The following is a 121896-nucleotide window of genomic DNA, read 5'->3' as shown; positions in this document are numbered from 1 at the left end:
ACAGACCAAGACTGAAAAAACTAACAAAACCACAGTTATAACATACAGTTACAACAGTGCAACAATACCGTAACTTGATGAAGAAGTCCATGAGCACAGTACAAAGTTCAAAGTTTCTCAAATGTTCCACATTTCACGCAGACACGAGAAGGAAGAAAAACTCTCCCTGCCATGCCGACCACAATCCAACTCTGAGTCATCCGAAAACCTCGAGCTCTGATCAGCTCTCCGACACCGAGTACTGAGCACCATCTCTGTCCGAACGATTCGACCTCCTTCTCAGTCGCCAAAAGCAGGCAAGGCCGGGGATTTTGAGGCCTACGCTCCGAAAGATTCGTGATCACACAGTAACGACAGCGGCGAACGGGCGTTTCAGAAATTTCTCCAGATGTTCCTCTGTGCTTTCACGTCCATTCTCCATCAAATCAGAATTGTCCACGGCCCCTATTTAACAGATACAGTATCATTTTTCACTGGAGGGCTGCGCACATGCAGGTGCGCCGCCATCTTCTCCTCTCACCATTAGCTCACCAATAAAGCTTTTTTTCCCTGCTCCTAGTAACTATTTTAAATTAAGTTTCCCAACAATGGAAACAGTCAAATCTTCATTAATGAGCGTATCAAAACTGTAACCTAACGATTAAAATATCTTATCTTTTAGACCCACAATGCTAATTACCTCCAATGGCTTCACTTGCACGTTCTCATAATATTTGAATCTATCAGACTCCCAGCAAGTTTTCTTTTCATCCCAGTAAAAAGATATTGCCAGACTTGTTTTTCCTGAGGATATATAACCCCATAACCCCACACACTTATCCATGCCAAATTGGCTTTGCCTTCTGCAAAGAACAGATGGTGAATTCATCTACCTTAAGTGTTTTATATATTCATAATCATCAACGAGTTCTATTACTGTATTGCTGCGCTTCAAATTACCAAGCCATTCCAGGAAGTAAAAACTCCTACTTTTGCTGTATGATTTTCCATCTTCCAGCAATATCACTTGTACTAGGAAATCAATAAATCACAAATATCTGCTGGAGGCACTGTGTTGTGGCTGATAAGGCAGAATGTTTTGCTGATGGGTGAAAAGGTCAACATTGACGTGTTTATCCAAAGAGCTCATTTCTGAGCAATACAATGAAAGCAGTCTTTGGCACCAAAGATACAAGAGAGCAATTTAGACAATATGATAGACAATAGGTGCAGGAGTAGGCCATTCGGCCCTTTGAGCCAGCACCACCATTCACTGTGATCATAGCTGATCATCCACAATCAGTATCCAGTTCCAGTGCCTTATCCCCATAACCTTTGATTCCGCTATCTTTAAGAGCTCTATCCATCTCTTTCTTGAAAGCATCCAGAGGCTTGGCCTCCACAGCCTTCTGGGGCAGAGCATTCCATACATCCACCACTCTCTGGGTGAAAAAGTTTTTCCTCAACTCCGTTCGAAATGGCCTACCCCTTATTCTTAAACTGTGGCCTCTGGTTCTGGACTCACCCATCAGCGGGAACATGCTTCCTGCCTCCAGCGTGTCCAATTTCAGAGTATCCTCCAAGAGGACTACAACCTTGTCATAGGGTGTGGAGGTTTGCATGTCTCAATAAATCAGAGAACTACGTTGGCTGGAGAGCAGACCTTGTTCTTTGGCTCGTGATAGGGTCACCTATGTCAAACAGGTCAAAGGATAAAGGCCAGATTAAGAGTGGTCCACTGGTTCTGCAGATTTGGGGGTTCAGCTCAGAGGCAACAACCCTGTCTGGTTAAAAAAAAGTTAAAGAAACAGCAATGAACAATACATCTATATCTGTGTGCAATGGTATTCCCAAGTCTCCACTCAGGACTTGCATGGCTGACAGTAGTGAAAACCAAGAAGCTGCTAGTGGCACGATGAAGGAAGCCTTGAACACCACCAAGACCAAATTTGAATTTTGGAGACCAAAGACAACTTGGCGCTGTATAGTAGAGGCAGAAATGAGAACCTTGAACCACACCTGCAGCACAATAGAGAAGATGGCCAAGGACAGACTAAGATGGAGGACCTACATTGTTGCTGTAAATACCAACTGGCAGTAAATAATTTCAGAGTATGCAATTACATTGCAGGTTCTTTTGTAGAAGATCGAAAAGATCTCCTGGGTGTATCAATTATATTTCTGGAAAACTTGCATGAATCAAGAACGTAGAATCCACTGAACTCTTCCAATACAGGATGCATGTCACCAGTCATCATTCTCATCTTCCAAAAACCTAAGACAAAGGTATGCTTAGAGGAAGGTTATCCATGTTAGACAAGGTAGAATACTTCATAGAGGAATAACAGAATAATTTTGGTATTTGAAAACCTGGTAAAAGGATATGTCACAATTTGACAACTTTTATGTTCTGGTAATTCTGTGAACTGAAAATATTGCATGCATTACAAAACAAAAATCTTGCTGCAAACAGCACAGGAAACTAGTTCAAAACAAAACTGTTGGTGACTTTTGTACTGAAAGTAAACCTTGAATAAATTTCACATTGCCAGTAACTTTATCCAAACCAGCTAATGGAAAAAAATAATTGTAAACTGTAAATTCAACATTGAAATGGTCAACCCAGAAAATTGGAGCACATTTTTATTGATTGCCAAGGATGTTTTTAAAAATTTGAGATTTCTTACACATCTATTTCATTAGAACATTTTCATTCTAATTAAGATAACTGGGGGAAGTCAAACACATAAGCCACAATCCAGTTCATTTCACTAGCATTACTCCTCATTAATTTTTTAAAAAGGTATTACATACACCAGTTATAAAATGTTATTCTTCATTTATTGGGTGTGTTTTTGTATCAGTGATAATTTTATTTTTACATATTGCACAAAGTTTTATACTCTCTTTAAGATGCATTTCCAATTCATGTTTGTTTCAAAACTGGGAACAATTTCAGTTGGAACAGCTATATAATAAATAGAAAGAAAACCAAACAAACAGCATTGTAAATACTCAAGCTTTCTAGGAATGCATGAAGACTATGGGAAACATTCGACACATCAATGTACTCCTACATTTTTAAAATTAAAGTTTAGTGGTTCTACTTTCCTCACTTGCGAATGACTTGAAGATGCACAACTGTCACTGTCTCTTCACACTCAAAGCAAAAACAATTATTCACACATGAATAATGCCCTTTTAAGAGCATCTTCTCCCACCCCCTTACTGGGAGGTTTCTTATATAAACCTGACATGGCCATGGTGACCCAAAATTCAAGTTGTTTCACATACCACATTATCGGTGCATTCATTAATACAAAGCTCTCGGTGATTATTACCACATGACTTAATCATTATTACCCCTTTATTAAGTGTTTTTCCTTTTAAAAAGTCCATTGCTATTAAGATTCTAATTATACTATATTGTCATGTGCATCAAGTTAATTAAATATGAAGTTGCATCATTTTAGCATTTCTCAATTATGACACACCAGTTTCCTTGATCATAATAACTCTGAAGAATCCTAATATTTGATATACATCTGCAGAGGTTTTCCAGTTCCCCAGCTGAAAAAACATGATAAAAACGATGATAAACCACATGTTCTTTGACTTCAGGAGGTGGTGTTGTGGCACCATTAGCTTTGTGTTGGCCTCCAACTCCTTTTAAATGCCAAGGAACAAGCAGATCTTGTGAATCAAAGGAAGTTCTATTTGTATGAATAGGCAGCTTTGCACCATTTTGTTTATCTGTTGCATCCTTTATAACATCTGGTACCTGCTCAAAACAAGTTAAATTCATCCTATTCGCATCTTGATTGGTGCAAGAGTATTCAATTTCTGCTTGCACGTCCGGACAATTTGTTTTGGATCGGACTAATTTTCCTTTCTTTTCTGTGAGATATTTAGATTTTACTTTGTTGTGTTCCTGTTCCATTGCCCAAACATAGATAAGTCCTCTGCCTCCCAGCCGTAGTAGTCTCACAATCTCTTTGACAGCTGACAGCCTCCTTTCCTGTAATTGAAAATAATCATTGAAAAAGACTAAACTAAAAGAGCAAGAAATTTATAAATGTTATAGTTACTATTTTACATCAGAACATGAAATAGCCAACTCGCTACATAGTAATGTTGTCCAATTTAGCTTCTCAAATCATATAGCAAATCCCAGATAAGAGTTGAATAGATAACATTTTGTAGATTCTAACTTTGCACTCCAATTAATTTGTATTAAACACGGATTAGTTAATAAGTCAGGATTAATATATTGTCCCAAGAAGGTATTGTAATTTAAACAAGTACTGAATAACTAAGTTTGTCAAGTGTACAATCTACTATTCAATTTATTGATTGCAAAAGTACAAGTTGTAAGGTCCAAAATTCTTCAGTAGCGGTGGAAAATGTGGGTAATCTTTCATTTTCAAGTCAATAAATGAATACAATATTTATAAAGCAAATATTTATAAAACAAATATTCACAAGTAGAATGAACATGGATTGAAGGCTTGCAGCTAATGAACAAACTTTTCTCTTCAACCATGTGTTTCTAGTAGATTCTATTATAATTCAGCAATTGCTTGGGTCAATGAGAATGATCTTCAGGAAGATAAAACACAGGAGATTTTGGGCAAGGAAGTACAAGCTAGAAGACCATTACAGCTGAAAGTTCTGCAACCAATAACCAAATATACAGGACTGAATCAGAAATCCAAGTAGATAGGTCAAAAATCAGACTAAATGAATTTGAACAGGAAACTGCAAAGAGTCACTTCCAGAGGTTAACGTACTTTAAAAACCTATGACAGGAGAACTGCAGTAGGAAAGGGAAGAACATACAGGTAGGTTAAAACTGAAGTCATAAGGATCACAATTTTGAAATGGAGAAATTATTGCAAAGTTTTCCCAAGCATTGTCTCCGAGTACATAAGAACATAAGAAATAGGAGCAGGAGTAGGCCATCCGGCCCATCATGGCTGATCTGTCTGTAAACTCAGCTCCATCTACCTGCCTTTTCCCCATAACCCTTAATTCCCCTATGTAAAAATCTATCTAACTGTATCTTAAATATATTTAGTGAAGAAGCCTCAACTGCTTCCCTGAGCAGAGAACTGCAGAGATTCACCACTCTCTGGGAAAAACAGTTTCTCCTCATCTCCGTCCTAAATCTTCTCCCCTGAATCTTGAGGCAACGTCCCCTTGTTCTAGTCTCACCTACCAATGGAAACAACTTTCCTAATTCTATCTTATTTATCCCTTTCAAAATTTTGTATGTTTCTATAAGATTCCCTCTCATTCTTCTGAATTCCAGACAGTATAAGACCAGATGACTCAATCTTGCCTCATAGATTACCCCTTCATCTCTGGAATCAACCTGGTGAACCTCCTCTGCACAGCCTCCAAAGCCAGTATGTCCTTCCTCAAGTATGGAGACCAGAACTGCACACAGTACCTCGGGTGCGGCCTCACCAGTACCTTGTATAGTTGCAGCATGACCTCCTTGCTCTTGAATTCAATCCCTCCAGCAATGAAGGCCAACATTCCGTTTGCCTTCTTAATAACCTGTTGTACCTGCAAGCCAACTTTTTGTGATTCATGCACAAGCACTGCCAAATCCCGCTGCACAACAGCATGCTGCAACCTTTCACCATTTAAATAATAATCTGCTCTTCTATTATTCCTTCCAAAGTGGATGATCTCACATTTACCAATGTTGTATTCCATCTGCCAGACCTTGGCCTACTCAGTTAACCTATCTATAACCCTCTGCAGACTCTGCACATCCTCTGTACAATTTGATTTTCCACTCAGTTTAGTGTCATCAGCAAATTTTGCAATGCTACACTCAGTCCTCTCTTCCAAATCATCAATGTAAATGGTAAACAGCTGCAGGCCCAGCACCAACCCCTATGGCACCCCACTCACCACCAACTCTCTGCCTTCTATTGGTTAACCAATCCACTATCCATGCCAATAAACTTCCTCCAACTCCATGCATCTTTATCTTATTTATAAGTCTCTTGTGCGGCACCTTATTGAACACCTTCTGGAAATCCAAGTGTACGACATCCACCTGTTCCCTCTTATCCACTGCACTCATTATGTCCTCAAAGAACTCCAGTAAGTTTATCAAACAGGACCTGCCCTTTCTGAATCCATACTGCATCTGTCTAATGGAACCACTCCTTTTTAAATGTTTCGCTATTTCTTCCTTAATGACAACTTCAAGCATTATCCCTGACTACAGATGTTAAGCTAACTGGCCTATAGTTGTCTGTCTTTTGCCTACATCCTTTTTTAAACACTGGTGTGACATTTGCTGTCTTCCAATCCGCTGGAACTTGCCCAGAGTCCAGAGAATTTTGATAAATGATTACCAACGCGTCTACTATAACCTCCACCAATTCCCTCAGCACCCTAGGATGCATCCCATCAGGACCAGGAGACTTATCTACCTTCAGGCCCTCTAGTTTGCTCATCACTATCTCTTTAATGACAATGATTTTATCGAGGTCACCACCTCCCATTTCGTCCATAACATCATTCCTTGGCATATTAAACGTGTCCTCCACCATGAAGACCGACACAAAATAGTAATTCAATGCCTCAGCCATTTCCTTATCACCCAATATCAATTTCGCCTTCTCATCCTCCAAGGGACCTACGTTGACTTTAGCCGCCCCTCTTCCGCTTTATATATTTATAAAAACTTTTGCTGTTTTTATATTTTGTGTTAATTTACTGTCATACTCTACCTTCCCTTTCCTTATTTCTTGTTTAGTTGTTCCTCGTTTCTTTTTAAAGTTTTCCCAATCCTCCAGTCTCCCACTACTCTTTGCGACTTTGTACATGAGCTTTTAATTTGAAACTATCTTTCATTTCCTTAGTTATCCAAGGCTGGCTCTCCCCACACTTACTGTCCGTACTTTTGACTGTAATATACTTCTGTTGATCACTGTGAAAAATCTCTTGGAAAGTATTCCACTGTTCCTCAACTGTCCTACCAAATAGCCTGTGCTCCCAATCTACATTAGCCAACTCCTCCCTCATCCCATTGTAGTCTCCCTTGTTCAAGCATAATACATTAGTTTTCGATCTAACTATTTCATCCTCCATCTGAACATGAAATTCAATCTTACTATGATCAATCTTTCCAAGAGGATCCCCAAGTACAAGATCGTTAATCTTACCTATCTCATTGCACAGGACTAGATCTAAGACAGTATTTTCCCTTGTACGTTCACTAACATGCCGCTCAAGAAAGCCATCACTGATGCATTCTATGAAGTCCTCCTCAAGACTTCCTTGACCAACCTGATTCACCCAATCTATGTGGAAGTTAAAATCCCCCATGACAACTGCCATTCCATTCTTACAAGCCTCAGTTACACTGCAATATTTTTATTAGGTGGCCTATAGATAACTCCCACCAGTGATTTTTTTTCCCTTTACTATTCTTAATATGTGTTGGCGCGTGCCCAAGTGGGTCAAGGCATCGGTCTAGTGATCTGAAAGTCACTAGTTCGAGCCTCAGCTGAGGCAGCGTGTTGTGTCCTTGAGCAAGGTACTTAACCACACATTGCTCTGCGACGACACCAGTGCCAAGCTGTATCGGCCCTAGTGCCCTTCCCTTGGACAACATCGGTGGCGTGGAGAGGGGAGACTTGCAGCGTGGGCAACTGCCAGTCTTCCATACAACCTTGCCCAGGCCTGTGCTCTAGAAACCTTCCAAGGCGCAAATCCATGGTCTCACGAGACTAACGGATGCTTATATAATTCTTAATCTCTACCCAGATGGACTCAACATTCTGCTCCGTAGATCTTATATTGTCTCTCACAATCGCCCTAACCTCATCCTTAATTAAGAGTGCCACCCCACCTCCTTTGCCTTCTTGCCTATCTTTCCGTATTACCTGATACCCTTGGATATTTAGTTACCAGGTTTGCAACCAGGTTTCTGTAATGGCCACTATATCATATGCCTTGGTACTGATCTGTGCCACAAATTTACTAACCTTGTTTCTAATACTACGGGCATTTAGATAAAGTGCCCTTTTACTCATTGTCCTTTTAGAATCTAGTGACCTATGCGATTTTTGCTTTTCACTTTTACGCACTCTAACTTTTTTCTTCACTAACTCCAGCTTTGGTCTCTTATTTTTTTTTTAGTACAAAAAAAAGGTAAGAGTTTTATGCAGTGCAAAACAAACATATCAAATGTACAGTTCATAACAGTTAAGAAAAAGCACCCATAGTAGGAATGTATAAAGTTAGTTACCACTCTGCCCTCCCACTACCCAACTCCAAGCAAACCTTACAATATATAGAAAACAATCAGAACTTTTATCACCAGAGCTGTATTTATAAAAAGATACATTGCCTACTACCTGAGCTATAATATGTTTACATATCAAAAAAAAACCGTAAGTCTTAACCGAAAAAAGCTGGAAGGAAGGGATTTAAATGCAAAAAAAAAAAAGGATACACCCTGAATCTAAACGGGAATTATGAAAATATTCAAGAAGAGATCCCCACACCTTTTGGAACTTTATGTCCGAATTAAGAAGTGAATAATGAATCTTTTCAAGGTCTAAGCAGGACAGTACGTCTCTGAGCCATTGAGCGTTAGTGGGTGGGGCAACATCTCTCCACCTAAGGACTGCACGTCTGGCCAAAAGAGAGGCAAAAGGCAAAGTACGACATTTAGTCAGACTCAGATGCGTGTCAACTTCTCCCGAGGTGCCAAAAAGAGCAATCAGAGGGTTATGTTCCAAATAGCAATTAAGTACAGTATATGGGATAAAGTTAAAAAGACATCTCTCCAGAATTTCTCCAAGCTAGGACAAGCCCAGTACATATGAATAAAGGAAGCCTCGCCCCTTTTACACTTGTCACAACAGGGACTAATATCAGGATAGAACCACGATAATTTAGTTTTAGACATATGAGCCCTGTGTACAACCTTGAATTGTAAAAGGCAGTGGCAAGCACATAAAGTTGAATCAACTGTCTTGAGAATTGAATCCCAAACCTTGTCGGACAAAGAAGAATTTAAATCATGCTCCCAGGCAGTTTTAATTTTGTCAAAAGGGGCTCGCCTCAAAATCGCTAACATAGTTCGAATAGTGGATATTAAACCTTTACCCAATGGGTTCATACGAAGAAACAAGTCCACAACATTTTTATCGGGTACCTCAGGAAAATTTGGTATTAAAGGGTTGATAAAATATCTAATTTGGAGTTATCTGAAGAAATGAGTGTTGGGTAGGTTGAACTTTACAGACAGTTGTTCAAAAGTTGCAAAGCAATTGTCTATGAAAAGATCTTCAAAGCACCTAATGCCCTTTCTCTGCCAGTCTTGAAATGTGAAATCCTGCATAGAAGGCTGAAAAAGATGATTATGTAGAATCGGACTAGAGAGAGAGAGAGAGAGAGAGAGAGAGAGAGAAACCGTGAAGACCATTATATTTTCTGAACTGAGCCCATATTCTCAGAGTGTGTCTGATGACAGGATTAACAATTGATTTAGGCAGATGGCAAGGAAGTGCGGATCCAAGAAGTGCGGGAATGGAGAGATTCTTATAAGAGTTCAACTCCATTGCCACCCATTTTGGGCAGTTAGACTGATTATAAAAGTAAGACCAAAAGATAAGACAACGTATGTTGGCTGCCCAGTAATATAAACAAAAATTGGGCAAGGCCATACCACCGACCCTTTTAGGTTTTTGAAGGTGAGCTTTCTTTAGTCTGGGATGTTTGCCCTTCCATAGATAGGACGAAATAATAGAATCTAACGAGTCAAAAAAAGCTTTAGAAATAAAAATTGGTTAAGATTGAAGTAAGTATAAAAATTTGGGAAGGATATACATTTTAACAACATTAATTCGACCTGTCAGAGACATAGACGGGGTGACCACTGTACTAGACTCTGTTTTGTATGGTTTAAAAGATTAGTGAAATTTTCTCTGAAAAGATGCTTATAATTCCTTGTTACTGTAATGCCAAGTAAATCGATTATTTACTACTTTAATAGGGATGTTATGAAATTCTAATATTTGTGCCTCTTTGTTTATTGGAAAAAGTTCGCTCTTATGTAAATTAAGTTTGTATCCGGAAAGCTGGCTAAATTTGTTAAGGAGTGAAAACATTGGGGATAAGGAGGTAGTCGGATTTGATATAAAAAGTAAGATCATCAGCATAAAGAGAGACTTTCTGCTCAACAACCACCCCCCCCCCACCAAATCCCCGTCAATTCAGCACAGCTACGAAACGCAATTGCCAGTGGCTCTATGGCCAGATCAAAAAGTAAGGGACTTAAAGGGCACCCTTGCTGGGTGCCACACTTAAGGTTGAAAGGCTGGGATTGTTGAGAGTTGGTCAAGACAGAAGCAGTGGGGTGTGAATATAACAATTTAATCCACGTAATAAAACTTTGTCCAAAATCAAATTTTTCTAAAACCGCAAAAATACCACTCCACACTATCAAACGCTTTCTCTGCATCTAGAGAAATGACACATTCAGGAATCCCAGCTGAAGGCGAGTATAAGATATGAAATAGACACTGTATATTAAAAAAAGGGAGATGATTTTTAATAAAACCAGTTTGGTCTTCAGAAATAATTAAGGGTAGAATGTTCTCCAATCTACGGGCCAAAACTTTAGCCAAAATTTTAACATCAACATTTAGCAAAGAAATCGGCCTATACAAAAGCACTCTGATGGATCTTTGCCTTTTTCGCTAAAAGAATAATACATGCCTCATTAAATGATGCTGGCAACTTACCTTGTTTAAACAAGTCAGATAAAACTAAAATTAGTTGAGGTTAAAGCAGTGAGGAAAATGATTTAGAGAATTCTGCAGAGAACCCATCAGGTCCAGGAGATTTACCAGACGGCAATACAGAAATAGTTGAGGATATTTCCTCCAATGATAATGGCTTATTCAGTTTTGCTTTGAAATCAGGAGAAAGCGTAGGAATATTTAAACTATTTTAAAAATGCTCGACAGAAATATTATCATTTAAAGATTCAGAAGTATAGAGTCGAGAAATAGTAATTCTTGAATGTGTTATTAATTTCAGAATGATTCAAGGTAATGTTCCCATTTCCCATTCGAATTTTGGTAATATGTTGTTTAGGTTCAGAGCGTCTTAGTTAGTTAACTAAAAATTTACCGGATTTATCACCATGGATATAAAACTGGCTCTTACCTACCAAAAGTTGACATTCAATTGGGTGTGTGGAAATAAGGTTAAACTGAGTTTGAAGTTCCACTTGTTTCTTATACAACTCTGGATTTTTGGTCTGGGCATATAGTTGGTCTGTTGCTTTATTTTGATTGACCAGATCTAATCACTCTTTATGGGTCTTTCTTTTCAAATTCACAGTACGTGAAATTATTTGACCCCTTAGATATGCTTTCATAGCATCCCAAACAACCTGACTTGAGGTTCAGATGACACGTTAGTATTTAAAAGTTATCTGGTCCTCCATAACTCTTACAAAATCATTATCCGACAACAGGGTCGGATTAAAACGCTAATGCTTATTCATTTGGGGGAAACCAGGAAGAATTATAGACAGGGTGACTGGGGCGTGATCTGTAATCGATATACTCTGACAGTCACAAGCCAATTATCAATTAAAAAATAATCAATTCTAGCAAAAGTGTGATGGACATGTGAAAAAAAAGAGTAATCTCTCTCATTTGGATGGCCAAAACGCCATACATAGCTTTGTTCTCTGCATCACTTCCCTCTTCTTTTCCGTGTGGGTTCTCATCCCCCTGCCATATTAGTTTTAGGTTAAAGGAAGGTTATAGGGCTACAGGAGCTTGTTCAGATAAATAAAGAAAAACAATGAGCAAAACAAAAGCTCCAGAATAATATAAGTTTTTTGAAGGAGCACAACTGTTAGTGGGTTTAGGAAACAGATACATGAATTGTATTTTCGTCTATTTTACAACTGTCCCTCCAACTTCAAGAATGCACATATAATAAATATTTACCCAGAGTTATTAACAGTTGCCATTCACAACCATTTACTAATTCCTTTCTTTTTAAAGGAAATTATGTCACTATTATCAAAATTATGTTTGGTACTTGGGTTATGCATGGCATTTCTCAAGCTAGAACAAAAAATTGGGAGCATAGATGGTGGCATTTTTAAATTCCTACTTAGTTTGATGAACACACAACCCAGTTCCTACACCATGTCAATATGACCTTTTAGATGTTTACATATTTAAATAAAACATTTTATTCCCATTAAAGATTCATAAATACTTCAAACTAAGCATGGACACAAAATAAAGAAACATATTCCCAGCCTAGGAACATTTCTTCGTTGAAATTACGTTTATACTTGCCTCTGTTGAAAAGTGGTGAATAACAGCTATAGAAATACAAGCATCACAAATGCCACCACGTAGGGGCACAAGCAAGCCATCACAGATGAAGACCTCAAATTTTCTCTCTCTGCAAATATCAACAAGATTTTTGCTGCGATCACAACCAATCTGTTAAATGAGAATGAAAATACTACAATATAAATTCTTAGAAATACAGATTAAGCAATTACAAAATTCTAAAGTCAATGTTAACAAACTTGAATAAACTGTCAACCAACAGGCTGGAGTATTCAATTATACCAGTGCCCAAGAAGAGTACTGTAATCTGCTTTAATGACTATCATCCAATAACACTTATATCCACAGTGATGAAATGCTTTGAGTGGTTTGTCATGGCTAGAATCATCTCCTGCCTCAGCAAGGACCTGGACCCACTGCAGTTTGCCTATTGCCAAAATAAGGTCTACGGCAGACGCAATCACAATGGCTCTTCACGCAGCCTTAGATCATCTGGACAATACAAACACCTTTGTCAGGATACTGTTCGTTGACTATAGCTCAGTGTTTAACACCATCATTCCTACAGTCCTGATCGATAAGCTACAGAACAGGAGCCTCTGTGCCTCCCTCTGCAATTAGATCCTGGACTTCCTCACCAGAAGACCACAATCTGTGCAAATTTGTACTAATATATCCTCCTCACTGACGATCAACACTGACGCACCTCGAGGATGTGTGCTTAGCCCACTGCTCTGCTTTTCTACGCCCACGACTGTGGGGCTAGGCATTGTTCAAATGCCATCTATAACTTTGCTGTTGTTACAACCATTGTTGGCGGAATCTCAGATGGAGACGAGAGAGCGTACAGGAGATATACCAGCTAGTTGAGTGACGTCATAGCAACAACTTTGCATTCAACGTCAGTAAGACCAAAGTGCTGATTGTGGACTTCAGAAAGGGTAGGACAAGGGAACACAAACCAATCCTCAGAGGGACGAGAAGTCGAGAGAGTGAACAATTTCAGGTTCCTGGGGATCTAACCAGGTCCCAACATATTGATGCAGCTATAAAAGCAAGGCAACAGCTACATTTCATTAGGAATTTAAGGAGATTTGGTTTGTCACCTAAAACATTCGAAAGCTTCTACAGAGGTACCATGAAGAACATTCTGACAGGCTGCATCACTATTGGGGGGGGGGGGGGAGGGGGCTACTGAACAGAATCAAAAGCTATAGAAAACTGTATAATTAGTCAGCTCCATCTTGAGTACCAGCCTCCGTATTATCCAAGACACCTTCAAGGAGCAATGCCTCAGAAAAGTGGCATACATTATTAAGGACCCCCATTACCCAGGACATGCCCTCTTCTCATTGTTGATGTCAGGAAGGAGGTAGAAGCCCGAAGGCACACACTCAGTGATTCAGGAATAGATTTTTCCCCTCTGCCACCCGATTCCTAAATGAACATTGAGCCCATGGACACTACCTCACTTTTTTATTATTTCTGTTTTTACACTATTTTTAATTTAACTATTTAATATCCACATACTGTAATTGATTTGTGTATTTATTTTTTATTATCATGCATTGCACTCTGCTGCTAAGTTAACAAATTTCACAACATAAACCGGTGATATTCAATCTGATTTTGACTAAACACCAAGGATTTAAATATTTTATTATTATTTCAAATTCCAGAAAACATACAAATAGTTATGGACATGGATGATTCTAACATTAATAACCTTTAACATGGACTAGTCCCCGCTAAATTTAGCTGGTGGAAGCAGTTGGGAATTGGGAGTGGTGGTGGGAGGAAAAAAAAATAATCAGCCATTACACTTATAAGCCTCAAATGAGTATGCCATGTTCATTCATATCAACACCTTTGGTTATTAGAGCTAGGGCCCAGAGCAAGCATTGAGAGCAGTGAAACATAGTTGAAATGGAGAAAAGGCAGTGGGTGGACTTTAGCAAGGCCTTTAATAAAGTCCTGCACGGCAGGTTGGTCTGGAATGTTATGTCCCATGGAATCCAGGGAGTGCTAATTAGGTGCATTCAAAATTGGCTCCAAGCAGGAAGCAGAGGGTCATGGTTGAAGAGGGTTTCTTGGAATAGAGGCTGGTAATTAGTGGTATGCATATTTTACAGAAATGTTTTAAAATTATGAAAGGCACAAGTAAGGTGGATGGTAACAGTCTTTTCGCCAGTGTAGATTGCCCAAAATTAAGGGACATAGATTTAGGGCGAGAGGGGAAAGATCTAAAAGGAACCTGAGGGACAAATTTTTCCACGCACTGGGTGGTGAGCATATGAACAAGCTGCCAGAGGGAGTGGTTGAGAGAAGTACAATAGTATAATTTAAGAAGCACTTGGATAGGGACATGGAGGGATAGAGCTTAGAGGAATATGGGTTGAACATAGGAAATTGGGATTGACTGGGTGTGCAAAATGGTCAACACAGACTTATTGGGCTGATGTATTCATGCTATATTACCCTGAAGAACAGCCAGCCATTGAATTATTTATTTGGGAAGGATCACTTCAATATGCTTTTTCTCTTAAATCTTTATAGATAATAGATCTGTGTCAATCTTTCAATTTGAACATTTATCTAGTTTTTAAACTGGTATCAATGTTCATGCTTATTAGCTGAACTTGGACATAGCCTGCAAGGATTAAGAGTAAGCAAAGTGGCATCAATAAAGTTTAAGTATTTTTACAATAAGTCAGGTAATGAAGAGTGAGTGGTAGGTAATCTGTTTCTGATTTTCTGAGAGGAATTCAATAAGAAATGAATAGAAACTAACACAATTTGCACTGATAGGTGTAGTTACAACATCAAAACTGTCATTGCTCTTTAGAGCTAGTTGTATTATATTAACTTAACCTGCAAATACAGCAACCCTCAACTTTGCAAAATCATCCCAAAGTGCTTCATAGAAGCATTGTTTAAAGAATCAACAGTATGTTACAAAGGAAAGTGCTAGGACAAATGACCAACAGTTTGGTTGGAGGATGAATTATTGGAACACTAATGCAGAAACGAGGACAGAATTCTGCAGCTCAGGCACAGTATTCTGGGGCAGATTGTAGTTAATGTGTATCGAAGATAGAAAGAAATGCACATGGTAAAGAAAAAGCCCTTAAAGATTAGAAATCATTTTAAGGTGGCATGGCCACTGAGAAGGCTATGAATGTGGTTTGAGAAGTTTGAAAGGGGCAAGAAGCAAATTTAAATGTGTGGTTTGAAGGCAAAGAAGATGATAAATGAAAAAATGTGACATTTCATTGAATGAACAGAATACAACTTTACATTAAGCACAATAGTTATATATCTCACATTTTTTTAAGATAAAGAAATATATATATTTACCATAAACAAGTCCTTGTTAACACTCAAGTATTTGCCATTTCCACAACCAACGTCAGCCACCAATGCTCCATCTGGGAGTGTTTTGAGAAACTCAACCACCTTTGGCCAAGGGGTGTGCCTAGTATTGCTGAAGTGGCCAGCAATCTCATCATAGACATCATGCACATACTTGTGTTCCAGCTTTGAGGCATCCCCATCAGTGATTGGAATAGAAGGAGGGGGATCTGTGTATTTGCAACTATTTTGACTGTCACAAACTTCTTGGTAAGCTGTAGAAATGAGCAGAACACAACTTTTTCCTCATTACATGAATGGAAATTTGCATAAGAAAAAAAAAACAAATTGCAAATGTAAAACTTCTGTATTTTTCAGGTATTGTAAAGAATATAGTTCCAAACAAAACATTGCATCACAAGTTTCTCTAAAGTTGAGCACAGTTTTACTTTCAAACACAGGCAGCACAGTAGTGTAGTGGTTAGCACAATGCTTTACAGTACCAGCAACCTTGGTTTTATTCCCACTGCTGCCTGTAAGGAGTTTGTACACTCTCCCTCTGACTCCCTCTGGTGATCCGGTTTCCTCCCACAGTCCAAAAATGTACCAGTTGGTAGGCTGTCCCATGATTAGGCTACGATTAAATCCGGAGCTGCTGGGCAGCATGACTCGAAGGGCCAGAAGGGCCTACTCTGCACTGTACCTCAATAAAACAAACTTGGAAAAAATACACAAACTTACCACAATTACATGGTTTCTTCCTGACTTTTCGGAAAGTAAAACTGGTCCTTGTTCCCCTTTTATTCAAGGTCAAGTTGCTAACATCACCACTGATAGTTCCAGTCTTTTGCATATCCGATGCTGGCACCACATCAAACTTTCGAGGTGTAATTCTATTAAATATATTTTAAAAAATGATTCTTTGGTAGTTGTCTGATCCTTTACATAATTTTCCAAGTTTCTGAAATATAGATAAACCTACTATAGCTAATAACTAATAAAAATAGTAAACTTTTCCTCCACAAGTTGGCCTAGACATAAAATGAATAGTAAACAAAGGTATAAGCAACAATTTATTTTGTCGAATGGCGGTTGTAATGACCAGATAAATAACTGCAGTCTTGTTTATTAGAAGACTTCCTAGGTTAAATTTTCTCTAACGATATTGCTAATGGTACAAGCAAATTGGGAATAAATGCAAGACCATAAGACGCAGGAGCAGGATTAGGCCATTCAGACCAGAGTCTGCTCTGCCATTTCATAATGGATAATTTATTACCTCTCTCAAAATTTATTATCCCAACTGCCAAAATCCAACAAAGGCAGCCACCAGACCTGCCCTGCCAACTGGCAAATTCACCCCTTCCTACCCCATCTCAGACTACTGGAAAAATCCCACCTAGCCACCCGTCAGATGCACACAACAGCCTGGTAGCACCTGGTAAATTCCACCCAACACTCCTACCCCTTCTCCGACTACCTGAAAAACATAACCCAGCCACCCATTAGGCTGGGCCTGCAATCCCACAGAACCTGGAAAAATTGGCCTCCTTACACTACTGCAGCTTACCGGACCACTGACAGAATCCAAATAAGGAACCAGCCACTAAAACTACAGTCCCGAAAAACCCAAGAAATTTGTCCCCTTACATCTCAGTGGCTTCTCCAACTACCGGTAAAATCCAAACAAGACGCCGGCCAGACTGGCATTGCAGTCCCACAGAACTCAGCCATCTGCCTCCTTTATACTGCTGCAGTCTCCCCGACTCCCAGCAAAATACAAATAAGGCACAAGACCATAAGACATAGCTGCAAAATTAGGCCATTCAGCCATTCGAGTCTGGACCATTCCATTGTGGCTGATCCCAGATTTCACTCAACTCCATACATCTGCCTTCTCACCATATCCTTTGATGCCCTGACTGATCAAGAAACTATCAACTTCCACCTTAAATATACCCATGGACTTTGCCTCCACTAAAGGTTGTGGCAGAGCACTCTACAGATTCACTACTCTATGGCTAAAAAAATTCCTCCTTACCTCTGCTCTAAAAGGTTGCCCCTCAATTTTGAGGCTGTGCCCTCCAGTTCTGGATACACCCACCATAAGAAACATCCTCTCCACATCCATTCCATCTGGTCCTTTCAACATCTGGTAGGTTTCAATGAGATCCCCAAAGCATTCTACTAAATTCCAGCGAGTACAGACCCAAAGCTGCCAGACACTCCTCATATGTTAACCCCTTCATTCCTAGAATTATCCTCGTAAACGTCATCTGAACTCTCTCAAATAGCAACACATCCTTTCTGAGATTCGGGGCCTAAAACTGTCGACAGCACACTAAGTGTGGCCTGACTAGTGTCTTATAAAATCTCAGCATTACCTCCGTCCTTTTATATTCTATTCTCCTTGAAATAAATGTCAACATTGCATCTGCCTTCTTTAGCACATACTCAACCTGTAAATTAACCTTCTGGGAGTCTTGCATGAGGACTCATAAGTCCCTCTGAGCCTCAGATGTTTGAACCTTCTCCCATTTAGATATTAGTCCACACTATTGTTCCTTTTACTAAAATGCATTATCGTACATATCCCAACACTATTCCATCTGCCACTTTTTTGCCCATTCTTCCAATTTGTCTAAGTCCTGCTGCAATTGCATTGCTTCCTCAGCACTACCTACCCCTCCACCTATCTGTGTATCATCCGCAAACTTTGCCACAAAGCCATCAATTCCATTATCAAAATCATTGGCAAATAATGTGAAAAGTAGCAGTCCCAGTACTGACTCCTGAAGGACACCATAGTCACCAGCAACCAACCAGAAAAGGCCCCTTTTATTCCCACTCGCTGTCTCCCATCTGTCAGCTATTCCTCTATTCATGCTGGCACCAGCCAGACCGACACTGCAGTCCTGCAGCACCCAGTAAGTTTCGCCTCAACACTCCTACTCCCCCCATTAAAAAAAAATGAACATATGAACATATGTTAGTATGAACACATATCCACAATTTCCTGATATGGTACCAACATTCATCTACTACTGCTCAACTTTGAATGGCTTTTTAAATTCCATTTAAATCGTTCGGCAGTCTACATTAGAAATGTCACTGAATTTACAATGCCACTGCTTCATCATAACCAATGCAATAGCTAAGAAAATACATTCACATGAAACTTAAATCATACACAAATTTTCATCATTTCTTTCACAAAGTTAGGTTAGCATCTAAAACATTCTCAGCAACAAGTTCAGCTGTAACAAAGGATTCCACAAAATAATCTGTCCTCCTGTTTATATGCCCAATATATCTTTTAGGTGTCTTTCCACATTCAGTGCCTTTCTTCTTACATTATGAAAAAAACACAAGTATCATTCCCTACAGTTATGTTCTGAGCCAAAGAGGCAACAGGACCTGGAGCTAGTTGGCATGGCATGATACAGCTACAGCAATTTTCTTTAAAGTCCCCCTGTTAACTTTTCTTCAAAACTTCATACGTTTATCACTCACCCATGACTCCAAAGATATCTGGATTCTCCGGTCATGACCAGCAAACTGCGACGAGGTAACATCACTGGAACGCTATGGCCTGCTGGGTGCCGAAACTCCATCACAGTCTAGAGGTTCCAACACAAATAATTGTGTTAAGTCCAAAGTAACTAATTTAAAGCTAAAAAATACGTGCAACAATTGAAAAGTCAAACGAGCTTTTCCTTAAAGGGTAGTGATAGTATTTGATTTTTTTTTTAAATTAGAGGTAGATTCTTAATAAACAAGAGAGTGAAAAGGAGTAGACAGGAAAGCAGAACTGAGTTTACAATTATATCAATCATGAGCTTATTGAATGCACAGCAGGTTTGAGGGTCTTAGCAAGTTACTATTGTTCCTAATTCATACATGTTCAGTACTGAAACAATGTCAGCAAATCTAGACTTGACACCCAAGCTATAACTAATGTTAACCTATCCACACAAGTAATGCACAAATATTCCTCAAAGAGTTAGTCATAGGAGAATAAAAAAATGATAGTCCCCTTCGACCCAGATAATGCATGCTAACCATGGTGCCCACTCAGCTGTCCCTATCTCTTACCTTTGGCGCATATCCTTCTAACCCTGCCTTTCTATGTAATTGTGCAAGTGTTTCTTAAAAGCTACTATTATACGCGCCTCAAGATTTCCTCTCCACATCCAGCCTCTGAAGAAAGTTGCCCTTCAAGTTCCTTCTAAAATCTTTCACCTCTCACCCCATATCGGTGTCCCCTAGTTCTCCGATCAAATTCTTTAATGTAATAAAGAAAAGAAAAATCCAAATTAAAATTAGTCTCGACTTAAATTAATCCAAATATCTTGTGGTCCTGATATATTACGTTGAATATCATATATGTGCTTCCTTAAGGTTATTATAGCTGGGGGTGGTAATGGAGACAAGCTCCCACTACCTATTAAATGCTCCCAAAGACAAGCGCCTGAAATAGCCTCCGACAACCAAGACCAGCTCCTGAACTTTGCAGGAGGCTTAGCTACTAAGCCCAATGGAACCATTACTACTGACAAGAGAAGGGGCAAAGGCAGGTTACTGGCACCTTAAAATCAGTCGCTTTGGGCAGCTGGGGCTCGTCAGCCATAATTGGCAGCTCATCCAGAAGGAAAACTCCGATCTCAAAACTCTGCTGCTTTGCAGATATACCAACTCATAGGGAAGGCTATGGGAGCAAATCCTGAGGGAAAAATCTGGAGCTGTAGTCCCTAAGGCAGTCCCACCATTGAGTTCAATGGTGACTGGCAACTCCTGCGACGCTACTGGTACAAAACTGTATCTGTCTCTGTTGGTCCTTTGGGTTGTTCAGATGCATGGAGAGGGTGGCTTGCTACAAGGGCAACAGCCTGCTTTCCATATTGTATTGCCCAGGCTTGCTATCTAGACGGCTAGGAAGCAACATCCATGGTCAACCAATAGAGGCCTCTCATTACCACGTATGTATTTCAACAGCAAATTGTGTGTATATGAAGGGAAAAGTTAACCCAGTCTGCTTGCCCAGTTGTTCAAGGCAAGCCTTGATAAAATGCTTGCTTCTTATATCCCTGATTTTCTCTGTTTTCAAAGCAGAAACATGTGGCAGCTATTGAAAATCCATTCATTAATAGTACCCTTACTGGAAATTGTCTGTAATACTTTGAAAATTATCCAATGTGTTGTTAACAACCTACATTTTTGATCAGGAATAAGAGACAATATTTATTTATCCAAAAACTTTGGTATAATGAAAAGTCAAGATGCATCCATAGAGCTCAACATTACAACTTTTAGCTCCAAGAGTATACTTTTTTTTTCTTAAATGGCACACTTTCTTATAACCTTTGGACCTAATATAGAACGTGATTCAAATTCAGTCTGGTCTTCACACCCTCTGCTCCCAAAAATACAATGGGAGACAATTTAACTATAAATTGAGTAGGTTTCACCCAAAACACATGCATAACCCACATTCGGCCCAATTCCAGCTTTAACTTTTGCTTAGTTTGAATATAAAAGAATATATAGCACAACATATAATAGGTGAAGCTTCTGGAAGTCAGTTCATAATTTATTCACACCAACTTAGCTAATCATAATGTATGTCTACAGAACCTTAACGTGCACAATGTGCTGCCTACAAAACAGTAGATGTATTGCCTATTCACCACCTTGGGAAATCCTAAAGGATACAACATGTGCCATGCAATCTGTTTTACTACAATAAGGCATAACAGAATGCTCATATTAACTGAAGATCATCTGTTCCCGGATATACTTTACAGGTTCCTGCTGGAGTCATTGGAACAACTGTTGCACGTTAGAAATGTGTGCTGTGCATCTTGAGCAATACTGGTGCATTGCAGTCATTTGCGTAATGGGAATTCCTCCTCACAGAATTCACAAATCATTAAAAGTATGAGATACTGAAAGAAAAATCTACTCTTCACAGAATTTATGTGGAAAAAAATAAAGTAACTAAGTGCAAAATTTATTCTGTTTCAACTCTCATTTCTTGACACATTCACAGATGACACTGCTTCAAGCTACAAAAATCTGCAAGATGGATGGTTTTCTAGGAATGCAACACTTTACTTCAGGGTTGCTTGTATAGCAATTATGTGGAAATCAGCAAAACATTGCCAAATTATGAAAGGTATCTTCCTTTTGACAGAAACCAATTTTTTACCAATTCTAGTCTGCAGCACCATCTAGAGATGTTACAGCAGTAGCTACATGAACACAAAATACTCTGCAGATGCTGGGGTCAAAGCAACACGCACAACACGCTGGAGGAACTCAGCAAGTTGGGCAGCATCTGTGGAAACGAACAGTCAACATTTCGGGCCGAGACCTTTCGTCAGTAACTACATGCATTGGCAGGTTCAAATAAATTAACATCTCCATTCAAACTGCCGCCAAATCTAGCATCAATACTAACAAGGTACTCAGTTAACACAAAAAAAGCTGTCATAATATACAAAGCTATTTTGTAGAAAGACTGACAATGAAGATTTTTGAACTACAATATTAGATGGTCTCTAGTTAGACCATCCTCTCATTTTAATCCCAGAATTGAAGTGGCAGATAATCAGGACAAGAGCAGGATAAAAATGATGGAATAAATTAAAGTTTGCAAATAAATAAAGATGAAGTCAATATTTGATGGTTGGAGTGAAGGAGAGAATCAAGAGATTATAGGAAAAGGGTAGGGGCACAGAATTAGAGCTACGGCTTGTATAAATGAGAAACATGAATGTAGAATGGCAGGGCTAAATACTCTGCTGTAATTTCAACAATTTTTATAAACTGGGCCTAGATGACAGAATAAATTGCTGAGTTTTGGTCATTCCAATAAAGTCCTCAGGAGGCACAAATTTGTAACATAAATCAGTGGATTAAATAAGATTAAAACTTTAAGAATAAAGTTTGAAAAATGTGTAAATACAGTGGATTCCACTTAATTGTGACACATACATAAGACCCATTAAGTAGCTGCCCCTATTAGCCAAAGTTTTTTGGAAATAGTTAAAAAGACAAACTACCGTTTAACTGAGAAACACATCATGTATTTAAATTAAATACAGAATAAATTAGAACACTGCCAATGCTACTACAGTGTGATTAAATTGTATTAGTTCCTAATAGCTTATCAATAGAGAAATTCATTCAGTGTATTATGCTGTGTATGGGGTATCCAGGGAGGGGTAGCACCTCTGGTGAAGGGCTTGTCATGTCCTTTCTGAGCTGCATACTCACCTTTGGTCTCCACTGGACACTCAACTCTCACCTGAGGCTTCAATTCATATGTGAAAGCAGCCACACCCTGGTAAACCGCTTTGACAGGCAGGTTATACCAGGTGAGGATAGTTGGTAGGTCTTATACTCCAGTTACATACAGAAATGCCTGTCCTAGCATGTGAAGTCAACTTCAGCGCACTGGGTGGATGAGATCAAGGTTGAGATCCAATGGCCTAGAAGGCGGTTCTTCAATGCTTTGTAGACAGCAAAGGGCATGTTAAGCACAGAAGAAGTCACGATTATCCACTACAGTCAAGGACGACCCCAGTTTGTGACAACTACTACTTGTACCACTGGACCCGACCTTCCAAGGTCAAGAAAGTGGAACTGTCCGAGAGGAACAGCTTTTCCACTTTAAAAACTCTCCCGCACAGATTATATGGTCATCAAATATGAGGGACATCAAACATGCTACCATGTTCTTTTGGCTGGCTGTAAATGAACAAAATTAGCACAAGCACCTTGTGTCCATACAATGCTTTTGACGATTGCATTCTCCAAATCTTCATTTTAAAATTCAAGATGATTGTCATAGCTTCAAATTCTTCATAATTTCTAACTGGCCAAAGTAGTAAAACCATTTCATTCTCACTCCTGACTGTTTCTAGCATTTCCAAGCCTGAATGCTTGAAACCACAACGGGGGAAGAAAAAACACTGCTTTTTGAACATAAGAACGTAACTGACATTACTTAAAATCTGTTCACTTTAAACATGATGTAGTGTCTAATGTCCACACAAGTTCACGCAACTGAAGCTAGTAAGAAACTATTCAGTAAGTCTCGTCCCAATTAAGCGGCATAATATCCCAAATTTGAAAAATATATATCTTGATTATTTTTTGTTCTTCAAAAGTTGTCCCAAATAAGTAGCTTCCATGATTAACCTATGAACTAATTAGCCAGAATCCACTGCATTCCAAACCTCTTGCCATTAAAAGGAACTCTTTTGTTCATATTAACTAAGATAAATTGCATCTGGAATTTGAAAATCAAGAAGAATTCCGTTAATCACTTTTTACATGAAAACTAATTATCACTGTTTAGATTAAAAAGTAAACTCTACCAGAATTGCTGGTCACTAACATTCTCTAAGTTTTCTTTTGGATTAGAGTCTTTATTACTTACCTTGTCAATCAAGATGCTAATTAAAAGGGGCATCTTCTATTCTCCATCTCCCAGTTAAACCAAAAGAAACCAAACTAAACCATAAATTAGTCTAATAATCCATACCTCCCCTTATCCCAAAACTAATCCCATTGTAAATTCTGAGGTTTCCACTGGTCCGAGTCAACTATGGGTATTACAAACTAGCTGTCCAGGTACACAACCCAGGGCAAGACAATATGGACAGAAAGCTGTTGCCAATGTAGCAAGCTCCCCATCCCCACGTATCTGATGAATCCAAGTGATCGTCAGAGACCGATGCAGTTTGGAACCAGTGGTGTTGAAGTCAGCATTGAACTCAACATAGGACTGCCCTAGGGACTCCAGCTCTGGATATCACACCCCCCCCCCCATGAGGGTTTACTCCCAAAGCCTTCCCCAAGAGTGAGTAAGCCACAAGGCAAAGGAGGTTTGAGATCAGAGTTTTCCTTCTTCTAGATGAGCTCCCAACCACAGCTGATGAGCCCCATCTGCCCAAAGCAACCGGTTTTAAGGCGCCAATAACCTGCCTTTGCCTCTTCTGTTGGTAGAAACGGTTTGGCCAGGCTTAGTAGCCAAGTCACACGTGAAGGCCAGGAGAAGGACTTGGTTGTCAGAGGCTATTTAAGGCACAGGCCGTTGAGAGCATTTAAGAGGTAGTGGGAGCATTATCACCCTCGGCTAAAACAACCCTAAGGAACATTGTAAACAGTACCATGAGAAGCTGCTAAGTGACACAGGGTGAGAATCCATTGCTAGAGACCAGTATGCTCACTGCTGCCTGACTTGGCAAGCATCCCCTTTGATGTGCCACGCTTAAATTAGCACAATTCAATGACAAGATTCCCCAGCATGTCTAACATTAGAGTGTAGTTGGGATATTCCAAGCAAATGTGGTTGCATTTGTGATAAATACTGACAGTTCCATACAGAATTCCAAACACTTCCAAGCAAATTTTAACTAGAAAATATCACAATACAAACAAAAACTCAAATAGACCAAACATCAGAAAATACCCTGACAATATTGTACATTATCTACAGCAAATAGCAAACAAGAGAAAGTCTGCAGATGCTGGAAATCAGAGCAACACACACAAAATGCTGGAGATACTCAGCAGGGCAGGTAGCGTCTATGGAAATAAGTACAGTTGCCTGGCCTGAGTACCTCCAGCATTTTTGTGTGTGTTGCAGCAAATAGGTTTGCTTTTAAAGTTGTGAATTTAAAAGTTAAGTCCAAATTCACTCAATTGGACTTAAAGCTTCAATTTTCAGCTGCCAATTATCTTGTTCAACATCACAAATGCCAACATTCTAACAACTCACTACGTCTCACTTAAGATTGAAAATGTTCAATTTTATCTCTTGCTCTTCCATTCCATCCTCCCCCCAAGCTAAGCCTACCCAAAGATTTCAGTCCACTAGATTGCTTTTCCACCTACCCTTATGAACTTCAAAACTTAGTTGGTCCAAAAAGCCAACATCCCCTTATTTTGATGTGCATGAGAAAGCAGCCATAATACACTGCCTTCAGGAACAGAGGAAATGAATTCACTGACAACATTTGATAATTGTCTGAATGAGCTCTTGAATCACCCAAGTATATAAGGATATGGATGAACTGATGGACAATGGAATATGGATAAACAAGTTTATCCTTTCGTAAACATGAAATGTGAAAGACAAGCCAATACCAGCACTCAATGAGGAGCACATAAAGGAATTTTATAGTTTTAAAGAGGGATTGTTTAAATGTTGAAGATCTCAAACTTGAAACCAAACATTTCTAAGTTTCCCCCTTACTGTATAAACAGAGGCAAGGAATTTTGAGCAAACAAACTGCTTCTGGGAGAATCTACTTATTTAAATAAGATAAGCAAATGCCTCAGATTTTCCTCCATTTTAGGATTAAACTTGGTTAAAGTCAAATTAAATATATATTATACACAATTTTTACAAGAAAAAATTTAAAACAATTAAGTTCATTTTAACACAAGCTGGTCAAAGTGGTCAGTGTTGATAAATCATAGTGAATAGAGTCTTCCTGGTTAGTTCAGGAACTAAATGGTTTAAGGCTTGAAGCTGTTCCTGAACCTGGTGGTGTGGGACTTCAGACTTTCGTACTTCCTTCCCAATGGTATCCATGAAAAGATGGCATGACACGGATGAAGGGAATCTTTGATGAATGGATGTTGCCTTCTTGAGACAGTATCTCCTGAAGTTAAGTGTACAATTGCAGACCAAGATAGAGGTCCAGGTCTTGAAGCTTGATGAGCTTGAATAGAATGATTGTTTTGAACGCCAAGCTGTAATTGATAAACTGCAGCTTGATGTATGAGTTACGATTGCCCAGGTGGTTCAGAACATTGTGAGGAGTCAGAGAAATTACATCTGCTGTTGACCTGCTGTGGCGGTAAGCAAATTGTGCAGATCCAGGTCATCTGAGGCAGGAGGTGATTTGCACCATAACCAACTTCTCATTTCGTTTCAACACGATTGATTTAAGGGCCACTGGACTATAGGTCACCACACTGCTCTTGGACATAGATGACTTTCCAATGTATGTGGGAACCTCAGATCACAGAAGTGAGATTGAATGTGTCTGTAAGTGCACCAGCAAGCTGATCCGCACAGCCCTTTAGTACTTGGCCTGGTATGCCATTATTTCAATCCTGTGCAGTAGCCCTCCCCATACCAGACAGTGATGCAGCCAGTTAGAATGCTCTCCACAGTATATCTGTAGAAATTTACGAATATCTTTGATGACTTTAAAAATCTCAAACTCTAATGAAATAGAGTCATGCCTTCTTTGCAGCTGCATCAATATGTTGGACCCAGGATAGAGCCTCAGAGGTGTTGACACCTAGGAACTTGAAATTCCTCACTCTTTCCACTTCTGATCCCTCTATGATGACTGGTGTGTGTTCCCTCATCTTACCCTTGCTGAAGTCCACAATCAGTTCTTTGGTCTTACTGACTGAGTGCAAGGTTGTTGCTACAACGCCACTCAACTAGCTGATATACATCTCACATTTCTCATCACCATCTGAATTTCTGCCAACAATAGTCGAGTCATCAGCAAATTTATACATGGCACGCGAGCCTCACAGTCATGGGTGTTGAGAAAGTAGAGCATTGGGCTCAGCACACATCCCTGAGGTGCATCAGTGTTGATTGTTTTCCGAGCCCTAACAGGTACTTCATTAGGGCCTGTTGCCTTGCGAGTTCATCCTCTTAAAGACAGTCTTACATCAGCCTCCAAGACAGAGATCACACGGTCACTGGGTGCTGCAGGGATCCTCAAAGATTTAGGTTTATTCTGCCTTTCAAAGAATGCATAAAAGGTGTTGTGCTCATCTGGGAATAAGTATGACTGCCATTCATAGTGGTAGGTTTCACTTTGTAGGAAGTAATGGCTTGTAAACCCTGCCAGGATTAATATGTATCGAATTCTGCATCCAACCTCATTCAGAATTGCTCCTTTGCTCAAGATAGCCCTCCACAAGTCCCCTGGGTTTTCTAGCATTGTCCTCAGTCGCCAGACTTGAATGCCACAGATCTAGCCCTCAGTAGAGAACAAACCTCCCAGTTCATCCAAGCCTTTTGATTTGGGTATGTACAGCATGTTCTCATAGGCACACACTCATCCACATAGGTTTGAATGACTTAATAGGCAGGGAATTCTTTTGAGCAAAGAAAGTTTAAGGCAGACAATATTGAGTCTTATAAAATCATGAGTGGCATAGACAAGATGAATGATCATAGTTTTTGTCCCAAGTAGGGGAGCCTAAATCTATGGAACTTGAGTTTAAGGTGGGAGGGGAAAGATTTAAGTGGGAGCTGAGGGCTAGTTTTCTCCATACAGGGGTGATGGGTATATGGAACAAGCTACCAAAGGATGTGGTACAGGTGGGTACAATTACAATGTCTGAAAGCATGAATTTAAAAAAAGCATAAATGGATATAGTTCAAATGCAAGGAAGTGGGACTAAGGCCAGTAAGCAACTTGGTTGGCATGTACGAGTTAGCTTGAAGAGCCATTTTCCATGCTGTGTAACTCGATGACATGGAGTAGCAAGAGTTTGATAAAATACGTCTATAAAACTAAAAATATGTTGGACAGCTTAGATAGTGTCTATAGAGAGTGAAAAACAGTTGTTATAAAGGTTATTCATTCAAATGTTTTTTCTCTGCACAGGTACTATCCCAAATAGAAAGGCTTTTCTTGTGTTCCAATTTCCTCCTTAGAACCTACATTAATGAATGTACTTTTAGTTACTTCTACTAATTCTTCCTCTAACCCCTTTCCATATGAAATGTGTCCCTCTGATGCTCCTTAAGGCTTTAAACCTAAAATCAATATTTCATGCCTTATATATTGTAGGCAGTCACAGAGCTTACAGGAAGCAAGACATCTAGTCTTAGTGAATTATGTAAGAGTGCAGGCACAAAGGTTTTATTTTGAAATATTCAAACTTGCATTTAATTGAAATTAGTAACATTCTCTACATTTCTGAGCATGGCAAGGTTGAAAATTGGACTCAAGAATGATTTGCTCAAATGAATTGTTTGTAATGTACTAATGGAAAGGCAAAAGGAGCATAGCCATCCATACTTCTATTGCACAGTTGGATAGGACTAAAGCAGACAGGAGGGTATTAAATATACTCCACATCTAAAATGCACTATCCTGTGTCCTGACATTCAGTTCCACTCCTTTGCCTTATCAATGAAAGCCAATTACTGATCATGCCCATGTATTTATATGCCAATTTTAACATGAACAGATTAGACCATTGATAGTTTACTTATTTCTGTGTGCATACCTAAGTATATTACTTCAGTATTCACTATTGTCAGATAGCTAAAGAACTGATAAGGGACAGAGCATTGCAGCTTCACTAAGTATATGAAAAGGCAAACAGCTCTGCTAGCTGAAAGTATTGTAAGTCCCAATGGAAGCAAAAGCAACTTCAGAATATCAGCTCACCAACATTCATCATATGGTGGAACAGATGTACTTAGCATCTAATTCCTCAACTGAGTATCAATATTTGGAGATAAGAGATCCACGTTTACTCATAGAACAAGTGCCTTATGAAGAGTGAGCAAGTAATCTTCAAATCCAATCTGTTCTTATGATGGTACACAAATGAAATCGTTCTAGTTAGACTCCAATAAATATTACATGTTATACCATAAGTACAAAAAACTGTAAACTAAAGCAAAACAGAACAGAATGATTGTCCAGGGAATCTCATTTCATTTTCTTTGGCAATCTGTTTAAATGTTAATATGTATATTACACAGTGGCATTGGGTCTTTTGCAGATTTGCCTAATATTAACTATGCTTGCCTATTTGCATCCCAACCATAACCAAAAGCAGAACCTTAAAATTAAGAGCAGTGTAACACAGAAAATGAAAAATAGAAACATTGGTTGAACTTAAAAGTTCAGATACAAATAAGTCTACTGTTCAAAAAACACACCATCACTGAGTAACAATGAACCATTTTGCCAGTTCTAGATCAAAATATTTCCAGTGTATTTAACTTTGTCCTGTTAGATATTCTCTTTAAAATTCAGAAATCAAATAGTTTCTACTAGTTCTGATACAAGTCTAAATTTACCTCTGCTCCAAGGCTCAGGCAGATAATCCCATCCTCAAATGGTGAATGAGAATCAATATGAGGTGGAATTCCTGACCAAAAATGCAAAAGGAAATACAAATATTAATGTTGCTCGATTTTTAAAAAAAATCAAAATTTAATCACAAATCCTGTATTTTAATATTTATTCACTGCAAAGTGTTAAATAATACATGACACATTCTCTTCTTTCTTTTTAAGCCAGGCACTCATTGAAGATAATCTGCTTCCACTCAATTGTTATGCTGTTAGGAAGATTCCTATGGAGGAAAATCTATAGACTGCCAGAAGTAGAGTGTGGTAGGAGGATGAGCTGTTTGCGAGGTTGTCTGTGCTTTCTACATGCTCCTGAAAAGACCTGGTGTTTGCTGCCTTCTTGTACACACTTTATCTATTTTTGATTATTGAAAGACAGGAGTTCTATGATGATGTTACACTCCCTCCCTCTCACCCCTGCACAATCCCTCAAGAAGATTTTGAGCAATTCTCTATCTTCCTTTACATGTCCAAATGTAATGGAGGATGGAATCCATGATTTCAGAATCATGTCTCAAGCATGCAGATTTTGCCAAGTGGCGTTAAAAGTGTTGATGCTGGGAATGTCAATTTCGGAAAATATTGACAATGGTCTGCTTATTGTATTGTATTGACCTGCTTATTTTGTAAAAACATCAATAATAAATCTTCAAGCAACACACATCAAAGTTGCTGGTGAACGCAGCAGGCCAGGCAGCATCTCTAGGAAGAGGTACAGTTGACGTTTCAGGCCGAGACCCTTCGAGAGTCCTGACGAAGGGTCTCGGCCTGAAACGTCAACTGTACCTCTTCCTAGAGATGCTGCCTGGCCTGCTGCGTTCACCAGCAACTTTGATGTGTGTTGCTTGAACTTCCAGCATTTGCAGAATTCCTGTTGTTTGAATAATAAATCTTCAGTGTCTTGAGATTCCTGAGTCAACAGCACCCATGACTGATGCACACCAGGAATCAGTTTTACCCTGTAGACCATGAGCTTAGTTCCTGATCTTACATCTTGACCTTCAAACTACAGCTCAACTGAAGGCTGGAGAGATAGATTCCCATATGACTGCAGATTTGCTCTATTCCAGCGGGGATTTTGTTGGAGATGAGCAATATGGCAAGGAAGATCAAGAAGTGGGTTTGAGTACGAGTACAGGCTTGCTTGACCTGTACACAATGGGATTAAATCGATGCTGAATTCTTTAGTAACACTGATGTCATCATAGAGTAGGCACAGAGAGATGAATTTTTAATGGCAACCAAATTTCAAAAGGATCTCTTATACTACCTCCTGACATTCAAACAATCTTGACTTTTACACTTGCACTTTTACAATGTTACTTTTTTTTTTTTTTAGGAACTATTATATAGTAAAGCAGCTTTTGAGGACCACCTCTATGACTTCCTATGCAGCAGCTAGCAGAAAGATTCCTCCATAAATACTGCAATTGGATTAGTCTAACTTTTTGAAGATGACCAAAACTTAATAAATTAACCACAATACCAATGGAGTATAATCCTAAAATAAGAATTCCCTGAAATATTGTATGGAATACCAACACAATATATATTAATCCAATGTATATTAATGTTTATTTTCCTAACGATTTTAAAAATCTCCAAAATTTTTAAAATTCACATTTGTACAAGGTGGAAACAAAATCATAACCATTGCAGCATGAATTAAGCACACAATTGCATGGACGGAGCCTAGGAGGACGATGGCACTGAGCGGCAACTCCTTTGCTTGCATCTTCAAAAACAGTTCTGTTTCTATCTTTGATATCTCTTTTTTTCCTTTTCAAGGTCTTTTGAAGACTTTGACCTGGAGTTACACGCAGACTTCAGTTCTTTGCAGAAATAGGATCTGCTCTCAGGGCCTTATGATCGGCCGCTTTCCGGCCGATATGACAAGGATGTGGCCAGGACGACTAGCGCGCCTTCAGGGTGCCAGATTTCCAAGGCTCTGGAGACGGGGTATTAAAGGCTGGTGCCACTGCCTAATGTGTTGTGGGAGACGGAAGATCGTAAGCAGCGAGCTGGCTGCTGGCTGTTTTCCCAGAGACCAGAGTTCTTTGGGCACAGAGCTTGAAAAAAGTAAAACAGATTTGTAACACCAGAAATCAGTGAGTTGCTTTGTTATATTTCCCCTCTAGCTGTGAAACGGGGACACCTCTTTTTCCCTTATTGGGGGGGGGGGGGGGGGAGAAGAGAGAGAGAGAGAGAGAGCGTCTGTGGTATGCCGAATACCAGGTCTTTGGGGTACTGCATGTCTGTGTCTTTATTGATGCTTTGCTGCATGCTTGAGTGCTCGGTGGGAGGTGCCGATGCTTTTATTTGTTGGTGGGGGGGGCGTTGCTTTGCTGCTGCTTATGCATGGGTGGGAGGGGGGCTTTGGGGTTCCAACGTTTAACAGTCATTCATTCTTTGGGACGCTCCTCTGCGGATGTTTGCAAAGAAAAAGAATTTCAGGGTGTATATGGTATATATTTCTCTGACATTAAATGTACCTATTGAAACAATTTAAAATTAACAAAACTGACATTTAGCTAACAAGAGTTTCTCTCAGCCCCTGAGCTTTTTCCATTTACCTAGCTCATGCATTCAATAACAGCACAAAATACAATACGAAGTAGATTTATGCACTATACTTCACCTTGTCCAGGTTCATACTGATTTATCGTCAGCTGATCAGGTTTGAATTTCACATAGCCTTTTTTCATTGATTGCTCCAAAATGTCATCGCAAATTTCAGGAAGTCCTGATATTAAAAAGACAAAAATGATCAAAGTGCATGAATACCAGCAACTATGCACAACAACAGAACAAACCAAATGCTGGAAATGAGGCCGAAGGCAACGAGGATCATTGGACAGGAATGGAAAAACCTGTGGGATTCTATTGCTTTCCTGCCATTGAGATAAGGAAATCCGAGGGACGTGGGGGTAGGGGTTAGCAGTTCTAGAGAGTAGTCGGTATCTCACTTCGTGAAGCCATGCCACAGTGTCACTTGTATTCAGTTTCAACGTCAAGTTGAATCAGGAACCTCATGGTCTATCTGGCAGAAGTGATTCCCTCTCCTGTATACCAGTAACAGAAGCTAGGCAACTCAAGATACTGGAGAAGCATTACCAATGCTGTATTTGTAAAATCCAAATTTTACAAGGTGCAGCTGCAAGAATTAATGGATGCACTCCAGTTTTATCCTTAGAATCGTCAACTTCTGAAATTTTAATAGATCTTCTGTTTTAAAGCCTATTAACTTAACTGCAAGTTCAAAACTGCAAGAGATAAACATACACTCTTTCACTCCACTTACAATATATAATTGGCCAGTTAACTTTAGTTTGTATTGACAACAAGGCCCACTCCAATAGTTGATGTAGATTTCCTTGTAATAGTAGTTTAACATGGTCCTAGAATGCATCCTAAGATTTTTGAAGGAAGTATGGGAGGAAGGGTTGAGGGATTAAGAACCTTTCAGTGCTCTTTGAATATGAGGTTACTGCAGAGGATTGGAGAGCAAAGTGGAACATTTGTTGATTGTTATGTGTACTAAGATATAGTGAAAAGCTGTGTTTTGCACACCATCAATCCAGATCATTTCACCACATCAGAGCATTGAGATAGCAATAACAATGTAGAATAAAGTATCATAGTTAGGGTCATTGAGATAGCAACAACAATGCTGAATGAAGTGTTTATAGTTAGGGTCAGTGAGATAGCAACAACAATGCTGAATGAAGTGTTATAGTTGGGGTCAGTGCAGTGCAGGCAGACATTAAGAACCAGTCTGCCCATTCACCTGTGACCTCTCTCATTAACAAGGCATTTTCACCCACCGAACTGCCACTCACTGGATGTTTTTTGTTTATCACACCATTCTCTGTTGTGAATGAAAATATCAGGAGATCAGCAAATTCTGAGATGTTCAAACCACCCCATCTGGCATCAACAATCATTCCATAGATAAAGTCACTTAGATCACATTTCTCCTCCATTCTGATGTTTGGTTTGAACAACAACTGAACCTCTTGACCGTGCCTGCATGTTTTTATGCCTTGAATTGCTGCCACATGATTGGCTGATTAGATGTTTGCATTAACGAGCAGGTGTACAGGTGTAAAGTGCCTGAGTGTGTATAATAGATAGAGTTACTGAGGATAAAGTAGTTAACATGGTGTATGAGAACCTCCAGAGGACTTTGAAACGGTTGATAAGGTAGACACTATTCTGACCTTTAGAGCATAAATATAGGGAAATTATGGTGAACCTTTATAAAAGGCGAATGGTATGCTGGCATTTATAGCGAGAGGATTCGAGTACAGGAGCAGGGAGGTACTACTGCAGTTGTACAAGGCCTTGGTGAGACCACACCTGGAGTATTGTGTGCAGTTTTGGTCCCCTAATCTGAGGAAAGGCATCCTTGCCATAGAGGGAGTACAGAGAAGGTTCACCAGATTGATTCCTGGGATGGCAGGACTTTCATATGAAGAAAGACTGGATGAACTGGGCTTGTACTCGTTGGAATTTAGAAGATTGAGGGGGGATCTGATTGAAACGTATAAAATCCTAAAGGGATTGGACAGGTTAGATGCAGGAAGATTGTTCCCGATGTTAGGGAAGTCCAGAATGAGGGGTCACAGTTTGAGGATAAAGGGGAAGCCTTTTAGGACCGAGATTAGGAAAAACTTCTTCACACAGAGAGTGGTGAATCTGTGGAATTCTCTGCCACAGGAAACAGTGGAGGCCAGTTCATTGGCTATATTTAAGAGGGAGTTAGATATGGCCCTTGTGGCTACGGGGATCAGGGGGTATGGAGGGAAGGCTGGGGCGGGGTTCTGAGTTGGATGATCAGCCATGATCATAATAAATGGCGGTGCAGGCTCAAAGGGCCGAATGGCCTACTCCTGCACCTATTTTCTATGTTTCTATGTTTCTAAAACACAGGTCCAACCTCAACTGGAGAGCTGTTTTCATTTCTGGTCACCTAATTATAGGAAATGTGAAGTCAGTAAAGAGGGTCCACAAGAAATTCACAGAATAGCTCCTTGTGTGAGGGACCACAGTCACAAAACAGATTAGTGGGGTTGAGAATGTTTTCATTGAATAGGTGTTGATGGTGGTGGTGGGGGGGTAATGGATAGCATTTGATAAAGGTATATCAAATATAAGAAGAGGCTGATCCCTTTGGTAAGCAAGTAAAAGACAAGAAGTGCTAGCACAAAATAAAGCAAAAAGGGAAATTAACTATGCTAGAAGAATGACCAACTGGAATAGCATTGATTGAACATCATGCAAGGAGAAACCTATCGAGGGCAGGAGGGACCAAAGCACCAGGGAAAAACCCACACAACACATGCAAACTCAAAAGCGTAGACCAAGATTGATGCTGGGTCACTGGAGTTGAGACAATAAAGTTAACAGCTACATCCCAACACCACCAGTGAAAACACTGTAACACTGCAATATGCAACTAACAGAACAGAGGGACAGGGAAAGGTTTGAAGTAAATCTGGGTTAGTAGCATAGGAACAGGCCCTTTAGCCCAGTATGGTGGGCTGAACTAATTAGGATAATGAGACCGAATTAAACTCATTCCCTTCAGCCTACACAATATCCATATCCCTCCATTCTCTTCATATCCTTGTGCCTACCTATTTGTCTCTACTACCACTACTGGTAGTTCATTCCAGGCAACAACAACTGCTTGTAAACTGAAAAAAAAATGCCCGTCACATCTCTTTTCAATTTATTCCCCTCACCTGAAATGCATGTCTTCTAGTATTCAATATTTCAACCCTTCGAGAAAAGATACCAGCTATCTATCTACAGCTCTCATAAACGTATAAACATCCATCAGGTCTCTCCTCAGCCTCCACTGCTCCAAAGAAAACAACCCTAGCTGTCCAATCTCTCTCCACTACACATATCCAATAATCCAGGTAGCATCCTGGTAAACATCTTCTGCACCCTCTCCAAAGTCTCCTCATCCTTTTTAAAGTGGCGATATCCTAGATGCAGCCTAACGTGAATTTTATAAAGCTGCATCATAACTTCCTGGCTCTGGAACTCAGTGCCTAAACTAACAAAGACAAATATGTCATATGTCTTCTTTACTACCCTATCAACCAGCATTGTCACTTTCCAAGCAGAAACACAAATGCAGAATTCTCAAGGGATTAGTTTGAAGTGAGCATTTTTGCAACTCAGTTTTTTTTTTAAGCAAAATGCATGTTATAGAACTCTACTTAATTATTTATCAAAAGTATTATTTAAAAAGTCAGTTAAAACTAAGAAATATGGAAAATTGTACATATGGAATTATAGAAAAAGTGTTGTTAACACTTATGCTCCAAATACTTATTGCGTCACTTCTAAAAATAGCCAGAAATATATGGTCTAAAGTACCTCCTAGTAGAGGCTTATCTTTGTCTACGTTGTTGTTGTCGTAGCAGAACTCGTATCCAAAGTGCTTTACTTTTCGATGTTTCAAAGACTTCTGGACTATGAAAAAGAGAAGGAAAAAATGTACAAAAATACTTCTGAAGATTGCCTACAATGTTCTAATATTACATTTTTATACATTTAAAAATGTATAAATATATAATTCTGGACTCAGGATTACACAAACTTCAGGTGTTTATGTACAAAATTAAATGAAAGTCAGTTACCAAAATGGCAAAAATTAAATACCAATAGGCATCAAATTTCACCACTGTACCTTCACTACATTCAGTATATTCACTATGATACTACAAATTATTTCCATAACTCTACACTATTATAGTATAAGATATGAACAGAAATTAATGCATGCCTTGATAGAACAATGAAGACAAAACTAATAAAACTTCCTGAAGAACACAGCAGCTTCAGTGTCTGTCGAACTGCTGTCATTTCAGGTTGATACCCTGAATCACGACTGCAGGGTGTCCACTTGAAACATCACAGATGCTACTCAGATGCGTTCCTCTTCCCTGTGTTTCCACTCACCATTTTCTTTTGAGTCCGTACTTCCATCTGCAAATGCCAGAAGTCTTTTCTCATAATCAGGAGAAATAACCTCTTCAATCACCAGAAGGCCCGGTGGCAGGCTCAAAGGAGAACTTCCTTCACTAGCAACTTTAAAAATAAATCAAAAGTTTTGTCATTTTACAAACAAGTTTTTAAGTTACCATAAACAACGATATCTTTGTTAATTCTTATTATTAACATTCATTTCTAACATATAATTAGATCATATTCCAGGATTACTTAATATTTCCAGACACTAAACCTTCAAACTATCTTAAAACTGGGAAAGTAAAGGTAGAAGTGATACCCAATAATAAGCAAATATTTGATACCACATGTAGCTAGGCTTTAAAGTTAACAGAAATACATCTGGAATATGATTGACTGGTATTTGTAATTTATGTTAAATATGCATAACTTCACAACACAAAAAGAATTCAGAACTGAATGCTGTTCTATTGTACACATGGAAGGCAAAATTATCTCTAGCAAATAACTTATCAACTGATTTTTTTAGCACTACTTTTGAGGCCAGATTACATTTGTGCAACACTTCAATGCAGTGTTGCTGCAAAAACTACACTGCATCTGAGGAGTCAGATTTAGATTATTACCAATTGGTTCACTGTTCCTGGGGGGTGGGGGAAGAGAAGAGATCATTTTAGACCCAATTGGCTTAACATAAATTTGTATTGAGGCAGAGCAGCACAAAACTGAACCTTAAACAATAGCAAAAATGCTGCAAGGACTTAGCGAACAGCATCTGTGGAAAGCGAAAATGGATGATGTTTTATGTTAATAGGCTTACTCAGAAATGAGCATGGAAGACATTTTGTAATCCTTAATAATATTGTTGGAATAAGGTTTATCATCTTTAAAGAGAAATTCATGATAGGTGGAGGGGCAAGGAGTCTGCAGAAGGACTTAGATTAGGAGAATGGGCAAAGGGGCAGATGGAATGCAGTGTAGGGAAGTGACTTCAAAGTATATTTATTATCAAAGTATGTATACTGTATGCAACCTTGATGTTCGCCTGCTTACAGGCAACCCCAAAACAAAGAAACCCAATAGAGTGCATTAAAGAAGTTTATCAAACGCCCTGTGCAAAATTAAAAGAACAAATGATGCAAACACACAGGCTACAGGCAGGGATCAGGCTGGTTCTGCTCACTGCTCCGTGACATTACTTGGCTCTGCACTGAACTGAGACTGAGATGTGGCCTGCTCCCGTTGCTCCAGGTTTCGTGTCCGTGGACTTGCTTTCATTCTGAATGCTATTTGCTTACTTTGATCATTTGCACGATTTGTTTTTTCCTCTCTGTACATAGGGTGTTTGATGGTCTTTTTTGTGGCGGGGGGAGGGGCTCTTTGGATTTCTTTGTTCTGTGGCTGCCTGTAAGGAGATGAATCTCTAAGTTGTTTCATGTATACATGCTTTGATAATAAAAGTACTTTGAACTTTTAATAACATTCAGAACTTAAGTTCACAGCCGCAAAGCCAGTCATCACTGTAGCCGGTCCTTGAGCTTGTTAGTTGCAGACTGCAACCTCAGTTCAGTGCAGAGCCGAGTAAACCTTACTGAGCAGCAAGTTGAATACTGGCCAAAACCCTCACCAGACTACTTTCTAAATAGGGAGGAAATTCAAATATCAGAGGTGCAAAGGGGCTTGGAAGTCCTCGTACAGGATTCCCTAAAGTTTAATTTGCAGGTTCAGTTGGTGGCAAGGAAGGCAATTGCAACGTTAGCATTCGTTTTGAAAGGACTAGAATATAAAATCAAGAATATAGTGCATTGGTTAGACCACACCTGGAATATTGTGAGCAGTTTTGGGCTCCTTATCTAAGAAAGGATGTGCTGGCATGGGGGGGGGGGTTCCAGAGAAGTTTCACAAGAGTGACCCCAGAAAGGAAAGAGTTAATGTATGAGGAGTGTTCGATAACTCTGAGCCTGTTTAGAAGAATGGGGGCGAAGGGGTGCGGGGTGGTAATCTCATTGAAACCTATTGAATATTGAAAGGCCTAGATAGAGTGAACATGGAGAGGAAGTTTCCTAACATGAGGGCAGGGTCTACGACCAGAGGGCACAGCCTCAGAACAGAGACAAGGAGGAATTTATTTAGCCAGCGGGTGGTGAATCTGTGGAATTCATTACCACAGATAGCTGTAGAGGACAAGTCATTGGGTATATCTAAAGCGGAGGTTGATAGGTTCTTGATTAGCAAAGGTGTCGAAGAATACAAGGAGAAGACAGTAGAATGGGTTGAAAGTGATTTATAAATCAGCCATGATGGAATGTTAGAGCAGACTTGAAGGCCAAATGGCTTACTTCTGCTCCCATGTCTCATGGTCTTATAAAGAAACTAAAATGATTTACCTTTAAAAATGTCAACACTCAAGATCGTAAAATGGAAATGAACTTACCTTTCTCTACAAAATTGACATACAGAGTAATAGGTTGGGTACTTCCATCAGTCTTTAAGACTTGTCCATTAAGATGATCATGTGCCTTCTTGGCTTCTTGAATTGTACTATATGTTGCCAGTGCATGTGGTTTATTAGGAGACATCAGTAGGGTTTCAACTGTCCCAAACACCTGTAATACTTCAAGTAGTTGCTGACGACTGACACCATTGCCCAAACCACCATTGGCTATGACTAAGTGCTAAAGGATATAACACCAGTGATAAAAGTTTTTAAAAATTCCACACATTTCAAGCAAAACAAATTAAATGAGAAATATTAGAGACCAATTTAAAATTAAGACAATTTTTCCAACTACATGGCCATTGAATTAAACTTTTGCTATCCTACAAAGATTGCAAGGGTAAGCCCATAACTGTTTACCATAGGCTATAAATTTGAATTGCACGTTTACAATATGCTGCAGAATTCTACAAGTTATTACCTCCTAATTATTTTCCCAAAAAGAAATGCCATTTAACCATTAAAACCAGGTATGGAGACTTGTATAGGAAAATAAATAGAAGAGAAATCAGTAAGTGAAATTAACAAATAATTAAAGATCAAAAACAGAGATGTAGGGAATAAAGGAAATTGGGATTATGAAGTTACAGCAGTAAAGTTCCTTCAAATTTATTTTTTTTACTGCTGTGCAGACATAGCTCTGAGCAAAATTTTTCTTTTTACATAGCCTGAAAACTCTGTGGCACTTAAATGCTTTTTTTTATAATATGCACAAATTAACACAAACTACAACACACAGCATAAGTAAACAATATCTGCAATCAAAATGACTAACAGTTACAATGGCAAAAATAAAATGTTTTGACTAGATAGTGTTGGCGTTCAGCGGTCCAGCAGTTTATTAACAATGAACTACCTGTTTCCGTTCTGTTTACTGTTACGATTTATAAGTGTTGTAACTTTAAACACTGACAAAATAAATACATTGAAGCTCTAGAATGTTTCAAAGCGAAGATTGTGGTACATTTATTATTTATAAAATGTATGATTATATTCATTATTACAATTGCAGGGTATTTCAATTATATTAATATAAATTTTAAAATTACATAACATACAGAAGGAAGTTCCAACTGCGCGACCACAAAGGTAATGTGCGCGGGCACATTTCTGTTACTCCGCGGCCACACAACTTAAGAGGAACAGTGGAATCCAGTAATTTAAGCAGCCTAAAAGAATGAAGTGGTAGCTATTAATTAGCGAGTTTCGCCGAAGGAACTTTTCGAGGACAGCGCGGACCTGAATCGCCTTTTACTCTTAACCCATATTAATAATTAGGATTCAGAACCGTTAAAGTCGCAGATGACACTCAACTTTCAGGAGAGGGCAGAGAACGGCAAAATTGCAATCACATTAATCACAATCCCAACCCTCCAACTATTTTCAATTGGATGCTTTAAGTATCACAAAAAAGTTTCCGAAGACTACCAGCAAAAGAAATAAACTTACTTCAGTCGGACCCGACACGGTTGCAATGCCGTCGTGCTTCAAGAGAAGATGTTGCGCTCTCACTTGTTTCCTCAGTAGTTTCTTCTGCCCTTTGGATAACTTCACGCTTCCGTGGCTGAGGGCTGCCATGTCAATGCAGTCACCTGACCACCCTTAGCCCGGGCTTCAGTACTTGCTCGGCACCTGCACCGACGGACACAGAGCTAGGAGAATCTCTACCCTGTATTAAAGGAGACCCCCTTTGCCGAGACCGATTCGCGAGCTTCGGCGGGTGACAGGGGGCTCTCTCGTAGGGTCGCGGTTTCCTATTTCCGGTGCTCTTCGCCTGTACTTCCGTCGCAGCCTCTGCCATGGTAACAGCGTCACTCGCCGGCTGACTGAAGTAGTGGCGAATGCCCCAGCCCGCTGGCGGAGGATCCGTCTCTGAAGGTGGGTGAGTGCGCGGCTTGGGTTATCGTGGAGACGGGGAGAGAAAGGGAAAGGGGGAGGCGGGTGACCTGCATCATCGCGGCTCAAACACCTGCAGGTGTAGTCTTGCCCCCGAGTGCAGCAGAACCCTGGAGACAAAATGAGGGGTGGTCAGTTGTTTATTTCCCCCACTACACCGTGCAGTCATCAAACAGACCTGGTGCAGAGAGCCTGGGTGTGCGGCGGGTGGAGATCGAATAATTCATTCCCCTCCCGCGGCTCTGATCCGGCCGCTGCGGCGCCTGGTGTATGTGCGAGAGTCCATCTCATCCGTCATTCCTGGATTTGATAGAAAGACTAGCAAGTTGATTCAAACATTTGAATTTCATATAAAGCGGGTCATCCTCTTCCAGGCTGACTGCAGAAGCATTCTGCGGCCACTCCCCCTCACCCCCAGTCTACGTGCCTTCCCTCCCCGATTCTTCAGCTAGATGCAGCTAATGGAGTCGGACTGCATCCTCACAGCACCACAGAGCATCATTTAACGTGGTCCAGGCAATATGTAGTCCAGTGGGGGAGGGGTCAGCTTGCCGATTGCAATTTACCGTATTTTTTTAAATTTATCGGAATTGATACATACGTAAAACGCATCGAAGAAAAATATGCCGGTTATACAGTATGCGAAATATAATTCGATTGTTCTTTGAAAGAGCTGCATGAAGCTATGTTTTCTATAGATTTGTTTAATTGTATGACTTCGTTTTTAAACCCTTCATGAGTAGGCGTATTTTTGTACCGCCTATTGCACTGGAAATAAAGCTGAATCTATAATGCAGGTATTTTTGATCATTTAAGCTGAATAGTGTCACTGGCTCGGTATTGTCACGTTTAGTTACTCCCGTGTCATTTAGGGTGCGCATTTGACATATTTGCATGAGTTTAAGACCGTTTCATTTAATTCATTGTAAACCGAGCATAATATTCTGTTGATATGCTTTTGGGTGATATAATTAAATTAATACGATGCGTCAATATTTAAGCTGTGTTCTATGTTGAAATAGTGTTAAGGCCATTTTAACCAAGAGCTCGGGCTGCCTTCATTGAAGCTGCAGCGACGTGAACAACATGGTTTCAGCATTCCTTTATAAAATGTATCAGAATCAGAATAAAGGAAAAGCTGAAGAGTAAAGCGTGCTCATTTCCTAAAATTGGTATAAACTTATCTCACTCATTCAAAATCCCAAGAAAGTGTGATAGTTATTCCACATAAACACTAATTATTTAATTGAAATACTAGTTATACACACATTTGCAACTGTGCTAATTAGCATTTTATACCTGCTGCTTTAAAATTTGTAAGTTTACAGAATGAATTTGCAAGGGCAGTATGGTATCATAGTGATTAGTACAATGCTTTACCGCACCAGTGATCGTGGTTCAGTTCCCTCTGCTGTCTGTAAGGAGTTTGTACCTTCTCCCCATGACCACGTGGGTTTCCTCCAGGTGCTCTGATTTCCTCCCACATTCATAAGACTTGTGTGTTAGAGTTAGTAAGTTTTGGGCAAGCCACGTTGGTGCTAGAGGTATGGCGACATTTGCCGGCTGCCCAAACACCTTTGGGCTGTTGCTCATTGATGCAAAACAATGCCTTTCATTGTAGGGTTCAATGTGCGTGTGACAAATAAAGCTAATCTTTAGAATCTCTTCTCTCATTGTTGTGCTTTTCCCAATCGTGAGGTGTCCCAATGTCATTTCATCCAAAATAAACATACGCACAAATGTCAACTTCGTACATTCTCCGCATGATCATAAAAGAGACAAATATTGTCTATCAGTACTTTAAATTTTGAGCAATACAAGTATTAGCAATTGTATCAGTGTACCTATTTTTGAAAGAAAACTTGCTAGTTTTGCACATAAAAATGGACTGAATGTTTAAAAATAGTGCTGTTTTGTTTTTAAATTTACTTGTATGTTTCAGTCCATCCTGCATCTGTTATTGGAATCAAATTCTCATCGCTGAATTATAAGGGTGCTTATTTCGATGGTCTCATCCATTTCCAAGAAGTCTAAATTCATTGCACAAAATGGACTCTGAATTAGTTGGCACACTTAGTGGTGGTCATGTCAGTGCTAATTGATGCTCATAGATAATGCTGAAATATTGCTATGAAAGGGAAACCCCTCTTGAGCTGAAGTGAAAACTTCAGAAAAAATTGTCTTGGATTCTCTTTGGAGAATGCTTGAGTCAACAAAACAAAGGAAAACATTTGTTTTGTAAGAGACGTGATATGAGAAAAAATATTAAATGTGTGAAGTAAATGTGACTTTAATCTTGCATTTGGGAAAACATTATAAACAGCCTAACTCTTTGTGAAAAATTATAGTAATCTGAGTTCACTGTGATCTTCAAAAGGAAAAAAAAACATAAAATAGCTACTCTGATTCTTAATTCTTGAGTCTGGTCGGATTAACTTCCATGCAAATAAGATGTTGGATGTCCATTCAAGATAACTAGCAGGAGCTGTAGATCAGATAAAGGTAGAAAATCTTTAAAAAGTAGCAAATCTTTCAAATTTAGTTAAAGACTTATGTGGCCTCATAGGTCACAACTGAAAGATGTGTGGAAAAGGTGACTTTGTTAAATTAGATCACAGATTAACTATGAATTTATGGAATAGTGAAATTGGCTGAAGAGGCTACATATCTTACTGAGTTTCTATGATGCATTTTTTGTGATGATTGAACTTTCAGAATGAGCAGAGAATTATTGCTGCAATTAGTAATTGCTGTGATTATCATACCAGCAGCAAGTTTAGATTTAGTCAGTCAATGTAAACTATTAAAACATTATAGGTTGATCTTTCAGTATACTTAATATCGTATTGTACCCAAAATTTAGTCTTTGATTTTTGTCATAGTAAATCCCCTAAAACCCTCACTAATTTTTATAGATGCACCATAGAAAGCATTCTTCTAGGGTGCATCACAACCTGGTATGGAAGTTTTCCTGTCCAAGACCGGAAGAAGCTGCAGAAGATCGTGAACACAGTCCAGCACATCACACAAACCAACCTTCCATCCTTGGACTCACTTTACACCGCACACTGTCGGAGCAGTGCTACCAGGATAATCAAGGACGTGACCCACCCAGCCAACAAACTTTTCATCTCTCTTCCCTCTAGGAGAAGGCTCAAGAGCTTGAAGACTTGTACAGCCAGATTTGGGAATAGCTTCTTTCCAACTATGATAAGACTGCTGAACGGATCCTGACCCGGATCTGGTCAAATATCACTGTGATGATTGTACGCTCTAGTATCAATTGTTTGGTGACAATAAAGTAAAGTATAGTGAATTAAGGTGTTTTCTCTTCCACAGTATATACTGTAGTGTATAAATGAGTTGGCTATGCAAGTTCTGAGCTTTTGTTTTCCTCCTCAATTGTATTCCTGACCCATTTCCCGTGTGCTGAAGAAGTGATATGGCTGCAAGCATTTATGACTTCCCAGTTCCTTATCCAAGCTGACCTATTGAGTGTAACCTCAGGTTAATTAATTAAATTGGCATCAAAGTTGACCCAAATTCTATTGCTTTTCAGCTTTGAGATGAGTATTTTCAGTAAGGATTACTAAGTAACTGAAGAGTAAGAACTTTGATTTTTTTCCCCCATCTCCCTAATCAAAAGACAGTAAGGCCAGTTGTATAATGTGGCTATTGTTAAGTAACTTAGCAAAGACTGGGATGTGATGTGGGAATGTTTGTAAGAGATGGCTCTACCAAACGGGGGTAGATACACAGTGGGTCAAGTACCTCTGGAAATCTATAATTCGGTGCAGAAAACAGGGTACCATCAAAATATGATCATTTCAGAAGTACTTCACAAGAGCCTATCTGATAATTGAAGTTGTTGAATATATTGGAAATAATTCCTTCTGTGTACATACATCTATCGATGCTTCTGGACACATCTTCAGTGATATTCCTGGAATCATCGGGTGTTTCGGGTCTTTCAACATCATACAACCTCCTCCAGGTGACCCAGCCGGGGCTGATCAGACCCCAGCTTGTGTCCAGATGGCTAGCTACTTATGACTCCATGGCTCCTCTCTTTTGAGCCACAGCCATCTTGAGGCCCTCTCTGCTGCATCCGTGGTACTGCGGATGGCTCTCCTCTTCCTCTCTCCCGCGATGCCAAAATGCTGAAGGCTCTAACTAAAGAACAGGCTACGAATCTCCTACAACCAACCTCCACTGGGAGACACCTCGCTCTCCATCCAGCCTGCTGACAGTTGCTGACCAGTCCAGCTTCCTTTCAAAGGCCTCCTCCAAGCTATCTTCCCATGGGACTGTCAGCTCCAGCAGCACCACTTGCTTAGTAGACTCAGAAACTAGGACAATGTCTGGTTGCAGGGTGATGGCTGCGATATGGTTGGGGAACTTCAGCTGCCCTTCGAGGTCCACCAACAGCTGCCAGTCCCTTGCAGAGGTCAGAATGCCTGCAGATGTTCTTTTGGCAGGTATTGGCTGCTCCCCAGCTCTGACAAAGGCAATGGTCTGTTTGGAGGGTCGGGACCGCTTCGCCCACTCAACTCCTGCGCTGACGGCTTCAGCGATGGTCTTCAGGACCTGATCATGCCTCCACCTGTACTGTCCCTCACCAAGTGCCCTTGCACAGCCGCTGAGGATGTGCTCCAGGGTTCCTCACTTGGAGCACAGTGGGCACGCAGATGACTCTGCCTTGCCCCATGTGTGCAGGTTTGATGGGCTTGGAAGCACATCGTACACTGCCTGGATGAGAAATTGGATGCGGCGTGGTTCGGCTTTCCAAAGATCAGCCCAGGTCACTTTCCTCTCAACCGCATTCTCCCATCTTGTCCAAGCTTCCTGTTGCTTCATTCCCACCGCTTTGCAGGCTCTCATCTCCTCCACTACTGCTCTCACCTCCTCCTGAACTAGACGACACCTTTCCTTCCCTCTGGTGGCCATTTGGGGAGTTGGAAAGGATCCTAGCCCAGCTCGGCCTTGTGTGACCACTCCCACCAGCCTCCTGTGACACAGCCTCGCCTCTGCCTCCTGAACAGCTTCCTCTGCCCTCCACTTCCTGCCAGTACTTACTTGGATCCCTGCTCCAGCCACCTTCGGGTCACTTGAGTCCCTATACTGTAGCACTACTCTGGCTCTTGTTACCTTGAATTCTTCCTCCAAGGATTTGAAGGGCAGTTGCAGTTTGTTGTGGTGTCCATAGAGTGTGACGCTGCTCAGGCTTTTTGGCAGCCGCAGCCATCTCCTGAGGTGGTTGCTAACCCTCCCCTCTAAGGTTTCGACTGTCAAGATTGGAACTGCATAGACGAGGAGGGGCCACAGGATTCTGGGAAGAATGCCATGCTGATACACCCAGGCTTTAAACTTCCCAGGTAGGCCAGACTTGTCCACGGATTTCAGCCAGCCATCCAACTCGGTGCAGGTTGCCTGAATGGATGTTGTGTCCCTTAAAGAGCTGTCAAAAACTTTGCCTAAGCTCTTGACTGGCTTTTCTGTGATGGTTGGGATGGCTGTGCCTGCGATGCTGAACCGGAACTTGTTCTCCACCTTCCCTTTCCTCAGCACCATCGATCTTGATTTGGCAGGTTTGAAACGCATCCGGGCCCACTCCACCAGCTTTTCGAGCCCTTGCAGAATTCTCCGGCAGCGTGGGACTGATTCTGTGGTGACTGTGAGGTCATCCATGAATGCCCTGATAGGTGGTTGCCGTTGAGCGGAATTCATTCTGGGCCCTCTGGACTCTGGTTCCGCAGACTTAGTGAGCACGTTCATGGCTAGGGAGAACAGTGTCACTGAGATAGTGCACCCTGTGATGATGCCGACCTCCACCTTGTGCCAGGTTGATGTAATTGCTCCTGAAGAGACCCTCATCCTGAAGTTGCTGTAATAATCAGCGATAAGGTCTCTGATTCTGCTGGGGACATGATATTTGGTCAGTGTGAGCTGCACCAGCTTGTGCGGAATGGAGCCATATGCATTTGCCAGGTCGAGCCACAACACTGACAGGTTGCCCTTGTTCTCCCTGGCCTCCCTGATGAGCTGTGTCACCACACCGATGTGCTCTAGACAGCCCGGCATCCCTGAAATGCCACCCTTCTGGACTGTTGTATCAATATAGGTGTTCTTTGCTAGGTAGGGGCACAACTGGTTGGAAACTGCACTGAAGAAGATCTTCGCCTCGACACACAGCAGGGAGATGATGCAAAACTGATCTATCTGGGTGGCATTTTCCTCCTTCGGGATCCACACCCCTTCTGCCACTCTCCACTGTTCTGGGATCTTTCCCCCTTCTCCAGAAGATTCTCAGGATCTTCCACAGACGCAGCAGAAGTTTGGGGCAGTTCTTGTACACCTTGTACGAGGTGTTGCTTGGTCCTGGAGCCGAGCTTGACCTTGCTTTGTGGACGACCTCTCTGACTTCCTTTAGTTGCAGCTCTGACATGTCGAACTGCACATCTGGTTCAGGTGGGTATATTAGGATGTCGCACTCTCCCAACTCCTGCTCTCTTTCAGGATCATTATATATCTTCTTCAGATGTTGGTCTATGTCTTCCTGTGAACAGGCCAGTTTCCCATTGCGCTTCTCCCCCAGCAACTCCTTGGTGAACTTGAAGGGGTTGGCGATAAAGGCAGCACGTTTTCGAGCCCTTTCACGACGCCGCCACCGATGCCACTCTGCCCGGCGGAGGACCCTGATCTTCTTTCGTAGTATGCACGTCAGCTGGGCCAAGCCAATGCGCTCCTCTTCTCCTGCCTCCTTGTATTGGGACTTCAGCGCTTTCATCTCCTGCCTGATGTAGTGGATCCTCAATGCTCTTTGGTTCTTCGAGTAAGATGTTTTGGAGCCTTCCTTCTCCTCTTCTCCGAACCGTTCAGCTGCAATACTGTTGTTATGGCTTGCAGCTTCCTATCAACCCCTCCCTTCGCCGTTGCCTCCAGAATTTGGTTAACATCGTCATTAAACTGCTTCCACAGTGAAGTCATGTTAGCTGCAAGCCATTTGATCCGCCTCCTGTTAGACTTCGTGTTCGAGGGATTAGTTTGCACCACTTGGAGGTTCCGGGCACTATGCGGTGACTCTGGGCCTGGCCCCTCCTTCGTCTCACCAGGTTGGACACCTGCGCGTTGTGCTGCTCCTGCTCCCGCCAAACACTTCATCCTCGCTTGGTGGATCTTCAAGCCACGATCGTTCTTGCAGATTTTGCCACATGCACACTGCTTCCTCATCGTCGTTTGTTCATTGCCTGGGTCTGATGTTGTTGTGTCCATCCGACTGGGATGCTCATCCTCCCCGCCCCCCCCCCCTTCTCGGGCACCCCTGGGGGTATCTTTTCCTTAGATTCTTTGTGGCTTTTGTGGGGGTCCTCCTCTCAGAGGACGCAGATTGGGTTGCCAGCCCGTTCTGCCCTGGTTGCCGTTTCTCCGGGCTGTCACTGACTCTCCAGGCGTCCCCACTCTTTTCGTGGTTGTCACCCAGTCTTTCCTGGTTGTCACTGATTAACTCAGGGTGTAAGCTGTGTACATACATCTATTGATGCTTCTGGACACATCTTCAGTGATGTTCCTTGAATCATCGGGTGTTTCGGGTCTTTCAACATCATACAACCTCCTCCAGGTGACCCAGCCGGGGCTGATCAGACCCCAGCTTGTGTCTAGATGGCTAGCTACGTATGACTGCATGGCTCCCCTCTTTTGAGCCACAGCCATCTTGAGGCCCTCTCTGCCGCATCCATGGCACTGCGGATGGCTCAAATTTGATACACAGATTCTGGAAAATGTTTAAACTTCAAACTCTGCTTGAAAAAGTGCTTTGGTCTGAACTGCATAAAATAAGTTAACAATTGCGGCTAAGAGTTGTCGAAAGCTCCAAGAGATAGAGAAGAGTCTTCTGGTTTTGCAGAGAGAAAATAAATGTGATATTAAAATTAATGTTTTTTTTTCATTGTCCGTAAACATATGCCCTTATTCCTTTTTATATAAGGTTTGTATGTGGTCATTGGCATGGAATAGTGTATGACAAGCAACTTGGTTGCGGTTGGGAAGCTATATAATGAGACCTCCAGGGATACAACAAAGCTGAGCTGGGAAGTGGGATATGCCATTTAAGCTGCTGATAATATGACAGGAAAGGAAGAGCAAAAAATTAGCTGAAAGGATTGTGTAAAGTTCTAACACAAAAGTATAAAAGTACACACGTTCTTACAAAAAAAAACTGACGCTAAAATATATTCATTTAATATTTATTACTAGTAAAATTCAAAATACATTTTAAATATCGTTATAAGTTCTTAAATATTAGGTAATAGGTATTTGATAATTAAGTATTTCTTGGCTTGGTCCAATCTCTCAATTTTTACTGTTTGACTGCAGGATGTTGGTCCAATTGTGTTGGTACTTTTACTGTACATGTCTATGGCGTTTTCTCAAGTTTGCCTTGAGAAAAATAACTGGAAAATGTGAGTTGCAGAGAATCTGCTACAGCAGAAAGCCTGGAGCTCAAAGGACACTGAAAATAGGTAAGTTACACACAATTTTTTAAATATAAAACTCTTGCGTCTGATATCTTTTTTAACTGAGGAAGGAGATGCAATTCAATTTCAGATATTCGTTTTGACAAGCATTTTTGAACCTGTCCTGCACCGTTTTACTATACAGAGAAATTTTAAAGTGCTGTTGCCTCCCACCAAAAGAGGACTCTCATTTCAATATTGAAATTATCCATCTTATCCATTTGAACCCTATTCATTATTTTACTTAAACTGTCTTTTAAATTGAAATAATATTTTATGGTGATCTAATACATATTTTAAGATAATTTGTTCTGGAATGGATGTTACATGCTTCTGCATAACTCATAGAAAATCCAATCTATAGATCCAAGGAATATGCTGAAGCAAGTTGGAAGGTGACTTGTTGTCTGCATAAATGAGGAAATTCAATTGTAGGCAGAGGAAACTAGATGTAGACTTGGTACATATTTTCATGCAAATTTGTGATTGGTTTTCAAACTTTAGAGATTTAAAAGTGCCACTTTGTCCTTGTAGTAAAATATTGCCTACAGATTTGACTTCTATCCTTCTAAGTGTTGGAGTACTTAAGCAGTCCTGTCTGGTTTCTTCTCTCAAGGTCCACAAGCTGATTCTTAGAAAGATTGTTTGGCACTGACAAAATGATGTGCCATATTTTGGGGAGGAACAATTTGTCCTTTTGACAGTTCCTTAACATTGTAAAAATCTTTATTTATTACAAATTAAGCATTTGCAATGATGGTAGCCAACAAAATGTTGTGGAGAAACATTATTTTAGTTATCATGTAATTGGCAAAATCTGGCCCAGGCCCATTATCTCAAATTGCGACATGTGATTGCATTGCATCCCTTCCCCTAGATGTGAAGGACATTCAGAAACACTCAGTGTGTTTTTTTTAAAAAAAGAAGAAAATGGTTTTAAAATGAACAAGTAAAAAACTTTATAATGGCCAAAATAGAAATTATACTGCAACTTAAGCATGTTTAAAAAGATTAAGCTATGTTAATGAAAATGGATCAGTAGATTGGGAGCAATGAACAATTTCATTAATCTATCTGCTTTCAATTTATGGATTATTGAAATGGCAGTAAAAATAGATCCCCAGTTGTTGACAGGGCAGGGTGATGACAGATTGCACAGTTTTGGTCAGAAAATCAAGACGCCTACAAATGAAAGATTTGTAGAAGGTTTAAAACAACTCTCCAGATGTTCATAAAAAAATAATTTAAAGATGCACTTCACATCAATTATAGGGATTACCCATAAAGCATCCAATCCCATTAATATTATTAATAGCACCTTATTTTTAAAGGAAATCTTATGTTAAAAAAATTGTTTTCTCTTGTTTGTCTGTCAAAGCAGGTTCAATGATAATCTTGATCCAGAAGAAAATGCTCAAAGTAAATTTTATTGTCAGAGTACACATATGTCACCACATACCACTCTGAGATTTATTTTCCTGCAGCCATACTCAGCAAATCTAGAATAGCAACTACAACAGGATCAATGAAAGATCAGGTAGAGTGCAGAAGACAACAATGCAGATATAAATAAATAGTGATAAATAATGAGAACGTGAAATAATAAGATGATGAATCTTTAAAGTGAGATTATTGGTTGTGGGAACATCTCAATGAATGTGTAAGTGAATGTGGTTATCCCCTTTTGTTCAAGAGCATGATGATTGCGGAGTAGTAACTGTTCTTGAACCTGGTGCTGCGAGTCCTGAGGCTCTGTGCCTTCTACCTGATGGCAACAGCAAGAAATGAACATGGCCTGGGTGGCGATGATCTCTGATGATGGATGCTGCTTTCCTATGACAGCATTTCATGTAGATGGGCTGATTGGTTGGAAGGGCTTTACCTGTGATGTACTGAGCCGAATCCACTACCTTTTGTAGAACTTTCCATTCAAAGGCATTGGTGTTTCCATACCAGGTTGTGATGCTGCCAGTTAATACTCTCTCCACTATCTGTAGAAATTTCTGCAAGTTTTTGATGTCATGCTGAGTTCCTGCAGATTCCAAAGGAAGTAGAGGCACTGTTGTGCTTTCTTCACAATTGTATTTACATGCTGGGTCTGGGATAGGTCCTCTGAAATAGTGACACCCAGGAATTTAAAGTTGCTAACCCTCTCCATCTCTGATCCTCCAATAAGGACTAACTCATGGATCTCTGGTTTTCCTCTCCTGAGGTCTACAATCATTTCCTTGGTCTTGCTGATATTGAGTGAGAGGTCATTGTTATGACACCACTCAGCCAAATTTTCAATCTCCCTCCCATATGCTAATTCATCACCATCTTTGAAACAGCCCTTAATAGTGGTGTCATCAGCAAACTTGAATATGGTGTTGGAGCTGTGCTTAGCCACACAGTCATAGGTGTGAAGTGAGTAAAGCAGGGGATGAGGCACACATCACTGTGGTCCACCTGTGTCAATCGTGGAGGAGATGTTGCCCAGCCGAACTGACTGGGCTTTACAAGTGAGGAAATCCAGGATCCAATTGCACAAGGAGGTATTGAGGCCCAGGGCTTGGAGCTTATTGATTACAGCAGATTGATATTTGACTGAGTTTGGGAGTGTAGAAATAGTGCCATTTATATCTCAAAGTGATCATTAGAGAATATTTATTAATGGTTTTTAAGTGTAAGGCATAAATAATAACATTTCCCTTTACATATCTTATTGAATATAAGGTTTTTTATGTTCTCCTAAAATATAAATGGCGATGTACTTTGTCAATTTAGCAGGTGTTAACAGGGAAAACATTATTTGATTGATTGACTGCTTTATTGCATTCTGAAAGTGTAACTCTACTGTTAAAGACTCAAATTGCACTAAGGTTGTTAATCAATAATAACAAAATAACTCATTTTAAGCCCAGTGCAATGCTTTGCATCTACTATTCCAAGCTTATTGTGAACTATTAAATTTCTTTGATTGCACAATAGAATAATTTGATGTCTGTATTTTTTTTGCCAGAATCATCATTGAAGTCCTCCAGGAATGAAGTAAGTAGAATACTTAATTGGAATTGTTTTCATGATTATTAGCAAGGTATAAACAGTATGGACATGAATCTTTTTTGATAAATAAGGCCAAAACAATTAATCCATGGCAGTGCTAATATTACTAAGTGTAAAACTGTTTCATAATGCCATGGTCCAGATCTCTCAAACCATATGAATGCTAGATTTTGTAATACTATAATTTGATTAATTTTGGATCAGTAACAATGCAATCTTTCACCACTGGCAATAAAGCTCACTGGCCTTTAAACCAGTTCTCCGTACTCCCCTCAAACCTGCCATATCCCCTGTTTGTCACACTCCCTTTAAATTCACTGAATTAAATAAATTCAAAAATTTGTCATTCTAAGTCATAAAATCTTAAGAATTAAATTAAAAATGTGTCAATGGTATTAGTAGAATATAATCTGGTAGCTGGGATAATCTGCTAGTCTGGCAGCACCAAAACCCTGGGCGTGCTTGATTAACTGAATTTTGCTGAATGTAAATGCATATCTTTTTTTCTTTTTCTTTCAAGTCTAAAATAAACATGAGCAATTTACAATCACAGACTTGTCAAATGATTAGCTGAAATGTCAGAACCTTTACTCTTACCTTGGTTTCTACTTATAAGTATTACAATGTAGTTGGAATGCTTAAACTAAATAAACAGGTAAATGGTTTTTATCAAACGTATTCTCAAGCATTAGCAACATTCTACAAGTAAGCACCAAAAAGGCTTAAAATTCCTGTTCAAACATTGTTTTCTTTTTATCTGTCTACTCTCCTTGCATTCTTTGCTCCACCTGTATTAGTTTCCTTCTGCCCGTCCCTACCTTGCTGCTCCATCCCTTTGAATTTGGATGCTAAATCCAACATTAGAAATTAAGTTTTTTAAGCAATTTCAAAAGACAAACAATTTGTGGGTGGAAAACACTGCATTAAAGACAAAAATTATCATGCTAAACAATGAAATCTTATGGAAATTTCAGTCATGGTATTGTTATCGTCATTGTGAAATGTTGACATGATGCCTATGAGCAGATCAATATGTATTTTTTTTGTCCCAATTCAACAGGAATGTGAATAGACCTTATAAACATCGATGCCTGCTTACACTACTTCAAAAGTTGCAGCAATATTTGCTTCATTGCAGTATAGTTGAATCGAAGTTAAAACTGGTCTTAATTTCGTGATTTTAAAGCTTTAAAAGTTGTGTTTGGTTTTTGTCCTTTTTTTTACTAAAGTCAAGTATAGTTTATTTCTAGAAATTGACATGTTTTTATCCAAATCACCATCAAATTCAATAGACCTTGCCTTAATTAAAACCCAGCATTGCCTCTTATTTTTCTGTAAATTGGTGTGCTACTATTTTATAATAATGTATAATATTATTTGACACCACAGTTCTATGTGATTATTTAAATGCTCTATAGTCATTTTTGTTAGTGTTACACTTGGAACTGTATCTTAGAATATTGGAATAACTGATGTCATTATTTGTTAAAGAAATGCAAGAAAAATATTAGCTTTTCAAAAATGTTGGAGTACTATACTTTTTTTGTTTTTCACTTTTTCCCTGATGCATGCAGAAGATAGTGTAATATTGGAAAAGATTAATATTAGGGACAAAAAGATCAATTTTTGTCCCTAAAAACTTAATGGTTCTCAATCACTCACAGAAATTTTAGTTTAAAATTCCCCTCCCCATTGCATCTTTGCAATCCGTTACCATCCGGTCATCACGTTAAATTGGAACAATGCAACTTAAACTTCTAATTTCTGTGGTGTCTATATTCAACTGAAATGCTTTTGTAATTTATGTGCAATTCATCTTGATTTCTTCACATTGAACCAAGTTTGTTAAAATTTGTGATTTTGTTAAAATTACTGCTAAATTTCTAAATTTTCTCAGATCCTTTTTATGTGAAACAAAACTTTGATGCCTATAAACAGAAGCATAATTTTACAGGTATAAAAAACAGGAGCAGTCTATTTAACCCCTGTAGTCTATAGTTTCATTCAATAAGATCATGGCTGTACTTGTCCTATTAGCTCCAATGTGAAAATAAACATGACTCTTCAAAAATCATTAGTCTGAGCATGCACAGCCCTCTGAGTACAAAACTCCACAAAGATTTGAAATTGGTTTATTATTGTCATGTGTACCTAGATATAGTGAAAAGCTTGTCTTGCATAATAATCATATAGATCAGCTTATTACACAGTGCACTGAGGTAGAACAAGGTAAAACAATAAAAATGCAAAAATAAGTGTAACAGCTACTGAGAAAGTGCTGTGCCAGTAAACAATAAAGTGCAAGATCATAAAGTAGATCACGAGGAGACGAGTCCATCTTATTGTACTAGGGAACTATTGAATTTAATAGTCTATTAAGAGTGGGGTAGAAGCTGTCCTTGTGCCTGGTGGTATGTGCTTTCAGGCTTTTTTCCTCTTCTGCCAAATGGAAGAGGGTAGAAGAGAGAATGTCCAGGGTAGGTGGGATCTTTGATCGTGCTGGCTGCTTTACTAATGCAACGAGAAATATGGGCAGAATACATGGTGGGGAAGCTGGTTTCTCTGATATGCTTGGGATAACACAGAAACCAATCTCTGCAGTTTCTTGTGGTCACAAGCAGAGCAACTATCATACCAAGTCATCCAGATAGGATGCTTTCCATGGTGCATCGATGAAAGTTGGTAACTATGGGGACGTACCAAATTTCTTTAGCTTCCAGGGGAAGTAGAGGCTTTGGTGAGCTTTCCTGGACATAGTGTCTATAGGTTGGACCAGGATAGGCTATAGGTACTCTTCATCCTGAGAAACTTGAAGATCTCAGCACCATTGATGTAGATAGGAGCATGAGCACTTCCCCTCCACTCCCACCCTCTTGAAGTCAATGACCAGCTCTTTGGTTTGGCTGACATTGAGGAAAAGGTCATGACACAATGTTACAATCTCCTTCCCGTTCTCTGACTTACCATTATTTACGCACAATTTTCTATGTGGAGAAATCTTCCCTCATCAATGTTAAATAGCTGATCCTTTATCCTTCAATATGATTTTGGATTCCTCAGCCTCAACCTTATTCTTAAAAAAAAATTCAAACAATTTCATTCTTTGTAAGTTCAAAAAAATATAATCCCTTTTTACTTTATTTCCCCCAAAATGATGGATCCTCTTATCACAGAAATTGATCTGCACAATCTTCATTCCTTCCCTGTAATTAAATGTATTCTTATTTGTTAAGGACTCCAAAGTTTTTCTGTGCAGGTATGGTCTCAGAAAGTGGCAAGATTTTGGAAGACTCCATTTTCAATCAGGATATTTAACCAAACAATTTATAGAACATGAAGTATAAGAAAGGGGCCAAATTTATGTAAATAATAAATTCAATTCAGGAAGTACAAGGCAAACTTTCTTGTAGAGCACATAAAATAAATGTGTTTCAGATCAAAATGTCTGATTTAGTGTTCTATGAGACTCGCTTATAAGCACTCTTAATCTGGGTCAAAAGGTTATGGGTACAAATTCCACTCCAGCGACCTGATCAAAAATCTAGGATAAAAATCCAATGCAATCCTTAGAACACTACGCTCGGAGGAGACCATCTTTATGATGATATGATAAAATACAGCTCATGTCATCTTACAGTGTATGTGAAAGATCTAGAATTACTTTATATCAGAGTTCTGAAGGAGGTAGCTAAATGGTATGTGGAGGCATTACTACAGACTGACCTCAGTGGAAAGTAAGATTATTAAGGGTGAAACATTGAAGTACTTGACAAAATGGTTTTGTTAAGGGGAGATCATGCCTGACAAATCTGTTAGAATTATTTGAAGAGGTAACAGACAGGTTAGGCAAAGGAGTCAGTGCATTTTTGATGGCTTTTGACAAGGTGCCGCAGACAAATTTGCTAAGTGAAATAAGAGCCTATGGGGTTAGAGGCAAGGGGCTAGCATGGATAGAAGATTGACTTGCGTAAGGCGGAGAGTGGGGATAAAGGATGGCTGCCAGTGACTGCAGGTGTCAGTGTTGAGAATTTTCACTTTCTACATTAATAATCTGGATGAAGAAACTGGTGACATTGTGGTGAAGTCTGAAAATGATAAGTGAAGGGTTGAATAGTGTTGCAGAGGCAAGGGGTCTGCAGAAAGGCTTGGATTAGTTAGGAAAATGGGCAAAGAGTGGCTGATAGAATACAGAAGTGTAAGGGGAGATAATTCAAGAATTAGAGGTGCAAAAGGACTTTAATGTCCTGATTCAGGGTTCTCGTAATTTGCAGGTTGAGTTAGTAGTAAAAAACACAAATAAACATTAGTATTCATTTTGGAAGGGCTAGATTATAAAAGGAACGATGCACAGCCAGGGTTTGTAAGGCTTTTGTCAGCCCGCATTTGGAATATTATGAACAGTTTTGGGTACTGTATGAAAGGAAAGATGCATTGGCCCTGGGAGCATCCAGAGAAGCTACATGAGAATGATCCAGGTGTGAATGCCCAAGCAACAAGGACACCTTTTTCTTTTGTTTAAACAACTTTACTTTCTATATCTCCCTTCAATACCAGCAGGCCACCACCTTTACATCCCACAATTCCTCTCTCCACCACCCACACGCACATGCATAATGGAGAGTTTGTGTGTATACTAAATACTTGCATTGTGCAATTGAACAGAACTCAACAATCTCCCATCCTTTTTATGTATATATTTTTTAATTAAATTTAAAAAAATTTAAAGACAATTCAAATATCCAAACAATTCAGATGTCCAGTAGGATATGGGGATTAGTTCTAACCCTTGTTTCTGCATCAAGTTGTTCCTTGAACTGAGGGACTTTCACCTCCAGTGCTGCAATGTTTGCCATGTACTTGTATCTGAGAGCATTTTCTGTCTCCTGTAACTTGGCTTTCAACTCCTTGTTCTGACAATCAAGTTGCTGACAAGCATTTTCTGCCTTCTGGGCATCGCTGTGTTGAGCAGGAAGATCAGCATTTACTTGATCAACCTGCAGGTTGGCGTTCATGAATCTATCATTAGCCATTTCAGCATTTGTTAGCTCTTCTTCTACCTCCTCTTCCAGCTGAGCAATCTTGGCTTCAAGGTGTCTTTTCTCATCCAGAGCCAAAGATTTTCTGGAACTGTTGCTTGCAAACTCTTCAGCTAGTTCATCTAATTCCTGTTGTATCTGACATTTTGCACACTCAGCTGCAGCAAGCTCCTCCTGTAACTGAATCATTTCTACCTCCAGTTTCTTTGGACTGGATCAGGATTTCCTCTTGAGAGTTGCAAGCGTCATCCAGTTCATGTCTTTCAAACATCATCCAGTCTTTCAGTTGAGTCTGCAGGTTGTGGAGCTGCTTAATGGCTTTATCACAGCCTTTATTTGAAGTTTCTATTTGTCCCTCCAAATCCTTGAAATTGATCTCCAACTTTTCCTTGGCAGTAACAGCCAAGGACCATTGCTTTCGCTCATCTTCCAGCCCTGCCTCCATTTCACAAAGTTGTTTAATCAGTTGTCTCCTCTTTTCCTTACTTTGTTCATTCCTTGCCCAGCAGGTCCTTATCTGATAGAGCATAGGATCCAAGAGCACAACCTCAGAAAGAAAGATGTCCCTTCCGAACTAAAATGAGAATGAATTTCTTCAGCCAAAGGGTGGTGAATCTGTGGACTTCTTTGCTACAGAGGGCTATAGAGGCCAATTCATTGGGGTATTTAAGGAAGAAATTGATAGGTTCTTGATTAGTAAGGGGTTAAAGCAGGAGAACGAGGCTGAGAAAAAATATCAGCGATGAATTGAATGGCTGGGATAAATGGCCTAATTCTGCACCTATACCTTGTGATCTTGCATGGTAGGACAACAAATTTATCACAGGTTTCCTGACTAATATTTAGCATCACTTAAAAATAGAGATTCTTGGTAATGGTCATTTTACTATCTGTGGAAGTTTGCTAATTATAGAAATTAGTTGCCTGCTGCATCAAAATAATAATTACATTTCAAAACCTATCTTGTAAGCTATGGTGTTCAGGAGGACATCCTGAGGTCATGTAGATTGCAATAAAAATACATTTCTCTTTGAAAACCTCAACCTCCTGGTTAGCAAAGATTATGTGGAAAAAGACTTCATTTAAAAAAATACAAACTACTAAAGTATACTTGTATCCTTCCTTTGCATCAATTAATACAGCAAATAAAATCACAATACACTGTTTTCCACTCAGAAACAAAAAGACCCCAGTCAAGTAGGTGCATTTTATTCATCTGTATTGACCTCAACTCCTCATCTGCGGCAATTGCTCAATCCTTCAAATATTTCTTCATCTCCTCATTAAGTATATCTAATGATCTGCCTCCACTATTCTTTCTTTCTTTTTAAATCCTTTTATTAATTTTCCAAAATTATAAACAGAATAACTATTAATACGGAGAGATTGAAATAATCTTATTGATAATAAACATGTACAGAAAAGACTTCAAATAATACAAGTGTAATAGATGCCCAAACTCTTAATATAGTTAATCATAGAGAAAAAAGAAATAAAAAGAAAAAAAAATACAAAGAACCCCCCCCCCAAAAAACAAAAAAAAAGACCAAAAAGAAAGGAAATGGAACAAAACAGGGCTAGACCAATATCTTAAATCGAATACATTCAATAATGTCAATGATCTGCCTCCACCATTATTAGGGGTATGTGAGGAGGGCAGAGAATTACAGATTACAGCTTTCCTCTGAGAAAAGAAACCCCTACACAGCATTATTGGCATGGGTGTGCCAAGATTTAGACCCAAGCATTGGTGATATACAGTGCATAGAAGTATTCCCCCCCACCCCAGTGGGAGTTTTCATGTTTTATTGTTTTACAACATTGAATCACAGTGGATTTAATTTGGCTTTTTTAACACTGAGCAATAGAAAATACACTTTTGTGTCAAAGGGAAAACAAATTTCTACAAATTGGTCTAAATTTATTATAATTATTAAACACAGAATAATTGATTGCATAATTAATCACCCCCTTCAAGTCAGTGTTTAGTAGCTGCACCTTTGACAGCAATTACAGCTTGAGTCTGTGTGGATAGGTCATTAGCTTTGCTCACCTGGACACTGCAGTTTTCCCCATTCTTCTTTACAACACTGCTCAAGCTCTGTCAGATTGCATGGGGATCTTGAGTTAACAGCCCTTTACAACTCCAGCCACAAATTCTCAATTGGATTAAGGTCTGGACTCGACTCCAGGACATTAACTTTGTTGTTTTTAAGCCATTCCTCTGTAGCTTTGACTCTATTATTGTCTTGCTGGAAAACAAACCTTCTCCCAAGCCACAGTTCTCTTGCAGACTGCATCAGGGTTTCCTCCAGGTTTTCCCTGTATTTTGCTGCATTCATTTTACCCTCTACCTTCACAAGCCTTCCAGGGCCTGCTGCAGTGAACCAGCCACCACCATGCTTCACTGTAGGTGTGTTTTTGATGACGTGCAGTGTTTGGCTTACACCAAATATAACATTTAGACTGAGGGCTAAAAAGGCTCAATTTTGGTTTCATCAGACCATAGAACCTTCTTCCAGCTGACTTTGGAGGCTCCCACATGCCTTCTAGCAAACTCTAGCTGAGATTTTAAGTGAGTTTTTTTTCCATGGTGGCTTTCTCTTTACCACCCTTCCATAATGCTGCAACTGGCGAAGCAACTGGATAACAGTTGTCGTATGCACAGTCTCTCCCATCTCAGCCACTGAAGTTTGTAACTCCTCCAGAGTTGCCATAGGTTTCTTGGTGGCCTCCCTCACTAGTCCCCTTCTTGTATCATCACTCAGTTTTTGAGGGCAGCCTGTTTTTGGCAGATTTACAGCTGTGCCATATTCTTTCCATTTCTTGATGATTGACTTAACTGTACTCCAAGGGATATTCAGGGACTTGGAATTTTTCTTGTATCTATTTCCTGACTTGTGCCTTTCAATAACTTTTCGTGGAGTTGCTTGGAGTGTTTTTTTGTCTTCATGGTGTAATTTTGCCAGGATACTGTCTCACCAGCAGTTGGACCTTCCAGAGTCTGGTGTATTTTTACTAAAATCAATTGAAACACTTTGACTGCACACAGGTCTCCAAAACCAATTGGCTGCACCAGTGATGATTTGGTGTGTCATATTAAAGAGGGTTGAATACTTATGCAATCAATTATTTTCTGTTTTATATTTGTAATTAATTTTGATTACTTCGTAGAAATCTGTTGTTACTTTGATAGAGAAGAGTCTTTTTCTGTTGATCAGTGTAAAAAACCCCCAAATTAAACCCACTATGATTCAATCTTGTAAAACAATAAAACATAAAAACATCAGAGGGGGGTGAATACCTTTTATAGGTGCTGTATTTCTAGATTATAATTGGTTGATGACAAATATTATCACATTTTACATTAGACAGATTAAGCTGCAATTACCCAGACTGTATTTGATCTGCTTTTTATCAACAGGACGTGAGCAGGTGATTTTCTATATTGTCTGGTAGATCACAGTGGTGTAATTGAACTGAAATAGTCCATTAATGGGTTAATCCTTTAATACATGCTGATGATATTATTCAAATTTAACTTGATTTCACTGTTGAATCTACCTATTTTTAAGCAGAGACCACGGGACTATTTTTCTCCTTCCATGATTCCGGTTATTTATATCTCTCCACCTTATTGTCTAATTTTAATTGATCTCCCCCACCGAGAATGAAAATTGCATAAACTTAATAGTTCAAACAAACAATTTGTGAATGATAACTATGAAGAAAATAGTAATTCAGAGGTAAATATCCTCCATGTATTTGTAAAATTTAAAGATTGCATAATGTGATTAGCATTAAATGAGATATAAAAACAGTATTTTAGTTTATAATTCAGTGTTTTTCAAATTACCTCAAAATTTCAATAGCTGTCAGCTTAATTTTGAAATGCCTTTCATTTTTTTCTCTTTTGTAATCTCAAATCAACAATGTATTAAAGAAACAGGTCTCCATAATTTACTTGTTAGAGACTTAAAATAACATGGTGAAATCAGATTGCTTCAATTTAGTTTTATTGAAGTAGATGCTGTTTGGCTATTGTTTTGCAATTTCTTTCATTGTATTTGTTTCGGTCTGTTTTCTTTATGTCTGCAGGTACTCCAGTCAGCTGTATTTGCCCAAATGGATGATATAGAAAAGACTGTTGATAATATAATGCAGCTGAAAAAGATTAATCCTGACACCAATCCACAGTAATGAAACTTTAACTTTATCCTATGAACTTTTATCAGATTTGATAAATTTTCTGTAACCTAAAATGTAAATACTAGATAGATGGTAGTGTATCATATACACACAGAGAATATGAAAGTGACTGTGTCTAGGACAATTTCATGTTGAAGCCACTCGTGTTAAAATTCAGCATTGTAAAACAATTTTCAAATTACTGATGAATAAAACAATCTCAACTTTGGAAGATAGATGGTTACCTAAGGAAGGTGAAGGATGATATGGTTTCTCATGCTTCTCATGAAGGATGAGACAATGTTGTTAAAGCACATTAGAGAGATTAACGCCATGAGATATAGCAGACTAAACCGTTACTTTCCAGGGTTCAGCAGACTGATAGATGATCTGATTGAAATATTGAAAAAGTCATTAGAATATGTAACACCTGGATGATGCTTCTCCTGGCTGAGATACAGTATATAGAAACTGTGATCAGAGCTTCAAAGTGTTGTGTCAGGCATTCAGGATTGAGATGAATGCAATTATGTTACTTAGTAGATTATGACTCTTGGAATTCTCTGCACAATCAGGCTGTATGGAGGTTCAAAATTGTTTGAATTTTGGCAGAAATCAAGTGAATTTTTCGTTTAAAGGAATCGGGAGTGTGGGTTGATTTAAAGTGGCATTGAGGTAAAGTAAGAGCTGTGAATTTATTGGAGAGCAAAGCGGGTAGAAGGGACCTCATTTTGTTTTAATAAATAAGGATCTTTGTTAAAGAGATAAGACTTCTCAACCTTATCATTGGTCAATCTCATGGCACTGCATGCAAGTACCTAGGACCAGTTTTGAATTTGAATCATCAAACAGTGTTAATGGAAAGAAAGGTAACATTGGAGATCGGGAAAAGGATGATGAATAGGAGGTACGAAATTGGAAAGTATGGCAAGAAAGGAAAGAATGGGGAAGGAAGGAATATGGTAAAGTAGGAAAAAGGGAAATAAGATTATTTTCATTGCTTTGTTATACCACAAAAGCAGAGAGATACTTGGCTTTTATACATTATATATTTATATTTGTTAAATTACCCAAGAAACTTTAATCCTTCATGATTTATCAGTTTAGGGAACAATTATTTAATTTCCTTTTAAAAAGACTGTAGGAACTCCACTCTAATGGCAAATTACACAATCGTGTAATTCTAGCTTGACAGTGTTCAATGTCAATTTGACCTTAGCTGTCCTTTGCTGGTTTTCCGTCTGCATTTATGCTCTGAGCAACAGAAATCACAAACTGGTAGTCAGGACAGATATTGTGTGCAATTTTGCTCCTTGTAAGAAATCAAGGTTGCAGAGTTTGTGCTCAAGTTTAACAAATCACTTTCCCTCATCATTCCATTCCATCAGGTGGAAGAAAGGAATTGGTCAAATTATGTTTCTGAAATTTTTGATTGCATCACCTTCTCTGCAATGTTATATTAATGGCAGTAACGGGCATTGACAAGGCAGAAGGCTACACAATTAGGTTTCTTTCTAATTTCAAAATTATGTTTGTATCAATGTGCAATATATATTTCATAGAGATAAAATAATTTACAATGGTAAATTGCACTTGAACAATGACCTGTTTCTCAAAATGCATGTGCTAAAAATGATTTTCCATTCTGCCAAGGTTTGGAATTTCTCTGCAGGCTTGTCTCCTACAGATTGTAGGATATACAAGATTGATTGCAGAAGTGGAAAAACTCCGCAAAGATCAATATGATTCAGAAAATCCACATCATGAAGAAATGCTAATGAAGGTTAGTAGATGGAGAGACTACAGAATACATTCTGTTTATATCTTCCATTCCAGTGTAATCATGGAAGATGACCTATTTGAAATTATTAGTGTGTACTGAACCTATGGCATTGAGTAGATTTTCCTTGCTAATTTCTCAAATAAATTATTTTCCTATTTAAACTTAAGATGTATGCTAAACTTAAACATTTCTATTAACCATTGATCAATGCTGACTTCCAGGTGTCTTTCAGCAGTGCATGGGGGGGTGGAGGGGGGAGGGGTGGTGAAAAGAAAAATAAATTGTATTAGTTATTGCAAAAACTGCTATCTAGTTAGGATTCCCAAAGCTTGGGGAAATCTAGTGGTTAAAGAGAGGTAGAAATATCTTGATGCATTAGCAAAAAGCAAATTACTGGAGGAACTCAGCAGAGTAAGCAGCATTTGTGGGGGCAAAGGAGTTGATGCAGGGCCTTTATCTGAAACATTGACAATCCTACATAAATCCTGCCTGATGCACTGAGTTACTCCAGCAGTTTGCTTATTATTCCAAATTCCAGCATCTGTAATCTCTCTTGTGTCTCCAGGTAAATACTTTATATGGCACTATTTGTGGTGTGGCATTAGTACCAAGTTCTGCAAGCAAATCTTATGCCACCACCAATCAATCAGTCAATACTCACCCAGGAATTCATGAAATACAAGTTGAGCATCCCTTAACTGAAATTTCAAAATCTGAAAGCCTTTGAAATCTGACCTTTTTTTAAGTGCTAATGTGGTGTCACAAATGGATCATTCCAGAGGCACATGGAAGGTTCCCAGGCGATGTGTAGCTCTTTGCATACCACAGACAGTTCTGAGCAGTGACCTCACATATGTAATGAACACAAGTTAATGAAAAATAGAATAATACTGCATAAAATGAGAAATGAAGATCTCACTGGTGTATTGATAGAGTGGATTCATCATATGCCTCTTAACAGTATGCTGACCATGAAACAAGCAAAGATCTATCACAACGAACTGAAAATTGAAAGTAATTGTGAATATTCAGTAGGGTAGTTGAAGAAATTTAAGAAAAGTCATGCATTAAATTTTTTAAAGATTTGTGGTGATAAATTAAGGGCGGAAACTTCTAAACTGCAATATGGGTTTATTGAGGATAGAGGAACTATGAATGCAATTTTAATTCTACAAATGCTTTCAGAAAGGGCAATTGAATATCAGAAAGATGCCTTTTTATGTTTTATTGATTTCACTAAAGCACTCGACAAAGTGCAACGTGAAAAATTATTTCAAATTCTCACTAAACTAAACATTGACGGAAGGGACCAATAACTGCTTCAAAATTTATATTGGAACCAAACACCGGTGGTAAAACTTAATGATAATATAAGCAGTTGGACTAAAATTCAAAGAGGAGTTAGACAGGGATGTGTTGCCTCACCGGAATTATTTAATATCTATAGTGAAATGATTCTCAGAGAAATAGAAGACGTAGATGGGATAAAAATTGGAAGTGTTAACATCGACAAAATAAGATATGCAGATGATACCACCCTAATAGCAAGTGCTGCAGAAGACCTACAAATCCTCCTAGACAAAGTAGTACAAACAAGTGCAGATTTTGGTCTAACCATCAACTGTAAAAAACCCAGATGTATGGTAATATCAAAACAGCAGGATATTCCCAACTGCCAATTGTACATCGGTAACCAAGAGATTGAACAAAAGACCAGCTTTAATTAACACACATCAAAGTTGCTGGTGAACACAGCAGGCCAGGCAGCATCTCTAGGAAGAGGTACAGTCGACGTTTCAGGCCTGAAACGTCGACTGTACCTCTTCCTAGAGATGCTGCCTGGCCTGCTGCGTTCACCAGCAACTTTGATGTGTGTTGCTTGGATTTCCAGCATCTGCAGAATTCCTGTTGTTTACCAGCTTTAATTACCTTGGTAGCTTTATATCCCAAGATGCTAAAAGTAAAGTAGAAATAAAAAGAAGAATTGCTATTGCCAAAACCAACTTCCAAAAAATGAAACGCATTTTTACCAACAGACATATTTCTATGACAACAAGGCTTAGGCTACTAAAATGTTACATCTGGTCAATCTTGCTGTATGCTTCAGAAACATGGACTATAACACCAGAACTCCAAAGAAACTTAGAAGCAACAGAAATGTGGTTTTTTAGAAGAATGCTGAAAATACCATATAGAGATAGGGTAACTAATGAGACGGTACTCCAACATGCCCATACAAAAAGATCTTTAATGAGAACATTAAATGAGAGGAAACTTAAATTCCTAGGCTATGTTATCAGAAAGGGAGAAATAGAATGCCTTACATTACAAGGCCGTATGCCTGGGAAACGCGGAAGAGGAAGGCAAAGAAGAAAATATATAGACGCTGTGAAAGAGCTAACAGATCTAAGTGTGCGAGATATCATTGACGCTGCAAGGGATCGTTCGATGTGAAGAGCCATGATCGCCCAAGCGTGTAACGCGCAAGGCACATGAAGAAAGAGAGAGAGAGAGAGAGTGGTAATAAAGTGTCTGCTGATCACAAAGAACCAGAGAATTTCATTGAGTTTGTCAAGATTGTTGCTTTGGGTGTCAGCTGGTTGGACATGGAGATATAAACAATTGTGTTTTTTTGTTATATTCATTAGGACATACGAATTCCTGCCATTTCTATGTTTCCCTGTGCACTATGTTATCATATTTCCCTGCTCCTTCAACATTGTAAGGGTCAATATCAATAATAGCAACTGCATTGTACAGACCTGTTTTGCTTAAAACTATGGTATACATTTATTCCATGCAAATGTTGATGATAGGAGATTGCATTTGAATTCAAACCAACGTGATTATTTAACCATTATAGCTTAATTAGAAAAATGATGCTTTTTCCCCTCTATGTTTGCTGTCAGCTGTGGACCTTCCTTCGTCCTGATGTAACATTGGATGGTCGAATTAGTAAGCAGTGGTGTGAAATAGGTTTCCAAGGTGATGACCCAAAGACAGACTTCAGAGGAATGGGGATGTTGGGGTTATATAATTTGGTGTAAGTATATATTACAAGCAGGTTTTAGACTTTTTTTTGCTTTTCTCCACTTCTGACCTTTTGCACATTAATTGAATAAAACACGTTTATCTTCATTAATTTTTTGTTCAGATTTTTTGCAGAACATGACAATGTAACTGCTCGCCGAGTTCTCTTTGATTCTCACCAGCCAAAGTATAGGTAAGTGGATAATATCCAACCAAAATGCTTTATTCAGAATCTGTTACCGATTCCTGTAGATCATATTTCAATTACGTAACTTATGTTTTTACTCCAGAACCAAATCTGCACTTTTTACATGTATAACACATAACAGAGGGTACCAGGTGTTTTTTCAGATGTATAGAGCAAAAGAGAGGCAACAGTGGATCACTGGTAAATGATAATGAAGAGATAGCAATGAGGGACAAATAAATGGTGAATGAACTGAATAAGTATTTTGCATCAGTCTTTGCTAGAAGACACCAGCAGCAGCCCAGGAGGTAGAAATGCGTGTAGTTGCCGTTATTAAGAAGAAGGTGCTTGGAAAGCTGAAAGGTTTTAAAGTAAATAAGTCACCTGGATCAGATGGACTATACTCCAAAGTTCTAAAAGATGAAGCCAAAGACACTGTGGAGGCATTAGCAGCAATCTTTCAAGAATCACTAGATTCTACAATGGTTCCAGAAGATTAGAAGTTCATAAATGTCACTCCACTTGTTAAAAAAGGAGGCAAAAGACAGGAAATTATAGGACACATAGCCTGATTTCAGTGCTTGGGAAGATATTAGAGTCTATTATTAAGGATGAGGTTTTGGGATATTTGAAGGCACAGAATAGAATAGGCCAAATTCAGCATGGTTTTCTTCGGGGGAAGTCTTGCCTGCAAATCTGTGCCAATTATTCGAGGAAATAACTGGCAGGGATAAGCAAAGGGGTATCAGTGGATGTTGTTTTCTTGGATTTTCAGAAGGCCGTTGACAGAGTCCTGTGCATGAAGCTGTTAAATGAGATAAAGAGCCCACGGTATCTTTTTAAGATACCAGTATTGACAGAAGATTGGCTGAGTGAAAGAAGGCAAAGGCCAGGTATAAAGAGGGTTTTTTCTCGTTGGCTTCCGGTGACCAGTGGTATTCCGAAGTGTTTGGTGTTGGGACCACTTGTTTTCATGTTAAACGTCGATGGTCTGGATGATGGAATTGATGGCTTTGTGGCTAAGTTTACAGACGAAACAAAAGTTGTTGGGGGGGTGGGTGCACGTAGTGTTGAGGAAGCAGGGAGTCTGCAGAAGGAAGGTAAGCATTACATTTTTGAGGCTTTATAGGGCATTAGTCAGACCACACCTGGAATATTGTGAGCAGCTTTTGGGTCCCATATCTATGAAACAATGTGCTGGCATTGGAGAGGGTCCAGAGGAGGTTTACGAGAAACATCAGGAATTAAAGGGACACACATCAAAGTAGCTGGTGAACGCAGCAGGCCAGGCAGCATCCCTAGGAAGAGATACAGTCGACGTTTCAGGCCGCGACCCTTCGTCAGGACTAACTGAAGGAAGAGTTAGTAAGATTTGAAAGTGGGAAGGGGAGGGGAAGGTCCAAAATGATAGGAGAAGACAGGAGGGGGAGGGATGGAGCCAAGAGTTGGACAGGTGATTGGCAAAAGGGATATGAGAGGATCATGGGACAGGAGGTCCGGGGAGAAAGACAAGGGGGGGGGGGCTTGGGGACCCAGAGGATGGGCAAGGGTATAGTCAGAGGGACAGAGGGAGAAAAAGGAGAGTGAGAGAAAAAAAGAATGTGTGTATAAAAATAAATAACCGATGGGTACGAGGGGGAGGTGGGGCATAAGCGGAAGTTAGAGAAGTCAATGTTCATGCCATCAGGTTGGAGGCTACCCAGACGGAATATAAGGTGTTGTTCCTCCAACCTGATTGTGGCTTCATCTTCACAGTAGAGGAGGCCATGGATAGACATGTCAGAATGGGAATGGGATGTGGAATTAAAATATGTGGCCACTGGGAGATCCTGCTTTCTCTGGCGGACAGAGCGTAGGTGTTCAGCAAAGCGGTCTCACAGTCTGCATCGGGTCTCGCCAATATATAGAAGGCCACATCGGGAGCACCGAACGCAGTATATCATCCCAGCCGACTTACAGGTGAAGTGTCGCCTCACCTGGAAGGACTGCCTGGGGCCCTGAATGGTGGTAAGGGAAGAAGTGTAAGGGCATGTGTAGCACACATTTTTATACACATTCTTTCTTTCTCTCACTCTCCTTTTTCTCCCTCTGTCCCTCTGACTATACCCTTGGCCATCCTCTGGGTCCCCAAGCCCCCCCCTTGTCTTTCTCCCCAGACCACCTGTCCCATGATCCTCTCATATCCCTTTTGCCAATCACCTGTCCAGCTCTTGGCTCCATCCCTCCCCCTCCTGTCTTCTCCTATCATTTTGGACCTTCCCCTCCCCTTCCCACTTTCAAATCTTACTAACTCTTCCTTCAGTTAATCCTGACGAAGGGTCTCGGCCTGAAACATCGACTGTACCTCTTCCTAGAGATGCTGCCTGGCCTGCTGCGTTCACCAGCTACTTTGATGTGTGTTGCTTGAATTTCCAGCATCTGCAGAATTCCTGTTGTTTAGGAATTAAAGGGTTTATGTATGAGGAGTGTTTGATGGCACTGGAGTTTAGAAGAATGGGGGGGGGGGGGATGTCATTGAAACCTGTCGAATAAAGTGGCTTCCATTTAGTTAGGATGTGTCGGGATCAGCACATTTCAGCCCAATTTAAGTGGCAGCCCCAATTAGTCAAACTTTCATGGAAATAGTTAAAACAGTATTAAAAAAAACTACCACTTAACTGAGTAACAAATTATGTACATAAATGAAATACAGAACAAATTAGAACATTACCAATACTACAACAGTACTATAAAACTGTATTTGTCCCTAGTATTTATCAATGGAGGAATTCATCCACCGTACACTCTCATGTTCCTTTGATTGACCATGAATACACAAAATCACTGCAGGTACTTTGTACAGATTGTGGACTGCCTTCATACAATCCTTTCAACAATTGCATCCTATAAATCTTCAATTTCATTATAAAATTCAAGATGATTGTTGATATCTTTGAATTCTTTTTAGCTCCTAACTTGTTGAAGTAATGAAGTTATGTCATTTTCACTCCCAGCCATTTCTGGCATCTCCAAATCTGAATGCTTGAAATTGCAGTGAGCAAAACAGTGTGGAATCGTCTTACTGCTTATTTCTCGCCCTCTATCGGTGACAGAATTCACTGCTTTTAAAACACAAAGGCGCTACTGGCGCTATTTAAAAATTGTTTGCTGTTAGGCTGGTGTAGTATCTAATGGCCTCAGAAGTGCACACAACTGACACTAGATAGAAACTGCTCAGCAGAAGTCTCCTGTCCCAAATAAATGAAGGGAATCTTCTCTAATTTCTCTTAGCTTCTGTTCTTTAAGACTTGTCCAAATATGCAGATACCCTGGTTAACGATTGGCCCAATTAACTGGAATCCACTGTATTGAAAGGCCTAGTGGAGAGGTTGTTTTCAATAGTGGGAGAGTCTAGGACCAGAGGGTACAGCCTCAGAATAGAATGACATCCTCTCAGAACAGAGCTGAGGAGGAATTTCTTTAGCCAAAGAATGGTGAATCTGTGGAATTCATTGTCACGGATAACTGTGGAAGTCATGCTTAAAGTGGAGATTGATAGATTCTTGATTAGTAAGAGGTCAAAGATTACAGGGAGAAGGCAGGAGAACAGAGTTGTTAAGGAAAATAAATCAACCATGATCGATGGGCTGAATAGACTAATTCTGCTCCTATGCCTTTAATATTTGCACTTAGTTCATCCGATACACTGCAATTAAAAAAAAAGAATGGAACTCTTTATTCTAGTAAAGTGATGGCATTAAAAGTTGGTTTTGATTTCACTCCAGATAAAGTCTATAGTGGCCTCTTACTGAAATGCCACAAACAAAATAAAAACTTATTAAAAAGAGAAGTTAAATATCAACAACCATAAAAACGAGCATCTAAAGTTAGGAAAACCTAATGTGATGATGGAAGACAAAAGATGGAAGTTTGTAAAAAACATGACACAGAAAGCTAAATTCACCACAGCACTGAACATCAACAGAAGGATGATTTGTCACATTTCTCGGGCATTAAATGACCACATAAGCATAATATTGGCACCCTAAACTGTTGAAATTTTCATTGATTCTGACCGAATACCTTATTTTGTTTTATCAGAATTATTATCACTGACTTGGATGACATGAAATTTGTTGTTTCGCAGTAGCAAAGCAACAAATCACAATATTTAAGAACTGCTAATACAAGACCAGGTACTTTATGCTCAGTGGGTTTTCAGTGTGTACTACATGCACAAACACCTTGGTGGTGGGAGGGATTTTGAAAATTGTGCTTGCACCTTTTTTTGTAAAACTTTGTGGTAATAGCAGCAGTTCAGGCCATTGATAAAAAATTATACATTTCCCTTTCACATTCAATGTCTGAATGAATGAATAGTTGGCGATGCAGCGGGTTTTTATTTACACCAAGTTATATAGGCTTACTTTGATATTTGCTTGAACATGTAGATTTAGGGACTTGAAGGCTAAATTGGGTCCAAACCAAAGGATTTAGACCTGTTTTGATAAAAGGCCCTGATGCTTCTTGGGGCCTTTTCCTCACAGAGATAGGTTTATTACTTAACTTTTCATTGTTCGTGATCAACCCACTCTACTCCCCTTCGAATTAGTGTCCTTAAGCTCCTTCTGTCCCATCATCTCCCTGGTCATCTCCACACTCCTTCATCAGTCTGGTCTCCCTATCCCCTGTCTAATGCCCAAATTACTATGCAGCCTCCACTAAGATCTAGGGCAGGGGCATTCAGAGGAAAGGTTTTTGTGCACATTTGTACATGCAAGATCAATTCTACCTCACACAACGTTTGTTCAAATGCAGTAAAGCATCTTGGGATCTTTTAAAAAGCTGACTTGAGCATTTTCATATGCAAAAGAATAGTATGTATCTGTGAAATAGCACATGCAGTTGCAAACCTTTTCAGGAAATTATCTTCACCTCATTTCCATTTTGTATATTTCCTTTTTATAATATTTGACATTGCCATTATTTTAATTTCATCCTTTCTTTTAGGCAACTAACTAAAGAAGATGTAAGGTACTTTTGTAAAATATTTTTCATAATCGTGCATTGTTCTTTATATTTTATTATTGTTTGATAAGCACGTTCATTGGACAGTCATTTAAAAACAATATTGCCTTTGTATTCAAAATTCAAAGTAAATTTATTATTATTGAAGTATGTATATGTTACAAAATATTACTGAGATTCTTTTCCTTGGAGTCATTCACATTCAATACGAAGAAATATAATGGGATCAATGAGGAACTACATACAATGACAGTCAAACAACCAATGTGCAAACGAAGACAAACTATGCAATACAATGAATTAATAAATAATACAGTATTAAGAACATGAGTTGAATAGTCCTTGAAAGTGAGTCCATAGGTTGTGGTATCATTTCTGTGTTGAGGTGAGTGAAGTTGTCCATGCTGATTCAGGAGTCTGATGGTTGAAGAGTTATAACTGTTTCTGAACATGGTGGTGTGAGCCCTAGGGCTCCTGCACTTCATTCGCAAGGCAGCAGTGAGAAGAGAGCATAGATTTGATAGTGGGGGTCCTTGATGATGGATGCTGTTTTCTTGTGCCATTGCTCCTTGTAGATGTGCTCAATAGTGGGGAGGGCTTCTCCCATGAAATACTGGGCTGTATCTGCTACCTTTCCATTCACGGCTATTGGTGTTTTCAGACCAGGCCGTGATGCAACCAGACAGGATACTCTTCTCTGTGCATCAGAGTTTTAGATGACACGCTGAACCTGCGCATACATCTAAGAAAGTAGAGGCACTGCCATGCCTTCTTTGACATGGCGCTTACGTGCTGATCCCAGAATAGATCCTCCTACAATAACTCCAAGGAGTTTAAAGTTACTGACCCTCCCCACCTCTGATCCCATGATGAAGACTCGCTCATGGACCTCTGGTTTCTTCCTCCTGCAGTCAATCAGTTCTTTGGTTTCGCTGACATTGAGTAAGAGGTTGTTGTTGCACCATTCAACCAGATTTTCAATCTTCCTCCAATTTGCTGATTTGTCACCACTTTTGATTTAGCTAACAACAGTTGTATCATTAGCAAAATTCCAATATGACATTGGAGCTATACTTAGCCTCAAGTATAAAGTGAGTAGAACAGGGTATTGTGGAAGAGATATTGTTGCCAATTTGAACTGACTAGGGTCTGCAACTGAAGAAATCAAAGTTCCAGTTACACAAGGAGGCATAAAGCCTTGGGTCTTGGATTATTTCTCAAGGAATATTTCACTGAAAAAAATAGTTTTCAGCTATTCAACCGTAGGGATCCTTGCCCTTCTGCTATCCCACTTGCTTGTTATTGCAGAAACTGTATCAATATTTAGTAAAAACCTGGGTTCTTACCAGATATGGCCATGGGCTCTACTTCCATTTGGAAACAATTCATTATCAGTGTAATGAAAGGTACAGTGCACTATTGGGAACTTATTATTATGCATTAATCCACCCACCTCAACCCCTTTGTTTGAATATAGGATAACCAAGCAAAAATATTGGAAACCTGAAATAAAATCAGAAAATGGTGGAGATATTCAAATGGTCAGGCAGCAGATGTGGAGAAAGAAATTGAATTAACATTTCAGGTTATTGACCTTGCATCCCTAGCATTTTCTGTTTTTACATATAGAATATTATGGATATGAAGTTATGACTGATGAGGTGTTGACTTGGGTCAAGTGCAGTGGCTCTAACTTATGATTTGTATCAATACCTGGTAAAAGTTGACTTTAAGTTCTATAGGACAACAGTAAAAAAGGATGACATTCACTCTGGCCTTTCATTACAGGAGAGGCAAATTAGATATATTTTCAACTAGTTCTTCATGTTTAGAAACTCACAGTAGGATTACTTAATTTACCATACTGTGTTCAGAACCAAGTGGTAAAAGACAATGGTGCCAGACTCCCTTGCGTAAGAATTTGCATTAAGGATTTTACGATAAGTAAGTCAGGCTCACAACATTGAGGTTGAACATTGAAAAAGCTTAGAGATTGAAATCTCTCTTTTTCACCAGACTGAAGATACTGGGGTATCATCTAAGCTGTAGCAAGGCATGTAGCTGCTGACAATAGGAAAAGAACAAATTGCATCGATGTAGAGAGAATCTGCATTGAGAAATGCACAACTTTCCTAGAGTGCTTTGTAACCAGTGAAGCACTTTTGGACTGTGATCATTGTGCTGTGGGAAATAAAACAATTGACTTGCTCATTGTAAGGTTCCACAGACAACGAGATCAAGAGCTACATCACAGATTTTGTGTGTTGATTAAATAATTTTTCCACTCTTCTTGTTACAATATGTTTAACTGCAAAGTGAGATATAGTGGCCCCAAACTTCCTTTGAGTGGCCTGCAGTCCATGCTTATTTACATTGTCGTCTAGAGCCCTCCAGTCGTTTTTCCCACATAAATGCTTTGTCACTTTATGAGCTGCAATCACCAAGCTGAAACAGCTGTCAATGATATTAGCCATTCGTAATCAAAAGCTCTTAATAAAGCATATTATTCATGTTTTTAAGTAAAAGTAAAACTGGAAAATAAAAATAATCTGATTAACCCAATATAAATTCTTTTCAATGGAAGTGGGATCACTGTAAGAAAACTGCAGCAAGCAGCTTTGAAGTGCAATAGACTTATTAACAGTGATCAGTTATTTAGTAGTTTGGAACTTTTGCATTTCCTGTGCATGCACAGCAGCCCTAAGCTTGCTCCAGGCTACACAGTTAATGAAAATACTAGTTCTTTGCAAAAATTCAATATTTCTTCAGGTCACAATCAGAAGACTGAGGGTAATAGATTCAAACTTCATGGTGTAATATTTTTTGAGAAATTCATGACATCCAGCAGTCCTTGGGTGTTGAATTGTTTTCATTATCTTCTTGAGGAGGGAAGTTGATAGATTGACTATTGTGAGTAAACTTTTTTTTATACATCAGCTTGATTTTTAGGATGGGGAAGCCATGTTTAGTAAGTTCTATAGGGCTGTAGTATACCTGCACTACTGTGCAAAAATCTTGGGTACATTTCTATAACTAGGGTGCTTAAGACTTTTATACAGTACTGTATTTTTCAGCATGGAGCAGAGAGAGTTTTAAATCTGGCAGAGGCAAAGGATGTTGAGAATAGCAAGGGTCGACCATTAAGGGATGGGTGTGCAACAGGTGGCAGAGAAGGAGTGCAGGGGTGGGGGGAGTGCAGGTGCAGACACAGCCATTTCTGAAACACAGGTAAATCATTTGATTCCAAACAATTGGTTTATTGATTATTACAGAATGTCTTTCTGGTGCTTCCCACTCCCACCCCGCTCTTTGCTCCCTTCCCATTCTCAGTCCCCAGATCAGAATCAAGTTTATCATCACTCAATATGTTATGAAATTTGTTTTTTATTGCAACAGCAATACATTAAATTACTGAAGCGCTGTGCAAAAGTCTAGGCACCCAGGCTATATACAGTATATGTGCCTAAGACGTTTGCACAGCACTGTATATTTCTAAAAGGCAGTTGATAAAATACTATAGAAATTATTATAATATAAAACAATGCATGGAGGTTAATATATTGGCATGGGAAGAGATTGAATAATGAACAGAAAACCAAGGATAGAAATTCTTTTGTAAGTAGCAAGACAGCAACTACAGGCATGCATTTGTTCATGATTACATTATGTCTTTTCCTCAAAGTCAATAAGATAAATGTATACAAGTTTGTTTATGACAAGTGAACGGGACTCAAAGCATTTTCTAGATCAGGTGAATGGAGAAGAAGGTGGTCTGTGGAGTAAATTTTTGGAAAATATGAGATGGTGTACTTTGGAAGAAACTGGAAACATGAGACTACAGGCGTTAGGTGCTGAAAACTGAATATGTTTTAAATGGTGTGAAATTTGTATAGAAGAATCTGAGTGTGCGGCTTCAAAGTGTGCAGAATATAGAGTACAGAAAACAACTGGAAAAGCAAATTGTTCATTGAAATTTATTGGAAACAATTTGGAATAATAAAGGAAGTCTTGCAGAAATTATGCAGTGTTTGGTGAGACCGCATTTGGAGTACAGTGCATAGATTTTATTCTCTGTGCCCAAGAATATCTCCCATGGAATTAGTGCAGAAGGGTTATAAGATTTTGGTGTTTGTCATCTGAAATGTAAATAGGAAGCTTAACATTTATCAGTAGCACACAACATACAATCTGTAGGCCCATGGAATGTTCGTGTCCAACCTTCCACAGCAAGCAGTTACCTACACTTGCACTCTACTATTTAAATTTACAATGAACTCTGTTAACCCAATGATTCGGCACCTCACCAGATGAGGTTTGCTGCACTCCCTTTCCACTCAGTCGGTCTCAGTTGATCCATCTAAATTTGTCTAATACATTTTAAAACTTGCTATGTAACATTTTTAAATTAAGTTTATAAAAGTATATAACCATATAACAATTACAGCACGGAAACAGGCCATCTCGGCCCTTCTAGTCCATGCCGAACTCTTACTCTCACCTAGTCCTACCGACCTGCACTTGGCCCATAATCCTCCATTCCTTTCCTATCCATATAGCTATCCAATTTAACTTTAAATGACAACATCGAACCTGCCTCAACCACTTCTGCTGGAAGCTCGTTCCGCACAGCTACCACTCTCTGAGTAAAGAAGTTCCCCCTCATGTTACCCCTAAACTTTTGCCCCTTAACTCTCAACTCATGTCCTCTTGTTTGAATCTCCCCCACTCTCAATGGAAAAAGCCTATCCACGTCAACTCTATCTATCCCCCTCGTAATTTTAAATACCTCTATCAAGTTCCCCCTCAACCTTCTACGCTCCAAAGAATAAAGACCCAACTTGTTCAACCTTTCTCTGCAACTTAGGTGATGAAACCCAGGTAACATTCTAGTAAGAGTTTAATGCTGATAAATGTGAGGTGCTACATTTTGATAGGACTAATCAAAATAGGACATATGTAGTAAATGGTAGGGCATTGAAGAATGCTGTAGAACAGAGGGATCTAGGAATAATGGTGCATAGTTCCCTGAAGGTGGAATCTCTTGTGGATAGGGTGGTGAAGAAAGCTTTTGGTATGCTGGCCTTTATAAATCAAAGCATTGAATATAGGAGTTGGGATGTAACGTTGAAATTGTACAAGACATTGGTAAGGCCAAATTTGGAGTATCGTGTACAGTTCTGGTCACCGAATTATAGGAAAGATGTCAACAAAATAGAGAGAGTACAGAGAAGATTTACTAGAATGTTACCTGGGTTTCATCACCCAAGTTGCGGAGAAAGGTTGAATAAGTTATGTTGGAATAATAATAGTCTGACACTGATGAAGTCCAATGTGCCGGATTATTGAAGATTTTCTTATACTTGCAGGTTAACTTAGTCCCTGACTGACAACACCCAGCCCAGTGCAGGACCCTACCAATGCAATCAGCAAATTAAGCTGTGCAGCCTGGCATCTCTGACGTTCAGAGAAAAATAAGCATTAGGTTACAATAAAAATTGGTGATACTTTTGGAAAAAATACAAAATGTGTAAAACACAAAGTTTTAAGTTATCTGGATTTTTCTTGAGTCATGCCTTTCCATTGAAATTAATTGCCTCACATGTGTACACAAGCAGTAAGGGCAGGAGTAAGTCATTCAACCTTCACGCTAGCTTCAACATTCAATAATAGCACAACTGATCTGATTGTAATCCCAACTCCATATCCTCATCTATTGCCATGACCTTTCAGCCCTATTTATTGTGTCTATCTGCCTTAAAAATTCTCTAAGACTGCTTCTATCATCCTTTTTGGGAAAGAATTCCAAAGACTTGTTAATCTCTGAGGAAAGGAAATATTCACCCCATCACTGTCCTAAATAGTGATCTTTAATTTTTAAACAATGATCCTTTGTTGTAGATTAATTGTCCCTTAGTAGAACATTCTCTCCACATGCAACCTATCAAGAGTCCTCAGTATTTTGTATGCTTCAATCATCACTTTTGATTCTGTTAAAGTACAATAGATATACTTTAATAAAGTACAAACTCACCTTGTCAAATCTTTCCTTATCAGGCAACCCATCAGTTCCAGGTGTCGGATCTAGTAAACTTTCTTTGAATTACTTCCATTGTATTAACATTCTTTTTTTAAATAACAAGACCAAAACTGCACACAGTAGTCCAGTTGTCTTTTATAACTAAAGCATAATTTCTCTGTTTCTGTATTCAATTTCTCAGTATTACTGGGAATGGCTTTCTTAAGTACTTGCTGTGCATGCTTCCCAGGCTTTTGTTAATCATGTACCAGAACCCTCTGAGCTCTACAAATCCTGACCATTTATATATTTTATTATATATGTGGACAATTTCAATTTTATGCACATTACAACCCCATCTGCCAGATCTTTGCCCACTTAACCTTCCTAAGTTTCTCTGTGTCTTCCTTGTGTCCTTTTTTAATTATTAATTCAAGGGATGTAGGCTTTATTGGTTGACCCAGCGTTTAATTGACCATCCCAAATTGTCTTTGAGAGGGTGGTGGTAACCTGCCTTCTTGAATCATTGCAGACATTGGGATGTGAGTATACAGTAACCACAATGCTATTAGGGAGGGAATTCCAGGATTGTGACCCAGGAATGGGGAAGCAACAGTGATACATGTCCAAGTCAGGATGGTGTGTAGCTTTGAGGGCAACTTCCAGGTGGTAATGTGCGCATATTTTTGTTGTACTTGCTATTCTAGAGATTGCAGATTTTTAAGGAGTCTTGGTGAATTGTTGCAGTGCATCCTGTCATTGGACAGCTGCTGCTCCTGTGCATCAGTGGTGGAGTGAACTGGTTGTCAATAGAGTGCATATCAAGCAGGCTGCTGCAGTATGTCACAGCTTAGCAGCACCAGATCTACTTGGGCACAGGTTCAGTGGCAGACTACAAAGCGTATCTGCAAGGAACTGTTGGACTTGTTGCTGCTGAATTGTGTTAAAGATTCAATATCTTGGTGCAGTTGGAATGATAGCAGCAAGTACTTCTCAGTAGGTTTCATCCCTCCATGCATCTGTGAGTGCCTTCAAAAATATTTGGACAGTAAATTTGGTCTTAAAATTTGTGTTTGATATCTACACTGGGCTGGCTGCTAGTGTAGTAGCATCAGCACTGGACTTCAAGGCAGATGGTTCTGAGTTCAAACCCAGCCGGGTCCCAACCTGGGCAGCAGCAGTATCTGCGTGGAAGAAAGGCCTGGCAATCTACTTCCATGTCTTTCCATGAAAACCCTTTGGACCCTATGTCTATGAGGACACGAAGAGTCAGACTCAACTTAATGCCTGAACAACAACAACAACCTCTTCTCACTGGTATTTAGCAGAACGAGGGATATTTGCATTGAGGCATACACCTATTCTGAGAGGGCTTGACAAGCTAGTTACCAATGTGCAGCCTTTTTTTCCTCTGTGCAGAGTTCAGAACAGGACAGAGAAGCTCAGGAAAAGAGGTCAGTTAGCTAGGACTGAGATAAAGAAGTCATCTCTTTAGGCAGAGAATTGTAAATTTGCTATTTTATTCTTCAAAAGGGGTTGTCCGTACTTTGTCATACAAGGCTAATATTGATAGTGTTTTGGAAACTATGGACATTAGAGGTGATCATAATTGAGTTATAAGTGCTTGAGGTACAGGCTCAGTCATCAATTATCAAATGGCGAAGCAGATCTAGTCCATCTGGCACATTCCTGTTGTTTCAAAACTGATTTTCGTATCCACTAGAACGCTCTCCTTTTACAACATTAAACATTATAAAATCAGGCTGATAAAACATTTTGAGGATTGATTTACTTGCTGCCCTAGTTCATGCAATCTGGGTTGCAGCCAAGATCTTTCCGATTGGAAAGTATACAAATGTTGTAAGTAAAATCCAGTTGCTGTCCTTTTTAGAATAATAGTTGAAGTTTACTGCTTATGCATAAGAACATTGATATGGGAAAACTAATTCATATTTTTTTTTACATTTTTAAACAGCAAATTGAATAAAAAAGAGTTGGAAAAGAAAAAAATTGATCAAGCAATTGGGTGAGTACTTTGCTCCCATTCTGCATTTCAAAATAATGTTTACAAAGGTTCTGAAATTATTGGTTGTATCAATATAAATTATTCACTAAAAACATGATGTAAAAAGCTGTACAAAAACTTTCAAGATTAGGCATTTAAAATAAGTTCTTCGAAGGTGACCCTAATGTGGAAATTGAAAAGGTCAAACATTAAGATGCATCTCCTTCAACCTTGTTTGTTACATCCAGTACTCTCTGCAGCTTCCTACACATTGTATTAAAATACCTATGCAACATTAGCAAGATGCACTTCAACAATATGAAAAGTTTTCCACTTCAATTACTTTCTCGCTCTCTCTCTCACACACACCAACTCTTATCAGATATTAGATCTGTACCACTGCCACTGGTATTCACTAATAAGCTTCGAAATCTATCTAGTAATGCTTGGGTCTGAAGTTCATCAGTAGTCAATGTACCAGCTTAGTCTTTAGTCATTTACTCATTTGAGGAAAAGGGATTTGGAGACAAAGATTTCAGTTCCTCTACAAAAGTCATGATCTATCAGATACTTTGATCCCTCCTAAATGTTTTTTTTTAAGAGACCTGGACTATCTTCAGCAAGCATTTCAAGTCACTGGAAGGATAAACAACCCAACATCAGAATGCTCTCCCAGCCCAATGACCCCAACATCGGGGCCTAGTTACTCTGTATATTTGCATTCATGCCCAAAACCAGCCTCTCTGAACAGATAATATAATTTGAGCTCTGTCATGGAAAGTATTTACCAGATAAACAAAAGGTATATTTATGGATATGCTCAAAGCTTCTTTGAAGAAGTGCAACAAATCCACCAGCTCCTGAAAATCTCTAGCCGTTGACTACTCAAAATGGAGAAAGGTCATTCAAGATGGTACAGAGAACCTCAAGGGAATGTGTGGAAGCACACAGAAGTCAAATGTGAATAGGTAAAGAAGTACACCACCTCATGAGCTGCCCACATCAGTCACCACCTGCTCCATCTGTGGCAGAGTCTGTAATAACCACCTATGGAACCTATAAAACCAGAGTAGAAGCAACCAAGTCAGCCTTTATCCTGAGGGACTGCCTAAGCAGAATAAATAGCCTCAGCAATTTGCTTTTTATTTCTTTAGTGTCTCCAGATCAATTTGAAAATTCCTCCAAATAAAAATTTACTGTAAGGGAAATTTTTGTATTGATTCCACGTTATTCTGATTTGATTACATTTTTAAATGTATATCTATTCTCTTACAGGTTTTCATTTGCTATAGTGGGAATTAATATAACTGACCTTGCATATTCTCTGCTTATAAGTGGATCATTGAAGACCCATTTGTATAATGTTGCTCCTGAATCACCATCGCTCTTTCACTTCCACAAAGTCTTCTGTAAGTTGATACCAAACATAAACTTGAGTATCATTTGCTGTGAAGCACTTCTGTTGAAATATAGTTTTGATAAATATCTTAATATATTTTAGTATTCCTTGAAAGCTTGGGTGTAGATGTATAGCTGCCAGTTATATTTTGTTCAGCTGTCATTTTAGAGCTCTGAAACATCATATCTCTTGTTCAGATATACTATCATTTACAAAACTCTGATCCTGATGCATAACATTTTCTTTTTTTTCTTTTTTTATTATAATGCAAATTGTCCAGGTTTTTTCCATTTTTATAACCACCAATAGTAAACTTGTCCATAAACAATTCACTGGAAGTAGAGAACTTATCAGTGGGGGAGAAGGATTGTCAATGCTTGGGGTCAAACCTCTGTAACTGGACTGAGTGGAGAGGAAACATAGCCGGTATAAAGAGGAGAGTGGGTGGTAAGGCAGGGGCTAATAGGTGATTGGTGCACTGAGGAGAGATGAAAAATCACAGGCAAATGGAACCAGATAAGGGATGGGGTGGGATAAAGTTGGGAGACAAATTATACTAACAATCTTCCCTTTCTACTCTCAGTCTTGACACAAGGTTTGACCCAAAACCTCCACAATTTTTCTTTCTATCTCCCCCCTCCCCCGCAGATTTGGCTCAACCAAATTCCTCCAGCAGATTCTTTATTGCACCAGAATCTAGTGTCTGCAGTCTCTTGTTTTCATTCACCTTGTCACCTTGTGCTCTTGCTACAGTTGCTGTAAACTCACACTTTTGTTGTCTGTATAATGCAACACATCCTGCATCCAAGTTGTTCAGTATTAACTAGCTCTGCTTTCATTCTTGGGACTTACAGATAAAAGTGCAATGTTATAAAATTGCATTGTTTACTATTCTGTCTACAGTTTCCTTCAAATGATTTTTTTTTTTGCTTTACCCATGTTCCACGCAGGCTACCTGATGCATGAGTTCCATAAATTCTGGGTTGAAGAGGATCCTCTTGATATAATGGAATTTAATCGTGTTCGAGAGAAGTTCCACAAGCGAATTATAAAGCAGCTTCAGAACCCAGACATGACCCTGTGCCCCCATTTTGCAGCTTCTGAGAGTCTAATGAATCTGTAAATCATCTTCCCATTCTCAAATCACTGCCTCACTTCGTTCTTGTCTGTGAGCTGAGTTTAAGAAACTGAATTTAAATCACAGTATTGATCATGACCAGCATATCTGATGACCATGGTGACTGTATGCATGCTTTGTTTTAAGTATAACAGTTCTCTATTTGGAACAGTAGAAGTACTGCACATGCTATACATTCACATGAACAGTGGAGATATTCTCCATAAACACTTGCTCATATTGTGGCAGTATGGAGTGTTACATTTTTAATCATTTGAAGAAACTTTTTCAATGTTTTCATACATTAACTCTCATATGCTGCTTTTCTCCTATTGTGCTTTGTAATGTTGTGATCTGTAGTTCTATATAGCCCTTTAGTTTAAAAAAACTTCTTTCATAATTTGCATAAAATTACAAACAATATTTATTGTAGAAGAATATATTTTGATCAATGAATTTGCATAACTACACATAATATCATTTTCTGGGATTTAGCTATATATTTGGTAACTTTTAACTTCTCAGCAAATATTGTTCGGTGAGTTTATTTAAGTAGTACTTCTGTTTAAGTACAAATTAGAGCAAGTATCTTGTGTTTTGACAGATTTGCTTTGGAGGTTTGAAGGCAAATAGCTTGGACTGTGTGTCAAATGTCTTGAAGGTTATTTGTTCTCAACAGGAAATGTGACATGCAGCTTGGCACAGTGTGCTATTGATAATCTTGCTTATTGATTCATAGAATAGTTATTGGAGCATGTAAAGATGCAGTAGATTGCACACATTTGGCTTTAAGTGCATTTCTGGACTAATAAACAGGTATTTTGTGAATTATCACATCAGTGCCATATCTAGTTTAAAATATGTCTGATTGAAAAGGGATAAATGTTTTTTTAAAGATTTGTTAACCCTGCTATGACATTATAAACATATGAATATGAAAACATAAAAATATGGTACTGTTTACAAGACAACAGTTGGTGAATCTATAGTTAAAATATTGTAGTTTATTAAGTTTGTTAAAGGGGCATCACCGAGATGAAAATGTATTTATTAACTGAAACAAATATAAAAATACATTGTATTTAATTGCAACCCACTGCTTGTGTGCACATCATATTAAAAACTATGTATGTTTTTTTTCTTAACCACCAAACAAATCTTTGATCAATTAAGCTGATGGCCCTCAAATTAGCTATAGCTTAGTTTTTAAGCAAGCTGTATATATTTCATTTTTAATTCTTCATTGGTGATAATTCAAAATGTATTTTAATGAAACAAAATACAAGATTTTAATGTATATATTATGAATATATTATTCCTTGAACTAATGTCTCATTTTCACCACCTCAGAATTTGAAGTTTAAGATTATACTTGAGCATACTAGATTTCAATGTTTTTAATTCAAATATAATGCCGTTGTAACCATAGGATTCTCCAGGTATTGCTTTAAAAGATTCTAAACGTTTGAAGATGTAACTTTTAACATTGTATTGCTAATTAACCATTAAAATAAATCTCAAGGTAGCATATGGTGGCATACAGGTACTTTAATAATAAATTTACTTTGAACTTTAATGGTAAGGATTGGTGTATTTACTGTATTTACTGTTCTTACTAATTTCAAGAATACTCTGATCAAACCAAAGTTTTAGTCATGTATATTTTCACTAATTATCAAATTTATTTGCCTGCAGTCAATACATTTCGTAATTTTTGCAAGTTAGCTACAGTATGTTTACTGACCTAAATTTAATTTTCTTCTCTCCTCTGTCATGAGCAAAATACCTTAAAGGAAAATTCCTAAATGTATTCTTTGTAATAAATGTTGAATTTTCTTCATGTTGTTTTTTCACTTTTAGATACTTAGTTCACTTGTGTGGAAAAATGTGAGGTTATTCATTTTGGCAGGAATAATACAGAAGCATATTATCCAGAAGGTGAGAGATAGCAGAGCTCTGAAAGTCAACAGGATCTGGGTGGCATGGGGAATGATTCTCAAAAGGCTAATATGCTACCACAGTCAGTAAATAGGAAACATTTTAGAAGTTTATTGATAAGAATAGAATATAGTGTTTTAGTTACATGTTGCTTAGGTAAGATCTCTCCTAAGTACATCATTGATCTATTAGGAAAGAACATGAGCATAGGTAACAGTTTGCTGAAGGTGTAAAATTCTGAGGGGTCTTAATAAAGTTAATATACCAAGGATATCTTAGCTCAGAAATTTCTCACTATTCATGTTATGTATTTTTATTTATTCTGCCTAGCTTGCATCTTCTAGATTTCCCCATGAGAGGAAACTTTTCATATCCACCCAGTTAGATGCATTTGTCAGGTCTTTACCCATTTACGTATTTGCATCTCTTTGCAGCTCCTCTGTATTCTCTTCACAAGTTATTTTCCTACCTTAGTAACTATGCCTTCATCCAAATCATTTATATAAATTGTAAAACATAGAGGCCTGTGTACTAATTCCTGCGGTACATCACTGTTGTATCTCGCTAACTATAATGGATTCAGTTGTGCCTATTCTTTGTTTTCTGTGTAAGGCAGCCAAACTTCTATCCATTGCCAATATATGATCTTTTACTTTCCACAGTAACTATTAATGCATCTTCTTATCATATGCCTTCTGAAAATCTAATTATAGTATTCACTTGTTCCCATTTATCTATACTATGTTTCTAAAATGAATTCCAATAATTTTATCAAATGTGATCTCTCTTTCACAAAACCATATTAACTTCTTATTAACTTGAATTTTCCCAAATACCCTGCTATAATATCTTTAATAAAATCTTCTAATATTTTCACCTATGACAGATGTTAAATGGTCTGTAGTTTCCTACTTTATTTCCCTTTTTTGAATAGAGAATTTAGTTATTTATTTTCAATCTAATGGAATGATCTCTGAATTTAGGAAAATTAAAACCACTACCATTTTTAAAAGTTTGGGATAAAGTCCATTGGCACTAGGCAGCTTGTCAGGCAACAGCTGCAACAATTTGCTCTGGAACACTTCCCTGGTGATTGTAATTTTCCAGAGTTTCTCCCTCTCTTTCATTTACTGATTTACAGCTATTCTAGAATGTTACCTGTATCTCGTTTAGTGTAGACCGACATAAAATATCTCTCTAGTTCATTTACTAGCTTCTTGTTTTCTGTTATTAATTCCCAAATTCACCTTTTATTAGAACCAATGTTCACTTTATTAACTTATTATTCTACTTAAAATAACTGCAATAATATGAATTTATTTTAATAAATATGCACGTATAACTTAAAATATTGGTTGTATCTCTCTACAATTAAAAAATAATACTGCTATAGCTAAGGTGATCCAAAACACTAGAACAGAGCCACAAAAGCTAACCTGCCATCCACTCTCTTACAATGTTTGAACAAGGTTGCTGCAGAATCTTTCTGAGCACTGTGTTCATGGAAGTAGAAAATGATTGAAACAAATTCCTGCAAAATTCAATATAAAATTTTATATTTTAAATGCTGCTGTAATTGTTTTAGCTGGCAGATTCTATAGTTTAATGCAGTAAAAGATAAAGGCACAATGAAGTTATGCCATACAGGAACAATGAGAAAACTGGAGAAGGCAGGGGAAACATGAAATTAAAAAAAGAATAAAATTATTGGTGTAATCTTGACCTAACCTTGTAACCAGCAATGAACAAGGTACCAGGTTACATTACACTTAATATTATTGTTTGCTTTCAATGGCATAAAATTGAGTGAAGTGTTATTGCACAAATTTTCTATTGGACAGATTGGTTTTATTGTTCTTCTTTACAATGGCAGATGAGAAATATATAGTTTAAATTCAGTGTACCTGAATACAGAGCCAGCTGGGCAATTATTTGAAGTCTATTATGAGAATTCAAAAGAACTGACAAAATAGAAGAAACAGAACATATTTTATAAGTTTCCTTTTCAGTAGATGCTCCATAATTCTGTTAATTTTAATCATTTTCTAGATTTTTGGCAAAGAAGTGTTGAATGATGTATTAACTTGAATACTGTATGTGTTTTTGAACAATTAACAGGATTGTCACTGGACATGATCGAAACACATTTTTGTTATGTTTAGTTCATCAGCAGTTTCGTCTTGAATAGCCCTTAGCTCAATTTGAACCATGAAGCACTTAATGAGAGCAATTTTGGCTGATCATGTTTGCCAAACATCAATATTTGTATATATTTAAGCAGATCATATTCTTTAAGCAATTTGTTAATCGTACATGTATATTTTGCACTCAACTCTCAGTTCTAAAGTGTTCAAATCAATATGATGTTTAAGTGTACCTTTACTCTTGAAGTTCATAAAGTATTTTTATTTAGTTATGTGAATAGTTGTGTATGAATTTGAATTTCAAAATGTGCAATAGCTTGTTTTAACTGCTTAGGAATTTGTAATGGACAAATCTGAACTTTAATAATGAAAAATTTAAAAAGGTTGTTATTCTGTTTTCCCCCAAAGGGAAAAGCAAGCTATCACAAGTTGTACCTATAACATGCTATTTTCCATGTAGAATAATCTAAAATCCTGAATTCATTACTGAAATAAAAGTACTACATTTAAATTTTCACTCTTAGATTGTGTTTCTTTCTCTCTCTCTCTCATTTCATTTAAAGCCCATACCTAGAGGTTTCTACCATTCTGATTTGTCAATTGGATGGTTTTATATATATTTTTAATAATACACTCTCTTAGTTGAAATAATCAGATCCAAATATTTTTTGAGTAAATGAATTATTTTTGATATTTAAGTGCTATAATGTAGTATATACTTGTTAGAAGTGTTGCTCTTCATATGATGCATAAAACTCTGTTTCAATGCATCATGGGGACAACAGGCAGTGTCCTATGATATATCTCATTGTTTATAAGCAAGATAAAAGAATATGCATGTAACAGTCACTTCAATTTTTTGTGCAATATAGAAGAAGCTATGTCAATGTATATTGCTTGTTTTGTTCCTTTACACAATAAGATTCATTGACACAGGTGTAGATCAGGAAAACATAATAGCTGATCACTGAATTTCAAATGCACAATTGAACTACGTCTTACAAGCTATGTTTAGTAATTATATTAGATATTTTAAGCAATTATAATATTTTAGTTTAATGGATTAAACTATTTTCTGATATTCAAGAGTGACTACAGTATATGGAACCAGTAGTGTATAGTAAAAATTTCAGTATTCCCAACTTGTACTAGTAATGGAGAATGCACTCTTGGTAAAAAATTAATGCTACAGCACAGTCTAAAATAATTAACATTAGAATAGCTGTGATTTTAGTCATTAAGTATGAAAAACTATACCAGTTCAAACATCTTGGAGAATACATTCATACACTGACAGCTTTGTTACAACCTATTTGTTACCGTGGATAGTGGAAATTTCTAAAATAGATAAAGATTCAAGATTCAAGATTCAAAAAACTTTATTGTCATTCTACCCGTACATCTGCTCTGCAGGGCAGAATGAGACAGTGTTTCCCAGGACCAGTGCAATCACAACATAACAAAATGCAATATTAAATAATAAACATAACAATAAATAGTAAAACACAACAGCCACATGCCAGTTAAAATCAAGTTATAAGTGTCCAGTGCAAGTTAAAGTGTCCAAAGCAGAGTCAGGTAGAGCAGCTATTTAGCAGTCTGACTGCCTGTGGGAGGAAGCTGTTAGTAGCCTTGTGGTTTTAGTTTTGATGCTCCTGTAACGTTTGTCTGATGGCAGAAGAACAAACAGTTCATGGAGAGGGTGTGAGGGGTCTTTAATGATGTACCATATCTTCTGGAGGCATCAACTCTGAAAGAGGTCTTGGACAGAAGGTAGGGAGACCCCAATAGCCTTCTCTGCTCCCCTAACCACCCTCTGCAAGGCTTTTTTGTTGACAGCACTGCAGCTGGAGTACCAGGTTGTGATGCAAAAGTTGCATCAATTTCTCAAACTTCCGGTAATTGACCCTCCCCCCAACTTTCACCTTTGCCATTCCCATTTCCCTCTCACCTATCTTCTTACCTGCCCATCAATTCCCTCTGGTGCATCTCTCCTGTCCCTTTCTTCCATGGCCTTCTGTCCTCTCCTATCAGATTACCCTTTTTCTAGCCTTTATCTCTTTCACCAATGGTCTTCCCAGCTCTTTATTTCACCCCTCCCCCCTCCTGGTTTGTACTTACCTACTGCCTGGTACTTCTTTGTTCTCCCCCCACCTTACTCTGACTTCTCATCTCTCTCTTCCAGTCCTAATGAAGGGTCTTAACTTGAAACATCAACAGTTTACTCTTTTACATAGATTCTGCCTGTTGAGTTCCTTCAGCATTTTGTGTCTATTACTTTGATTTAAAACACTGATAGTTTGATATGCACATCATCCTCAATCCCTCCTCTTCAACCAATCCCCTGTTGGTCCCTGTCTTACCATTCCACGCCTCTTCTCCTTATACTGGCTATCTTCTGTCTTTACTCTTAGTCCTGATGTAGGGTTTTGTCCCAAATTCCTTTCCTCCACCCAGCAAGGTTTTCCAGAAGCTTGGTGGATTACATCCTTGGTTCAAATGAAACTGTTAGCTTTTGAACTTTTGAGCTTTTTCTTCTTATTTATACTGGTGCAGACAGAAATATTTGTAATGCAATCCCCAGATTGATATCTGGGATGGAGAGGTTGTCACCAGACTTGCATTCTCTTGAACTTAGAACTGGTGCTGATTTTATCAAAGCACAGAAAATTCTCAAGTGTTTTATGGGGTAGGTTTCTTCTGGCTTGTTGTCTAAAAGCAGATGTCATAGCCTCAGAACAAGGGGCTGTTTAGGGAAGAGTGGAGGACAAATATCTTCACTGAGAAAAAGCATGTCTTTGGAATGCTTTACCAAAGACAGCTGTGAAGGGTAGATTGCTATGTATATTCAAGATAGAAATGTGTAGTAATTTGGATTGTTAGGGGAATAGAAAGATAAGGGGTTCATGAGGAAAGAAATGCCAAGATAAAAATCAACAATGGTCTTATTGAATTGCCTGAATGAGCCCAAATGTCCCACTCTTGCTTTTATTTTGTATATTCTTATTGCTTGTGAGATGCATGGCTCACAGCGTAAGAAAGGCTGGACAAGCTCATCTGTACACAGTAGTGCCTGGATTACTTCCACAACTGGCACAATTTCACGTGAAAATATTGCTTGCACTACTTCCCCCACATAATCCGTTCTAAAGTAATCACAGTACCAGCGCAGTGCAGTCCTATTTCAATGCAACGGTATAGTGTCACAGAATGGATGATACAATATTGATACCGTATGTGGCTTCCACGTAAGAAGTTCCCGGCAGCACCATCATCCACCAAGCTGCGCATCTAGCACCACGCTGCACAACTCTCACTTCGTCGGCCGGGTATATTTGTATTGCAGTGGCTCGTGTTTTAAATTCATATGAGCCAAGTGATACTGGCTAAGGCAGAGTTACATCAACCCAAACCTCCAGAGCGTAATAGGATGTTAAAGTTCAATGCAGAAATTAACGTCGCAGCACAGCACTAAGACCCTGCTCCGTGCACCGCCAGTCACCCAAGCCGCCTTCCAGGGTCGCGTCTCGGCACCTGGTTCGTCACATCCGCCCGGCGCCTGCTGCCGCTGCGTCGCGTCCGGGCCGGCTTGGTCGCTAGGGTAGTGCGGTCCTCGGGCTCAGCACCGGTGTTCTGTGGTGACTCTGTCAGATCAGGCCGTGCTCCCTCCGTTTGTGTCAGGCACCTCGTCAACCGTGTTCGACACAAAATACAGGTAGGACGGATTTGAACTTTATTGTCAATAAAATCCCGGGAGGAGGGTGGCGGTTACTTGGCGCAGGATGAAGTAGTGAGTGGACGTACGGGATAAAGCGGCTTATTGCTAATATGGGGCTCCATGAACATTTTCAGTAGCATAAAACTATTTTAGGTCTTTGGTGAAAATCAAAACATGGCGCTGTTATGTTTTAATAGTGCTTGTTCTCAATCAAATTTTGCATAAAGGTAAAATAAGAATGGCACCTTTTGTTGTTACTTCTTTAACGCAGCAAATGGGAATCTTATTTTAATTTTCTGGCCTAACCGAATTCACAATGGAAATTTTAAGTGTTTTCCTGTTAGACCAATTACATATTTGTAAAGGACAAATATAGGGTGGATGCTAACCATTTCACCATTTTATTTATTGGAAAGTGTTGATAGGTGCAGAATTAAGCTAATGGAAAATGCAGTCAAAACGATGGAACTTTCTAGTTGCATCGAACCACCATCGAACCAATGTTGATTGAATTAAATATTCAGTTTAATCTTTCAGTTGGCGGCTGTGTTTGTGTATTAAACGTTGTCAATTAACGAAGCAAGGCGCAGGTTTAAAAACAAATTATTTCTGTTTATTCCAAAATTACTTGTAACATGATCCGCATAACTTGACAAGACCATACTGGGTTCTTTTTCCTCGCTATTTTTCCTCAGTATATTACGACAGCTTTGTTGAATGCATTGTTTCAGAAAGGAGTACATCGGTAAATATTTATTTCCATTTTTATGCTTTCAAGGTAACTTCTAAAATTCGCATATTTATGTTGATAAGACAAAAGACAATGGAGGGGCAAAGAATATGATTAACAAATCCGTCCGTATCCGTACACAAACTTACATTGATGTGATTGGTTCTTCTAGGTCCAAGATTTCAGTGTATGACTACGCATTTCTGTAAGACCCAAGGTGACCACATGAGCCACTGCTCTTTTTGAATTTGCCAGTTATGAATTTTCAGTTCACACACAGAGAAAGGAGTACAATTAAAATTATTTTCTAGCATTTTATTGATCTATGAGCATGAAAACGGTCATCAATACACAAAGAAATACCTATTTCCATATCGCCAAATATTTCTGTCACATTGTCACCTGAGTGGCTATGATGCTTTTTTTATCTGCATAAAATTATTTGACAACTTGTAATAACTTATTTAACAGCCTGGATACCCATTCTTACTGCAAAACTGAAACATGCAGTTCATCTTTTACCAAGGATGTTTTCAATTCAGCAATCTACAAAGGAATGTTGGGGGTATGATAAGGGGGGGGGGGGAGAAAAGAAACATCATGGCATAGAGAATATATTGGGAAGGGACGTAAGCTTAAAAAATAAATTAGAATGGCACAGAGGGGTCATGAAGTATCACTGGCAGACAAGATTAAGAAAATTCCCTTAGAATTCTCTGTTTATTAAAAGCATGAGGGTAACTGAAGAAAGGGAAGGTTCATTTAGGTACCATAGGAGGATGAGGATATTCCAGAACATGTTATCATTTATAAAGGTCAACACATTTGATATCTTAGAAATCATGAACCCTCACTGACCACTAAGGGTATGTCCATGGTCTTCTGTATCCCATCCACTTCAAGCTTTGATATGTGCATTAAGAGATGCTCTTCTGTGCACTACTGTTGCAATGCATGGTTATTTGACTCACCTTCACCTTCTTGTCAGCTTGAACCAGTCAGGCCATTATCTCCTGACCTCTCATTAACAAGGCATTTTTGCCCACACAACTACCGCTCACTGTATCACACCATTCACTGTAAACTGTTTAACCTTTTGGACTAGCGTGAAAATCTCAGGAGGTCAGCAGTGTCTGAGATATCAAACCAACAATCATTTCACATTCAAAGTCACTTAGATCATGTTTTTTCTCCATTATGATGTTTGAACTGAACCTCGACCATATCTGCATGCTTTTATGCATTGAGTTGTTGCCTCATGTGATTGGCAGATTAGATATTTTCATTAACAGGCAGGTGTATCTAACAAAATGGCTACTGAGTGGAACAGTAAATCCCTTTGACCCATGATGTTGTACTCCCCTTATAACCTATTGTAGGATCAATCTAACTCTTCCTTCCCCCTCAACCCTCCATTTTTTTTCAACCATGTGCCTGTCTAAGAGTCTCTTAAATGCCCCAAATGTATCTGCCTCTACAACCACTCCTGGTGGCGCATTCCATGCACGTACCACTCTCTGTGTTTAAAAAAAAAACTACCTATGTCATCCCTGCTATACTTTCCTTTTATCACCTTAAAATTGTGCACCACTGTATTAGATATTTTCACCTGGGAAAATGTCTTTAGCTGCCGGAGGTTATTAAGGTGGATGAGATATTTCTCCATTGTTATGGGAAGCAAGTGAGTGATGCTGGAAAGTCTTTTAAAATTGTGCCAGATGGCCGAAGACAGCAATCCAAGAATAGAAGCAGGGATTGTGGGCATTGGGGTTGTTGTTGGGAGATCCGGTCTGAATGATTTAATTAAAAGTTTTTTTTTTCAAAAAAAAATCAACAATGTGTATTGATGAGGGTAGTGTAGTTGATGTAGTCTGCATGTACTTCATTGGACCTTTGACAAAGTCCCAGGATAGTCCAAAAAGTTAAAGACCTTGGGAAGCAAGGCAAGTTGGCAAATTGAATCAAAGGTTGGCTTGGTTAAAGGAGACGGGATGAAAATGTATGGTTGGAAGCCTGTGACCAGTGCTGTACCAAAGAGTTTGGTGCTGGGATTCCTACCATTAGCCATATGCTTTAATGATTTTGATATGAATATAGGAGGTACAGTTAGTAAGTTTGAAGATAAAATGACAGTTGTGAGTGTTTTTGATAGAGGGATGGTCTTACATTATAGACAATATTGATCAACTGATAAATTGGCTAAAGCAATGGCAGATGGAGTTTAATCCCAAGAAGTGCAAAATGATGATGTTTGGGAGGTCTAACAAGGTAGTATATACACCATGAATGTGAGGGACCTTGGCAAATGTGTCCATAGCTCCTTGAACATAGCACTACAGGTAGTTAATATAGTGAATAAGTCATATGGGTTGGTGGTTTTCATTAGCCAGCGCATATATTTTAAGAGTAGAGAGGCATGTAGACAAACTTCCATTAAGCCTCAGCTAGAGAATTGTAAGCAGTTCACACTAGAACAGGGGTTCCCATCCTTTTTTTATGCTGTGGACCCCTACATTAACTGAGGGGTCCATAGACTAGGGGAAGGACATGATTGCACTGGAGATGGTTTCAGAGGAGACATCGCAATGTTGCCTGTGATGGAACATTTCAGTTATGAGGAGAGGTTGGATAGTCTAGGTTTGTTTTTAGAGGAGGCTGAAGGGAGAATCTAATAGTGGTATCCAAAAGGATAATAGTGAGATGAACTCATTTTTAACCCTTTTGAACAAAGAGAACTGCAGATTATTTTTTCACTCAGGGCAGATTTGCAATCTGGAATACATTACTGAGGAGGTGGGTGCCCTCCCAGCATTTCAAAAATATCTTGATGAGTGCTTGAATCGTCAAGGCAGGGAAGGCTACAGACCAAGTGCTGGTAAATTAATTAGTACTGAGGATACTTGATAATCAGCTTAAATATGGGAGATTGAAGGCCCTGTTTCCATACTATGTGACTCCATGTGTATTCCAAACTAATCTGAGTCTACTTTTGAGGGAAGTGCTATGTGATGTTGAATACTTTTGAAAAAATATTTTATTTTATTTTATTTTAGATTAAACAGTCAGGTATCCTAGAATCAAATCAAGTCAAGTTTATTGTCATTTAACTAGGTACATGTTTATCATCAAATGAGCCAACATTTCTCTAAGCCAGGGTGTAAAGAACAGTATTACACATAACGTACATATAACACACAATAACTTAGGAAAGCAAGGGTAAAATCTGATGATGAATTACACATAAATAAATAAATATTGTCAGGTTTCAGAACAGATTAATTGGTGACACTTTGAATGCAATGTGGCAGGGAGTTCAGAAACCTAATTGCATGAGGGAAGAAACTGTTTCCAATCCTGACCGTTCTTGTCCTTGTGCATTGGAGTCTCCTGCCTGATGGTAGAAAGTCAAAGGGGATGTTGGATGGATGTGTGGGCCTGTTAGGGAAATTAATTTGCTAAGGAATTTCAATTAATAAATTGGACATGGACTTTGAAGTGACTAGGGAATACCTTTATTCATGACTAAGGGAAGAATGACTCAGTAACGGTGCGATTGTCAAGCCTTCCAAAGAACAATAGTCACAGCCTTTTTTATACATGCACACCGAAAGTCATTTACATCAAAGTTTTTAAAAAAATTAATCTTGTGCATCTTATCAATTCCCATGAAAATGCCAGAGACAGTCATTTTTCTGCCCACAACACACAGAGGTAGTTTGTCAGAACATCCTTGAAACTAGGATAGATTATTGCAAATGTACTGAGAACCCAGGCCAAATGATGAGTCTTTATTTATGGTATAAAGAAGGTTCATTAAATCCTTAGATCCAGTAAAGTACAAAAGTATAATTTGTTTTATATGTTATTACTACACAGGTGAAGGAAAACCATACACACTGTTTAATTGTCAGAAACTGACAGCCCACAGGGTCCTCTCTACAGTTTATGACCCTCACTGTCTCCGTCTTGTTTACACTGCTGTGTTATGCACTAAGATCAGCACTAGGCATGTTGCTAATTAAAGGAAGGTGCAGGATGTTAATCACTCAGATATTTTGACCCTTTATTCAGAATTTTGTTCCACAGGGGCAGTACCACGATCCTCTGCTGAACTAACAACAGACACAGAATTCTATAGTCTCGCAAAGGTCATTGGCTAAAATCCTGTACAGGGCCCTAGGTACACGGTGTTCTGGATAAATATCCCCATTGGATGGTAGGGAGACCTCTAAGATCCCCTCGGCCATTCTCACGGTTCTTTGTAGAGCATCCTGGAAGTGAGCGAGGTCCCAATGAATACTTCTCTTCGGTATTCACCAATGAGAGGGAACTTGATGATGGTGAGGACAATATGAGTGAGGTTGATGTTCTGGAGCATGCTGATATTAAGGGAGAGGAGGTGTTGGAGTTGTTAAGATACATTAGGACAGATAAGTCCCCGGGGCCTGATGGAATATTCCCCATGCTGCTCCATGAGGTGAGGGAAGAGATTGCTGAACCTCTGGCTAGGATCTTTATGTCCTCGTTGTCCACGGGAACGGTACCGGAGGATTGGAGGGAGGCGAATGTTGTTCCCTTGTTCAAAAAAGGTAGTAGAGATAGTCCGGGTAATTATAGACCAGTGAATCTTACGTCTGCGGTGGGAAAGCTGTTGGAAAAGATTCTTAGAGATAGGATCTATAGGCATTTAGAGAATCATGGTCTGATCAGGGACAGTCAGCATGGCTTTGTGAAGGGCAGATTGTGTCTAACAAGCCTGATAGAGTTCTTTGAGGAGGTGATCAGGCATATAGATGAGGGTAGTGCATTGGATGTGATCTATATGGATTTTAGTAAGGCATTTGACAAGATTCCACACGGTAGGCTTATTCAGAAAGTTAGAAGGCATGGGATCCAGGGAAGTTTGGCCAGGTGGATTCAGAATTGGCTTGCCTGCAGAAGGCAGAGGGTGGTGGTGGAGGGAGTACATTCAGATTGGAGGATTGTGACTAGTGGTGTCCCACAAGGATCTGTTCTGGGACCTCTACTTTTCGTGATTTTTATTAACGACCTGGATGTGGGGGTAGAAGGATGGGCTGGCAAGTTTGCAGACGACACAAAGGTTGGTGGTGTTGTAGATAGTGTAGAGGATTGTCAAAGATTGCAGAGAGACACTAATAGGATGCAGAAGTGGGCTGAGAAGTGGCAGATGGAGTTCAACCCGGAGAAGTGTGAGGTTGTACACTTTGGAAGGACAAACTCCAAGGCAGAGTACAAAGTAAATGGCAGGGTACTTGGTAGTGTGGAGGAGCAGAGGGATCTATGGGTACATGTCCACAGATCCCTGAAAGTTGCCTCACAGGTGGATAGGGTAGTTAAGAAAGCTTATGGGGTTTAGGTTTCATAAGTCGAGGGATAGAGTTTAAGAGTCGCGATGTAATGATGCAGCTCTATAAAACTCTGGTTAGGCCGCACTTGGAGTACTGTGTCCAGTTCTGGTCACCTCACTATAGGAAGGATGTGGAAGCATTGGAAAGGGTACAGAGGAGATTTACCAGGATGCTGCCTGGTTTAGAAAGTATGCATTATGATCAGAGATTAAGGGAGTTAGGGCTTTACTCTTTGGAGAGAAGGACGATAACAGGAGACATGATAGAGGTGTACAAGATAATAAGCGGAATAGGTAGAGTGGATAGCCAGCGCCTCTTCCCCAGGGCACCACTGCTCAATACAAGAGGACATGGCTTTAAGGTAAGGGGTGGGAAGTTCAAGGGGGATATTAGAGGAAGGTTTTTTACTCAGAGAGTGGTTGGTGCGTGGAATGCACTGCCTGAGTCAGTGGTGGAGGCAGATACACTAGTGAAGTTTAAGAAAGTACTAGACAGGTATATGGAAGAATCTAAGGTGGGGACTTGTATGGGAGGCAGGGTTTGAGGGTTGGCACAACATTGTGGGCCGAAGGGCCTGTACTGTGCAGTACTGTTCTATGTTCTAATGCTCAGCTGCTGCCATGCTAGATAGAGATGTAACTTGTCAGGACGCTCCCAATGGTACTCCTGTAAAATTCAGTTAAGATGGGTGTAAGAGGGGGAGCCTTGCTTGCCTCAATCTCCTTAGGAAGTAGAGGCACTGTTGTGCCTTCTGGGAGGTGATGTTGAGGGACCAAGTGAGGTCATTTGTGATGTGTACTCCAAGGAACTTGGTGCACTTAACTATCTATGGAGGAACCATGTATTCGCAGAGGTACTGAGGTATAAGTCCAGAAGTACTTAATTATTTGACTTCCCTTTCTAAGATATGGTTGACATCTATTCAACACCTCTCTGTGATAGCTCATTTGGAAATGGATGACCATTTGTTTGTTTATGCTTACAGAATTAGAAAAAAATTTTTTTCTAAAGTCAGGTTTAAAGTATTATTTACAGTGAACTAAAGAAGGATTGAAATCATTTTAAACATTTTTAAAATCCGATACAATCAAAATTTTAAAAGGTAAACTCATGCACAACTTACTTAAAATAGCTGTATACCTCCCAGACTTCTGAGTAAAATGTCTTTATGATCAAGAAATAGTTGGTCTTATTAGTAAATCATAAATATTGATTATGAATAAAGATAAGTGAAGAATTAAGGCATGTTTATACCTTTTGGTACATTTACAGACTTTTATATAACATGTAGTGAAACAGATATCCCTGTCATTTTAAACGTCTGACCTGGCGAGGACACAAACAATAGGAAACATCCCTCTGGAATGTTTTCTCGAAGATAACGTCCTAGGATCTGTCATGCAGGACAGCACAGATACAGATATATAGGAAAGACATAACTAGCTTTTTATCTCCAGATAGATAGTCTGTGAATTTCAACAGGTCTATAAATGCAATTTGCCAGTGGAAGTGTAGTACTAACAACAGGCCTGTTGAGTGCATATGACCTACAAGTAGATGTGGCATCGACTGATAGAAACAAAGTAAAGCCTTATTACATATGGATCACCTTGGGTTGGTCAAGAAGTGAAAGCTACATATCTATATGTTGGGAAGTTAATGATGTGTACCCCTGGAACTGGGTGTTGCAAACTTTGCTTAGAATATAATAATCACTGTGTAAATTGTGATTTTTTTTAAATCACCATGGAACTCTGTGTTTGGGTGGCTCCTTACTTGTGCTCAGATAAATTATTGAACAAAGGAACTTGACTCAACCAATTACTGCAGGTGAGGAATTTCATCAATAATGAGTTTTTAAAACTCCCATCATGTGGTGAAATCACATTGACTTAAGTTCTTAATTGTTAAGGTCTGTTATACATTTCCTGCATTTTCTATTTTTATTCATGAACTTCTTGAAAGTGTCTTTGTGAAAATGATTTATAGAATGTTTTCTCTTTACAGATTAGAGAAGTAAACCAAGTCAATCATGGATTCAGTTTCTAGGGCTGTTTGCAATGGAGTGACTGAGAAGAGAGCTATCTCTCTGCTGGCTGAGACTCATGGACAGCAGGTTTTGAATGTACTTCAGAACTTCCGGGAGCAGAATGTATTCTTTGATTTCACAATATTTGTCAAAGGAGAAAAGTTCCCATGTCACAGGTGTATTCTTGCTGCATGCAGTGATTTCTTCAGGTAAATTCATAAGGGCAGCCTTTAAATATTGCTTCTCTGCAGTGTTATGGTACAGTATTTTTATAGCAAATATTAAGTGAAGTTTGAAAATCAAAAAAACTGCAGATGCTGGTAATCTAAAATGAAAATGAAAAATGCTGTGAACATTTGGTAAATCGGGCAGTATTTGTAGAAAGAGTAGGATGAAGATTTTTTATTAGAACTGGAAATTAGCAAAAAAAAAGTAACTTTTAAAGTTACAGAGAATTGCAGGAGACACAGACAAATAGGTTAAAAAGGGATAGTGAATTAAAGTGAACTTTTAATCTAGTGTACTGCATTCCCCTACATTGGAAAACCAAGAGAAAATTGGATAACCATTCTGCTGTGTTAACTTGTCAACTGCAATCCTAAGCTTGCAGTTGCCTGTTTAGATTGAGATTTATTTATTACATGTATATCAAAACATACAGTGAAATGTTCCTCTAATTCTACATATCACTGCACTTTGACCTAAATGTCTGGCGTCCTGTATGATAACGAAACACAGCACAAATCTGAGGAATAGCATTTGATCTTTTATCTGAGCATATTGTAGCCTATTGTACTCCATCAAATTCAGCAGTTTCAGATTATTTGTTTTTTCTTTCTTTGCATCAGAGTTGGCCAGTTTGCTGTTGGTTATCTGTATTATTCAGTTTTTTGTTCTCCAGAGGCTCTTTCTTAATTTTTAGTTCAACATAATTTGCTGAGCATTTCCTAACGCCTTCACCATCATTTCGGGAAATATTAACCAGGCCAGTCTGAAAAAATCACTAAGCAACTACCATCAACAGACCACTTACAATACCAGAGGAAACAACACAGTGGACCATTGCTACACCACCATCAAGAATGCCTACTGTGCTATTCCATGCCCTCACTTCGGGAAGTCTGATCACTTAGCTGTACTTCTACTCCCTGAGTACGGGCAGAGACTGAAGTCTGCAGCACCAGCAGTGAGGACCAAGAAGGTATGGACAAGGGAAGCACAGGAGCGCCTACAGGATTGCTTTGAATCGGTGGACTGGACTGTATTCAGCGATTTATCTATGAATCTGGATGAGAATGCTGCAGTTCTTACCGACTTCATTAAAACCTGTGTGGATGAGTGTGTGCCCACAAAGACTTGCTGTACATTCCCAAACCAAAAGCTGTGGATGAAGCAGGAGGTACATCATCTGCTGAAGGCTAGATCTGTGGCATTCAAGTCTGGCAACCCAGGCTTGTACCAGAAAACCAGGTATGATTTGCGGAGGGCTATTTCAAGGGTGAAAAGACAATTTTGATTGAGGTTGGATGCGATATCAGATGCATGGCAACTCTGGCAGGGTTACATTACTTCCTACAAAGTGAAACCCAATAGTATGAATGGCAGCAATGCTTCACTACCAGATGAACTCAACGCCTTCTATGCACGTTTTGAAAGGGAGAACACAACTACAGCTGTGAACATCCCTGCTGCACCTGATGACCTTGTGATCTCTGTCTCAGAGGCTGATGTTAGACTGTCTCGCAAGGCAGAAGGTCCCAATAGAGTACCTGGTAAGGCTCTGAAAACCTGTGCCAACCAATTAGCGGGAGTATTCAAGGACATTTTCAGTCTCTCACTGCTATGGGCAGAAGTTCCCACTTGCTTCAAAAAGGCAACAGTTATACCAGTGCTTAAGAAGAATAATGTGGGCTACCTTAATGACTATCGCCCAGTAGTACTTACATCGACAGTGATGAAATGCTTTGAGAGGTTGGTTATGACTAGACTGAACTCCTGTCTCAGCAAAGACCTGGACCCATTGCAATTTGCCTATCATTACAATAGATCAACAGCAGACGCAATCTCCATGGCTCTTCACATGGCTTTAGACCACCTAGGCAACGCAAACACCTATGTCAGATGCTGTTCATCGATAATAGCTCAGCATTAAATACCATCATTCCCAAAATCCTGATTGAGAAATTGCAGAACCTGGGCCTCTGTACCTCCCTCTGCAATTGGATCCTCAACTTCCTAACCGGAAGACCACAGTCTGCGGATTGGTGATAACATATCCTCCTCGCTGACGATCAACACTGACGCACCTCAGGGGTGTGTGCTTAGCCCACTGCTCTACTCTCTATATACACATGACAGTGTGGCTAGGCATAGCTCAAATACCATCTATAAATTTGCTGACAATACAACCATTGTTGGTAGAATCTCAGGTGGTGACAAGAGGGCGCACAGGAGTGAGATATGCCAACTAGTGGAATGGTGCCGCAGCAACAACCTGGCGCTCAACGTCAGTAAGACAAAAGGGCTGATTGTGGAGTTCAGGAAGGGTAAGTTGAAGGCACACACACTAATTCTCATAGAGGGATCTGAAGTGGAGAGAGTGAGCAGTTTCAAGTTCCTGGGTGTCAAGATCTCTGAGGATCTAACCTGGTTCCAACATAGCGATGTAGTTACAAAGAAGGCAAGATAGCGGCTATACTGTATTAGGAGTTTGAAGAGGTTTGGCATGTCAACAAATGCACTCAAAAACTTCTACAGTTGTACTGTGGAGAACATTCTGACAGGCTGCATCACTGTCTGGTATGGAGGGGCTACTGCACAGAACCGAAAGAAGCTGCAGAAGTTTGTAAATCTAGTCAGCCTACAAGGTACCCAGGACATCTTTAGGAAGCAGTGTGTCCAGTATTAAGCACCCCCAGCACCCAGGGCATGCCCTTTTCTCACTGTTATCATCAGGCAGGAGGTACAGGAGCCTGATGGCACACACTCAGCGATTCAGGAACAGCTTCTTCCCTTCTGCCATCCGATTCCTAAATGGACATTGAAGCTTTGGACACTACCTCACTTTTTTTTAATATACAGTTTTTGCATGATTTTTTAATCTATTCAATTATGTAATTGATTTACTTGCTTATTTATTATTATTTTTTATTTTTTTTCTCTCTGCCAAATTATGTATTGCATTGAACTGCTGCTGCTAAGTTAACAAATTCCATATGCCTGTGATAATAAACCTGATTCTGATTCTGAGTTCTGCTTTTTTTTTTTAGCTTTAATGTTATTCTTTTGTGTTCTTTCCCTGTAACCTCTCTCATTAACCTACCAACTGGATGACTTTATTGACAGCTAATCAACCATGGCAGTCCTAGCCTTGCTCTTTCAGATGTATTCCTCTTCCTATCTATATCTCCCTAATTTTATCTGCAACTGCAATCTTAATTGTTTTCTCCCCTTTCTGCAAAGATTTGATCTGAAAAGTAACTTTCTCTTTCTGCAGATGTTGCTTAGCTTGCTTAATGTTTCCGGCATGTGTTTTTACTAAGTTGTCAACTGCAATCCATTTTTGTCATTTTATGCAAAATTTGCAATGTTAATTAGCAGCTATTAAAATATTGTAATAATAATGTAAGAAATGCTTAATAATATTAATATACGTAGGCTAATTCTCCTTCACCCTACACAAAGAAATTCTTTTAGCATATATTTGCATTGTTCTATTAATTTACTTGTATTTTCCAGAAGTATGCCCCTTATGGTATGTCCCTTATGTGAGTGGCATATAGCTAAGTAGAAGCCTGGACTACTGAATTTATTTTATGAAGATGTGGAGGAAGGCCATTTGGTGCATCAGTCAATACCAGATCTCTTACTTGTGATAACCTATTCCTTTACATGTTCATCAATTTAGAAGTGCAACTTCGAATCTAACCATTATATGAAAATCATAAAGCCACCATTCTGATGTTAAAAATATATTTAATTCATTAATATTCTTTAGCCAAACAAACTGCCATCCTTATTCTTTTTGGCCTGATAACAAGCCCAGACCATCATCAATGTTGTCGATACTTAATAGCCTCTTTCAATAGCCCAACCGCTCACTTAATTCACTTAGGAGTTTGGGATGGACAGTAAATGCTGAGTTTTGCAAGTAATACTCCCTTTCAGTGGAGTCTCTGCCCGAAATGTCAACTGTACTTTTTTCCATAGATGCTGCCTGACCTGCTGAGTTCCTCCAGCCTTTTGTGTGTGTTGCTTGAATTTCCAGCATCTGCAGATTTTCTCTTGTTTGTGATAGTAAGTAGGATGCCTAATATTGGGATTTTTGGTCAAATTGGCATTGGATATCATAACCTCCTTACTGCCCTAGGTATTCTCATTTAATGCTCACAATTTTTTTGTGACCTCCATCATTAACATCATCATTATTAAAATGCTATATCATTGTTGTGGTTGTTCACCATTACCCTGCATTATGCTTGCTCCAAAAATATTTGGAGAAATTGTAATTTCAGTTTTCTGCATGATCTTGAAGAATAGTTTTAGTATATGTAGATTTTGACTGTTGGGTAAAATAAAATATTGTTTGTAAATTTGTACAAAACCTTACTAAAAGTGATTTGAGAAATTGTGAAGTATATTGCAAATCGTATTATGTATCAAAATACTGCATATCATTTAAGAAATTATTGAGTTTCAGTTTTGTAATATCCATTTAAAGGCTGTAGCCATGTTACTTTTTCCCTTACAGAGCCATGTTTGAAGTTCACATGAGGGAAAGAGATGATGGGAGTGTAAAAATCACTAATTTGTCTCCGGAGGCTGTGAAGGCATTTCTGGATTTTGCTTACACAGGGCATGCAGAGATTTCTGAGACCAATGTTGAAATGTTCTTTCAGATGTCTTCATTTCTTCAAGTATCATTACTAGCTAAAGCCTGCAGTGAATTTCTTATCAAAACCCTTGATCTCACCAATTGCTTACAACTTTTGTCTTTGTCTGAAAGTTACGGTTCTACTGCTTTGTACAATCATGCTTTGTTATTTGTAGTGCAGCATTTTGCTCTGCTGTTAAAATCAAATGACTTTTTAGAAATGAATGCTGGACTGCTAGAAAAATGCCTTGAAGCAGATGCATTGCATGTCCCTAATGAGGACACTGTTCTGAATGCCCTTCTTCTCTGGACTCGATATGATGCTGATTCAAGAGAAAAACATTTGCCTCAGCTGATTAATCTGGTAAGGTTGCATCAGCTATCCGAAGAAACCCTGGAGGATTTTATGAAATCTGAAAGTTTATTAGTAAATAATCCTAAATGCATAGAATCTATTAATGATGCTCTGAACAAACTTAAGGAGTTTAATGGGCTCTTTCCCGATGCAAGACCATCTACAACAGAGAAATACATATTTGTTCACAAAACAGAAGAAACCAGTATGGTTAAACATACATTCTGTTATAACATCGAGAGTGATACCTGGAAAGAATTGCCTGCTACAAATATTATTGATTTTCCTGGATCAAGTTTGGTCACCTTTGGAGAAAAAATATTTATTACTGGAGGATGTAATGTTAGTTGCAGTAGATCCATACGACTCCATATTGCAGAAAGATGTCATGATGCAACTGATCAGTCATGGTGCTATTGTCCAAGGACCAACAATTTCAATCCAGTTTCATCAATGAAAAACTCTCGGACCATGCACACATCAGTTATCGCGATGAACCAGCTTTTTGTAGTAGGTGGGAAAACCAAAGGAGCAAGAGAAATCCGGACTCTCTTAAATGTTGAAGCTTACAATCCTCTTACCAAAGAATGGAGATCAGTGAGTCATTTGCCAAGAGGGATTTATTATCCAGAAGCAAGTGCCTGCAATGACATTATATATGTCCTTGGATCTGAGGTAGAAATAGCTGATGTCTTCAATCCATCATTGGATTGTTTCTTCAAATACAATGTGTCTTCCGATCAATGGTCAGAACTTGTTGCAGAATTTGGCCAGTTTTTTCATGCTACTCTAGTGAAAGCTGTCCCAGTAAACTGCACTTTGTATATTTGTGATCTTTCTACTTACAAAGTCTATAGTTTTTGTCCAGATACCTGTGTTTGGAAAGGTGAGGGCTCATTTGAATGTGCAGGTTTCAATGCTGGAGCTGTTGGGATTGCAGACAAAATTTATATTTTGGGTGGGGATTATGCTCCTGATGAAATTACAGATGAGGTCCAAGTGTACCACAGTAGTAGATCTGAATGGGAGGAAGTATCTCCAATGCCCAGGGCTTTAACAGAGTTTCATTGTCAAGTAATTCAGTTCAATAGATATCAAGATCCCTGGAAAGCTCAATTATAATCACTGTTGTTAGTTGACAAATTATTTAGTCCAATTATTTATTTAAATTCTATTTTTTTAATTTAAGCTCTTTTTAACTTAAAATATTCATTTCCAAGCACACCTTTTCCTTCCCCCATGTTTTTTTTTTGTGGCAATCAGTTTTTCTTAGTAAGACCAATTTCAAGATTCCTGATTTTATTTAATTACTTGAATATTCAATTCATTCAGTTCTATGTCTGGAGTCAGATGTATGCTTCTACACCAGCAGAGAATTTTCTTTTCCAGCCCAGATCTTTGACTGTTTAGTACAGTAGCTTAACCACTTTACTGCAGTACTTCATAGATAGAGGCTGGAATTTGATTCCATGAACACAGTATATGTTGGTTCCTTATCCCGTGATCTGTCTTCAACTTGAGTTCCATGTCATTAATTTTTACAGGCCAGTTGACAGTGTTTAATCCTTTTCTTATTTGAAGTAACTCTTCATGCATTTTGTAACATACATCAGTGGAGAGCAGTGAATAGCTATTCTCCCTTGGCATGGGAACAATCTGGGGTTAATTTTCATTGTTTCCAACATCAGAAGAGCATATTGACTTTTAAGCATAAATAATCATTACTAGTGAGTAAACACTTGTTCACAGTTGTGATGTATAGCCTCCCCAGCCTGCCCTCCGATATTTTAGGCAAGTATTTTGATTTCAAAAAGGAATGTTCATTCACCCATTGAAAAATGATGGCTGGTTGTGTGTATTTGCAAGGCTTTCAGTGACCCGCAAAATGAATTCTCTGATTCTGTGACATATCAGTGGTGCTCCTGGTGAGCATTTTAAAGGCAAAAGTATGCATTTTCATTCTTTTGAATTGCACTGGGATCTATAAAGAATTGATTGTGAAACTTTCTAGGAGATGGCTGACATTATCATATGCTTGCAGCTGTGTTCTGAGTACAAAAGTTCAATGCCACAGGGGTTTGATAACTTGATAAAGCCATCAAAAAGCAGTGAATATATTTTTGTTGTTGTATTTGGCCTGCAATACCTTTTGTGTTTAAGCGTGTATGTGGCCATCACTGCACTTACTTCTCTCCATTTAAAAGACCAAAGACCATAAGACATAGGAGCAGAATTAGACCAACTGGCCCATCGAGTCTGCTCTGCCATTCAATCATGGCTGATCCTTTTTTTTTATCCCCTCCTCAGCAACACTGCCCAGCCTTCTCCCTGTAACCTTTGATGCCGTCTCCAATCAAGAATCTATCAAGCTCTGCCTTAAATGCACCCAATGACCTGGCCTCCACAGCTGCCTATGGTTATACATTCCACAAATTCACCACCCTCTGGCTAAGGAAATTTCTCTACCTCTCTCTTTTATATGGACACCCCTCTACCCTGAGGCAGTGCCCTTTTGTCCTAGACTCTCCCGCCATGGGAAACATCCTTTCCACATCTTCCACATCTACTCTGTTTCAGCCTTTCAACATTTGAAACGTTTCAATGAGATCCCCCCCTGATCTTTCTAAATTCCAATGAGTACAGACCCAGAGCTATCAAACGTTCCTCGTATGATGATCCTTTCATTCCCGGATTCATCTTTGTGAACCTCCTCTGAACCCTCTCCAATGCCAGCACATCTGAGGAGCCCAAAACTGTTCACAGTAATCAAGGTGAGGGCTCACCAATGCTTTATAAAGCCTTAGCATCACATCCCTGCCCTTGTATTCTAGACCTCTTGAAATGAATGCTAACATTGCATTTGCCTTCCCTACCACTGACTCAACCTGCAAGTTAACCTTTAGGGTGTTCTGCACAAGGACTCACAAGTCCATTTGCATCTCAGATTTTTGGATTTTCTCCCCATTTATAAAAATGTCCGCAGGTTTATTTCTTCTACCAAAAAGCATGGCCATGCATTTTCTAACATTGTATTTCATTTGCCACTTTCGTGCCCATTCTCCTAATCTAAGTTCTTCTGCACCCTACCTGTTTCCTCAACACTACCTGCCCCTCCACCAATCTTCATATCAGCTGCAAACTTGGCAACAAAGCCATCTATGCCATCATCTAAAACATTGATATACAGTATAAAAGTAAGTGGTCCCAACATCAAACCCTGTGGAACACCAATAGTCACTGGCAGTCAACCAGAAAAGGATCCTTTTATTCCCACTCCGCTGCCTCCTACCAATCAGCCAGTGCTCTGACCATGCCAGTAACTTTCCTGTAATATCATGGGCTCTTAAGTTAGTAAGCAGCCTCAGGTATGGCACCCTGTCAAAGGCCTTCTGAAAGTCCAAATTTACAACATCCACTGCATCCCCTTTATCTATCCTATATGTAATCTCCTCAAAGAATTCCAACAGGTTCATCAGGCAAGATTATTTTCCCTTTAGAAAACCAGGCTGACTTTGTCCTACATCACCACGTACTCCATAACCTTATTCTTAACAATTGACTCCAACATCTTTCCAACCACTGAGGTCAGGCTAACTGGTCTATAATTTCCTTTCTGCTGCCTTCCTCCTTTCTTAAAGAGTGGAGTACATTTGCAATTTTCCAGTCCTCTGGCACCATGCTGGAGTCCAATGATTTTTGAAAGATCATTACTAATGCCTCCACGATCTCTACTACTACCTCTTTCAGAACCCTAGGATGCAGTTCATCTGGACCAGGTGACTTGTGTACCTTTAAATCTTTCAGCTTTTTGAGCACCTTCTCCCTTGTAATAGTAACTGCACTCACTTCTCTTCCCTCACGCACGTCAACATCTGGCACACTGCTAGTGTCTTCCACAGTGAGGACTGATGTGAAGTACTCATTTATTTCATCTGGTCTAGTCTGTCATTGTCCCAGCACTTTCCCCTATTCCAGTCACCTGTTGCAGATGGCCTCACAATACATGTCAAAAAGCAGTCTCTGTTCAATTGACTGCAAATGGAAACTACTCTTGTCTATGGAATTTACTCATTTGCTTCTCACTGAAGCCACACCATTGCACGTGAATAACTCTCCCATTCTTCTCTCAGCTTGTACTTCATTCCAGCATGCACACTAAATGAATTTTCTTCAGTGATGTACAACTCCTCACAAGATAATTCTTTACAAGTACCACATGCTAACATTCCAATTCATTGAAGGAAAAGAATTTCAATCTTGAAGCGTGTTGACCTTTTCTGATTATCGATTTAAAAAAAAGATCAGTGTCAAGCAGCTCATAGCAAAACTCAGCAAGTTTGCTTTTCACTTTTGTTCTTTTACCAACTAACATTTCTGTGCTGCCAGTCATCTGTATAACTTTTTTTCAAAACAGATGAACATTTTCCCTTTGTATTTGTTGCCAAGATTCAGAGCCTTGAAGGAAATCAGTAGTCAAAAGGGGGCACTGTTGTACTTTGGAGGCACCAACATGTGAATTAACACTTCAGTTCAGATAAATTTATGGTGATTTATAGAGCATAGGTTAAGATGTGCTAGTGAAAAGAATAGCTGAGGATATGGTTCATTAGGTGAAAGTCTGGGTGTTAGGATCCTTTCTCTAAAGTAAAAGTCAGAGTGGTGACTTTAAAGGTTTATCTAATACGAAGAAAATTGTTTGAAATTATTGGTGGTATTGGATTATCTCTTATTTGATAGTTTTTCAAAACAGCATATGATCTTTGTGGATGCCGCAGTTAGCTCCTGTAGATAGGAGACAGTGGCTTTACACTTTGATTTCTGTCAATTTGATTTTATTCATTCACTTACTCTATAATCTCCACAAGCTTCAAAATGCTGATGTTAACAAACCTATGCTTTGTGTTCTGTGCAAAAGAGGAAGGTGATACCTTTGTCAATAAATAGAGGTTTCATATTGTACAGTGCATGGACTTCCATAAAATAGAAATGATTATTAATACAGGTGTATGTATCTGCATGGGGAACATTACACAAGGAAAAAGGTAACTAACAGTTACATAAGTCGTTTTCTTACTTCATCTGGCCCCACTACATTTATTATCCTTGAGCCCTTTTTCATTGGATGATTTTTTTTGTTGGTTCCTTTTTCTTTCTTTGAGCTACTAAATTGGTCTGCAAACATGTTGAGTTCTCTTCATGGCCCACACTGAAGAAATACAGAGTTCTGTCAAGGTACTGAAAGCTCTGTTTGAGGATGACATTTGTGTGCTCTTCCTATAGTGTTCGGTGTGGTGCTTTTTGTCTATCCATTCAGCCAGAAATGTTCCTTCAAAGCGATGAAGAAGAATCTGTACCAAAAGATTTCCCCCTATTGTTCGGTAATAATGTGCCTTTCATTGGATTGACAAAATTTACGTATATGCATCATGTTTGTTGCCATAGATATGTATTTTCATTCATTAGTTTCTCATTATGTGGGCAGCATTGACGAGGCCAGGGTTTACTGCTTACTTATATTTGCCCTGGAGAAAGGTGGTGGAATGCCACCTTCCTGAGTAACAGCAGTCTTCCTGGTGAAGTTAGTCCCACAATGCTGTTGGATTTAGACCCAGTTACAATGGGTCTTAATAGTATTTTCACAAATTAGAATGGTATATGATTTGGAAGGAAACTTGCAGGTGATATTCCCAAGTTCCTTCTCATCTTTGTTTTCATTTTGATGCATGTCATCTGTTTGGAAGGTGTTGGTGAAGTATTGTAAGTGAGTAACTGCAGTGCTGTTTGTACAGAGTACATGGCAGCTACTGAACAAGAGTGGAAAGAATGAATACTTACGATGGTGAATAGGTGTCAATCAAGAGGCTGTTGAATTCTTTATATTGCTAAAATTGCACTCATCCAGGGAAGTGGAGGGTACTTCATCAATCTGTTGACTTGTGCTCACTTCTCTGAACTTACTTCTTGAGTTCTACTTTTTAGTCATATCTACAACTGGTTTGCGATGATGTCTCAGCCAAGTGGTCCCAGAAACTCTACTAGGCATTGGCGAACAACTTACTTGTAAGAGTAATTATACTGTCATTCACCCCATCTATCGCACTTTTTCTTTTGAAGAATGCTGCCTGGTCCTGTAGCCTCACTACCATATGAAGTGAATTGAAATATTGCAGCTGAAGGCTAGCTTCTAAAATGAGGGAGATTCTCACGGAAGTCAAGATGGATTGTTTATTGTCCACTTTTGGTTTAACATGTTGCAAATGCTTCAGCGTTGACATTACAACTTGCAAGCTGGCAACGATGATAAAACAGCTGTACTTTAAAAAGGATTCCCCTTTTCTTTTGAGGAATGGCAGCGCATGATGATCTTGTGTGCAGTCATTTGTAACTTGTTTCCAAGAAACCCTGCAATTATTTCAGTTCCAGAATTTGTAACTGCTGACTAAAGCGGAATTTGATGTACTTACTAATTTTTATGTAAAGTACAAGTCATCATTTGTTTGTTGCAGTTAAACTTAGGCCTATGGTTACATTAATACCCACAGCTAAAAAATATGGGCAGCTGGAGACATGGCTATTTGTTTTATTTTAGAAGGCTGAATTAGGCAGTTGCAGTTTATTTTGAAAGTCACAGTACAATACAAAACTTCTATGAACTAAACATAAGCAAACTCTGTTCTACATATTCCATGTTCACCACAGCAAACCTGTAAAAACTTATTGCCTCATTTCCAATCAGTACTATACAATATATCAGTTTCCTTTCTTTCCCATCTTAGGGATGACTTAAATACCCAAATTTCTAGACTTTAATTCCTGCAAAGTAAAAAAAAAGTTAAATAAGGAATAAAGCAGCAAGAAGACTTTCAAAAGCTCCACTTACTGTCAGATTCCTGGTGTATATGTTCCTTTAAAAACTGTAACCATTTATCGTTTGCACTTGGCATCATCGAATTTTATTGAGTTCATTCAGCACAACTTGATGTGATGAGTCAAATTGGCATTTAATGTAAAAATAAGCAGCTTCAAGAGAGCACCTGACATTTCTTCAAAATGCAGTAATGTGAACTTTTAATTCTCGAGATCTTGATAGCTATCTGAGAGTTACAATTCTATACAGTAACTTTTTATAAATGTGCATGTATATTGCATAATATCTTTGAAAATTGCTACAATTTATATAGCACTTTCGTCGAAAACAAAATACCATATGGCATGTCAGATCATTAAAAGACACAATTAACACCAAACAACATAAGGCAGTGTTAGGAACTTTAGAAGAAAGGTTTAAGGAGAGATCCTAGATCTTATTACTTGTGTACAACAGGGACATGTTTTTAAAAAAAACAAAATTGAAGAGAGCTAGAAATATCACCAGGCTGAAGAAATTCATAAACATTAAGAAGGAAAATCAGGATGAGAATTCTGGATCAGAAGCTAGAATAGTCTAATGACAATAGAGGTGTGAATTAGGACAGGCTCAGTTTTGATCTCAGGTTTACAGAGGGTACATAAATTGATTTGAGCATAATCTTAAAATTCTGCACGGTTAAAATATTGTATTACTAACTTCAACTTATCATCTGTTTTTTATATCATAACTTGTAGTATCTATAGATGCATGAGAACTGATGAATAAAAAAATGAACAAGGTCAAAAGAAATTTGGAGATTTTAATTTAATTTTTACTTCAGGCAGAATGAAACATTTGATTAAGGAGTAGCACTGGGTGAGTTAATAGACAGCTATCAGTTTTCTTTCCAGCCCTACAGGAAGTGAACAATAACAATCATCTCATACTCTTGATAATTATGGTTTGCTTGTTTGTTTATTTACTATTAATTAAATATATATAACCAATAAAATAAGCATGCCGGGTGACACCAAGATCGTGGGCAGCAAAGAAGACTATCATGGTTTGCAGCAGGATCTAGACCAGCTGGAGAAATGGGCTGAAAAAATAGCAAAGGGAATTTAATGCAGACATGTTAGAGGTCTTGCACTTCAGTAGGACCAACCAAGGAGTGCAGTAGAACAAAGGGATCTAGGAATACAGGTCCATAAATCATTGAAGGTGGAGTCACAGATAGATAGGGTCATAAAGTTTTTGGCACATTGGTTGTCATAAATCAAAGTATTGAATACAGGAGATGAGATGTTTTGTTGAAGTTGTATAAGGCATTGGTGTGGCTTAATTTGGAGTATTGTGTGCACTTTTGGTCACCTACCTACAGGAAAAATGTAATTAAGGTTGGAAGAGTACAGAGAAAGTTTACAAGGTTATTGCTGGGTCTGGAGGATGGAGTTATATGGAGAGATTGAAAGGGTTAGAACTTTATTCCTTGGAACGTAGAAGATTGAGAGGAGATTTGATGGAGGTTACAAATTTATGAGGGGTATAGATAGAGTAAATGCAAACAGGCTTTTTCCACTTAGGTATGGTGGGACTACAACTAGAGGTCATGAGTTAAGGGTGAGAGGTGAAAAGCTTAAGGGGAACATGAGTGGAAACTTTCTTATCAGAGGGTTGTGAGAGTGTGGAACGAGCTGCCAGCACATGTGGTGCATGTGTGCTTGATTTCAATGATTAAGACAAGTTTGGATAGGTACATGGATGGTCGGGGTATGGAGGGCTATGGTCCCAATGCAGGTTGATGGGAATAGACAGTTTAAATGGTTCGACACAGACTAGATGAGCTATAGGGCCTGTGTCTGTGTTGTACTTTTCTGGGATTATTATTGTTATTTATTTTATTTTCTTTTTGTATTTGTTCAGTTTATTGTCTTTTGCACATTGGTTGTTTGTCCTGTTGGGTGTGGTCTTTCATTGGTTCTATTGTGTTTCTTGTATTTACTGTGATAATCAATTTACTTAGAACGTTGATAACTTTGGTCCATATTGTTACTTGGAAACTCCATGGAGTTTTCCCAATTTCCTACTGGTAACTTTGGAAGCCTTGAAGTTGCCTTGTTAATGGCCATTGAGGTCACTTCTTCAGACATGTCCTGAAGATGTACTTGTGAATTCTGGCAACCCTAGCTGAAATTTTAACTATCTAAACATAACTAGCTGAAAATAAAAATCATGTTTTTCCAACTAATTTTAAAAATGTATCATTATAATTAGTGTTTTATTCTTTAAGATTAGATATATGAACAATTTCCTCTTTACAAAGTGCAGTTCTGTTCTTTGCATATCATCAATGCCAGTATAGCAATGCTGGAAGGGTGCGGATAATACATACAGAGTAATATACCAGACAGAAAGTAATGAGTAACAGTGACAAAACTAATAGAGCCAGTGCCTTATTGCTCCAAAGATCTGGGTTCAATTCTGATGTTGTTCTAATATTCCTGTGACTATCTCAATTTCCCATTTCCTTCCACCACCCCAACAATATCTGTACTGGTAAATTACCCTCAGTGTGTAGGTGGATGGTAAAAGCTGGAGGAAATCCAAAATGAATGTTTGCAGGAAGAAGTAGTAGATGAATGGGTTTGCTCTGTAATCTGCCTTTGATTCAATGAACCAAAATGAGCCCTCGCTAATGTAAGGAAATAAAGTAAATATGACATGGTTTTTTGCTCTCATTTTTACGGCAAAACAGGTCTGAGAAGTGTTTTGCCTTTGATGATGACAAAGATTCTTCATCCTGATTGACTGACAATATTGAACCATAATGATCAGGGAAATGAAGAAAGTATTACTACCCAGGAAACTTCATTTTCTGATAGAAGTTTTGAATTAACGATTGTAAAAGAACAATTTCAAGCATATTAATATAAATTATTAAAAAATGAAATGTAATAATTATACACATGTTTTTGTGAGCAAATGAACTTTAACATTGATAGATAATAGTACTCTATATATGAAGGTTACTTACAATAGCAGTAGCTAGCAGCTTTATTATCTGTGGATGTCAAAAATGAAAGCTCAGGTTTACATTTAGTTTAGAATATAAAAAGGCTGAACAGCTTAAAATGATGTTTACTGGTAGAATTGCAATTTTTTGTTAAGCAGTAGTGTTTTGTAACATATGAATGCAATTGCAAGTACAGAAATGCTTCCCCTTTACAACCCACTGTAAAATTGCTGCAATCAAATACAGAGGGTTATTGCTACTATCTTCCTCAAGGTGACTTTTTAACAATGAGCTTCCAGATCAAATATTGAATTGACTGCACTGTTTTATGCATAAATCTTTGATACCATTTTGGAAGACAGAATGTTGTAGTGAACACACACAAAATGCTGGAAGAACTCAACAGGTCAGGCAGCATCTATAGAAAAGAGTACAGTCTGTGTTTCAGGCCAAGACCCTATGAAGTGTCCTTCTGAAGAGTCTCAGCCCAAAATTTCAACTGTACTCTTTTCCATTGATGCTGCCTAGCCTGCTGAGTTCCTCAGGCAATTTGTGTGTGTTGCTTAGATTTACAGCATCTGCAGATTTTCTCTTGTTTGAAGTTGTAGTGAACCCTCCTTTACATCAATGAATATTTACAATGAATGTGATGGAAATTCCATTTGAAATAAGTGTACAGTGATACAACTAAATGTATAAACTAGCGAGTTATTTCAGCTAATGCTTTTAAAAAGTTCTTTGGGATGTATACGCTTTAAATTGATGCAGTTGTGTTTTAACTGAAGTATTTGATAAAGCTGAAATTGAAGTCGCTGCTGTCTGAGAAGCGATTTGGATCTGCTCCAGTTTGCCTCCCGTCACAACAGGTCAACAGCAGATGCCATTTCATTGGTTTTTCACTCAACTCTGGAACATCTGGACAGCTAAGATGCATACATAAGGATACTCTTCATTGACTACAATAAATATCAAGACCTTGGCCTCAATACCTTCTTGTGCAACTGGAACCTTAATTTTCTCACTTGCAGACCCCAGCCAGTTTGGATTGGCAACAACATCTCCTCCACAATCACCATCAGTACAGTTGCACCACAAGGCTGTGTGTTTAGCTCTCGGCTCTACTCACTTTATACTTATGACTGAGGCTAAGCACAGCTCCAACACCATATTTTGGGTTTGCTGATGACACTGCTTTTATTGGCCAAATCAAAGGTTTTAAGGATCAGCATGCAGGAGAGAGATTGAAAATCTGGCTGAGTGATGCCACAACAGTTTTTCACTCAATGTCAGCAAGACCAAGGAACTGATAACTGACTTCAGGAGGAGGAAACTGGAGGTCCATGAGCCAGTCCTGATTGGGGGTTGGAGGTGGAGAGGGTCAGAAACTTTTAATTTTCCTGGTATTATCATTTCCGAGGATCTGTCCTGGGTCCAGCACACAAGTGCCGTTATGAAGAAAGCACAGCAGTACCTCTTAAGAAATTTGCAAAGATTTAGCTTTGCGTCTAAAACTTTGCCAAACTTTATAGATGCATGGTGGAGATTATATTGACAACTTGCACCTTGGTCTGGTATGAAAACACAAATGCCCTTGAACAGAAATGCTTACAAAATGTAATGGATACAGCCTAGTCCATCACAGGTGAAGCCCTCCCCACCATTGAGCATGTGTACACTAGTGCTGTCGCAGGAAAGCAACATCTTTCATCAGGGACCCCCATTATCCAGGCCATTCCCTCTTCTCATTGCTACCATCAGGAAGAAAGCACGGCCGTCTCAGGACCCACTCAACCTCACTTGCCCAATCACTGAAATATTCTAACAACCTATGGATTCACTTTCAAGGACTCTTCGTCTCATGTTCTCAATATTGATTGCTTATTTATTATTATTGTTGTGTTTTTATCTTAACTCAAGCTGGCGAAACCTGAGGTATGGGCATAGCCAAGCACACTCATTTCTCAATTGCTGGGAACTTTTGGACTATTATTATTATCTTTCATTTTGTATTTGCACAGTTTGCTGTCTTTTGCACATTGATTGTCTGTCCTGTTGGGTGTAATCTTTCATTGGTTTTCTTGTGTTTCTTGTATTTACTGTGAATGCCTGCACGAAAATAAATCTCAGGGTTGTATATGGTGACATATATGTACTTTGATAATAAATTTACTTTAAACTTTGAAAATGATTTGAAATGATCTGCTTCAAGTTATCACTAATTTATTAAAAGCAAATTGCAGTTACCCTCTTAAAAGTGTGCTAAAATCCAGTGATAATTAATGTAATCACAACTCATCCCTTCTGCCTGCATATTCTTCCATACCTTATACCCCTCCTGCGGCGCTCCACCCTCTTCATTCCCAACACTCTATGCTCCTTCCAGATTTACAAACTCCCTCTCTGCTCCACATTGACAATCCCTCCATGTCCAGATTCACCCCAATGAACTCTGTGTCTCAAATGATAACTTTTCCTTAATAACAACACAAAACTATGATGTGGTCTCAATAGTATCTTTTATAGTGTAATATCTCCGTACTTCTATACTCTAGGTCCCTCAAAATAGAAACAATTAGCCTTCCTAATAAACCTTCAGCAACTAAATACTATATTTCTATTTTGGCTAGGGGGGGCCTTTAATTCTCAATGCTGTTGGTGTCTGCAGTCCTTTGCCATTTAAACAACATTTTTGACTTCTTTCCAAAGTGAACAATTTGGCACATATATATAGCTAGGGTGCTTACGACTTTTGCACAGTGTCAAAAAAGAGCAGTGCAAAATAGCAACAAAATATTTAAATGCAATCATTTTGGAATTTTGTGTAAAACTATTTAACTTTATTAACCACAATAAAATAAATGAATTCCTCAAGTTGTTATCTCCTCAAGTTTGCTATTTAGCTTTGAAGGACATGACAATAAAACTTGTGCTGCACCACCTCCTCTCGAAGTTTAATGTATCTGGGATGCTGAAATAAAGCCTATAACGGGTAGTAGGCTTTTATACTGGAGTATGTGCTGCATAGTTTAGACCCAAAGAGGATGAAGAATTTTAGGCTGCAAAGCAACAGTAAGACTCAGCAGTTTAGCATGCTGTCAATGCACTCAATTAATAGTGAAGAAACATGTTCATGTATGTTCTTTCTCCTCACATTGCACCAACTTTCCTTTAATTTACCCAGTCAAGTTCTGACTGTAATCCAAAGCACACTGTACATTTACATGGATCAAGACTGATGATAAACCTATAAAAACTAAAAAATGTATCACTTGCATTTCAATCTATTTTTCTGCTAGTTTTGGGGTCTGACAAGGAAAGAGGAAAGATGTTAGCAATAGTAAAAGGAAGGCCAAAAGAGATTAGCAACTATTAAAAACAGTACTTGGTATTAAAGCATACTATGAGAGGGTAAGGTTTGAAAATAGTAAAGGAATTTTTCGAGAAGCCGGAGTCAAAGTTGGGTTTATTGTCACAAGTACGTGTCAACATAGCTGTAATGAAAAACTGTAGCAGCATCACAAGCACATAGCGTCAGAAACACAGCATTTCCAAGAAAAGCATAAATTATACACAATTTTACAAGGAAAAAAGTACAATTAGAATTTTTGTAAAAGTCTGTGGCAATGCAAAGTGTTTATAATGTTGCTATACTGAGATAGTGATTAGGGTTATACAGATTAGCTCAAGAACCAAATGGTTGAAGCTGTTATTGAATGTGGTGTGGGACTAAAGTACCTCCTGCCCTATGGTAGCTGTGAGTCAACAGTCCTTGAAGGCATTACTGGAAGCTGTTTGAAAACAATCTGAGAACCTTTTCAGAATTAAAATTTTATGAATCCGGAAGGAGGAGAGATACTCATGGAAACTTTGAAAAAAATATTATGTACTATTGATAACCTGACACGTGCTCTTTATGCTTGCATTCGACTTTCACTCCTACTGCAGGCTAGCTTAACTTCAGACCCACAAAAAAATTGGAACGCCCTGACCAGCAAGTTGTATTGATGCCAACTAATGTGGCAAATATAACTTGGTGATTATTCAAGAGAGGCCCAATGCTGATCTTGACTGGCTTAGCTCACATACAGTATAAGTAATCATAGAAGCATCAAAATGAGGTTATTTGGACTTCATATTAATCTCATTTCCTAATTCAGATAACCTTTACCTTCCATGTTCTCCTATCTCTGTCCTTCCAACTCTGGTCCTCCCACTTTTACCACACCCCTTTCCACATCACCGGGGTATCATACCCACACCTCTCCCCAGCACTATCACCTACCAGCCTCAGTCTTACACCTACCTCCTCCCTCTCTCTTCAAACAGGCTATCTTTCCTCACTACTCTCAGTACTGACGCAAGATCTCAACCTGAAACGTGGACAACTCCTTTCATCTTACAGAAGCTGTTTGATCTCTGAGTTCCTCCAGCAATTTGTGTTTTTTTTTTGCTTCAGCTTTCAGCATCAGTGTCTCTTGTGTCTCCCAGTTTTTAATCCCTAACCTGCAGTGTATGACTGTTCAAGTGATTATGCAATTTTTTTAAAAATGAGGTTTCCAACCTTTATCATGTTTCAGGCAGTGAGTTCCAGATTTCCACTGCTCATTGAGTGAAATGTTCCTAAACTCTCTACTAATCCATCTATCATTAACAAATCTTTAGTCTATACTAAAGAAAGTAGATTGTTAACCTGTAACTGCCCTTTTTGTTTGAAAGAATAGAATTGCAACTTTGACATTCTGTTATCTCATCCATTGCTTTCCACCCCAACAACATGTTCATGAAATTCCTTCACATACTCTTGTACTAACACCCTTCCTACGGTTTGGGTGACCAGAATTATACATAATTATGGTAGTCTAATTATAACTAATTTCCTGCTAATATATCCACAATCTCCTGTGTACCCAATTAACAACTCCTTTGTACGTGCTACTTTCAAGGATTTATTGACATGTAGCCTAAAATCCTTTGTTCCTTTGCACTCTTAAGTATCCTAACATTTATCATGTATTTCTTTGAATCCATTACCTCGTACTTCACTGGGTTGCATTCTATTTGCCAAATTTTTGCCACATGAAAAAAGTTTGTTGGTAAGATGGTGATATGCTTGGATACAATGGCTTCTACAGAGTCAACCAAAGGTTTTTTTATAGTAATACACACAAAATGCTGGAGGAACTAGGTAGCATCTACTATATGGAAAAGTGCAACAGTCGATGTTTCAGGCAGGCCCTTCATCAGGACTGGCAAAAAGAGATGAGGAAATTAGAGTAAGAAGCTGGGAGGAGGGGAGGAAGAAGTTCAAGGTAGCAGGTGATGGGTGAAACCGGAAGGAGGGGGAAAGATGAATTAAAGAGCTGGGAGTCCATATGTGAAAGAGATAGAGGGCTGAAGAAGGGGGAATCTGATAGGAGAGGGCAGAAGGTATGGGAAGAAAGGGAAGGGGGAGTAGTACCAGAGGTAAGGTGATAATGTCAGAGAGGGAATGGGGAGTGGTGATGGAGAAGGGGGGGGGGGGCAGGGCAATTACCAGAAGTTTGAGAAATCTACGTTCATGTTATCGGGTTGGAGGCTACCCAGACCAAATGTAAGGAGTTGCTCCTCCAGAACTAATGAAATGTCTTCCTTCTTCAAAGAAAGGGGCTTTCCTTCCTCCACCATTAATGCTGCCCTCACCTGCATCCCTTCCATTTCATGTACATCTGCCCTCACCCAACCCACCCGCCACCAGGGGTAGGGTCTTCTTGTCCTCACCTACCACCCCGCCAGCTTTCGTGTCCAACTTCTGACATCTCCAACAGGATCTCGCCACCAAGCACATCTTTCCCTCCCCCCACTTTACACTTTCTGCAGAAATCGCTCCCTACGCAACTCCCTTGTCCATTCGTTCCTCCCTACTGGTACTTATCCTTGCAAGTGGAACATGTACCACACTTGCCCCTATACTTCTTCCTCCACTATCATTTAAGACCCCAGGTGAAGTGGCACTTCACCTGTGAATCTGTTGGGGTCATCCACTGTACCTGGTGCACCCGGTGTGGCTTTCTGTGATTGGTGAGACCCAATGTAGATTAGGAGACAGCTTCGCCAAGCACCCACACTCATCCCTCTTGTGCTTCTTGATCTCTTTACTGGAGATTCAGTGTCATGCAACCCTGCCACTTTGATCTGGCCCACACCTTCATTAACCAGGTGTCTGACACTCGACTTAGTGGGATCTTCCTCCTCCTTACACAAATTTTAAGGTTTATGGTTATGAATGTGCTAAGATAATGGCATTATTATGTTTGCTGTTGGGGGCAGTATTGTAGGGAACGAGTGCCCAGGTGTAGGGGTGCCTAGGTAAGGGTTTGCGAGGGGGCTGTTGGCCAGGATTAGGTTTACGGTTAGGGGTTAGGGTGAAGGTTTATTTATGTGGGCAGTGGGAGAATTGTCCCTCTTGTGTTTCTTGATCTCGTTACATGAAATTCTGTGTCACCCTACCAGTCTGATCTGGCCTACACCTCTCATTAACCTGGTCCAAAACCACTTGGCTTTATTAACCTCGTGTGCACCGGGATACGTCATGAGCAATGTAACTTGGGGTCCTCAGGTGTTTTGAGTCTTTAAACATTGGACACCCACGCCAGGCAATCCAATGGGGTTGATCAGGCCCGGCCTGTGCCCTTACCTTGGACCAAGATAATGAAAGGCATGTCACTTTGTGGGTTAGTGTATCTTCGACCTCCTTATTTGGTTTTATTTTGACCATTTTGTCAATCTGTGGCCTCCTTTACTCCCGCGATGAGTCCACACTCAGGTTGGAGGAGCAACACTTTATATTCCATCTGGGTAGCCTCCAACCTGACCCATCACCTCCCTCTGGTGCTCCTCCCCCTTCCCTTTCTTCCATGACCTTCTGTCCTCTCCTATCAGATTTCCCTTTCTCCAGCCCATTATCTCTTTCACCCATCAATTTCCCAGCTCATTACATCACCCCTCCCCCCTCCCTGTTTCACCTATCACCTACTACCTTGTAGTTCTTCCTCCCCACCTTCTTACTTTGACTTCTCATCTCTTTTTTCCAGTCCTGATGAAAGGTCTTAGCCTGAAATGTTGACTGTTAAATCTTTTTCATAGATGCTGCCCGTGTTACATACTTTGATTTCCAGCATCTGCAGATTTTCTCTTTTGTCTTTTTTATATGTAATGTTTTATGATCACAAGACCCTGCTGGGCATTAAAAGCATAAAGTACTTCAGGTCTACCCCATCAGCGAGTTGCTTGTTGGCGGAGAAACTGAAGGATTTGGACTTGGTGTGGATCGTGATGCTGCCTGAGTCAAAGTTGGTGCGTGGAGGTGGTGTGCAGTCTAACAGTGAATGATGGTCACTTTTCTTGTGATTGCAAGACCATTTCGATATTGGTGGTCTGGAATGCTTCATGACAAATTCATTGTTTTTTTGGCAAATGGGGGTGGGGGGGCAGGCGGCGGGGGAGCTGCATGGCCTCAGTCATAGCAAGGACCAGGCCTGAAGCTGCAGTGTCGCCTGTTTGCAGCCATTCTAGGGGAAGAATCCAAGTCTGGCGCTCCACAGAGTGGAGGCAGTGTGTTGCAGTGTCTATTCTGGAGTTGGTGCTGCCCCCCACTGTTCATTCAGCAGAAGACAAGCTGTATTGTGTTGGACTGCAGACTGCTGTAACTTTCATGGATTCAGATTTGGACTATATATTTTTCGTGTGGCGTATTTTACTGCTATCTTATATGTACTTGCTATCATATTTGTGCTTGCTGTCTTATATGTGCTACATGTGCCTTGTGCAGTGTATAATTATTGGTACTGTGTTTGCACCTTGAACCTGGAGAAAAGCTGCTTTGTTTGGCTGTATTCATGGGTATTCATGTACGGCTGAATGACAATTAAACTTGAACTTGAACTTCCTGTAGCTAACTACTTCCTTCATCTCTATCAACCACAAATGCAAATGTTGGTATCAAGGGCAAAGATTTTAATTGTAACCTTCAAGAGGGCCTAAGTACTGATTCCAATAGGTAGTGGATTTGGCCCAGTACATCGTAGTATAACCTTCCCAACCACTGAACACATCCACATGAAACGCTGTCGTAGATAAGCAGCATTCTCACCAAAGATCCTCACCACCCAGATCATGCCGTTTTCTTGCTGCTACCAACAGGTAGAAAGTACAAGAGCCTCAGGACTCACACCACCAGGTTCAAGAACAGTTACTACCCCTCAACCTCTTGAACAAAAGAGGATAATTACACTCATCTGTTGAGATGTTCCCATAACCAATGATCTCACTTTAAAGACCTGATTTTG

At 39.0% G+C, this 121896-nt stretch overlaps 3 protein-coding genes and 1 pseudogene across 5 annotated transcripts; 2 read left to right on the top strand and 2 right to left on the bottom strand.

The window, feature by feature from the left end:
- Positions 1 to 2619: 2619 nt before the first annotated feature.
- alkbh8 (alkB homolog 8, tRNA methyltransferase) lies at positions 2620 to 41113 on the bottom strand. The gene is made up of 11 exons (XM_072263118.1): positions 40781 to 41113; positions 39269 to 39509; positions 36826 to 36954; positions 36241 to 36336; positions 32486 to 32590; positions 29794 to 29864; positions 19212 to 19318; positions 16440 to 16591; positions 15705 to 15973; positions 12348 to 12497; positions 2620 to 3997 (listed from the first exon to the last, which is right to left on the bottom strand). Exons 1-11 carry the CDS (start codon positions 40907 to 40909, stop codon positions 3449 to 3451), a joined length of 1998 nt encoding a protein of 665 aa, XP_072119219.1. The 5' UTR covers positions 40910 to 41113; the 3' UTR covers positions 2620 to 3448.
- Positions 41054 to 85160, top strand: elmod1 (ELMO/CED-12 domain containing 1). Of its 2 annotated transcripts, XM_072263119.1 has the most exons (11): positions 41054 to 41209; positions 49601 to 49746; positions 52742 to 52770; positions 61920 to 62017; positions 63663 to 63792; positions 66702 to 66835; positions 66947 to 67015; positions 71999 to 72022; positions 80008 to 80058; positions 81313 to 81446; positions 82387 to 82922. In XM_072263119.1, the coding sequence occupies exons 2-11, from the start codon at positions 49602 to 49604 to the stop codon at positions 82557 to 82559; spliced, it is 987 nt and encodes a 328-aa protein (XP_072119220.1). In that variant the 5' UTR covers positions 41054 to 41209; position 49601; the 3' UTR covers positions 82560 to 82922. The 2 variants fall into 2 exon arrangements, with proteins under 2 accessions (XP_072119220.1, XP_072119221.1); XM_072263120.1 differs by lacking the exons at positions 80008 to 80058; positions 81313 to 81446; positions 82387 to 82922 and adding an exon at positions 84414 to 85160 and having other exon boundaries at positions 71999 to 72017.
- On the bottom strand, positions 57534 to 58350 carry LOC140200623 (myosin-9-like; annotated as a pseudogene).
- A 5064-nt stretch (positions 85161 to 90224) lies between the features above and the next one.
- Positions 90225 to 113519, top strand: kbtbd3 (kelch repeat and BTB (POZ) domain containing 3). 2 transcript variants are annotated; one of them, XM_072263114.1, is made up of 3 exons: positions 90225 to 90350; positions 98460 to 98690; positions 103232 to 113519. In XM_072263114.1, the coding sequence occupies exons 2-3, from the start codon at positions 98485 to 98487 to the stop codon at positions 104829 to 104831; spliced, it is 1806 nt and encodes a 601-aa protein (XP_072119215.1). In that variant the 5' UTR covers positions 90225 to 90350; positions 98460 to 98484; the 3' UTR covers positions 104832 to 113519. The 2 variants fall into 2 exon arrangements, with proteins under 2 accessions (XP_072119215.1, XP_072119216.1); XM_072263115.1 differs by lacking the exon at positions 90225 to 90350 and adding an exon at positions 91270 to 91300.
- Positions 113520 to 121896: the final 8377 nt, after the last annotated feature.

The sequence above is a fragment of the Mobula birostris genome, chromosome 7 (assembly GCF_030028105.1).
Source record: "Mobula birostris isolate sMobBir1 chromosome 7, sMobBir1.hap1, whole genome shotgun sequence".
Lineage (NCBI taxonomy): Eukaryota > Metazoa > Chordata > Chondrichthyes > Myliobatiformes > Myliobatidae > Mobula > Mobula birostris.
The sequence above is the reverse complement of the archived record's forward strand: the minus strand, read 5'-3'. Positions and strand labels throughout refer to the sequence as shown.

Excerpts from the sequence above, each read along its gene's own strand:
- alkbh8 (XM_072263118.1), bottom strand. The coding sequence starts at position 40,909 with ATGGCAGCCCTCAGCCACGGAAGCGTGAAGTTATCCAAAGGGCAGAAG. Across the intron at positions 29,865-32,485 it reads TCAGTATGAACCTGGACAAG|GAATTCCACCTCATATTGAT; the intron begins GTGAAGTATAGT and ends ATTTTTGGTCAG. Across the intron at positions 12,498-15,704 it reads TTAACAAGGACTTGTTTATG|ATTGGTTGTGATCGCAGCAA; the intron begins GTAAATATATAT and ends CTCATTTAACAG.
- kbtbd3 (XM_072263114.1), top strand. The coding sequence starts at position 98,485 with ATGGATTCAGTTTCTAGGGCTGTTTGCAATGGAGTGACTGAGAAGAGA. Across the intron at positions 98,691-103,231 it reads GCATGCAGTGATTTCTTCAG|AGCCATGTTTGAAGTTCACA; the intron begins GTAAATTCATAA and ends TTTCCCTTACAG.
- elmod1 (XM_072263119.1), top strand. The coding sequence starts at position 49,602 with ATGTTGGTCCAATTGTGTTGGTACTTTTACTGTACATGTCTATGGCGT. Across the intron at positions 80,059-81,312 it reads AAAATTGATCAAGCAATTGG|GTTTTCATTTGCTATAGTGG; the intron begins GTGAGTACTTTG and ends ATTCTCTTACAG. Across the intron at positions 81,447-82,386 it reads TCACTTCCACAAAGTCTTCT|GCTACCTGATGCATGAGTTC; the intron begins GTAAGTTGATAC and ends TGTTCCACGCAG.